The 144,179-nt window shown below is 36.8% G+C and overlaps 4 protein-coding genes and 2 long non-coding RNA genes across 20 annotated transcripts; 3 read left to right on the plus strand and 3 right to left on the minus strand.

Moving 5' to 3' along the window:
* Positions 1-9,465: 9,465 nt before the first annotated feature.
* LOC127164232 (gastrula zinc finger protein XlCGF8.2DB) lies at positions 9,466-15,392 on the minus strand. Of its 3 annotated transcripts, none has more exons than XM_051108047.1 (3): positions 15,252-15,371; positions 14,502-14,724; positions 9,466-10,761 (listed from the first exon to the last, which is right to left on the minus strand). In XM_051108047.1, the coding sequence occupies exons 2-3, from the start codon at positions 14,671-14,673 to the stop codon at positions 9,998-10,000; spliced, it is 936 nt and encodes a 311-aa protein (XP_050964004.1). In that variant the 5' UTR covers positions 14,674-14,724; positions 15,252-15,371; the 3' UTR covers positions 9,466-9,997. The 3 variants fall into 3 exon arrangements, with proteins under 3 accessions (XP_050964004.1, XP_050964002.1, XP_050964003.1); XM_051108045.1 differs by lacking the exon at positions 15,252-15,371 and adding an exon at positions 15,015-15,190; XM_051108046.1 differs by having other exon boundaries at positions 9,467-10,761; positions 15,351-15,392.
* Positions 15,393-15,793: 401 nt separating this feature from the next.
* LOC127164238 (gastrula zinc finger protein XlCGF8.2DB) lies at positions 15,794-36,563 on the plus strand. Of its 9 annotated transcripts, none has more exons than XM_051108059.1 (5): positions 15,794-15,844; positions 16,475-16,583; positions 22,406-23,500; positions 25,106-25,213; positions 28,255-29,197. In XM_051108059.1, the coding sequence occupies exons 4-5, from the start codon at positions 25,126-25,128 to the stop codon at positions 29,046-29,048; spliced, it is 882 nt and encodes a 293-aa protein (XP_050964016.1). In that variant the 5' UTR covers positions 15,794-15,844; positions 16,475-16,583; positions 22,406-23,500; positions 25,106-25,125; the 3' UTR covers positions 29,049-29,197. The 9 variants fall into 9 exon arrangements, with proteins under 9 accessions (XP_050964016.1, XP_050964019.1, XP_050964021.1 ...); XM_051108060.1 differs by lacking the exon at positions 15,794-15,844 and adding an exon at positions 15,846-15,986; XM_051108062.1 differs by lacking the exons at positions 22,406-23,500; positions 25,106-25,213.
* Positions 36,564-45,119: 8,556 nt separating this feature from the next.
* LOC127164237 (gastrula zinc finger protein XlCGF7.1) lies at positions 45,120-59,024 on the minus strand. Of its 4 annotated transcripts, none has more exons than XM_051108056.1 (3): positions 58,981-58,993; positions 48,439-48,588; positions 45,120-46,536 (listed from the first exon to the last, which is right to left on the minus strand). In XM_051108056.1, the coding sequence occupies exons 2-3, from the start codon at positions 48,521-48,523 to the stop codon at positions 45,725-45,727; spliced, it is 897 nt and encodes a 298-aa protein (XP_050964013.1). In that variant the 5' UTR covers positions 48,524-48,588; positions 58,981-58,993; the 3' UTR covers positions 45,120-45,724. The 4 variants fall into 4 exon arrangements, with proteins under 4 accessions (XP_050964013.1, XP_050964012.1, XP_050964014.1 ...); XM_051108055.1 differs by lacking the exon at positions 58,981-58,993 and adding an exon at positions 50,074-50,110; XM_051108057.1 differs by lacking the exons at positions 45,120-46,536; positions 48,439-48,588 and adding exons at positions 56,555-57,648; positions 57,866-58,427 and having other exon boundaries at positions 58,981-59,024.
* A 6,605-nt stretch (positions 59,025-65,629) lies between these two features.
* LOC127164269 (uncharacterized) lies at positions 65,630-103,591 on the plus strand. The gene is made up of 3 exons (XR_007827612.1): positions 65,630-66,016; positions 100,318-100,493; positions 101,078-103,591. It is a non-coding gene; the product is annotated as an uncharacterized LOC127164269 (long non-coding RNA).
* LOC127164165 (NACHT, LRR and PYD domains-containing protein 3) lies at positions 70,315-109,139 on the minus strand. Its single transcript, XM_051107940.1, has 8 exons — positions 109,092-109,139; positions 108,713-108,826; positions 95,471-95,596; positions 89,298-91,082; positions 85,436-85,609; positions 84,116-84,286; positions 71,349-71,395; positions 70,315-71,037 (listed from the first exon to the last, which is right to left on the minus strand). Exons 2-8 carry the CDS (start codon positions 108,778-108,780, stop codon positions 70,517-70,519), a joined length of 2,892 nt encoding a protein of 963 aa, XP_050963897.1. The 5' UTR covers positions 108,781-108,826; positions 109,092-109,139; the 3' UTR covers positions 70,315-70,516.
* Positions 109,140-132,057: 22,918 nt separating this feature from the next.
* On the plus strand, positions 132,058-142,670 carry LOC127164272 (uncharacterized). 2 transcript variants are annotated; one of them, XR_007827616.1, is made up of 4 exons: positions 132,058-132,103; positions 132,418-132,537; positions 132,964-133,035; positions 140,587-142,670. It is a non-coding gene; the product is annotated as an uncharacterized LOC127164272 (long non-coding RNA). The 2 variants fall into 2 exon arrangements; XR_007827615.1 differs by having other exon boundaries at positions 132,062-132,108.
* The last annotated feature ends 1,509 nt before the right edge of the window (positions 142,671-144,179 follow it).

Genomic DNA, 144,179 nt, shown 5'->3' on the forward strand with positions numbered 1-144,179 from the left:
CTGTATTATATTGTTATGGGATCTCCTTCAATGCTTTTAGAATCTTTTAAGTTGTTTCTGTTTTTTTTTTTTTTTTTTTTTTTTTTTTTAATAAATGTTTTATATTAACAGTTTAATGACAGTATATTGAACAAAAAATTATTATTTTATTGATCAAAATAAGCAGAAAATAGTACAAACTCTGCTAAAGTGATTGTTTTGAACAAGTAATAACTTATAAGTTATTAAAAAAAACAAACAAACATTATTTTAGCTAAATTATTTGTATCAATACTGTGTGCTTTTTACCCCATGCTGGTAAGCCTTTTACCCCACACATGGGGTAAAAGGCCCCCCTTGTCACCTAATACATTTATTAGATTTTTAAACAAAATAAAGGACTTGTATGATTTATTTTCACACAAAATCTGTTGCTCCATTAATGTTCAATACAAATGTATGTATTTTTCTGCAATCATACACTTTGGGCACAGTGGAAAGCACTTTTTTTTTTTTACCTTAGGGGGTGCCTTTAGCCCTGTTTTATCCCATTGTTTTTTCTTCATGGCACATATATAATCCACAAACATATACTTTGTTAATGTAATATGTTATATTTCATTCATTCAATACATGACACACGTTTCCATTGAGTTTGTGATGAATTTGTAAGAGGACAAAACATTTCTTACCGGTTTATCGAAATAGTCAAAGATGGATTTGCCCAGTTGAGTTCGATCACTGCATCTCTCTGTGCCCACCAGCGTCAGGTAAATGTTATTAACTGTCCCACCATACTTCTTTTTGCCAGTGATGACAGACACTGTGTATGTGAACATCCTGCTCAAATGAGAGGACAAGTACAACAGACTCTTCTTATTCACAACTGTTTTGGGGGGTGTGGTCTGTCAGTCTAACTTGTGGTTGATAACTATCATATCTTTATCAAGAGATGGCAGTAAAACATTTTTCTGATGTTGACCAAAAACTGTCTGCTGAATGCCTTTTTAAAAAGGTATCTCCTATTTTTAACTCTTTTAACTGTGTCTCTTGGATTTATCAAATACCATCTGTCTAGTTTTGTCACTCTATTCAGGGCTTTAAAATTGGCAGCTAATCTAATCTTTCCATCTGGTTTGAGTACTAATTAAATTGGACTAGCCATTCTAATGTAAACTTTAGAATTCATGGCTAAATACTACACCAACCAACCATCCTACTTTTACAACAACCGTATGGAGAAGTTAATATTGCTGGTTACTACATTCAGTAATATTCTTCAAAATTGGATCATAGATTAGCATTACTCTATCCTTTCTGGATTGGTCTATGTGGGTCTTATTGGTAGCTCTTCAATGTGGTGTCTAGACTTTCAACTTAAAGGAGAAGTCCACTTCCAGAACAACAATTTACATATAATTTACTCACTCCCTTGTCATCCACGATGTTCATGTCTTTCTGTCTTCAGTCGTAAAGAAATTATGGTTTTTGAGGAAAGCATTTCAGGTTTTTTCTTCATATAATGGACTTCAATTGTGCCCTCGATTTTGAGCTTCTAAAATGTTGTTTAAATGCAGCTTCAAAGGGCTCTAAATGATCCCAGCCAAGGAAGAAGGGTCTTATCTAGTGAAACAATCGTTTTTTTTTTTTTTTTTTTTTCGAAAAATAAAAATTTGTATACTTTTTAAGCACAAAAGCTTGCGTAGCACAGGATGTGCGTCCATGGGTCATTCTTGAACAAATCTTTAATGTGACTCACAAAAACCGAGTCTATTAGGTTCTGTACTGGAATTAGTTCACCTGTTTCGAGTCTTCAGGTTTTTCAAGTCATTTGTTCATCTTATAAAGCTGTCACGTGATGCTGATTTTGCTAAAGTTAACAAAATGACTCGAAAAAAGATTCGTTCATTTTGCTGAACGAGACTCAAAGGTTCGAGTCAGTAAAATGTTGTACCTGTGTATCGTTGTACCTTTTTGTTTGTAAACATTTTTATTTTCTGAAAAAAAGAAGACAGATTGTTTCACTAGATAAGACCCTTCTTTCTCGGCTGGGATCATTTAGAGCCTTTGAAGCTGCATTTAAACTGCATTTTGGAAGTTCAAGATTGGGGGCACAATTGAAATCCATTATATGAAGAGAAATCCTGAAAAGCTTTCCTTAAAAACCATAATTTCTTCATGACTGAAGACAGAAAGACATGAACATCTTGGATGACAAGAGGGTGAGTAAATTTTTTGTGAATTGTTGTTCTGAAAGTGGAGTTCTCCTTTAAACTGTAAAAAACAACATGTAAAAGTGAACTTAGCATCTGATGACCCCTTTAAAGCTAAACCCTGCAGGACAGTGGCTCTTTAGAACCGAACTTGCCTACCCGAGGTAGGGTAGAAATAGTCAAATTTAGCCTAAACCATGGCATAAAGTACTCACCCACCTGAACGTTGAAGTCCTTTAGGAATGATGTAGAAAGACTAGTTTTGTGGTTGTTCGTAGATTATAGTTATTAATAAAGTCTTACAGGAGGCAACCGTAACAATAAAATTGCTTATGTTACTGGTTGCAATACAAAGCAGTTAATGCAAAAATAAAACTTAAAATCAGCCAAGCTCTATAATCAAACTCTAAACAGCAATATTGGAGATACTGTTAAGTACCCCTCGATAGGGTATCAGGTGTCCTTCACACTTAATGCAGGCAGCATCTGAAGAGTGATTTACTCCTCAGGCCTTTTATACTTTTTTTTTTGGGGAAACTCCAATTCAATAACATGAGTCTCTGTGACTCATGTCCAATAGTTGGATGTCCTTCCGTCTTCTCCTACACTCCACACCTTTTTGCTCATTTTAAACTGTTCTATAGTATAAACAAAGGAAGTCAAGCACTTTTATTTAAACTCTACATTAACAAAAAAAGTGCAGGAGATAAATATATGTTATTATAAGTGCACTACATCCATGTCCCTTAAGTATTATATGTGCATGAAAAGGAAGTCATCCAAGTTGTCAACAGCCAGATCTAAACTTTAGATTACCTGCAAGCTCTCCCACACATAAGAGGGAGATCTAATTATTTGAATGGAATGTGATGTGATGTTATCTTTTGCTCAGTAAATTCACCTCACCTCAAAGTACAGAAATGATAAAGGAGATCTGTTTTTGCACGTTAAGGGAAAACACATACTTGTCTGCTGGTATTGTATACCAATGCCAGACGTTACACCTTGTCAGACACTTGTTCTTCTAAACATAATAACCAGGCCAACACCTCCAAAGAGAACCACCATTTCCCCTGTCTGAAATGTTAGTAAATTTACATTAATTCGTATAGAAATAAATACAATCTAAATGTCTCATTCTTCTTTTCAAACTACACTGTAAAAAATTAAAAACACAATTTGTTGAGTCAACTTAAAATAATTTGTTACCCTGCTTCCTTAAAATTTTAGATTCAGTCAACTAAAATAAGTTTAGTCAACATGAAATGTTAAGTTGTACTAAGTAACAACTTAGATATTTGTGTTTGCAAAACTTAACAGATGGGAAAGTAAAGTAAGTTGTTACTTAGCATAATTTAATATTTCAAGTTAAATAAACTTTTTTAAGTTGACTCAAATTGTTTTTTACAGTGTAGTGGGTGGAGTCTGCACTTCAGGCAATAACAGAAATCTGACTCGGGTACAAAACCAATTAAAATATTCAGTTCAGTTGAGGGGCGGGGTGTTCACTGTCGATTACCGGTTTTGAACCAATATTGCTAAAATTTTCAATATTTTAATTGGCAGGACCAGGGGTAAATGGGGAAATAACAATTAAATGTGTGTGTGTGTGTGTGTGTGTGTACGTATGCAACAGTGCTGGCAAGCAAATAACAAGCAAGATTTTAATACTACTTTGACCATTTATTGTGCAACAGTGCTCAGTGATAAAGTGCAATGAGAGTATTTACAATATTTACAGTATTTATAAAGGGGGGCGCTAAATACAAACAAAATATGTCAAAAATATCCTGGTATCCTTGCGTGAGAAAGAAACAGCTGAGAATGAAAAGGTGTGTAACAGTATATTGGATCCATGCAATTCTTAAAGTGACAGCAGCCTAATATTCCTGTTATAATAACATTAATCAAACAGAAAACTGAAAATTCACTCATTGTTCTTGACTGAAAAACTTTTGTACCTGAATGTCTGAAAAATCTTAAAAAACAGTCTATTTCAATCATTATTGAATAATTTGTTTTATTGTATTCATTTGTGTGATTTGTTTTAACTACTGAGTATTTACATGTTTTTATTAATGCTTGAAATTCGTAATTAGTTAGGCTAGTTGTTTTTGTTACAGTATTTTTAAACCATAGGCAAAAGTTCCTTGTGTGAGTGTTCTTTGGCTTGTTGACTGCAATTTGTAGTATTCAGCTACAACTAAATGTATTAACAACAAACACTTACCCTTCTTTGCTTTTGTCCTTCTTAAAAACATTCGCATAGTCTTTTTTATGGACTTTCTTAAAAATGTTTAGGATGGCATCACACACAACAATTTATGAGATTAACATCATGTTTTGCTCCAAAATCACTTTATAACATAAGTTATGTTTGAAATAACTTGCTTCTGGGTTTCTATGTTGCTTTTTTATCACAGAATGAGACAGAATTTTTTATTTTTATAAGATTTTACACTGTGATACAGATTAATTCTTTTGAAAAAGCCCTGGAATGGGTTAAAAAACACAGATAAATACAGATATATAATTGCAATTGCATTTATTGCTATCATGTTTGAGTCAAAATGTCTTTCTACATGTTATTCAGCTGTAGTGATAGCTAATGCATTTGTTCATTTAAGGGATTTCCTGAAACATTGTAAGTTTGAAGGAGAATCCACTTCCAAAACAATGATTCACATATAATGTACTCACCCCCAAGTCATCCATAATGTTTGTCTTTCTTCTTTCTTTCTTTCTCATCTCTCTGTATGTCTGCGCCTCTCCCATTAATTGCATACAACGGGACAAGTTATCCGTTACATCTCCACATGAGAAGTACAAGGTGTGGCGTGTGAGCATGTGAACTGGTTGAAACAGTCGTAAAGAAGTTATGTTTTTTGAGGAATGGACTGATATTGTGCCTCGATCATGAACTTCCAAAATGCAGGTTAAATGCAGCTTCAAACGATCCCAAATGCTGTTGTAAATGATCCTGGACAAGAAAGAAGGGTCTTATCAAGCATAACTAATGATTTTTTTCATAAAAATAATACAATTTATATACTTTTTAATGTCAAACGCTCGTCTTGTCTTACTCTGGTTGGACTGTTTTTCTGGTTCATGACAGTTAGGGTATGTTGAAAAAATGTCACTGTTCTCCCTCAACTTCAAAACTGTCCTATTTTTGCAAAGACTGGGTCGGTGCTTCTGCAGTGATGTAGGATGATTTTGAAATGATTTTTGATGTTGAGGGAGAAAATACAATAGGTGTTTTCTGACATACCCTAACTGTCTTGAGCCAGAATACACAGAGTTCAGGGAGAGCAAGGCAAGACCAGCGTTTGAGATTAAAAAGTATTAAATTGTATTATTTTTATGAAAATAACCAATCGTTTCTCTAGATAAGACCCTTTTTCCTCAGCTGGGATCATTCACAACCGCATTTGGGATCATTTAAAGCCGCATTTAAACTGCCTTTTGGAAGTTCAAAATCGGGGCACCATATCAGTCCATTATATGGAGAAAAATGCTGAAATGTTTTCCTCAAAAAACATAATTTCTTTACGACTGAAGAAAGAAAGACATGAACATCTTGGATGACAAGGGGGTGAGTACATTATATGTGAATCGTTGTTTTGGAAGTGGACTCTGTTAATACTTATGAGTCTCACTTGTAAAACAGACATTACATTGCATCATTTTGGGTGTAAAAATAGGAAAGTAATACTAAAGTACTTTGCTGAAAAACTACTGAAGTTACTGCATTACAAACTTATTCAAGTCATATTACATTTTAGTACTTTTACTTGTACTCAAGTTAATTATTTCTTATACGGAATAAGGAATTATTCCCTAATTAAGTAGCAATACTTTTACTTAAATACAGTTTTTAGTACTCTTTCCACCAATGCATACATGCCAATTCCTGATTTGTTATGGCAGTTGGATGACATCACTGGCAGCATTACGTGATTATTTAATTTGTGCGAGTGACACAACAAACATCCCGCGGATAATCTAGAGCGATAACTTGCTTCACGTTTGGTGTGCACACAGCATAAGAAGGCAGGTAAAAGTTTGCATAGTATTTATTTAATTTCTAGAAACATGCAGTTGGAGACTTTTTGACTGCATCAGTAATAATTGATCACAAATTAGGCAGTATTTCCCAACATCAGCTCTCACTATCTTTGATCACAGGCAAGTGATTTTGTTCAGGAAACTTTATATCAAATGCTGAAAAATTTGAAGCAGTTACCTACGGTTGAGGCTAGAAGTGATACAGCTATGGCCATCAGGGCTTACTGGGCATGCTCAGATCAATGTGTGTGTGCACATCCATGTTGCTTAGTACTGAACATGCTTGCAGCGGTATTACATAATTTACCCGGAAACATCAATGACAACTATGACAGCTATAAACACGACAGAGAACATCTCTCTGTATGCCTGCGCCTCACCCATTAATTGTATACAACGGGACAAGTTATCTGTTACATCTCTGCATGAGAAGTACAAGGTGTGGCATGTGAGCATGTGAACTGGTTGAAATGCGTATCACAATAAGAGCCCTGGTGCCAAATCAACATGTTAGACATACAATTACCTCTTTCAAAACCAAATCCACACCCACAATAGCCAATTAATCTATAATAAAAGTAAAACCTGTACCTGAGTACACTAACAACACATTGTAATTATCCAGAAAATACACTATTTCAAATCACTTCAGTCTTAGACTGAAGTCAGTGGTTAAGTTTTTAATCTCAGAGTCATGTTCTCATGTTTTTTATCTTGCTATGTGTAATGTTGAACGTGGTGTTTGTGCATGTGGCTTGGGTATGTTAAATCCTCATTTTAGTAATGGTGTGCATCCTCCAAATATACCTCCCAAACCAGCTCCATACTTGACACTACCCCTGGCATATCACAACCAGTTTTAACATGAATGTGTGCATCCTATCCACCTTTCTTTCCCGTAAGAAAGGGCGCAGCTATTCAAGAATTTTATGGGTCTGGCTGGGTCTGTACAAAACAGCTTGTTTTGCTGCCAATAAACCTCTAGCCCACATACATTACCTACTGTATTCAGTAAAGCTATGTTTATTGGTTAAGTGAACACCCATTTCTTTTAAAACATTTCTTTTCTGTTTCAGCGCTATTTCATTTTGGTTTAATTGGTTTCTGATCATGACCTCATACACACACACACACAGATTCACTGCACCTAAAGTGTATGATTTAAGAAAAAAATAACTGTTGGTATCGAACATTTATGGAGCAACAGAGTTTGTTTGAAAATCATACAAGTGGTTTATTTTGTTTAATAATCTTACAAATGTATGAGGTGGCAAGAGGGGCCTTTTATGCCACACACCCTCATAGGGCATAAGGCACACAGTATTGATACAAATAGTAAAATAATGCTTTTTAAAATAATGTCTAAGTTAATACTTGTTCAAAACAATCACTTTACCAAAGTTTGTACTATTTTCTGCTTATTTTGATAAAATAATTATTTTTGTTTTCTCTCTCTCTCTCTCTCTCTATATATATACACATATACAGGTGCTGGTCATATAATTAGAATATCTTCAAAAAGTTGACTTATTTCACTAATTCCATTCAAGAAGTGAAACTTGTATAATCTATACATTCATTCCACACAGACTGATATATTTTAAGTGTTTATTTATTTTAATTTTGATGATTATAACTAATGAAAACCCCAAATTCAGTATCTCAGAAAATTAAAATATTGTGAAAAGGTTCATTATTGAAGACACCTGGTGCCACACTCTAATCAGCTAATTAACTCAAAACACCTGCAAAGGCCTTTAAATGGTCTCTCAGTCTAGTTCTGTAGGCTACACAATCATGGGGAAGACTGCTGATTTGACAGTTGTCCAAAGCACATTAATAGAGAAGTGAAGGGAAGGAAAAGATTCCCATTCAAAAATGTGGGGGAGATTCACAAAGAGTGGACTGCAGCTGGAGTCAGTGCTTCAAGAACCACTACACACAGACATCTGCAAGACATGGCTTTTTAGCTGTCGCATTCCTTGTGTCAAGCCACTCTTGAACAACAGACAGCGTCAGAAGCGTCTTGCCTGGGCTAAAGTCAAAAAGGACTGGACTGCTGCTGAGTGGTCCAAAGTTATGTTCTCTGATGAAAGTAAATTTTGCATTTCCTTTGGAAATCAGAGTCCCAGAGTCTGGAGGAAGAGCTGAGAGGCACAGAAGCGACGTTGCTTAAGGTCCAGTGTAAAGTTGACCTTAACCCCATAGAAAATCTATGGGGTATTGTGAAGAGAAAGATGCGATTATGCCAGACCCAACAATGCAGAAGAGCTGAAGGCCACTATCAGAGCAACCTGGGCTCTCATAACACCTGAGCAGTGCCACAGACTGATCGACGCCATGCCGCGCTGCATTGCTGCAGTAATTCAGACAAAAGGAGCCCCAGCTAAGTATTGAGTGCTGTACATGCTCATACTTTTCATGTTCATACTTTTCAGTTGGCCAAGATTTCTAAAAATCTTTTCTTTGTATTGGTCTTAAGTAATATTCTAATTATCTGAGATACTGAATTTGGGGTTTTCATTAGTTGTCAGTTATAACCATCAAAATTAAAAGAAATAAACACTTGAAATATATCAGTCTGTGTGGAATGAATGTGTACATTATACGAGTTTCACTTCTTGAATGGAATTCGTGAAATCAACTTTTTGAAGATATTCTAATTATATTGTTTCATCTGCTCACTCTGAGGTTAAAGTAATATGAAAATTATTATATTCAGTGGCTTCTCCAACTTTTCTTAGCCTGTTTATCAGGAAGTGACGAATTTGCTCTCTTTGGCTAGTTGGATGCTAATGGTTGGAAATATTTTTATGCGATATTCCAGTTGTGCGGACAAGTTAAATTCCCATCTTTGGATGTTCTTTTCGGTATACACTATATAACATACATGTGACTTACTTATACAAAAAGATAAATGTACTGTATTAATTCAGAACAAATCTGAAAAAATCTGACTGAATCTCAAATCTGACATTATTAATACTGTGAACACATTCATGGGTGGTTCACGTTCTTACTGTGACAATATGACACATAGACCATGTTCGGCTCATGGCTCTCAGATCCTTCCCACGCTGGTCCTTCTGTTTCTGGATATGAGGCCTCTGTGATGTACACTAAAGGCAAGAAGGAGACAAGGTGGGGGAGTCTCTGCTAGAAGACAGGATATCAGGAGACTCTGATGGAGGCTTGTTAGCCGCAACACACAGTATGGACAAAAATACAAAGCAAGTCAGTGGGGACCAGAAACTGTCTGGTTGCCCACATTGCTCAAAATATCTTCATTTGCATTCAACAGAAGAAAAATGTTGGGAGATTTTGTAAAATGCAATAAAAACTGATTTTTCTTAAAAGTTCTCTTTTACCTTTATTTTACTGATAGAACTACAAAGAAAAAAGTTGGGACAGAAGGAAAATAAGAGTTGGGACATTCAAGACATTCACAAATAAGCAGGTGAACTGTTAATAGGTGAGGGAATTATGAGTGGGTAAATAAACAGGCATCCACCACAGTCTCAGTCTTTGCAAACAAAGATGGGTTGTAGCTTACCACTTTCTGACAAATTTATTGTAATAATTATCAAACTGTTCAAAAATAACATTTCTCAATGTTGAAAGTTTGCAACCTTTGAGCCGTGAGATGGTACTGGATGAGAAAACAATCATCAACTGGTCTTGTCACCAGTGACAAGATGATAGCTAAGGTTTAGATTTATGAAGCTCTTTCCACGCAGTTAGCAGGTGTGTGTCTTCTTTTTGGTGTGAATTCTCATGTGCCGTTTAAAGGTTCCTTGCTGAGTGAAACTGATTCCACACTGAAAGCAAGTGTAAGGCTTCTCGCCAGTGTGGACGCTCATGTGGCTTTTAAGGGTTCCTTTCACTGAAAAACTTTTTCCACACTGTTGACAGGTGAAAGGCTTCTCTCCAGTGTGAATCCTCATGTGGACTTTAAGGTTTCCACGTTCAATGAAACATTTTCCACACTGTTGGCAAACAAAAGGCTTTTCTCCATCGTGAATCCTCATGTGGACTTTAAGGTTTCCAAGTTGAGTAAAACTCTTTTTACACTTTTGACAGGTGAAAGGTTTCTCTCCTGTGTGAATTTTTATATGGGCATAAAGAGTTTGTCTGTGTGTGAATCTCTTTCCGCATTGAGGACAGGTGTAAGACTGCTCTCCAGTGTGAATTCTCATGTGGCTTTTCAGGCCTCCTTTTCGAATGAAACAATGTCCACACAGTTTGCAAGTGTGTGGTTTCTCTCCAGTGTGAATCCTCATGTGGACTTTAAGGTTTCCTTGTTGATCGAAACTCTGTCCACACTCTTGGCATCTGAAATCATTTTGAGTTCCTGTCTTTTGAGCTCTTTTCTGTGAGGAAGCCTTTTCAGTCTGTGGGCAACTAAATGATTTTCGTCCATTTATGAAATCGTGTTTCTTATACTGATCTTCATCTTGCATTTCATTCAGTTCTTCACTTTCCTCTTTCAGCGCCATCGTATCTAGGATAAAAAGAGATAAATACAAGTTAAGCTCTGTTTAAAACAGGGGTGTCAAACTCAGATTATGAAGGGTCACAGTCCTGAAGAGTTTAGCTCCATCCTACTTCAATGCTTACCAACACCTACATTTAGTTTTTAAGTAATGAAGACCTTTATTCAGGTGTGTTCAGTTTGACATTCCTGGTCTAAAAATAATACTGTTCTTTTAAAAATCTTCAGTTTTGCAAAGAAACTGTATTTGTGAACAATATCAGTCAGAATTCAAGCCCAATTTTAACATGAAAACTGTGGTTGTTAAAATATCTCTGCTAGAGCTATTATATCTTCCACAAAAAGGGCGCAATATTCTTTTGAATAACTTGAGGCACTTGTGGACAGGCATTAGTATGGTTTAGATCTTATCTATCCAACTGCTACTCCTTTGTGTAAAACAATACACATCTCATTAAACTCTTGTATGGAGTGCCACAGGGCTCTGTATTGGGTCCTCTGGGTTTCTTTTTATATATAGGTCCTCTGATACCCCTTTTCTACCAAGGCAGTTTGAGTGCTGGTTCAGAGCCTGAGCCTAGTTTAAAAGCACTTTTTAGTCTTTCGATACCCAAAGCACCAGTTCAGAACCAGGAAAAGTGAAACGTAAGTAGGAACAAAACATTGCTGCTCTAGAAGAACAGCTTGCATCAGGTGCTGGGGAGGGTTTACTGTTACCAACAAGACAAATAAAAACTTTTGACTGCCATTTTTGAAATGGCAGCTGACACAAACACATTGGATTAACCATGTTTGGGTGCCGAAGTAGGTTTGCAAAGCCATGAACATCAAGAGCACCCATGGTGCGAGGACCCTATTGGAATTGCTTCAGATTCTTCTTTTTCTCCAAAATGAATCACTTTTCTGAGGGCCAAAACATGCTTGAAAACCTATGAAACTTTGCACACACGCCAGAAGTGGAAAACATTTACATCTGATATGGGTTTCAAAAGTGGGTGTAGCAAAATGGCTCGATAGCGCCACCTATAAAATTTCAATAAAGTGTCCCTCGAGCTATGTTTCACATACATGTACAAATTCGGTAGACACATGTAACACACCAATACCTACAAAAAAGTCCCCTGGTACAAAGTCTTAAACTCAACAGGAAGTCTGTTTTCTTAATTTCCTCTGCAAGTTTTGTGCCGTTTTTTGCCATTTCTGTGTGTTGTATTTAAACAGATCAACACAAAATTTGACCTGTGTAATCTGACCTTTGTGAGATTAAGTTGTGGTTTGAGTTTTGATTGAAGGGTGTCTCTGACCTGACAAACTTTGCTGTATCACCATGGGAATAGAAATTGTTGTAACTCGGCCATAAAATGTCAGATTTGCCCCAAACACACGTTCAATAAGATTCCTGGCCTGAACACATACACATCTGAAAGCCAATATTCAGTTATAATCATTGTGTCACCTGTTGGTGACAGGATATGTCATGCTTTGCACTAACTCAAACTGCACCATACTTCATATGTTTGATAAAAGTGCTGGCTTGAAGACATCTACATCCCAACATTCAGTTATTGTCATAGCGCCACCAGCTGGCAGCAGAAAGTTTAGCACATAAAAATGTCTGACATTTTCCTTCTTTATTTGCCACTTTAAGTGTATATTGCTCACTGTTTGCTTTTTTCCTAAAGCCTGTAAATTATTTGTTCTGGAAGTGGACTTCTCCTGTACATATCAGCTGATTTAATCAATATTGGCCAGTGTGGTCCAACCCAGCTAAAGGTATCAGCAAAATCGGTCAACCTCTAAACATGACAGTAGATTACAGACTTGAGGTCAGTCGATGTATTGGTTTTGCCAATTAATCGGCACCAAGAGTTGATTGGCGGAACTATTGATTATCTGCAAAAATCCTTGCAGATAGTTTTTTCCAGGTTGGCTCTGTTGCTGGAGCGGCTCAGAAATTCTTCATTATACAGCGAAGTCCTTATGATCTGTGTTGAGAAGCAGTTAAATTGTGAAAGTACACAATATCCATATGTATGTAATTTCAATACTGTGGCCTTCGTATAGATATTTTAAGATAGCCATCTTTAGCTTGATTGTTGATGTAATGGTAGCACTTTACAATATAAGTAAAACATTAAGATTGATAAAAGCTGTAAAATATAAGTATTTTTCCTTGAGTGTGTTAATTTTAACATTTACTGATATGTTAAAAAAATTAGTTGCTTTTGTTAATATTAATGAACAATGAACTAATGATAATTAATGATATATATATTTTTTTATAAATTTACAAAGTATGCTTCAGTAGGCTACTTTTTTTTAAATAGTACTATATTTCCCATTCAGTATCCATCTATCGGTCAATTAATCGGTATCAGCCAGTGTGGTCCAACCTAGTTATCGGTATTGGTAAAATCCAATATCAGTTGATCTCTTTTACAGACTTGCAAATATGTTTTTTGTTTAACAAATAAAACATTTGAAGAAAAAAAAAAAAGTCTAGTGAAATGTAAATTACTTTTGGTACAATAAATAACACTAAGTAATTTGTCTTTTTCTTACTCAAGATATATAGTAAGTATTAAAACCATCTAGTTATACAGTTTAATATTATTAAATATTATTTAAATTAAATGCTCTTATTCATCCTAGAACTGGTTAATGTCACATTTTTTGAATATACAGAACATGTGAGGCTAAACAAAAGGGAAAGCGGCTCAAGTATTTGACAGTGCCTTTCAGCAGAAAACCGAAGTCTCACAAAGAAGGTCACAAGTGCTGAGGTGGACTTTACATCTTTCATTGTTAAGCATAATCTTCAATTTCAGGTGTGTAAGCACACAAGTAGACTATTCAGGAAGATATTTGTTTCCTAATTCAGAAATGGCAAAAAAAAACTACACCTGTTAATCAACCAAGAACATGGAGCTGGAACCTGAATGTTCAGAGGTTTTGTATAAGTTCATAAAGTGAGAAAGAAAATGCCATTTTAGCCAAATACTATAATAAAAGGTGAGGTAACAGTTCACAGTGTCACATCCCAGGACATAATGTTTGTTCATGTTTTATGTTTGGGAATTGTAAATAAGGCTGGCCACACACTAGACAATTTTCAAATCTTGTTGTGTACTGCATTTGCCATAGCCCTCCTATATCATTGGTTTTTTTTGTTGTTGTTGATTTTGATAGCTTCCATTGTCCTCATTTTAAGTCACTTTGGATAAAAGAATGTGTTAAATGACAATGCAAATGTATTGTTATTTTGCATTTATTTTCTTTTCCTTCTCATTTACAGGTATTAACGACTGCCACCTGATCCCAATTACCTTGTTGGGTTCTCTACCGGTTAAGATTGGAAGATGATTGTAGGATGTGATATAAACCTACACTGCTCATTGAGAGAAGAAAAAGAGACAGAACTAAGACTATTGTCTGGAGAGAGTTTCTTTCTCCCAGACGTTGTAGTTACGTTGGATTGAATCTGTTGTATGATTGTGTGATAGGTGTGCTTTGTGAAACTTAACATACTGTAACAAATCACTACTTTTTCACTTGGGAGGTGGATTCTGGTTTATTAAGGGAGTGAGAAAGCTCCCCATTCTTTTATTTGTTTATTTTAAACATGCAAGTTAGATTTTCCTTAACCATAGAAAGAGTTGAATTTTTGTTTGTTGTTTTGGCTTGAGCTGGACATTTATAGTTTAATATAAACAAAATGAGTGAGTTCAGCTTAGAAAATAAAAACCAACCTGTTTGTTCTTCAGTATCTTCATGTTTGACTCTGAATACTTCTTCAATCCTCAGGTCTTCGCTCTCCTTTTTATTAAACACCATCTTTGTTTGTTCCTCCGTGTCTTCATGTTTGACTCTGAATGTTTCTTCAATCTTCACGTCTTCACTCTCCTCTTTAATAAACATCATCTTTATAATAAGTGTGGATCTCAGTTGATTTACAAGGAGTTTTTCTGTGTCCTGTCAAAGGATGAGAACAATTAACAGAAGAAAACTGAATCTAAACTAAATTTTTGGGTGTCACAATCAGCTCCCTAGGTCAGAGCCCTGGTAAGGGAGTCAGGCAGTTATAGCCTTAAATGACCAGATTACTACTAACACACAAACTAGCCACAAATAAATAAATAAATAAAATAAAAGCTAATTAAATCATTTATGATTTGCATTCTATATTTATTGACTTGTAGATTGTTTAAAAGATTACACTGTCACAAAAATGTTTGCTATTGTTTGTAAAAAAAATTCATTACACATGTCTATGTTTGTTGTTCTGCATGCATTTAACTAGTTTGAGCAGCAGATGCGGCGATTCGAGCGCTTCGAATCCCTGAATCATTCCAAGAGCTATTGATTCAGTTGATTCGTAGTTTGAACTAATTCGTGATTCCAGATATGGGCAAAAAAATGAGACGCAGCTTTTCTGTTGCTCATGAGTGGATGCGCTTTACAAGCACAAAATATCCATAATTAATGTTTGATAAAGTTACCTTCAATAACAACTAATTCGTTTTACAGTTGTTGTAAGCACAACCAAACAAACTGAATGGTTATTTATTTAACCGCTTTACATGCTTAAAAACGCAAACCTTTCAGACGCAGAAGTGCGGTGCAGCCTTATGGTGTCACAAGATAAAACCAAAACAAAAGCCCCGTTTACACAGCTGCTCTATAACACCACAAACGTGCATGGAACCCCGCAGTTTATTTCTTTATTTAATATATGTGTAAAATAAAATTAGTTCCACTAACAATATGCAGTTGAGCACGGGATTTGAATTCATTACCAACTTAATTGGCTTAGTATCCATTGCATTAGGTCTGGCTTTCATTTCATTTCATTTACTTTATTATAATAATAATAATAATAATTATTATTATTATTATTATTATTATTAATATTTGTACAGAGTCTCAGTGTTCTGTACACAATTAGACGACACGTAGTTAAATATGCATTTAACCTATAATTACTCTAAATGCCTTTCTTTTGAGTTCGAGTGGACTTTTGTTTTGGTTTGCCGACATGACGTCACAAGATTGCGCCGCACTCCGGCATTTGTTGTGATTCGACTAAAGACGGGTTTGTGTTTTTAAGCGTTTACATGAATGCAACCCATTTAAGCATTTTTATAGACTTTGTAAGCGATGCTGTTGAATGCGGCATTGTAATGCTTAAAGGTTTTCTGTGGGTAAAACATATTCGCATGATAGTAACAGAAAAGGTGCGTCTCATTTTGCTCCCTGTCATAGTGTCAGTCACTGTATCGTAAACACGCATTAAGTCACTGTCAAGTAGTAATGCCTGTAACGGGGCTTCATGTATTTACGAGTCAGTTTAATCAAACGATTAACAAGGCAGTTCACTGTTTTAAATCAATGGCTGCTGATGAGACCTGCTGCTCAAAACTAGGAGAAAAACAATCACAAACATGTGTAACGACAACTTTTACAAACCAACTGCAAATGTTTTGGGAAATTGGACTGTAAAATGTGATATACACCTAAATATTAAGTGTCTAACCCTTGTGTTAATTTATAGGGCTGGTTTTTAATGTTTTTGGTTAATCAGGTCATTTTAAGTCCATTAACTCTCACTCTTGACTGACTCCCTTACACTATGCTGAACTAGGGAGCTGTTTGAGAAGCACCCAGAGATTTAGTTTGGTTTTTTAATGTATTTATCTGTTAATTCTTCTCCTCTTAAACACAGAGAACGTGGTGATTTATAAAGATGGCATTTATTAAACAGGAGAGTGAAGACATCAAGATTGAAGAAGTATTCAGTCTGAAATTTGAAGATCCTGAGGACGACGATATAGGTTGGTTTTTCTTCCTCAAAGCTGAACTCTCAATTCGTACTCATTAAAATGCCCAGCTCTACAGAAATGAATGGTTTTTTTGAAGAATGTCAGATGAGTGTTGTATTAAAGCAGTTTTATTTTAAATGTGGACCGATATGTTGAGATCGAGTGACCAGACAAATATTAATACTGCCTTCAAGTGAACCTGTTTGTATAATTTATTATGTTACATCACTCATTCAATTTTTGTCCAAAACATTAAAAAAAATTCTTAAGGAAATCATGAAAATATGACCAATCAGCACACCCATTCATTTACTGTTTGTATAAGTTACATCACTCATAAACTATGATCTTTGATATCAGATTGTTTAGCAGATGCTTTTCCATTTAATACTTAATAATAATAATTAAAAAAAAGTAAACATTTAATCATACTGGAACAATGTTAGAAGAACCAAAAGTCAAGCCATAAAGTTACTAACTTCCCCTTATAAACCATTGCTCTAATGACCGTTTAGTTTTTGATCAGGGAGAAAACAAGCCTTTCACCTTTAATTCAGGATTATCCAAGCAGTAACCTTTTAAAATCTGAATCCTGAGAGTTTAAGGAATCAAATGACTCTTCCAAACCAAGATGAACATGAACCACATTAAGTTTCTCCAAACAGAATTGACGTTTCTGCTGCTGTGTGAACATGTAGCCAATATAAACTGAACATTTCAAAGCAACACTTCAATTTAGACACCTTGCAAGCTCCTCTGAAGTATGCAGAGTTTGTTTTGATTTTTGCATTCAATCCCGAGTAGGGTTGGGTATCGTTAAAATTTTATCACTTCCAATTCCGCTTATTGATTCTGATTCTTTTCGATTTCTAGTTTTAATTCCAATGCGAATAAAAGATGATATCAAGCATATTTATTGTTTCTTTTTCGCTAAAAATTTAGTTGCAGGTGAATACCATGAACAAAAATCAAGAGACTACATAAAAACAAAAACAAGATTCACTTAAGAGCTCTTTGCAAAATAGAGCTGCGTGATTCTGGATAAATTGGATGGTTGTTGTTGTTGTTGTTGTTGTTGTTGTTGTTGTTGTTAAATGGAAGTTGTGGTTCTCTTACGATTTTGAAGAACAAAAGACATTAAACAAAATCACATGTAGGCCTAATTTATAGGTGAATGATTCAGTGATTCACTCAAGATTTGTTTGGTTCATTACTGGATGAATCAGTGTTTTTGAATGAATAATCAAAGACAAATACATTATTAGCAGCCCCCTTTCACCATCTACTGACATAACGACGTAATCGATAAATCTTTAACATTATTTGGAAATTCTCTACCGTAGTTTATATCCAGACTCTACCGAGTTTATATCCAGACTATTAACTTGTATCCCAGTACTTCTGTGATTATTTGTAACAGAAGTATTGAACTGTGTAGTTGAAAAGACTGTGAAACTGTTCATATTGCCTACATGACAGTGGCTCTCTCTAGGTCAGTGGCAGCACAAACGCATATTTGAGTGTTCAAATCGCACTAGTATGATTGTACAGAAGAAAAGGTTGAGGAATCAAACGGATGAATCATTGTAATTTAGGAACAGAATCACGTTGGTATTTTAATCCTGTTTGTGATCTTTAACAGTCTGTTAAATTAAAATGCTTTGTCATATTGGTGGTGACACCTCTATTGCAACATGTTTAGCTTATCACAAATATTATACTTTGCTTTTTCGATTTCTGATCACACGTGTAGCCATTCTTTGAAGCATTGTGCACTTAGATTAGCGAGCAAGGTCCTGGCAGATTGCTAGGTCGGGTCTTCACAGATGAAAACATCTAATAATAATAATAAAGAACCACACATAGGAATCAATAGGCGGAATAGAAATTTTAAAGTGCCCCTATTATGCCATTTTAAAGGTTGCTAATATTGTTTTAATAGACTCCCAAAACAGGTTTACATGTATGCAAAGTCAAAAAACATTTTAGTTTTCTCCAAAAATAGATTTAATTTTACCCCATTTCTAAATGATTCCTAAACGACTCGTGCGAAGCAGTTCGAAGAATCAGTCTCTCTAAATCCCTCCTTTCCATGAGCCCTCACTGCTGTGATTTGGTCAGATGGCACAGTCCTTTATGATTGGTTTACCGCGTACAGCGTGTCGGAGAACGAAACGCCCATTGCCATAACTGACTGACAGTCCTGGATACTTGTCAATACATAGAAAAGATGGCATTGATTTTACTATACCAATTCGAGCCAGAGTCTGACGATGAAACGGCTGAAGTGGCTGATTGACAAGTTAGCACGGGCTACCGTGGAAAGTGCTCACAATTTGCTTTTATAACCGAACCGGGCACACCTCTATGTTGTAAACTTCAACATTGTATAATGCATTAAACGTCTTTTACACCGAACGCGGAAAGTGCTGCGCTGGCCGCTGGGTTCAGTGCAGCCCTTCAGAGCACAGCGGCAAAAGTTCATTTGAACCACTGATTTGAACTTTGTCCGCGGCGCGTCCGCTTTGTTCGAGACCGAAACAAGCCGTCCTCGCAGGGCGGAAGCAATTAAAACGAATGGGTTTCATAGCACAGCGCTTTCCGCATTCGGTGTGAAAGCCGCTTCGTGCGCCATCCTTTATCATTACTTAAACTAATGAGACAGACAGACAGTCAAGCTGCATCAATCACAAATTGTCAGACTACAGTGGGTCCACAGCTGAACAACAGAACTACAGAAGCGTGATTTAGCCAGTTAGCATGACATGTGCAGGGTTGTTACACAACAACATACACAACTACCTATTTTGAATGATCGCTAGAAAATACAATCTTTGTAGATTCATCTTTTGGAAGTGAATATAAAACAGTTTTACTCACAGCGTAGGATACAGCGTCTTCCGTATAATGTACATGTAAATTTCCATGTGAGGTAAAGCAATGGTAATTTATGGGCGGGCAAGTTGTTCGCGACGTAGAACGTGGGCGGACATTATGCAAATCTGTTACTTCGTGACGTGTGGCCGTAACAAAGAAAGATTTGAATTCCTGACGACTGGTTCAGGCAAATGTGAGTCGACTCTTTTTTTTGATAGACAATAACTTTATGTATCGTGCACTGTCGGCTTCACAACTTTGCAGATAGTTTATGTTCACATACAGCTACATGACACACTGCATGAAAGATCATATTTGAAAACGCATAATAGGGGCACTTTAAGTTCACAAGAAGTATCTGATTCCAGAATCTGAATCAATTTTTGATACCCAAACCTAATCCTGAGGGACTTACCTTTTAATGAGCAGTCTTATCAAGATGCAAACTTTTACCGTGGCCATTTCACAAGCTGGGTTTCCATTCAAAATTGTGAATTTATTTTGTGTGCAAAACTGGAATATTGCTTAAATAATTTGCGAATATGTGCACTTTCCATCTAATGATTCAAAGAGAACAAAATTGATACTTCCTGATAATTTGTCACTAAATATATCACTAAGAAAAATAGGAGAAGCATCATTTTCACACATAATAAATTACTTGCGATTCAGAGGGAGCAGACAAAACAATACAAGCAGTCATTGCTGTTGGAGGCAGATGCCAGCTGTTTGGAAACGCAGTCTTGTAATACAGTTCTTTGTGGCAGTTGTACAAAAATACTTTGACGGCAGACTATGCTCAGGCATCTTAGAATGACCATAACAACATTTCAGATGCTGTGCAATGAGATCAGTCTGTTAGTTAGTCAAGTTATCCTGTCCCATAACACAGTCACATTACTTTTTTTTTGGTGCGTGTCAGAGATGCTCACAAGTCTCTGAGCTAGAGTCCAAGTCAAGTCTCAAGTCTCTGAGCTAAAGTCCAAGTCAAGTCTCAAGTCTCTTTATTATATTAAGTCTCTGGTTATAATAAGTGTTGCATCACGTACAGCGACCCATCCAACACTGCATAGCTATATATAAGGAATTCAAAGCATGTAATATGTTGTAATGACTCCTTTATCTATTAGCATACAGTATCAGCTTTGATTTTGGTATATAATCAGTGTAAACAGGCTATTGCAACATGACAAAAACACCAAGAATGCTTTACTTTTAAGTTAATGTTAAATGATTTAAACAACTGCCAGCAGGTGGCGGCAAGAGACTGATTTAATTACTGAATCATATCATTCATTTGATTCGTTCGAACTGCTGCTTCATTTAGGAATAAAGAGTGACTGTCTTTATGAATGGGAAATTGAATCATTTCACTAGATTCGTTTTAAAAACGAGTTCATTCATAAACGAAACACCGCTGTGTTTGAATGGAGATGCGCAGCGGCTCAGTTGTGACTTGTTTCAGACTACTTTTGACGACGAAATAGAGCAAAATCAGGCAATAGTGTTATAGTCAAACAATGTAAGTCACTTAATAATAACATCTTGTTTATTTAACTGCTGTATTAAATCAGTATCTCATTTACAAACTCCCTTAAAATTAGTAAAAGCTTAGTTCGCGATATCACAAAGCTCTATTATAACGACACTGTCTATACTGTTACTAATCAGTCTCTTATTTACACTCTCTCTATGTAACACTCTACACACACTCTACACTTTATGAAAGAATTCGTAAAATGTATGTGATACATTACTGAACGTTGCAAAAACACGTAGAAACCTTTAAATCTCCCCTGAGCGCAAACACAAATATGCTGATCGGGTCAGTCGCACATGATGCTCGTTTTTTGTTCGTTGTCCTCTCATGTGTGGCGGCTGCGCATAAAATAAAAAAAAATAAAAAAATGTGTGGTCGCGCTGCGCGCAGCAGATACACGTTACGTGTTACATGGACAGGTTATAGGTAATGGATGGAGGGGAATAACAGCGAGCTCATCAGTTGTTTCCTAAAAATAAACATTGTTCGCGAGTCCCGCAGCTCGAGTCCGAGTCGAGTCTGAAGTCTTTCGAGGACGAGTCTCAAGTCGAGTCTGAAGTCACTGTGTGTGCGACTTACTCGAGTCGTCTCAAACTCGAGTCCCCATCACTGGTGCGTGTGGAGTTAATTCACAAAATGTGTTTCCATCTCCCGTTATTTGCATTAACCCTTTTTCGCACAATTCAAAAAACACCTCAAGTAAGCGTAAGCGTTTTTTGCGAAGTAAGGGATTTTTTTTTTTTTCTTAAAGCACACAGGGCTGGTTTCATAGACGGGGCTGGGGTTAAGCCAGAATTAGGCAATGGTTCAATTAGGACATTGTAGTGAGTGCTAACCGTGCCGGAGCTATTTTGTGAGATACTGTCATCATTATGACCGCACACATATTCTTGTGCACAAGTTGTGAAATCCAAAACTGTGTGCTACTGGGGTAACAGTGAAATCTAATAATGATAATCTCTCAGGGAAAACGTATACAAGGACAAAAACAGAGGACCTAATACAGAGCCTTGTTGCACTCCATACTTTAGTGTTTCTACAGCTATTCATGAGAATGTTGTGATCTGTGCTGTTGCAGATCTAATAGCTCTAGAAGAAATATAACTTTAGTAAGCACAGTTTCTGTTTTACAATGAGGCTATAATCCTGACTGATACTGTTTGCAAATACTTTTTCTGCAAAACTGAACATTGTTGAAAGGACGATATTTTAAACCAGGGATGCCACAAACCTGTAGAGTTTAACTCCAACTCTAATTGAATCAAAACTACAGGAAGGTGTGTTGGAGCATATTTGATTTAAACTCTCCACATGCTGAGTTTGACACTCTTTAATAAATGGCAGGGCCATTGCTGCTCTCTTTTCTTCTGTTGCTTTAAAACAGGATTTGACTTGTATTTGTCTCTTTTCATCCTAGACCTGATGGAGCTGATGGAGGAGAGTAAAGAACGGTATAAGAATAATGATTCCAGTACTGAAGAAAAATCTTTTAGTTGTTCACAGACTGAAAACTCTCGATTTAGAAAACGTGTCATCTGCCCAGAGTGTGGAAAGTATTACAGTCATCAAGCAAACCTTAAAGTCCACATGAGGGTCCACATGAGGGTTCCCACTGGAGAGAGGCCTATCACCTGCCAACAGTGTGGAATCACTGGTTTCACTGAACAAGGAAGCTTTGAAAGACACATGAGCGTTCATGCCACAGAGAAACCTTACAGCTGTGACCTGTGTGGAAAGAACTTCACAGAACAAATAAGCCTTGACTGCCACATGAACAGTCACACTGGCGACAGGCCGTTTTCATGTGATCAGTGTGGAAAGCGCTTCAAAAATAAGGAAAACATTACTAATCACATGAAGACTCATTCAAAAGAGGAGCATTTTATATGTCGTCAGTGTGGAGTGAATTTCACAGACCCAGATCTCCTTAGGAGTCACGTAAAAACTCACGCTGGAGAGAAGCCGAACATGTGCCAATACTGTGGAAAGACCTTCACAAACAAAAGATCCCTCAAGGGTCACATGATTATTCACACTGGAGAGAAGCTTTTCTCCTGCCTTGAGTGTGGACAGAGTTTCAAATTAAAGAAAAACCTTCAGATTCACATAAATGTGAAGAAACATCAAAGTTAAAGGCCTTTCACCTCCACATTAAGTGGAAAGAGTTGCAAACCTTACGTCACAAGATGCTTCACACTGGAGAGAAATCTTAAATGTGAATCCAGTGTGAAATGTTTCACATATCCAAAACCTGAAAGATCATATACAAACTCATTCTGTGACATTCCCAGGTTCCTCAGTGTGATGAGGTTTCCAAACACCAAATTCTTGGTGATGGAATTGGCTGAAATCATTGCCTGAAGGAGTGACATTTCTTCCTCTTTGCAGGTTTCCTGTTTGTTGGGTTTGTTGTTTTATTTTGAAATTAAAGTATTAAGAGCTGCATCCAGATCCAAGTCTCCTCTTCCTCATCTACCTGATCATGTCTCTTCTTCATTGGCACATTTTGACGGTCAGCATGTACTTCATCTTTTATTATTGATTGATTGATTGATTGACTTTATTTATTTTTATAATCATAATTTTCCTTTTGATCAGGCATAGGCTATTTATTTATGTATATTTTGATGAACCTGTTTTGTAAATCCTATGCGTTCTCCAAGATATGGACAAGTTTCAGCTCCAGATCATTGTTTCTCAACACCTTTACTTAAACTCTTGCCTTTGCAGGGTTGTCAACTCTCATGCACTTGGCCAACTAAATTAGCAACATATCTCAAAATAATCTGTTTATAGGATTCTCCCAACAGCATGAGACTTGTTTAGTTTAACACAGGCTATTCTTGAAAATATCGAAGACTAATAATTTTTAGGGTGCCTTAATTATTAACTGGAGGCAACTTGAATACATTTTTTGCTTCCCTAATCTGCCTGAAATTGCACCACTTACTTCTTCGTCTTTTCATCATCATTTGAATCAATTTCTAGACCCAAGATTTCATTATAATTGCACAATTTTAAAGGATGGCTCAACGTGCATGCATGGAAATGAGCCATACAAACACCTCTTTGGGTGGAAAGAATTGCTATCAATGTCCTAAAAAAGTATCCTGAGAAACCTTTATATAAGTATACTTCAGAGAAAGAGGCAGAACTTCACAATCTTCAAACTCAAGATGCTTCTGGAGGAACAGAACAGGCTACAGAGACACTTCAAAAGCAATATAAAATGGCTATTGAGACATTTTATTTGTATATTTTTGACTTACTATTTAATTAAACTTTTAATTAGTTTTTATTGCCTCTATAATCTGATATAATGGCTACATTACATTGTATTAGATGTCTAATATAAATGGTTACATTTCATTTCATTAAATTGTTTTGCCCTTCAGACAGTCTCACACAATTTCTTTGGTAGTTCTTCGTATGTTCAGCACACAATTGAACGACATGTGTTGAATATGTATTTCACCTATAATTCAATTATAAATTCCTCCTTTTTGTGCGCGGGTGAACAGGACTGTTATTTTGTTTTGGCGACGTGACGTGACAAGGCTGCGCCGCGCTCCGGCATTTGTTGTGATTCGACTAAAGACAGGTTTGTGTTTTTAAGCGTTTAGATTGACGCAGTACAATAATTTTATAGGTTTTGCAAGGGATGTTACTGCTGAATGTGACATTATAGTAAGGTTAATGCTCGTTATATGCAAGTAAAACACATCCGCACTTCAGTAACAGAAATGGTGCGTTTAATTTCTCTCCGTGTCAGTGAATTTCGCATAAACGAATTGAGTCACTGTCAATCAGTGACCGCAAAAACGGGGCTTTTGCATGTAGGAGTCAGTTAAACCAAATAATTAAAATTATTTAATGTTTTGAATTAGTGGATGCTGATGAGACTTGCAGCTCAACACAAGGAGAACAACAAACACGAACATGTTTAATGACAACTTTTACAAACCAACTGAAAATGTTTTCATGAAAGTGAACTATTATATGTAAACTATACACGCCTAAATATTTAGTGTCTAACGTATTGGTTCATTTCTAGTGCTAGTTTGGAATGGATGTGTTTTTTTATGCATTTATCTGTTAATTCTTCTCTTAAACACAGAGAAAGTGGTGATTATAAAGATGGCGTTTATTAAACAGGAGAGCGAAGACATCAAGATTGAAGAAGTATTCAGTCTGAAATGTGAAGATCCTGATGACGACGATATAGGTTGGTTTTCATTCTGAAAGCTGAACTCACTCATTTGATCTTTATTAAAATGCCCAGCTTTACAGAAATGATGTTTTTGAAGAATGTCAGATGAGTGTTGTATTCAAGCAGTTTTATTTTAAATGTGGACTGAACAAATACTAATGCTGCCTTCAAGTGAACCTGAGAAAATTCTGCATACATGCTGGACATTTGTTATTACGACACGTCATGCATTAAATTACAAAAAATAGTAGATCAGTAGCCCACACAATTAAATGATGGAGTGTAACATTAAACCTATAATGTCCTTTTTCATGTCATTTTTAGAGCAAACCAAGAATATATGACTGATCAGCAAGTTACATTGTTCATATAGATTTGTAAAACAAATCTATAATCTTTCCACTGACATCAAATCGTTTAGCAGATAGCAAAAAGTAAACATTTAATCATACTGGAACAATGTTAGAAGAACCACAATAGTTCAAAAGTCAAGCAGAGAAGTTCCTAACTTCCCCTGATAAACCACTGCTTTATTAACTTTTGATCAGGGAGAAAACAAAGAAAACAAGCCTTCACGTTTAATTCAGGATTATCCAAGCAATAAGGACATGATGTGTGGCCAAGTATGGTGACCCATACTCAGAATTTGTGCTCTGCATTTAACCTATCCAAGTGCACACAGTAGTGAGAAGTGATCAAACATGCACACACACACGGAGCAGTGGGCAGCCATATTGCTATCGCTGCGGCGCCCGGGGAGCAGTTGGGGGAAATCGGTGTCTTGCTCAAGGGACTCACCTCAGTCGTGGTATTGAGGGTGGAAAGAGCGCTGGTTATTCTTTCCACCTTCAATCCCTGCCAGACCTAGGACTCAAACCCACAACCTTTCGGTTACAAGCCCGACTCCCTAACCATTAGGCCACGGCTGCCTCCAGATTAATAACATTAATAACATTAATAACATTAATCTGAATCCTGAGTGTTTAAGGAATCAAATGACTTTTTCAAACCAAGATGAAAATGAACCACAGTAAGTTTCTCCAAACAGAATTGAACAGTTCAAATCAACACACAAAACACCATTCACATTTAAAACGCTGACTTGATTTACATTGACAAATTACAAGCATGTTTCTAGCATGAGTACATAGGTGACTTCTATTTACATAAAGCGTTTAAAACAAGGGAAAAAGTCAAACAACAGCAATCACTTTGTCAGGCATGCATTTGCGACTGGTGTTGTCTGCATTGTGTGTTGTTGTTGTTGTTGTTGTTGTTGTTCACTGAGATGACAGATGTACTCTTATCTTGTCAGAGATTAAAGAAGAGTATTTTACCTGTGTGAACTCGCCCTTTCTCGTTTTTCTCTCATGCAGAGAAAGGGACGAGAAGCGAAATGTTTAAGCAGTGAAATTAATTTAACGTTTGTAACAAAACAGCATACCTGACAAGACATGAGTACTGTACACTGTGAACTCACCCTTTCTGATTTCTGTAAGGTGAACACAAAGTGCATTGCAGTTCCAAAAACCAAGCAAACTTGGTGAAATTACAAAAATAATCAAATATACACTTAAAGTTACAGATATGATTTAAACAGAATAACTACCTATAAAAGTGATTTTTAAAGCAGAGATGAAATTGGATTAATCAGAGCTTAATAGAAACCCACCCATCCCATGCAGACACAGGGAAGAGGAGATGCAAAGCAACATAATACTTTCCATACCGGTTACATGTAAACCATGCATGTTTACATGCACAATGTTTGGTTCAGTTGGATGGAATTTAGTCTAATTAATGAATCTGAATGTAGTGTTTACATGAATGCTAAATAAATGTAGCCACTGTTCTGTATGTGAAGTCATTTTGAAAATGTTGTCCATGCTTTTACTATTATAGTTGCCAAGAATTAAAGTACTTTCTACATTTCAGCTGCTTCTAAAACACATTTATCCACTGATCAGAGTAGATTGTGTCATTGAAGATGCATGGACACAAACAAATGGCATAAGTCATACACACACAAATAAACTTCTATTAAAATGATGGTATATACAGCATTTTTTTTAAACAACAGCACTTAAAAAATTTAACTAAAAAACTGCAACCATGAATGAATGAATGAATGAAAAGGCAATTTTTTTCTGTTAAAGAGAACTCTGAATTAGTATGAGCTGCTTTTGGTGTTTTGAAACTTCATTGATCATCTTGTGCTTAAAGGAGCTCTAAGCAGAGTTGTCAGGTTTTCACAACAAAACCCACCCAATTGCTACTCAAAACTAACCCAATCGTGCTAGAGGGTAAAATACATGCGTTTGTTTGTTTGTTTGTTTGTTTTCGTACCAGGGGTTCCCCTGGTACAGTTCACATTTCAGGGGCTAAATCTAACTTTATTGTGGTCGCTTCAACCCGTGGACTTGAAAAACAAGCTGCAGGAACAGAGATAAAGTAGCCTAATTCAGCGGGAAAACCGCAGATTGGCAACGTTGCATCTAAGGTTTAAAGTACTTTTTTCTTTTTTTTTCTTTTTTTTTTCTTTTTTTTTTTACAATAGTAAAGGACAACTTTTCTTTTTTGATCACATCTTCCTTCAGATCTAATCTAATCTACTTCCAATCGAATCTAATAATATCTTTCAGATAAAACATATACAAGAAGAAATACAGAGGACCTAATACCGAGCCTTGTGGCACTCCATACTTTTGTTTGATGACTCTCTTCATTTGCACAAAGTGGTCAACCATATTAGGACACAGAATGGTGTGATCTATGCTGTTGAAGATCTAATAGCTCTAGAAGAAATGTAACTTTTAGTAAGCACAGTTTTTGTTTAACAATGGCGCTTAAATCCTAAGTGATGCTGTTAGCAAATACAGTTTTTCTGCAGAACTGAACATAGTTAAAAGGACAATATTTTTTTCTAATATTTTATATCCTCCCCAAGCTGATTTTGACACTCCTTATTAAATTGCAGGGCCATTTGGGCCATTGTTCTCTTTTCTTCTGTTGTTTTTAAATAGGATTTAACTTGTGTTTGTCTCTTTTCATCCTAGACCTGATGGCGCTGATGGAGGAGAGTAAAGAACGTTATAAGAATAATGATTCCAGTACTGGAGAAAAGTCTTTTAGTTGTTCACAGACTGAAAAGTCTCGAGTTCATGATCGTGCCATGTGCCTCGAGTGTGGAAAGTGTTTCAGTCATCAAGGAAACCTTAAAGTCCACATGAGGAGTCACACTGAAGAGAGGCCTTTCACCTGCCAACAGTGTGGAATCAGTTTCACTGAACAAGAAAGTTTTGAAAGACACATGAGAGTTCACAGCGGAGAGAAGCCTTACACCTGCAAACTGTGTGGAAAAAGCTACACAGCGCAAATAAGCCTTGATTGTCACATGAACACTCACACCGGTGACAGGCCGTTTTCATGTGATCAGTGTGGAAAGCGCTTCAGACATAGAGCAGCCATTAATAATCACATGAAGATTCATTCAAGAGAGGAGCGTTTTATATGTCGTCAGTGTGGAGTGAATTTCACAGACTCAAATGACCTTAGGATTCACGTAAAAGCTCACGCCGGAGAGAAGCCGAACATGTGCCATCACTGTGGAAAGACTTTCACAAACAAAAGAACCCTCAAGGATCACATGATAATTCACACTGGAGAAAAGCTTTTCTCCTGCCCCGAGTGTGGACAGTGTTTCAAATCTAAAAAAACCCTTCAGACTCACATGAGAGTTCACAGTGAAGAAACGACTTTCACCTGCCCAATATGTGGAAAGGGTTGCAAACTTAAAGGAGACCTTAACAGTCACATGAGGCTTCACACTGGAGAGGGACCTCGAATGTGAATCATTTGCAAACTCGTTCTGTAACATTATCAGGTTCCTCTATGTAACGAAGTTTCCAAACACCAAATTTTGTGTTACTGATAGAGTGACATTTCTTCCTCTTTGTGGGTTTACTGTTTTGTTTTGAAATTAAAGTATTAAGAGCTGCATCCATGTCTCCTCTTCTTCATCTGCCTGACCGTGACTCTTCATCATTGGAATATTTCGACTGTCAGCATCTATTTCATGCACAAAACATGGATAGACTACAATAGGTAAACCTGTCATTGTGTTTTTTTTTTTTTTTTTTTTTTGAAATCAAAATCTTTTTGATCTGGGATGGGGTTTTTTGGGGGGTAAAAATTTACCTGTTTTGTAAATCCTATGCATTCTTCAAGATATGGATAAATTTCAGCTCATCATGTTTCTCAACGCCTTTACTTACAGACACTGGCTTTTGCAGGGTTGTCAACCAATGCATCTCAAAATAATTGCTTATGGGATTCTCCAAGCAGCATGGGACTTGTTTGGTTTAACACAGATAGGCCATTTTTGATTAGACTTGCCTTAAAACGTTGACGATAACGGTAATGATAATTGGACAATATTTTGCTGAGTGTGTTATGGTGCTGGAATCTTAAGGGCCACCATGGACAGCTGATTCTTAATTTTTTAAAATATTTTTCATAGTCTGTATGGTGGTCAGTTCACAGTGATAGTAATCAGTCTTAAAAAATAAGTTTAAATTGATTTTGACCTTTTATGGCCATTTTAACTTTAGAAAGTGTGCATTATCTTTTGAGTCAAATTCTTTACCAAGCAAATTAAATCAGTATCAACAAAATTCATCTTTGCAATGAAGAGGAATCATTGAAGCTGCATCTGAAGTTGCATTTAGATGTATTTACACACTATTTAATGCAGGTCTTGAATCCATTTAACCTGCATGAATGCATTTAAATGCATAAATAATGTTCTGATATTTTAAACATATAACAGTCAATACTGATATTTGATACTTTAAATGTGTAACTAAAACCATTGCAATTGAACTGAACCATTTAAACTTGAATCAAAACAGTCATGTTGCTCAGAGATGCAAAACAGTCCTGTGGCTGTGTTTGGAATGATTTTTGTTAGCGAAATAGAGCAAATACAGGCAATATGGCATCTGTAATGTAAGTCTCTTAATTCTTGTCTATTGAACTGTTCAATATCAGTATCACATTTGTAATGATGGTAATGAAAATGGCACTCTAGATGAAGTGGAGTGAATCTATACAGTTACTGTTCCCATGTCTTGAATTCATGATAATTTTAAATGTATTTTAATAGACTGAATCATGCACTGAAAACGTACTGTTAATGCGTACGGGAGCAACAAGAATGCATTTTAGCTTCCCTAATCCACATACCTGAAATTGCAAAGAACCACTTCCTCCTTTCCTCATATTTAAGTCAATTTCTAGACCCAAGTATCCAGATGGGAATGCTTGGTTGGGGCATAGATGGATGGAGGAGTTACTCATACCCCTTTTCCACAAAGGCAGTTTGAGTGCTGGCTCAGAGCTGGAGCCTAGTTTCAAATCACTTTGTCTTTCGACACTTAACGCACCAGCTCTGAACCAGGAAAAGTGGTTCGTAAGTGGCACCAAAACATTGCTGGTCTAGAAGTAAAAACCGCTTACATCAGGGGCTGGGTTACCAGGACCAACAAGAAACTTTTAACTGACATTTTTGAAATCACTGCTAAACACGAATATGTTGGATTCACTTTGTTTGGATGCAAATATAGGTTTGCAAAGCCTTGAACATCAGTAGAAATGCAACATTGCCATTGTTGATTATTAGGCTTGGTCAGCATATGGCGTCGAAGTACAGCAAGAGCAATTCAAAAGCTTAAACGAATGTCTGCTCTCCTAATGCTCTCGTGATGCTTGTGTTTGGCGCTGCTGGGAAAGCTGACACGTATTCAGTTATGTAAGACCTTGCTCTGTGGTGGCTCTCTAGCTTGTGGAAAGGCAAACTGGTTCTTAGAAGGCTTGCCATTCCGAACCGGCAATAGCACTGGCTCTGAAATAGCACCTGGTTCATGCTGGTGGAAAAGGGGTACCAGTGGATGGCAAATGGCCAAGATTGTGTTCAGTTTGAACTCTTTCTTCTATTTTGTATTTTTGGGTAAGCATAAGAGGCACTTCATCTGGCGCGAAGACTCTTCTAACATAAGAAATCATTTCTCGCAAATATTGAATCTGCATGAAGTGTCATTTAGATGTATTTGCACAGACTGTTGAATGTAACTCAAATGTGGATGCATTTAACCTGCAGTTACAAATGAATAAATTAATTAATTAATTCAGAAACAAAGCATTTGACTGTTTTAATGAGTGAGTCACTCAACCAAAGACATACAGAGGTATTTGTACTGCCTTACCTTGAATTTTAGGATAACGTTTAAATAGACTAATAGACTACACTAATATGTGTTGTGGCTTGATAACTATGGGAAAATATGAGTCCCGTGGCCAGACCAGTTGAGAATAACTTTCGACAATTTGTAACTCTAAATCCGAATTCGATTTTTCTACGCTGTACATCTCTTTTTGACAAAAAAGGGATGCAAGGCAGGTTGAGTAGTAACAACAGACTGAAAGTCTTGGTCTCAGTTGACTACTGTAGTTTTCATTTGATAAACCTGGCAGACAACTTTGAGTAAATACTAGGGCACAGAACTAAGAAGCTGAGTCAACAAAAAATGCTAAAGATGACAAATCCATTATGATATTATGAAATGGTTAGCAATGCATTTTTACAATGAGTTTTATTTATGTTCCGTTCAGTAAAAGAAGCCATTAAGACTATTTCTGAGACGAAAAACTATATTTTTACATATAAGCTCTTTTCTGACTCTTTACTCCTGGACACAAACAATGAATGAACGCTTCTATCTGAAGATGCTGAGAAAATTGCAATTTCTTGCACTGGTGTCGTTTATTGTTAACGTGACGTGTCCAAAATCTAAACATTTCTGAAAGGTCTGGACGGTGTTGGAGAAAGTTACTTTTGAAAGTAAAGCATGATAATATTATGACACACCTGAGACTAATAATACAGCTTATAAAAAGGGGCACAAGGGGCCCCCTTTAATGCTTCAGATGTCCTGTAAAAGAAAAATGATACATTTAAAATTAACTAAGGAACACTGCAGAGCTTTGAGAATTTCAGCTGGTGTAAAATGTCTTTGTGTTTAATAAATAATCAAAGAATCACTATAGGCAGCAACTCACAAATTATATTTTGGACCCTTATTTCGGACACATTTTGATTTACTATTTAATTAAAAAAAAAAAAAATTATTGCTTCTCTAAAATCAGATATATAGTAACTACATTATAGTATAAAATGTTAGATTTCATTTCACATTGCATTTTTATTCTTTTGTTGTCTTTTTACACAGAATCTCATACAATTTCTTTGGTAGTTCGTCTTATGTTCAGCACAATTAAACGACGTCTATTTAAATATGCATGTTGTCACCTGTGATTCAGTCCTAAATTTCTCTATTTTGTGCTCGGCTGAAGGGAACTTTTATTTTGATTTGACGACAGGACGTCACAAGGCTCCGCCGCGCTCTGGCATTTGTTATGGTTTGACCGAAAACAGATTTGTGTTTTTAAGCGTTTAAATTAACGCAATAAATGTAAGCAATTTTATAGGTTTTGCAAACATTGTTATTATTGAGTGTGACATTGTAATGGTTTATTTAACCTTAATGCACGTTATTTTCTGTGAGTAATGCGCATCCTCACATGAGTAACAGAAAAGGTGCGTCTCATTTCGCTACCTATATTGTCAGTCAGTTTATCATAAACACGAATTAAGTCACTGTCAAGTAGCAACGGCAGAAACGGGGCTTTATGTGTGTACGAGGCAAAAGATTAACAAAATGATCGACTATTTTAAATCAATAAATGCTGTTGATACGTGCTTCTCAAAATAACAAACATGTGTAACAACAACTTTTACAAACCAGCTGCAGATGTTTTCAGGAAAACAAACTTAAATGTCATCTGTAAATGAATAAGTACGAATGTAAACCATACATGCCTAAATATTAAATATCTAACCTATTTTGTAAATTTGTAATGCTAGTTTTAAATGTTTTTGACTGACTGTTTTATTTTTGGACTGTTTTTGAACTAGAGCCCATAGACTTAGATTGCTTTGCTTTATTAGTTATGTATGTATGTTAATTATTCTCATCTTAAACACACAGGAAAAACTCCTGGTGATGCAACCGAGATCCACGTGACACACTGTTATAAAGATGGCGTTTATTAAAGAGGAGACTGAAGACATAAGGATTGAAAAAGTATTCAGTCTGAAGTTTGAAGATAATGAGGACGATATAGGTTGGTTTTCATTCTCAAAGCTGAATCAGTCATTTGATCTATAATGAAAATGTCCAGCTCTACAGAAGTGAATGATAATTGATGAAAAATGTCATATTATTACAACGAGTGTTGTAATTAAACCAGTTTTGGTGCTTGAGGCTTTATTGGTCATTTTGTGTTACAAGAATGAGATCCAAGATTAAAAGTATGTTTTAGATTACTAAAATCTTGCATGTTTTCTTGCATGGCTGGATTTCTGGCTCACTTTGATCGCATTCACCCAAACAGATCTGCCAAAATTAGTGTACCAATTCAGATTTTTGTGTATGTGTGACAAAGATAAAGTGCTCTGTGGCTGGAAACAGGTAGAAAGAATCAACTGAAAAGGAGTTTCTGTATATAACAAAACAGATGTTTTCCCACTATGTTTATAAATGGGCATTTGTTTTTTCCCCTGTGATTTTATTAAAGGAGAAGTCCACTTCCAAAACAAAGATTCACATTTAATGTACTCACCCCCTTGTCATCAAAGATGTTCATGTCTTTCTTTCTTCAGTTGTAAAGAAATAGTTTTTTGAGGAGAACATTTCAGCATTTTTCTCCATATAATGGACTGATATGGTGCCCTGATTTTGAACTTCCAAAAATGCAGTTTAAATGCAGCTTCAAACGATCACAAATGCGATTGTAAATGATCCCGGACGAGAAAGAAGGGTCTTATCTAGCGAAACGATTGGTTATTTTCATAAAAATAACACAATTTATATAATTTTTAATGTCAAACGCTCATCTGGTCTTACTCTGCCTGGACTGTTTTATTTCGTTTCATGACAGTTCCAATCTCATGTTTTCGTCCTATATCACTGTTTTACCTTTTTTGTTAAGGGTGTTTGATGTTCTTTGCATGTTCACTTTGTAAAGACTATGTCTTCTGCAGCGATGTAGGATGATTTTGAAATGATTTTTGAAGTTGAGGGAGAAAATATGATCAGAGTTTTTCGACATACCCTAACTGTTTTAGTCAGAATACACAGAGTTTAGCGAGAGAAAGGCAAGACGAGCGTTTGAGATTGAAAAATATTTAAATGGTATTTTTTAATGAAAATAACCAGTCATTTCGCTAGATAAGACCCTTCTTCCTCGGCTGGGATCATTTACAACCGCATTTGGGATCGTTTGAAGCCACATTTAAACTGCATTTTGGAAGTTAAAACTCGGGGCACCATATCAGTCCATTATATGGAGGAAAAATCCTGAAATGTTTTCCTCAAAAAACAATTTTTTTTCGCCTGAAAAGAGAAAGACATGAACATCTTGAATGTCAAGGGAGTGAGTTTTGGAAGTGGACTTCTTTAAATGTATGCGTCACATCAAATTCTTGCCTTGTGTCAACTAATTGAGTTGGAATAATAAGCTGTAGAATTGTCACCATTCAAATGAAATCAGTGTTGACAACCTCGATCTTTACACTGCAGGAAACACAAAAGCTGTATCTTAAGTGGCATTGGATGTATTTACACATACTGTTTGATGAAGCTGAGGTGCCATAAAATAACTTCAAATGCATAAATAATTTTGTAAGAATACGCTTTCAAATATTATTTAAACATGCAAAAATGCAATAATACTTTTAAATATGAAACCAAGCCACCAGTAGGTGGCGGTAAATGAATGTTAAAATGAGTGGGTCATTTAGTCCTTCATTCAACTGGCTGAAATGTAAGTCACTTAATTTGAACTTCTTGTTTACTTAACTAATATTGTATAAAATCAGTGTAACGTTGCAGTCATGTTGATATTTGGGGAAACGTCGTCCAATGTTCCTTACCTAAACCATATATTCTAAATATCATAATTTTTTCCTTTTTTTGTTTGGTTCCAACCACATTATACATCTATAACTTTTGTGAGCACAGCCGCTGAATGTTCACAAATGCAGATTTTCAGAAAAAACATTGTTGAAAGGACAATATTTTGTCTAGTAATTTAGACCAGGGATGTCACAAACCTGCAGAGTTTAGCTCCAACTCTAATTGAAGATCTTTAAATTTTTTTGACAGCTACAGGTAGTTTGACACCCCCTAATAAATGGCAGGGCCATTGTTGTTCTCTTTTCTTCTGTTGCTTTTAAACAGGGTTTGACTTGTTTCCTCTTTTCATCCTAGACCTGATGGCGCTGATGGAGGAGAGTAAAGAACGGTTTAAGAATCATGATTCTAGTACTGGAGAAAAATCGTGTTCACAGATTGAGACTTCCTCACAAAAAAAGGTTCGAAAGAATTACAATTACAAAAGAGTTACAAAACGTGTCATCTGCTCACAGTGTGGAAAGTGTTTTAGTCATCAAGGGAACCTTACAGTCCACATGAGGATTCACACTGGAGAGAGGCCTTTCACCTGCCCTCAATGTGGAAACAGTTTCACTCAACAAGGAAGCTTTGAAAGACACATGAGAGCTCACAGTGGAGAGAAGCCTTACACCTGCAAACTGTGTGGAAAAAGCTACACCGCACAACTAAACCTTGACTATCACATGAACAGTCACACCGGTGACAGGCCGTTTTCATGTGATCTGTGTGGAAAGTGCTTCAGACATAAAGCAACTGTTAAAAAGCACAAGAAGATTCATTCAAGAGAGGAGCGTTTTATATGTCGTCAGTGTGGAGTGAGTTTCACAAACCCAAATCACCTTAGGAATCACATAAAAGCTCACGCCGGAGAGAAGCCGAACATGTGCCATCACTGTGGAAAGACTTTCACAAACAAAAAAACTCTCAAGGATCACATTATAATTCACACTGGGGAGAAGCTTTTCATTTGCCGTGAGTGTGGACAGAGTTTCAAATTTAAAGCACACCTTCAGTCTCACATGAGAGTTCACAGTGAAGAAAGGAAATCTGTGGAAAGATTGCAAACTTAAAGGATACCTTAACAGTCACATGAGGCTTCACACTGGAGAGAGACTTTAAATGTGAATCCAGTGTGAAATGTTTCATATATCAAAAAGACTTAGAACGTTTACAAACTCATTCTGTGACATTCCCATTTTCCAAGGTTTCCAAACACCAAAATCTTGGTGACCCACTTAGCAAAAAATTGTGTTAGAAGGCTGAAATCATTGACTAAAATTTGATATATCTTTCTCTTTGTGTTTCCTTTGTGTGTGACTCTTTTTCATTGGCACATTTTGACTGTCAGCATCTATTTCATGCACAAAACATTGAAAAATTGTTTGTTAAGATTATATTGATTTTTAATCTTAATTTTGTAAATCCTATCCATTCTTAAAGATACAGAGAGGTTTCAGCTCCAGATCATGTTTCTCCACACCTTTACTACTTAAGTTATAGGCATGCAATTTTTGGAAAAAGGATACTTATGGCACTCAGACAGGTATGTTCAATGCAGTTGTTCTGACAGAAGAAAACAAGATACATTTCTAGTTTAGATTATTTGTTCTTTAGACATTTCTCTTAAAAAAGAAAGGAAAAAAAAAAGTTGTAGATTTTTTGACACAACAAAAATGAAGATGTCAAAAATGTAAGATATCTTTAATACTTTTTAGCCCGGTTACACAGGCAGGGCTTAGCCTAAGCCAGGATTAGGTCATAGCTCAATTGGGACATTTAAGTAATTTTTATAAATGTGCCTTAGATAAAAACATTACCGGTGTGCATACTGAGACAAAATAAAGGCACTGATATATTTTAAGATCAGTCAGTGCAAGTTTCTTTTAGTTGAAACAGCTCAGACATTTTAGTCTAGGGCTAGGCTTAAGCCTTGTCTGTGAAACCGGGTGTTTGAGTTACAGGCCAGCAAACCTTGGCGAAAAAGTGCTCTTTCCCCATTTTTGAATGGTCACCATTGGCACATAATGCAACAAAGATAGCTAAAGTCAACACAGACCTATCAATCTCTGTGTGAGATTCAGAAGCCATTTAATTAAATGACATTTAATATTTTGGTTTTCATCACTATACATGTCTATGTTTCTTTAGAAAAATTTTAGCCAAATCAAAAATTTGATCTGAGGGCCTCTGGTTAAATTGACGCACAGTGACCCAAAATGTTTAGTTGTTAGTACACTTGATTGTAAACTTCAATGTTCAGTGTGATACATTTCTACAGATTATTGACCTTTTTTTTTTTTTTTTTTTTTTTTTCGTAAGATCGAACACATTGTGCAGATTGGACACTGCATGTTTAATGCATAGCAGGTGGTGCTATGATTATAACAAAATATTGGCCATCCAGATTAGATGTGTTCAGGCCAGGACTCTTATTAAATGTGTGAAGTTTGGGGCAGATTAGACATTGTATGGCTATATGGCTGAGTAAACTCCCTTTACATGGCAAAACATTGAACTTTGTCAGGCTATCACAGACACACTCATTAACAAAAACTCGAGATCTTAGCAATTTAACATTTGCAAAGGCTTTTAGATTAGACTGACCAAATATAATGTTGATGTCATTAAATCTCTAGGAGGATTTTGTTAGATTGTAAAACATGCGCAATTACTATAAATGATATGGTCAGGGGTCATGGTATGGTCATAACCACGAATAGTTCTGTTTCTGTGGGTATTACAGCCCTCTCTGTTGTTTTGCGTGGTGCATACACATCATCAAGAATTATGTTCTTGTTAACAGGGAACATTCCTGTGCCCTGTTAACAGGACAATATTGGCATGAATCCTTTTTAATTTGTGATCATTTTGCACTGATAAGGGACAACACAAACCAATTTAATTACATAAACAGCTTATAAATAGAAAATACTTACATTTTTGATTCATCAAAATAATTACCTTGTTCTTCCGAATATTTAGACACAGGAAAGTTGTCTCGGAAGCAAGAGTAATGAGTTGGTGTGCCCAGGTTCTTTTGTGTTTGTGCCTCTGTGTTGTGGAGGTGGGAAGAGGTGAAGAAAGAACTGTCATACACTGACTGTTTGGGCTGTTTAGGTCTGACAGACCCCTAGTGGAACTAAAGCGGCTTTCGCACTGGAGAAACCTTTTCATAGTTCCTAGAACTACTGGTAGAAGCACCCACTTTTTTGGTGTTGGGACTGCAGGAACGTATTTAGGGGAACTAAATTAGCTTCTATTTCAGCGTAGTGTCCAAAACATAAGTATACACTGATTGGCCAAACGCATATGAAACACTGGCTACCTGGCATTTTTAAAAAGCCATGTAAAAATATTTATTCCACGAACATGAACCTTTTCTTCGATGTTAACAATAGTAATTGGACCAAGCATGTCTAGGTCCATTTTTTTCACCCTTTCTGTTCTGCTGTCTGACATTTTTCACAAACACTTTATTCCCAACCATGAAGTGGTCCTCCTGCCCTCTTTTCCATCTTTCACTTCCACACTTTCTCCTGACTCTCTTCCAAACACTAAATATTATGGGGAAAGCTTTGTTGTTAGTTTTTTTTTTTTTTTTTTTCTTAGTGCAGATGCAGGTGCCATAACGAAGGTTTCCCCCAACCATTTTTGTCAGGCTTTTGGACATTTAAGAATTTTTAAAAAAAAATCATGAAATGCTTAAAAACTACTGAACATGTGTCTGTTCATATGTACCTTTGAATCGTGCCTCTTATTCAGTGAACAAGGCCATTTGTCTGGGGATGATACGGAGAACACAGACTCCTGGTGATGCCCAGTCTCTCACAGGGGGCAAAACTTTTAAGATATTTCTCATGGTCATATCTATTTATTTGGCTTGACTTGTGTTGAGCCAACCTTGTTGACAAACTCTCTTCCCTGATCTGTTAAAAGTCACTTCAGTACTCCAAATTTGTAAAAATAAAAACAAACAAATAAATAAATAAGGGTGCACTCTACAACCTGTTCTGCCTTTTTTTTTTTTTTTTTTTTTTTTTTTTGAGAGGATACACTTCAGACCATTTTGTAAAATAGTCCACCATGACACATATATATTGGTGGCCATTTTCAGTTAGGGTTAACCTGCTTATTAGATCCATCCCAACTAATTCAAGTGGTTCTGTGACCTTAAATTAAAATCAGTGTTTTAAACTTTCAAGACTAAGGTTATTACCTCCTTAAAAGCTTATTATATTTGCATTTTAAACATAAAACTATAGCATTGTATGCCACCTTCTCTTGTATACTATTTTCTCCTACCCTGACACTTTAACTATCTGAAAGAAGAGGGCCATTACTATTTTGGAATGACTTGTGTAGTATGGCATTTTTAGCAAATAACTTATGCAGATGTCAGTGGTTAATTTTTAGGTTTTAGCTAATTAAATATATATACCAAAAGGGGAAACCTTAGTCCAAGCTTCTTTTAATCAAATCAAAGGAATAAACTACCCAGCAAACACATTTACATTGTGTCACATTCTAGTTTTACTATGGCAATGTGTTGTTTACATGATCACAACACTGTAGCTGTCACAGTATGGTTTAGTTTAGACATTTTTCCCTTTGTTGAGTTGGTTAGCATGGTTGTTCATTAGATTTCATCATTGTCATTATTTTCCGTACATACACTGCCCTCCAAAAGTTTGGAAACGCCCTAGAAAAGTGGGGTTTTGGACAATATTGGCATGAATCCTTTTTACTTTGTAATAATTTTACACTGTTAAGGGACGACACAAACTACGAAAACATATTTTATTACATTTATACATAGAGAACACAGTTTAAACATAGAGAGAACTTAAATTTTCGATTCATCAAAATGTCCACCATTAGCAGCTATTACAGCTCTGCATAATCTGGGTCTAAATTCATTGTATTCTAAACTTAATTGGCAATTGATGTTGTTGAAGCTAATAAAATGTGCTGACTCAAAAATCTTTTAAAAACCTGGGCTAAGTTTAAACCAGTAACCAGGCATCACAGCTGGCAAAGGGGCATGTCTGACTTTGACGTGTGTGTGTATATATTGCCATTTTTATGTAATCAAAATTAAAATTATTATTGCTGGTCTTCAATGATAATGTCAATTTACTTTAATGTATTTGCACCAAAAAATGATAAGGATTTATGCTGATATCGTCCAAAACCACACTTTACCAGGGGTGTTTCCAGGATTTTTAGCCAGATTTTCCCCTCCTGAGAATTGGAGCAAAAATCTTGTCGAGCACCTTAATCGGTCCCGATGTTTGGCACAGATTATCTGGTAATATGCGGCGATCACAGATCGAATCTTGCACATCCCGACCTGCTTACACACAAATCAGGTAACCCTGATTAATATCAGACATGTTTGATAATTAAGATTTAAAATTTGGATGATCACGGCTATGATTACATCACTACTTTCACAACAGCCAATGTGGGATCGCAAAACAGCTGCTATACAGGTCCGTTGGATAGTGGAGATGGAGAAAACTGCTTTTTGAGTTTTTGTTGTATCACTGTGTATAATGTGTCAAACGTACCACAACAGGAAGGAGTAAGAGAAGTTGTATTCCCCAAGCAAGTTGTAGCCTTTTAATACAACTGCAACTTTTAAAACAACTGCAAATGGTCTTGTGCAACAAATATACAAACAACACAAAATGAGAAAAAAAAAATATACAGAATGTGCCAGAATAGTGCAAATGATCTTTATAAAGTATACAGCACACTAAAAAAATTAAGTAAAAAATTAAGTTAGATTTAATCAATTAAGCTCTTAAAAATTAGCCATTAAAATTAAGTAGATGCAAATAGCACACACAAAAAAGTTAAAATTTAAACAATTTAATTGAAGCACTGTTAATGAATACTACTTAAAGGAATAGTTTTGATTTAAAATTAGTATTATTTTTAATTAAATGTAATAAAATTTCTGTTTTATTGCCAACAACAGTCACAATAGCAAAAACCAAAACCACAATACCTTGTAAGAGATATAAATTTAAGTCTCCAGAACAAAGTTTCTTTTTAGGTACAAGTTTGTTTTTGTTTTAAAATTTTTGTTTGTTTGTTTGTTTTTAAATACACAATGCAGGTACATTATTTAAAATAAATCCCCATTTAACAACAAAAAATAAAAATTCAGCAACATTGAACCACTGTAAAAACTACTAATAACACTTTAATATCACTTTAAAACTGTAGATTTGAACAACTGGTCTTAGTTAATCCAATAACCATCTCATTTTAAAACAGTGTAGATTTGAACAGCAGTACTTTCAATCTCATTATAAATCAGCGGTGTAGACTTGTGACAGAGCCGTTTGACAGCTTCGAAGCATGAAGGCCCAAGAGAATTGTTTTGGTGGCCTGGATTATGGACATCCAGTGCATACAGTAAAGTCTAAAAGAGGACACAGCAAGCCCTGGGAACACCTTCAAGGTCAGTAAGAAATGTAACCCCCCTAGTCAATTTTAATTCTAGTGTCCAATGAACAGTCACTTGTAGAAGCCTTTTTTTTTGGTCACAATCACAATGACAGAGTAAACATGACTACTCTTTATCAACGTGTTGTTCATGTATTCACATGAGAACAGTTCAAGTCTGCAGAACAACTTTTCTTGCCAATACAGCAGTTTAGACCTGAGTGACTTTGACAGCTTTGAAGCATCCAGCTCCAAGAAAAGTTTCTGAAGTACCTCAAAGGTACAATTCAGATGCCTGGGATAATGGAGATTCAGTGCATATGTCAAACCAAGGGAGACACAGCAAGCCTTGGGTACACCTTCAAGGCCTGTAACAACTTTCGCCCCCTTGACAACAATTCCAATGTCCTTTGGACAGTCACTGGAAGTAGCTGTCTTGGTCACAATTACGGCCATCTCAAGCTGTTCAATTCCTGTCTGGTCTTAATTGTCCTGTAAAATTAAACCACAGTGACACTTAAAACCTATGAAGTATTGGTCACAAGAAGATCTGAAACTCAACAACTTGTTTGAACAGAAAATCAAATCAATATATAAATTCACACTTCTGTTATATTGAAATTGCGATTGCATACTTTGAATTCTTTGATGAGGTGCCCTGCATGTTCCCCGAAGAATTCTATAATGCAGCATATGATCACCTCTCTTGTCATATCAACAGAACAATGCTCATACTGGGAAATAAAGAAAAAAAAAAAAAAAAGAAGAAGAATTGAAAAAAGAAAAAAAAAGAATTAATGATACATCCTCCTCAGAGCCTCTCCCAATGTTTTTGCTGCCTCAATACTTTGTTCCTTACTACTTTCACCATTTGGCTTGATCATAGGGGCGAAAAAACAGCTGAAGTAAATTTTTAGTTCATTTTATTAATTAATCTATCAACAGAGGTTGCAGAATAACAACTAAGCTGCACTGTATTATCCTCTGTACAGCTGATTTACATTTGGAACTGAAGTCGTTTCTATAATTGCAATTACCTATTAAACCTATTAAATATTACCATAACCTATTAAATATTTTTTTGAAAGTCAATGAAATTAAAGGATAACTCCACTTCCAGAACAACAATTCACAAGTAATGTAGTCACCCCTTGTCATCCAAGATGTTCATGTCTTTCTGTCTTCAGTCATAAAGAAATTGTTTTTTGAGAAAATATTTCAGGATTGAACTTCCAAAATGTAGTTTAAATGCGGCTTCAAAGGGCTCTAAATGATCCCAGCCGAGGAAGAAGGGTCTTATCTAGTGAAACGATCAGTCATTTTTTCCAAAAAATAAAAATGTGTATACTTTTTAAGCACAAAAGCTCACGTAGAACAGTCTCTCGGATGTGCGTCCACGGGTCGTTCTTGAACGATTCGTTCATTTTGAACGAATCTTTAATGTTACTCGCGAAGAATGAGTCATCTCGGGGAGTGATTCATTCAGTCACGCATGTGCAACATCCCATTAAGTTCTGTACTGGAATTAGTTCACCTGTTTCGAGTCTTCTGGTTTTTTGAGTCGTTCGTTCATCTTATGGCTTAACATATTGTAATAACAGCCTAAACACAGTACTCATCTTAAAGATGTTTTCTGTATGACAGTCCTCCAGAAAAACATACAACGGTGCTGTTGAATGCTTGAATCTGATTGGCTTATGAAAGTTCTAAAGCGTGTCCTTAAATTATACTGAGAATCAAATTTTTCAACTGTGGCAGAAACGTGCAGACAACAAAGCTGTTAGTTTTAGTAATATAAACCCATTACCTGTTTGAGTCAAAAAGTGATGGCTGAAACATAAAACAACTCTTTAATTTCATGCTGGATTTTAAAATATTAGTAAAACCATAATACTGATGTAAAAGAAAATACTGTAGACAAATATATATATTGAAACATAGTTTATTTGAAAATTAAATCCATTTTCAGCTGTTTAGTCATACATTCAAAAAAAAAAAAAAAAAATCTCTAAAATGAAAAATATGCAATATGTGATAATCACAGTCACAGCTTTTCCCCATGTATTGAAAAGCACATCACTGAACATCAGACTATTGGAATGAAATGAAAGAATAACATTTAGTCAAAGCTTCCATTTAAAGATATGAGATGGTTTGCATCACTTCAGTCAAATAAAGCAATTCTTGCAGGAGTGTTTTCCCCATTTTAAGTTCCTCCAAGTAGTCTCTGCATTCATACTTAATCGACTTTGTGCACTGCTCTCTTTTTCCCTCCATTTATGATTAAAGTATAAGCTGTACAGAGACTTCAGCAAAAGCTGAACAATCTTGTAGTTCTTTTACATGGTTGTGTGTCAATGGCACAAAATGACTCAAAATTAAAGTGGTCATCAGATACAAAGTTCACATTTGCATGTTGTTTGAACATTAATGTGTGTTGTCAGTGTATGTACAAATCTACCCTATAATGATAAAAACCCAGGTAGTGGTTTTTAATTAATCTGTAAAAATAATATCCCCTTTGTCAAATTGAGCCATTGTTGATTGACATGAGCGTCTTACCTTAGACCTGCCCTAAATCAGCTGTAACAGTCCGATCCCCATCGCTTCGATGCCAGAGCAGGGATGTAAAGTAGATAAGAATATCGCGGATTGAGGTGTTGTGTTGCTAGATGTAATAATGAACACAGTGGTCATCATTTACACCAGACATCTGAGCTGCTGAACATGCAGTAGATTAAGTTACGTTTGTTTGTGAAGAGAATGCGCCTCCCGATCTACATAAATGCATCTGTGTTCACGCAAATCATTCGTGATCCAGCTTCACTTACAGCAGAAGTAAGTATAAGGGTTTTTTTATGAATCTCTGCAATATCCTTTCCTAATAACGTGCTAGTTAGTGACTTTCGTGGCTAAACATGCTAGATGCAGCTAAAGTAAACAGGCTCGTCACTCCACAGAGAGAAGAAAGGGGCGGGGCAAGCAGAGCTCATTTGCATTTAAAGGAACAATCCATCAGAATGGGATGAAACAAGGTAAAAAGGGTGTTGTTTTACACTACCATAGAGAATTTTTAACCAAAGTATATTAAACTTTTCATTAAGACCCTAAAGAATCATATCAACCTGTGGAAAATGGGCATCCGATGACCCCTTTAATATTTTCAAGTCTGCTAAATTTACATTTCCCAGTTACTTCTTGTCCAGCTAATCAACTCCACTAGCATGTAAATCAGTGACTATGGCCCTATTTGGATGGTTATTGTTTCTCATGGGGACTTAAGCTATTGTTTTTGACATTTACAGGGGTGATTTTTAGGGCTGTCAAACGGTACCGGGTTCGGTACTTTCGTTTCTGAAATTTTAAAAACGTCCATTTCCCGCTCACATTTGAGCACTGTTGAGCCGATTTTTAAACATCGCTGATTGGTCATAGTAGTCATGCGCTTAATAGACATGGCGTTTGAAAGCCACGTGTGTCAGTGGATCCCTAATACATCTGCATATAGACGGATCTGCTGACAGACACGGCTTTCAAACGCTCCCGTTGTGCTTATTTGTGAGCGCTTGGTGAGGAGCGTGAAGCACTTGTCATTGTAGTCAATCACAGTCATGTCTGTTGAGCGCGTGAACACTATGGCCAATCAGCGATGTTGAAAAATTGGCTCAACAGCGCTCAAATGTGAGCGGGAAACGTTTTTAAAATTTCAGAACCGAAAGTACCGAACCGGTACCATTTGACAGCCCTAGTGATTTTACTGCTGTCTGAATCCTAAATGTCTGTGCTTTTCTTCCACTGCTCGTGTAAAATCCTCAGCTGAATTACCTACTGTTTTTTGACAAATGCCAAGGTCATGTGGTAATTTCATTGCCGTCAGAATCAACATCTCTGAATTCACAAGAAGAAATCAATTCAGAATTCAACATTTAAATCCTTTTTGAACACTGACGAACACCTTACAGTAACTGTTGCACTTCGCTGTAATTTGCATGTGTATTTATTTCTGAAATGCAGCCCTGTTTTCGCCAGATTGAAGGCAAATGTGATTTTTGAAATTGCTCCTTTTTCTAAACTTCTTACCACACTCAGAACACTGCAGTTTCTTGGCAGAATGAGTTTGCAAATGACCTTTCAAATCTTTTTGATGTATGAAACTCTTCTCACATTGGAGACACGTGAAAGGTTTCTCTCCAGAGTGAATTCTCATGTGAGTCTTGAGGTTTGCTTCGTTTGTACAACTTATTCCACAGTGATGGCATGTAAAACTCTTCTCTCTTAAGTGAATCCCCATGTGGTAATTAAGGCTTTCTTTACGCGTGAAACTCTTTCCACACTGATCGCATGAAAACGGCCTCTCTCCAGTGTGAGTTCTCATATGAGTCTTAAGATTTCCTTTTCGATTCAGCGTTTTTCCACACAGTTTGCAGGTGTAAGGTTTCTCTCCGGCGTGAAGAATCATGTGAGTATGAAGGGGTCCTTTATGTGAGAAACTCTTTCCACACTTATCGCATATGAACGGCTTCTCTCCAGTGTGAATTCTCATATGAGTCTTAAGACTTTCTTTTCGTGGGAAGCTCCTTCCACACTGATCACACTTGAAAGGCTTCTCTCCGGTGTGAACTCTCATGTGGACTTTAAGGTTTCCTTTCTGGTTGTAACGCTTTCCACACTGCTGGCAGGTGAAATGACCTCTAGTTCCAGTCTCCGGAGCACTTTTTGGAGAGGTCATAATATCATGATGATTCTCATTTTGATATTTCTCCTCTGTTTCATTCAGTTCTTGATTCTCCTCTTTCAGTACAATCTGGTCTAAAACAAAAAGAGACCAATACATCTTAACCCTGGTTTGTTGGCACAAAACAAGAAGCATCAACACATTTAGACATTTAAAAGCATCAAAACCAACAATACAGCTGTAAGCAGTGATAACAGGCACTAAGACTTTGACAGTGTACAATTTTAAACATGTTAAGAGCATCAAAACACCCAAATAAACAAAGCTTCAAAAACTTGCTGGGTGGAGCTGATAATTGAAAGTTGTGTGAAAGTTGTTTGGGTTAATGTGAATAATATATGTACCAAGTTTTATACAAATACTTACAACTATGGTATGATATATTCAGCAGTGGCTAACAACTATAAGGTGTGAAAAAACGTTTTTTTTTTTTTTTTTTAATATGACATCAATTACTGCTTTATTTAATCAGAAACACAGTATAAATGTTATTTGTTTATTTTACTTTCATTTTTTTTTCTTTATTGCTTTAAGTAGAAAAAACGTAATTTTTTTAGCATGTTACAGGACCCGAAAACTCCCAAAATCATCATAATAATCCTTAGAAAACAGTAGGGCTCTGGGTCCCGTGGGTAAATATGCTTCAGAAATAGTAGTTTACATCCTGTCTAACCACTACGACTTGTGTTTGCTAAGATGTCTCTTTATTTATACAAAGTATGGAGTGCATCAGGGCTCAGTATTAGGTCCTCTGTTTTTCTTTTATTTTTCTCCCGAAGGACCTTATTATTTATTTTCACTGTTAGGCCAATGATACTTAGGTATATATTTTCTCACAATTTGAAAACACTGCACAACTTAAAGGAGAACTCCACTTCCAGAACAAGAATTTACAAATAATGTACTCACCCCCTTGTCATCCACGATGTTCATGTCTTTCTTTCTTCAGTCGTAAAGAAATTGTTTTTTGAAGAAAACATTTTTGCATTTTCCAGCATTTTTGTAAACTTTGTAAACGATACCTCATCTTGTCTCACTCTGCCTGGACTGTTTTTGTTCCGGTTCATGACAGTTAGTGTATGTTGAAAAACTCCCATCAGAAGTTCTCCATCAACTTCAAAATCATCCTATATCGTTTTACCTTTTTTGTTAAGGGTGTTTGATCTTTGCATGTTTATGTTGCAAAGACTGGGTTGGCACCTCTGCAGTGATGTAGGATTATTTTGAAATGATTTTTGAAGTTGAGGGAGAAAATAGGATTGGAGTTTTTCGACATACCCTAACTGTCTTGAGGCAGAATACACAGAGTTCAGGGAGAGAAAGACCAGACGAGTGTTCGAGAATAAAAAGTATTTAAATTGTATTTTTTTTAAATGTACATAACAGATCATTTTGCTAGATAAGACCCTTCTTTCTCAGCTGGGATCGTTTACAACCACATTTGGGATCGCTTGAAGCTGCATTTAAACTGCATTTTGGAAGTTCAAAATTGGGGCACCATTTCAGTCCATTATATGAAGAAAAATGCTGTAATGTTTTCCTTTAAAAAACATAATTTCTTTTTGACTGAAGAAAGAAAGACATGAACATCTTGGAGGACAAGAGGGTGAGTAAATTATTTGTAAATTGATGTTCTGGAAGTGGACTTCTCCTTTAACTAGTCAGTGGAGTCTTGAGTGATATTCTTGAGGGTTGCATCAATTAATCACTAAATCAGACAAGAAAAATAACAATAATGATAATAATAATAATAATAATTTTTAGTCATTGTTCAAAAGGCTAATTCTGTATTATTTTTGCCTAACTTGGAAGTTGCATCTTCTCAGATTTAATTGAAGGCAGCATTTGCATTTGTCTGGTCATGTGATCTCAACATGAGGACAAATAAACACTCTCTAAAAACATTCATTTCTGTAGAGCTGGAAATTTTAATAAGGACCAAATGAGGGAGTTCAGCTTTGAGAATTAAAACCCACCTATTTGTTGTTCAGTATCTTCTTGTTTAAATGTGAATACTTCTTCAATCTTCATGTCTTCACTCTCCACTTTAATAAATGCCATCTTTATAATAGTGTGTCACGTCGACCTCAGGTGATTCACTGGGAAATGTGTGTTTAAACACTTTCCTGTTTAACATCAAGAGAAAGAACATCAGTAGTAGTTCGCTAGTTCAGTAGTCTTTGGCCTTAAGTTCATGGCCATAAATCACCTGATTAAAAAAAAAAAAAAAAGTACTACAAATTAATACACATTATACAGAAACATAGAATTTAGTTATGATTTATATTTGATATTCAGTTACTATACATACACACTTCCAGTCAAAAGTTTTTGAACAGTAAGATTTTTAATATTTTTTGAAAAGAAGTCTCTTCTGCTCACCAAGTCTGCATTTGTTTGATTCAAAATACAGCAAAAGCAGTAATATTTTTTACCATTTAAAATAACTGTTTTCTATTTAAATGTTTTAAAATGTAATTTATTCCTGTTATTTCAAAGCTGAATTTTTGCATCATTACTCCAGTCACATTATACTTCAGAAATCATTCTAATATTCTGATTTGCTGCCCAGAAAACATTTAATATGTTGAAAACAGCTTAGTAGATTGATTGAATAGAAAGTTCAAAGTTCAACAGCATTTATCTGAAATAGAAATTTTTGTAACAATATAAATGTCTTTATCATCACTCTTGATCAATTTAAAGCATCCTTGCTGAATGAAAGTATTAATTTCTATCATTTACTTAAAAAAAAATATTATTCTAAAAATATAAAAATTATATATATATACTGACTCCAAGCATTTGAATGGTATAGTGTATAATGTTATAAAAGCTTTTTATTTCAGATAAATGCTCATCTTTGGATCTTTATATTCAAAGAATCCTGAAAAAAAAAAATGTAAAACTGTTTTAAATATTATTATTATTATTATTATTATTAATAGCAGCAAATCATCATAGAATAATTTGTGAAGGATCACATGACACTAAACACTGCAGTAATTATGCTAAAAAAAAAAATTTAATCACAGGAATAATTTACATTTTAAAATGTATTCAAATAGAAAGCAGTTATTTTAAATAGTAAAATATTTCACAATATTATTGCTTTTGCTGCGTTTTGGATCAAATAAATGCAGGCTTGTTGAGCAGAAGACACTTATAAAGCTTAAAAAACATAAAAAATATTTTGACTGGTAGCGTGTGTATACTTTTATCAAAATAGCTGGTTTGTAAAAGTTACCATTGAACGTTTGTTTTATTTACGCTATTTTGAGCGGCGATTCGAATCACTGAATCATTTTGCGAATCAACTGACTCGGAGTTTTAAAAAGCTCCGTTTCTCCATCACCACTTGCCAGTGACCGAATTCGTGTTTATGATGAACTGATTCACTACACAGAGAGCGTAATGAGACGCAGCGTTTCTGTTGCTCATGTGCAGATGCACTTTGCTGAAGTTATAATTTAACACGATCATTTTAATGTAATAGAATAAGCACTACAATCTTACATTCAATAATTCTTTCTGCATCGCCTGTAAACACTATAGAGTCGATTGCGCGGAGTGTATGGATTAAAACATATAAGACATGCTTAAAAACAAACCTTTCTTCAGCACCGATGCAGGAGCGCGACGCGTGCCTATGACGTCACACCGCCAGACCACAATAAAAGCGTCGTTCACACGCTGCTGAAAGAGAAATTCAGAGTTGAATTACTGGTGACATCTCAAATACTATGGGGTTATTTTTGTGTCTTTATTATTCAAACAAAAATACTGTGTTTGAGAGTAAAACTAAGTATTTTGTAATTAAAAAATAAAAGTTTGCAAAAAAAAGTCTTCTTAAATCTCAAAAATAAAGAAATTGATAACAAAAGTATTTGCAGTGCATGTACTTTTCTTTACAATCTTTATTTTTCTTTGCGCACTTCAAACACTTTTCTGAAATTTTTGTTTGCGAGATAAAAAGTTATGCTTGCGAGTAAACTGTATCTCAGTGGGCGGTCTCTACCTACCAGGATGAAAGGCCTTTTTCTATTGGTCACTCTCGACTGAAGTGACCACGCCCACTACGTTTTGTGGTGGAAACTACGCACGGAAGCCACTGGCGCATGCCACTGCTCAGTGCCAGTGACACTTACGGTTTTCTTTGACATATGCCGATGGACTGTGTCACTGCTGAAAGTGTCACTGCTCCCGCGCCTTCCGCATGTCAGATGCCATGTCACTTAATGTTAATACCGCTACTGTACGACTCTTGCATGTCATAATGGTCTTTACCTTGATTACAATCGTCATCCGAGTCATCTCGTGCCCCTCTATTTAACGGTATCGCCGAACTACAGGCGGGCTTAGCTAACGTTACGTATTTAAATATGTGAGCATGAGAAGAGAGACTACATAAGTTCACTTGTCACTGAGTTTAAGACGTTAACTTGGTTATTTTACCCAGTAAACAAAACGTAGTGGGCGTGGTCACTTCAGTCGAGAGTGACCAATAGAAAAAGGCCTTTCATCCTGGTAGGTAGAGACCGCCCACTGAGATACAGCTTACTCGCAAGCAAAACTTTTTAACTCGCAAACAAAAATTTTAGACTCGCAAAAAAAGAAAGCAGAAAGGAGAGCAAAACTTGTGGTTTCGCGATGAAAAGTGTTTGAAGTGCGCAAAGAAAAATAAAGATTGTAAAGAAAAGTACATGCACTGCAAATACTTTTGTTATCAATTTCTTTATTTTTGAGATTTAAGAAGACTTTTTTTGCAAACTTTTATTTTTTAATTACAAAATACTTAGTTTTACTCTCAAACAGTATTTTTGTTTGAATAATAAAGACACAAAAATAACCCCATAAAATACATGCTGTCCAACGATATGATGAAAATAGTAAAAGATACTAATGAAAGAGTGCACGATTTTGCCTGAAATTAAACACTGTAATGTTTTGTTGCAACAATTTAGATACAAACTTATAGATATAAATGCATAGTTTATGCATATGTCCATATTTTTCCCACTGACATCCAAAGAATAATTTTGAGCATTTACATTTCTTTTATTTGTGCTGTTGTAACTCATGCCAAAACGTTTTTGTTAAGTGAGCTGTATTGTGAAAGTGTATATTTCACAGGTTTGATTGTAAAATAGATGTTTAATACAGTATATGGATAGCTAGATTATAAATTAATGATTATAAATTAATTATGCAAATAATTACAAACTCACAGGTTATAGAAGTTAGTGTATTTTTTTAATATTATGTAAACATTTAAAATTAATATGAGTCAATAAAAAGGTATACAAAAATGTTTTTAAGAATTAGTAGAAGATAATTGACAATAATTTTATGGATGTGATGGCTGAATGTGAGGAGGGAAGAGAAGAAGAACAAGTGAGATGAGCAAGATGAAGTAGAGCTTGGTCTCCTGTCGGTAGAAGAGCAGTTTCGTTGTGTTTTCCTAAAAGTCTTTTTAAAGATGTCCCACATAAGTGGGAAAACATAAGAAAAATTATTATTAAATTGTGTTTTGAGTTTATTTTGACTGATATCCAAGTAACACATTACACATTACTAACTTCAGTGAAACAAATATTTACGCTGATCCTGAAATCACAGCCTCAATGTGGAATATGAAAAGAGCAACATCCGCACAAATCATGTCACTTCTGCAGGGAATGAAGGAAACCAGCATCAACCAGGATGAAACACCTAAAATCATTTATCACAACATGGAAGGACTGGCATTTTGCATTGAGGATATCAAATGTCATTCAGCTCATGTATTTCACCACATCTCTGGTTGAAAGGATAAAAGATGTTTGCAAGGAATAGACACGTCTGCAGAAAAGATGGCAGATGAGTTGCAGTGTTTTGCAACAATGTATGTTGTTTCAGTGTCTGCAGTTAAGTTCATACACTGCCTTGCGAAAGTATCCATTAATTTTTGGTTTCATTTTTAGTTTTATGTTGCAGCCTTGCATCAACCTGCTTTAAACAACTTTTCTCCACTTTGATCTGATCTTATCTGTGACAGTTGAAATTTAGCTCCGTGGCATACACATCTTTGTAGATGTTACTGTTCAGCTGAAGTTAAACTGTGGCAAATTCAATTGAATGGGTATGATTTAGAAAGGCACACACCTCTCAAAAATGGTCTAACAGCTGAAAATGGTCAAAAGAACTGCCTGTACAAATACAATGCGTAATTTTTAATTCAGGTAAAAAACCTGTGAAAAAAATCCATACAGAAAATTCCTTCAAATTAGTAAAAAAACTAATTAATTTTAATAAACAAATGTAATTAATTGAATAATTAGATATTTGCACGTTTTTGAACAATGTTGTATTTAAAAGTAAATATAGAATATTATTTATGTTTTAATTTTATTATATATATATATATATATATATATAGAGAGAGAGAGAGATAGATAGATAGATAGATAGATAGATATAGATATATATAGATATTTTGCTTTACTAACAAATCAATATTAACATATCAAATCATATCCATAATCATTTTTGGCTGAGATTTCAGTGATCAGATTGTCTATTCTATGAATTACATAATGATGTCAAAAATTAGTTGGCAACACTGATAAAATGGACTCCACTAAAAACACACACAAGCATACTGGGGCTCTTTTTTAAAAAAAAATTTTGATAAAAAGCACAATCATGTTTTATTTCTCAGTCAATTTGAGTACTGTAAGAAATTATAGTCTGCCTCGACCCAGATTCCACTCCACAATATATGTTTAATCATGCTCATTTACCAAAATGGCTTAATTATTATAGAGAAGAAGAAAGTCAACAGTTAGTTGTTTCTAGACCATTTAGGATGATTACATCCTGAGCTAATGGTGACCCATTGTAGCATGGAAGCGGGTGTGGGACACTGAGAACCATCTCAGACAAAGGGATGTTAGAACATGATTAACATACAGACCACAGCTGCTACGAAAGGAGAACCTTCATTTATATTAAGAGTAGTAAACTTTAACTGTATAAAAGGTTTGAGCTAAGGAATTTCGGGGTTCATTCTGACTCTGTTGAACCCAAGGTACATGTATTTTGCCACTGCTATGCTGCAATAAACATCTTCATCAAGATCTTCTATGTCCTCTTCACTTTTTCTTACAGTACATAAACATTTCTTTAATTTAAAATAATCTCCATAGACTTTATTCATTGTTACATTTATTCAACAGAACAATTATAACCGAACCCATGCATGAGGAACATTACAAGCTATTTTTCACTGTCAAGTAAAATTCAAATTTTCAAATTAACCCTTTAAGACCTAGGGGTAAATTAGTTCATTTTCACATATTTTGTTTATTTGACTGTAAAATTCTAACAGAATGTGCAATTTTCAAGTGCAAGTTGACCACTAGTGTTGTGTGATGAGTTTGTAAGCATTATTTAAGTGTACAAAAAAAAAAGAAAAAACAGGAATAAATGTTCTGATTTTATTTATTTTTTTAATTATTGAAATAATCCAACACTTCATACCTAACAATTAAACTACATAACATATATATGTGTGTTTTTGTGACACTGGGTTACACATTGTTTTCATGTTTTCATTCAAGAGATTTTTTTTGTTCATACACGCACACATATATGCATGCATGAACACAGATACACATACATTTACATGCCCAGGCACATTATAGAGATGCACACACCACATGTGAAAAAGTCTTACTTAGCCTGCTCCCAAGTCTCAAAAAAAAGATCCCAATCACCTTTTGTGCTGTTTACTCCTCCTTCACCATGTTTTTGTTTGTTTTGTTTATTATTTTACCCAATCCAAAACTCTGCACTCCATCTCCGTTTAAATTTGCCAACAAAACACAGAAATTACTGTAATATGCCATACAATGCTGCAAAGTCCATATTCTCTACTGTCAATTTGAAGTAATTAAAATTATTTTGATGCAAATGGTTGAAGAGCTATGGTAACATGAACACAGCTTGGTTTGATGTGTCGGTCGGTTTAAAAGGGTTAACCCTGCATCCAATCGCTGTCTATAAATACAGGTGTAGCCACGCTTTATGTTTTGCCAACAAGTGCATCCCGAGTGACCATGCAATGTGGTGGAATGAGTGCTGCATCCATACATTTGGTGCAGTGAGCCATAGACAGACCGAATGGGAAAACTTTGTACTCATAAGCATTGCCCTGAAAGTAGAACCTGAGGTACTTCCTATGGTCCTCGTGAATTAGGATGCAGAAATAAGCATCTTGGAGATCCACTGTTGTGAACCAAATCCCATGTCTGATGAAAGTTAGAAGGGTTGAAAGACAAAGCATACGGAAGTGCAGTCGCTTAAAATGATGATTGAACTTCCTGAGATTCAGGATGGGCTGAAGACCCCCATCTTTCTTCTGAATCAGGAAATGGATAGAATAAAACCCTTGCCCTATTAATCCCAAGGGCAGGCATGTTACTGCTCCTCTTCTCTCAAAACAGTAGGAACAATCCCTTAAAATTGGGGTGGCTTGGATCTTGGATCTTGTATCTGAACTTCAAGGTGCTCAGCAAACATATATTTACAGATTGATACATAAGGATGAAATGTCTATAAAAATATAAATATATAAATTTAAATTATAAATACACTCACCTTGCGTTCAGTTAGATACAACAAAAGAACATGTCAAGCAGCACAAGCTACCTCCATTTGCAAAAAACTTTTCATATTGAGCTTGTAAATATTATAAATATATAAATATAGATTAATATTTAAATACAATTAGAAATGTAATTATAAATACAAATATAAATATAAATACACTCACTTTACATTTTAACTGTGAGTGCGAGTCTTCCCACATTCACAACAAATAAGACAGTCTTTCCTGTCAGTGTGTGTTTTCTGACGCAGTCTGTAAATATCCAGTTGAGAAAAACTCACGTGTACAGTAAGGTGTATAAAAGTTTCTTACATAAAATAAGTAAAAAATATGTTTTGCTTAACCTATTTATTTACAATTATTGTATAAGGAATTCTGTCATACAAAAAAAAAAATTCACACAAAAATTCACACATCGATGATGCAGGTACATTTACTGATGATACATTAGAATGGTAAAACCTTACTTTTAAAAGGTTAGTTCATCCAAAGATGAACACATCCTCATGCTTTACTCACCCTCAAGCCATCCTAAATATATATGACTTTATTCTTTCAGACGAATCCAATCTGAGTTACAATGAAAAATGTCCTGGTTCTAAACCTGTATACTGGCAGTGAATGGCTGTTATTATTTAATAGTCCATTAGAAATCCAGTAAACTGTGTCCATCCATCATAAAAAGTGCTCCACATGGATCCCACGGGGTTCATAAAGGCCTCCTAAAGTGAAACAACGCTTTTGTGTATGGAAAATATCCATATTTAAACCTTTATAAATCGTAATCTCTAGTTTCTGCTAACTGGTACGCATGTTCATAATTCGTGTCATAATTCTGCTAATCAGTTGTGTGTACTTACCTAATTCAAGACCACAGTATGTCTGGATCTCCAATAAGCACACTTCGTTTAACCTCTAAACCTGCAAGGATCACACTTTTACTTGACCTGGATAAGTACCATTAGAAAGACTTGATAAATCTGTCATTGATTTTGTTAAGAGTGCAAAATCAATTATTGGCATTTTTTGATATTTTGAATAGAACAACAACACATTCATATTCAGTCACATCTGCTGTTTATTTGTGTTGACTTTGCTTCAAATATTGCTCCAAATATTTGTATATTTTAGGGCTGGCAAACGATTAGTCGCATACAAAATAAAAGTTTCAGTTTGCCTAATATGTATGTGTGTGTACTGTGTGTAATTATTATGAATATATAAATACACACAAATCAATGTATATATTTAAGAGAAATATGCTATTTATGTACAATATAAATTCTACAAAAACTATAATAAATGCATATACTTGTAAATATTTCTTAAATATACATGAATGTGCTTGTATTTATACACACATAATAATAATAACACAGTACAAACACCTATATTAGGCAAACTCAAACTTTTATTTTGTGTACGATTAATCATTTGCCAGCCCTAATATATTTACATGTTTAATTCATATTTCTTTAGACATTCTAATCATTTCTATTAATTCTCCACTGATTTATGTGATCTAATGAGCATTAGTGTCTTCCAATATTGTCACTTCCAATATTGTTTTCACTACCTCGATTGCTCTTATAACTAAGGTATATCATTCGCTGCTCATATCAATCATGTAGAATTTGCAGCTACATACTATTATACTACTTGTACTATTTCTGCCATACAAAGACAGGCTAAAAATAGTAAGAGTAGTATGCAGATATGTGGTTCCAAATTCATCAACATCTTCAACCCACTTGTACTCACAGCAAGAGAATAGCGGAACGTTTCCTCAGCATCTGCTCCAGGCAGTCGATATTACAGCCAATCAGCAGCCAGCTTTGATTGTACATCCAATAGAGTCACACTCACACTATGGTCACTGTTCACAAACTTTTGTGATGAGGCAAATCTGCAATATTTATTTAAATGAACGCACATTTATTGAAGTATATATGCAACCTTACTGAGAATGACAAACGTGTTTTGTAGGTATATAGTATTTTTATTTATTTACTAATAGCACTTGCAAGGTTTTTCAAATAAATGTCATTTCCCTTGTCTGACAAGTGAATGCCATCCTGCCTAAATAGTTCACCTCTCTTCTGTGTTATCTCTTTATTGTCTATAAACACTCCACCAGTGTCAGCCATGTATTTTGCCATGGCACTGTTGATAAATTTCCTGGCTTTGTTCATCTTCGGGCCTTCTCCCCACTGCCACACGCACCTCTCAGTGATGCCAGAGAAAATCACTGTGGCTTTGGTAATTTTCTGAATTGCAGAAATGTCCTCCTTCATGGAGCTCAGAAGATCCACACTCCGCAGTAGGCCTAGGTCGTTTCCCCCAGCATGAATCACCAGGACATCTGGTCTTACTCCTGTTGAGAGGACGACATCCAGAAGCTGGCTCCATCTCATTCCTTCCTTCCCAATCCATTGAACGCTGGTGTTGTGGAGACCCAGGTTTGGCTCCCACGCGACCTCAGCTCTCCTTTCAGCCCACTTGATATAGCTGTGGCCGACAATCAGTACCACTTTCTCTAAAATGTTTCAACAAAAACTGTTAATATACTAATACACTAAATATACAAAATTAATGTAGAATCAACATTAAAGCAGTATTTAAATAATCACATTTGTGTTGTTGTTAGGTACTGTTACATAACTAAGCATTTAAAAAAAAAAAAAAAACATTGATTTCTGTAGAGTTGGACATTTTATTAAGGATTAAGTTCAGCTTTGAGAATGAAAACCAACCTGTCTGTTCCTCAGTATCTTCATGTTTGACTCTGAATGCTCCTTCAATCCTCATTTGTTCACTCTCCTCTTTAATAAATGCCATCTTTTATCAATAAATGCCAATTTTTTTAGTTTGAACTTATTTTCCTCAAAAAAAATAAATAAATAAAACACTAACATTAGCTTCTCTATTCTTGTATTTTTTTTTTTATTATATAATTAACAAAAATGCTCCTAACACTAGCTTGATCTATTCTTTTTCTATTAAATCTGTTTTCTTTTTATTTATTATATAATTAACATTAAAAAAAAAACATCTTGCTACATGTACTGCATTAGGTAGACTTCATAGCACTTGCATATATCATTGCTCTTTTGTTGACTTTGATTGCTGATTGCCATTGTCCTCATCTGTAAGTTGCTTTGGATAAAAAATGTCTGCTAAATGACTAAATGTAACACTTAGACATATATTGTATATTTAATAATACAAGATTAACTCCCTTGTTCAGTAGTCAGTAAGGTAGTAAGGCACCCATAAGGTAGTCAGTCAGAGTGAGAGTTCATGGCCTTAAATCACCTGATGAGATTAAAAAAAAAAAGCAAAGAAAAACACTCAAAACTAGCTGTACAAATGAATGAAACAACATATTATACAGACATTTCGTATTCAATTATGATTCATATTTGGTTTTTATTTAATTTTTTATTCTATATTATGTATAACACTTTTATCAAAACAGCTGGTTTGTAAAAGTTATATATTTTTTGTTCATTATGCGCATTTACACTGATTTGAGCAGCGTCAGTGTGCGAGCGATTCGAATCACTGAATCATTTTGCAAATCAATTGGTTCAACTGACGCGGAGTTCCGAAAAAGCTCCGTTTCTCCATCAGTACTTGCCAGTGACTGAATTCACGTGCACACTAAACTGATTCACTATAATGGGAGAGAAATGAGACGCAGTATTTCTGTTACTCTTGTGCAGATGCGCATTATTCACATGATACTATATTAATAGAATAAGCATTACAATGTTACATTTAATAATTCTTTATGCATCACTTGTAGAAATTAAAGAATTGGTTGAACGGTGCGTATGGATTAAAACATCTGCTTAAAAAAACAAACCTTTCTTCAGCACTGATGCAGGAGCGCGACGCATGTCTATGACGTCACATCTACAGACCAAAACAAAAGTCTCATTCACACAGTACTGAAAGAGAAATTCAGAGTTAAATTATTGGTGACATATCAAAATACATGTTGTCTGATGATGCGATGAAAATATTATGAACTACTAATGTATATTTTTAGGCTAAATGAGTGTAACATTTTGCCTAAAATGAAAAACAATGTTTCGGTGTCACTATAAAAAGTTACATTTGTTTAGAGCCTTAATAACTACAAGCTGCCTTGACCTGACTGCATAGAGCTACTAAATGGATCCGTTACAAGTAATAAAAAAACAGCAAAATGCAAAAATAGAGAGAGAGAGAGAAAAAAAAACAAAAAATAAAATTAAAAAAACTGAATAAAATTAAATTGTCTGCGTGCAAACAGATGCTAAAAGATAAAAATGTTCAAAACCATGCTTCTTTTCTCCTTTTTACATAGTAATGTTTCATAGTAATGTTACATGAATTACTTTCATTGATTTTAATTGCTTCCATTGTCCTCTTTTGTAAGTCACTTTGGATAAAAGCATCTGCTAAATGTAAATGTAATGTGAATAATCAGTTTCAGAAGGCAAATCTAGATGATTTCAGCTTTCAAATGATATATGGATATATAGGTATATGGATTAATAGGATAACTGATATAAAACAAATTATTGCCCACCAGTGGTGCAGAGTAGGTTTAGGCAAGTACTGCTCACTGCAGAGCCAAATGGCCTCCAGCTCCCCCTCTCTGGAGGTCCAGCTCCACCTCTGTGTGAACTAATTTGTGGAGTAGGGTTAGGGTGTGGTTAGGTGTCTATCTCCACCCTCCAGGTCCTCCCATCTGGCTCTGCAGCGAGCACCCTCTCGGTTTAGGGGCAACCTGCCGTTTTCTCACTGCCGTCATTTTTGTTGTTAGGTTTATTTTGTTATTGAGAGAAAAATATGTGGCACATGTTCATCTAAAGGCCACTCCTAGCAGCTCATATTTTTACCCCCAAGAGAATAAAAAAGAACTGAGTATCATCATCCAGTTTAGGGTTAGGCAATCTGACAATTTTATATCATATACATCTCAATCTTGAAGATGTCTATGATCTATTTGGCAAGCAAATCATAGAGATCATGATCATTTATGTCCTTGTAATAATGTTAACACAGCAGTAACTGCTTATTAGATGACTGTGACTGGACAAATTACTATAGTGATGTATTTAAAAAAAAAAAAAAACTACTCAAGATGAGATAGCAGTAGCAGTGCACTGAATCAAATGTTAAAGCAAAACAGACAAAGCACAAAACAGGTTTGTAACAACTTTGCAAATTTATTCAAGAAATAAAAAACTACTATGATTCCATTGCATAAGTATTCATACCCTTATCTGGACAGTTGAAATTTAGCTCAGGAGCATTCATATTCAACTTCAACTGAAGTTAACCTGTGGCAAATTCAACTGATTTGGAAAGGGCACACACGTCTCAAAGAGATCGGCCACACCTAATCCATCTTATGTAAAACTTAACATTTGCTTTGTTTTTGCAAGCCTTCTTGATATCCTGCATGATTCCCACATGTTTCCTGACTGTGAAACTCATTTCAAGCTGATTTAAGACAGTTCCCTCCTGAGTCAAAGTTCATGTGGTTTTGCTTGAAATGTTTTCTGCATTGTTGGCTGATGTGTGCATTCTTTCTCCAGTGTGAATTTTTTTTTAATGCAGACTATAAGGTTTTTCCATGTTGATTAATACTCTTCTCACACTGATTGCATGCGAATGGATTCCCTCCAGTGTAAACTCATGAGTATCATGACAGGCATTACAAACTCCTTTTTGAGCAAAACTCTTTCCACACTGAGAGCATGTGTAAGGCTTTCCTTGTAGGCAGTTGAAATGTTAAGTTGTACTACGTGACAACTTAGATATTTGTGTGTACTAAAATTTACATTTTAAGGCAGCGGAGTAACAAATTATTTTAAGTTGAAACCATTTTTTTTTTACATTGTATGAATCATGTTTTTTTTATAGTTTTATTTTCAGATGTAATGTGAAGCAAAACATATGTTGTATAAACAAACATTACAAATATTTTTCTTCAATAACAAGAGGAGGACAGAAACAAAGAAAGACAAACAAACAGAAACAAACAAACAAACAAAAATGTTTATTTTGCAACAAGAGAAGGTAAATGCTCCAAAAAAGAGCCCCAAGTTTTTCAAAAGATTTTGGTGATTTTCTAACATTGAAAAGGACACCGTTGATCCAGTGTTTTTCTAGATGGAGAATGAGTCGGCTTCCAATTCACTAATATACATTTTTTCCCAGCAGTACCAGCCAAAAGTATAAAATATTTTTTATGATGAGACAAATCTAATGACTCAGTATCCCCTAATACCCAAACTCTAGGATCGTAACTGATTGGGCTACCAATAATCTTTGAAGATGTATTAATTATATATTCCCAAAAATCCTTCAATACAGGACAATTCCAAAGCATATGAAGTAAATTGCCTTCAAATGTTTTACACCTTTGACATTTGGAAGGTATAGTAGTGTTTAACATGTGGAGTTTGTGAGGAGTATATGTTCGATGCAGAATATTAAATTGGATTTGTCTATGTTTGGTGGATATGAAAGTAGTCTGCATTCTTTCCATAGCACACTCCCACTCTACCGGACTGTTTGTGCAGTCAAGATCTCTCTCCCATCTCTGCTACAAGGCCACATTGTCAAATGGCTTAAAATTGTTTGTTAATGTACTATATCCTACAGAAGCCATACCTCTCGGAGAGAACACAACCTTGTTAAACATAACATTTTTAAACGGCGATAATGTTGGAATTTTGGGAAATGTCTTAGAGGTGATCTCTTTGACCCAATGTCTGACTTGCAAATATCTGAAAAAATTATGTTTAGGAATATTATATGTCTGGGATAGCAATTCAAAGCTAATTAAGGACTCATTGGCATACAAGTCTTTCAGTGTCTTTATTCCTTTACTCACCCATGCTTTTAAGATGTTATCAGAAATACCAGGAGGAACAATAGGGTTTTCACAAAAGAGGTAAATGTCTAATTGGGACAGTATTAAAACTGCATAGATTATGTGATTCTTCCCAGGTAGAAAATATATTAAGTATTAATTTATTTTTAGTTAATGTGGATAAATAACTTTTTGACCCCAAAAAAGGAACAACCCTTAATGGGATGGAACTCATCTCCCACTGTTCTATATCTGTCCTTGTATCTAGTATCAACCTCATCAGGGTGGAGCCAGATCCATATAGCCTGAAATTGTGATGCTAAGTAATAATGTCTAAAATTGGGAAAGTTCAGCCCACCTTTCTTATATGGTGCTTGAAGTTTAAGAAGTTTTACTCTCGGGTTTTTGCCTTTCCACAGAAAGCCTGAAAATACTTTGTTTAATTCCTTAAAGTATGACTTGGGAATGTTCAAGGGGAGACACTGAAATTTATACATATATTTAGGTAAGATATTCATGTCATCTTTCACTCTGTCCAGAAGTGTAGAGTAGTTTTTTTTTAATATATCATCGTGTGTTAAATCAATGTGAATACCTAAACATTTAAACCCATTAAAACACAGTGTTAGTGGTTTAACTATATATTTTAACTCATGTGGTATATTGATGAGGTGGGTAGAGTACCCAAAATCTGTACTCAAGTAAAAGTAAAAGTACTTATGGAAATATTTACTCAAGTAAGAGTAAAAGTAACAATCCCAATAGTTACTTGAGTAAGAGTAAAAAAGTATCCGATGGAAAAACTACTCAAGTAGCTAGTTACTAGTTACTTCTGATCTGATTGATATGAAGCGAAAACCTTATATTTCAAACTATTTGGAAAGCTTCCACACACCTCTCCTTGAAAGTGTCTTTGTTTTGTTTATATAAAACATAGGCTAAAGTAAAGTAGCCTGTCTCAGTCCTGTGATGGGCACATTAGTGTACGAATTTGTGTATAACGTCACAGTATGTACTTCAATTTATTTAGATTTGTTGAAAAATGGATATGAAAACATGCAGACGTTTAGAATGAACGTTTTTTTACGAACGTGTGTTGTTTGTAAGGTTAACAAGATATTTGTCATTGCTTGCACAATGACATATGAGGAAAAACATTCAGACAGCGTGTGAAATATGATACTATAGGGTCAAAGTGCGCATAGTTACCAAATTACTATTAATAGGGTTCAAATAGGCATCATCATATTAGCCGCTTTTCCACTATTGTGACAGAATGTGTGTGCTAAGCGAAAGCGCGCTGTATGATCAAACAGCCAAGTAAATAGCTGTTATGCATTACATGCATTACTAGTGTCAATAAATGTGTTAGTTTTTAGAAAGGTTTTACCTTCTGTGTTCGTCTCTGTTGGCATGCATATCCCCTCAGCATTTGTTGGTAACGTTATACCTGTCGTTGCCTTCTGTTTATTTTATTTTATTTTTTTGCGTTGTTTATAGTTGTGTCCTTTTTTCTGTTATTTAACGAAGTCCAAAAAACAGAAATATCTGATCATATCTCTGTTTATATTACATTTGCGTTACCAAGGCAACGACTAAGGCATTTGTATTTACATTCCAAAGAGTTCCGTTATCAGCATCACAGTGGAAAATGAAACCGTATCTGTGCTGACTGGCCCGGATCGGCACGGAACGGAACGGTTAAGCGAAGAGAACGGTTCGGACCAATAGTGGAAAAGCGGCTATTGACACTTACCGCTCCATGTTTTTTCATGTTGGAGCTGGAATTTTTGTACGCAGCGATGTCGCTTTTTTTGGTGCACACAGCCTGCATCGCATTATGAAACTGTTCTTTCTCACATCTTGAAGTGAAAAAATAGAGTTGATTTGAGGCCACGAGTGATCTGCCCCCGATAGCTCACACACGTCATCCTCTGCTTCAGCCATCATCTTTCTAAACACGCGCTGAACTTACGCGGAGATGCGTAGCAGACTCTCACGAAGCAGCCTCTCCAGCGTCTCGCGAGACTTCAGATTAAGTCACGTAAACAAATTATTATTTTATATATCTAATATTTATTACAATTTTGTCAGTAACAGAGGAAAGCCATCAAATGTAGCGAAGTAAAAGTAAAGTTTTTTCACTAAAAATGTACTTGAGTAAAAGTAAAAGTACCTATCTTTAAATATACTCTAAAAGTACTAGTTACCCCAAAAATTTACTCAAGTAAATGTAACAAAGTAAATGTAATTCGTTACTACCCACCTCTGAGATTGATAGGCAATGCTTCACTCTTGTCATAATTCAGTTTATAACCAGATGTATCACTGTATTCCTGAAGTACTTGTAACAAGGGTGTAAGAGAGGATTGTGGACTGGTCAGGTATATTAACAGATCATCTGCATAAAGGAATAGTTTGTGTTCATTAGAGCCAATTTTAATTCATTTTATACCAGTATGGGATTTAACTGCAATAGCAAGGGGTTCGACAGCCAAAGCAAATAATAGGGGAGATATAGGGCAGCCTTGCCTACAACCTCTAGACAATGTAAAAGTGCTTGACATAATACCATTGGTGTATATTTGTGCTTTAGGTTAGTTAAATATAGTTTTAAATATCCTATGAACTTAGACTCAAAACTCATGGCTTCTAAGGTTGCAAAGAGAAAAGTAGGCTCAATCCTGTCAAAAGCCTTTTCGGCGTCCATAGACAGAATGAACATTGATAGTTTCTGCTTTTGAGCGATATTAATTATGTGTAATAGCCTTCTAACATTGTCAGAGCCTTGTCTATTCTTAACAAATCCTGTCTGATCTGGAATGTATTACTTAGGTATAACGGTTTCCAGTCTTAGGGCAAGCAGTTTAGTCAGAATTTTATAGTCAGCATTAAGGAGACTTAGTGGCCTATAAGAACCACATTTTTGTCTGTCTTTCCCCGATTTAGGAAGTAACGTTATTGTCGCCATCATTTGATTGTATCGAGCGAATATATCGATCTGATTCTTCTTTTTTAATTTGCCATGACAATAATTTGCTTGTTTTATCTCCAAATTCGTAGTAATGATATTTTGTTCTGGCCATAATAGATTCAACCTTTTGGGTACACGTTTTTGTGGATTAGTAATGCTACACCCCTACCACTAGATGAGAATGATGAATAATAGACCTGGCCAACCCATTCTCTCTTGAGTTTTCTATCAGTGTATGAATCATGTTTATCTAAACTCCACTAATATGCCAGTCTAAAACACTTTTTTTTTTAAATGGGTTAGATGCAATTTCATGTTCCCTTTCGAGGAACTCGAACTGCGTCCTCTAGGGGGCGCTATGGGGAACGCCACCAGCGTGACCCATGTCTGAAGTCTACATACAAAAACATCAACAGGGTTGGCCGGCGACAGCCTATGATGTCACTTCTGGCACGACTCGTCGCTGCCGGCGCGTCACTACCGGTGCGACCATAGTATAAAAGGACGCTGGTAGAACAGGACGGTCTCTTCTTCGTCTTCACTGACCTTTTGTCTGTAACCAAAAGCTCGAATTGAGCGCCGGTTTCTCACCAAATATTTTATTACGGTTCGCGTGTGTCGATGCGTGGTAAGGAGCAAGCGCTCTTTGCTCCCGTGGAGTTTATTGCACTCTGTGCTTGTCTCTTGCGAAAGACAAGCACGCTCTGACACCCGCACCTTTCTCCTTATAAGGTTGATGATTAAGCGAATATCGGCTCTCGAGGGAGTTGAATGAGATCATCACATTTATTGCTTGTTGCTAGAGGCAGACATGCTCTCATACCCGCTTACACAGGGCTCGCGGGATTTGTGTGCAGTAGCCAGCTGCGCTTTCAGCTCTTGAGGGAGTTGAATGCAATCGTCACATTCAGTGCTTATTTCTTGCGATGGACTGGCGTGCTCTCGTAGCCGCTTGCACAAAGCTCGCGGGCTGTGTGTGTGTGGTCAGAGCAGCGCGTCCAGCTCGTGAGGGAACTGGATGTGCTCATCACGATGCATTTGCAGAGGAGAGAGGTGAGTCTTCTCTATACCCGAATTTGCATGAGTGTGTTCGCCTCTCGGGCATTAACAACGCATCCGCGGGGGTGGCTCTGTTCCGCCTGATTCCCTGGGAGTCTGGCACGTGGGCGGCACATGTTCAGCTCCCAAGGGGGTTGATCATATGCTGCGCGTTACGATTGTGGTGTTAATTTTCTGCCATACTCGGGGGTATGGACAGAAAATAAAGAGGATAATATAGCCATCTGAGGATGGTTATAGTTTTTGCATTATTTATGTGGTTAAATGCAGTTATCTGAGGCTAGCTGTGTGTTAACCTGTCCCTTCATGGAAAGCTTAGCAATGTGCTGGCTGGGGCTGTGCAAATGGTCAGATGTGATTGCTGGTTCCATCGTTGGTCATGGGACTCAGTCGCCTGCTGTCGGGTGTGGCTGCATGTGCTGCACGGTGCCGTGCTTCGCTGGTGGGCTGCGCAATGTTGCGCGGCTTGTCGGTGGACTATGGCCCTGTGTGGTGGGTGCCGCACCATCTGGTTCAGTGTGTGGGGGTGTTTGTGGCTGGTCGCGGGACCGGCGTTTCTGCCGGAATGCGCACTTTTGTCGCGTCTGGTTGTTTGCGCAGCCCCAGTGCTAGTTAGGACCCTTGTTTGGCGTTCTTAATAGCAGTTTTCTGGTGCCAACATGGTGCTGTCCTCCCTTTTGGTTAGGGTTAGGGTTAGGGTTAGGTTGCATTTAGGTTGCTGCTGGAGTTGCATTTCCCTTTTCATAGAGTAGTGATCGCTCCCCTTCCTGGGTTTCTAAGTAGCGGTCTCTTTGAGCTCTTAACCAGGTAAGTGCTGTCTTACCTGGGATGTAGGTAGACAGCCCATTCTTTGTGGTCAGGTCAATCTTGATTGCTCCCCTTTATATGGTTTTTAAGCAGCAGTCTCCCTGAGCCCCTGCCTAGACGGTGTTATCTCCCCTGTTAGGGTTATAAGTAGGTGAGCCACTATGATGGTCTGGGCAGTTTCTCAAGAAGGTCTTTCCGGTAACTGTAGTCAGACATGGGAACCACGGTGGGTGAGTATGATCCCTTATTATGTGTCTAACCATGCTGTATTTCTGGGACCTGTCTTGTGTGTTTCCTTTGGTAGGTCCTCTTCTAGCCAACGCCAACGTCACCCCGGGAGTAGAAGCCTTACCCGATACATTACTTTCTATGTCGGTTGAATGTACCGGCCCTATGGCACTATTATTAGACAGATAGCATGACTACTGTCTGCTTGGCGCAGTATGCTCCCCTCCTATCGAGGGTTTGCTTTGAGCACTGCCCTATCGGGCAACTAAGGTTCGCCCTTACTGCTTTCCCCTAAGGCCAAAGGAACTGATCACCGGGATCAGATCTCGTCCAAGGCTCCTTTACAGGGTGTGACAATGCTCCCCTCTCTACAGAAAGGGTTTACTGAGAGCTCGTCCCCTTTGGGGGGTTCAGTGGTTCCTCCTGTCTCGGTATGTGAAGATTTAAATAACACCGCCTAAATATACACGCAAAGAAGGAAGGCCTAATTTTTATTCTGCCTGTAGTAATGTTGCAGCTGCCGCCATGTTGTGGAGATACTGTTGTGAAAGCGAAACTACTTTGTTTGGTTTTCCAAATAAGTACACAACTAGAAATCAGTGGTTAAGTTATATTTACAACACTGTTCCACAACATTACAATGCAAATATTTGAGTGTGTGCATTTTATGGAGAACTGTTTCCTGAACCTCTAAGAGTAGTTTTTGTCTTTGGTTTGAACAATTTTTGTTCCTCACAAACATTCAAACAGTTTGAATTAAATCATGTATTGAGTTGCAGTTTTTATTTCAGAAGCATATGGTTTGGCGTCACTTTGTGTATGTGTGTGAGAGGCTATTTCTGTATTAGTATTTGTCTGGTCATAGGCAAATAAAACTTTTATTTATGACACTCTTCAAAAATATCATTGATTTCTGTAAAGCTGCACATTTTAATAAGGATCAGATGAGTAAGTTGAGCATTTTTCTTCATATAATGGACTGATATGGTGCCCCAAGTTTGAACTTCCAAAATGCAGTTTAAATGCAGCTTCAGAGGACTCTAAATGATCCCAGCCGAGGAAGTGAAACGATTGGTTATTTTCATTAAAAAAATACAATTTATATACTTTTTAATCTCAAATGCTTGTCACATTATATGTAAATCTTTGTTTTGGAATTAGACTTATCCTTTAACGTGCCAGTGACCAGATTCATGTTTACAATCAAATGATTTAATAAACGGAGCAAAATGAGATGCACTTTTTCTGTTACTCATGTTCAGATAAGTTTTACTTGCACAGAATAACCATAGAGTGATGCAATGTTATATTCAAAATGTTAGATTCACCTTAAACGCTTAAAAACACTAACCTTTCTTCAGCCAGATCACAACAGATGCAGCAGTCGGCGCATATATATTTTCACAAAATATACACACACACTTTCTGTAATATTTGTGTGATTCAGGTAATGATGAAACAAGCATGTAGAATATTGTTTTTATTTGTTCAAGGTCATACATTTAAAAAAGTATAAAAACTACACAATATCGCAAAACAAAATTAATAATAATAATAATAATAATAATAATGAAACATGACACTCTAGAAATAACTGATGTTCATTCCAGATCTCCCTGATGGCTGGCAGTTTTGTCATTTTTACGTTTACGTTCACACAGATGCAGATGATCCTCACTTATCCTCACAATATCATGTACTTTTATTTCCAATGCAGTATAATACAGAAATGGTTATACATAAGTATGTATTTCACATCTACATTAAACCAGTACTTGCGTTTTGCTGTAGTATACAATGTGATGTTACACATCACACACACTGGAGTCAAGGACAGAAATGATTTTTTTTTTTCATTAAGGACTGTTATTTGATTTCCAAATTCTTACATTTGAATTAGTAATTCAATCAGTAGGACACTATAGGGTTGTTACCAATCAAATTATATCAGTGACATTTACACTAATTACTTGCATAAATACTATGAGATTAATGTTTCAAATATAAAAATCAGAATTTATTAATATGAGAGGTTAAAATATGAAACAAACAAAAAAAAGCAACTATGGCAATAATCATATTGCACTGTAAATTAAAAAAAAAATCTATATATATATATATATACAATAATTTATGAAATTATTCTAAAAAATTAAAATATTTTTTTTATAGAAATTATTAAAACATTACATACATTACTAAAACATGTATACTTTAATAGTAAGAGCTGTTTAATTGGTGTATTTAAAATTAAGAATCATTTTATAATAATAATAAAAACTATGTACAATTAAATACGTTTTGTTTTGCAGTTCAATAAGATTATTAAAATCATAACAGTTACGTTATTTTATTGATAGTGAGTTATTAGTTAATTTATCATTTATAATAATTTATCATTTATTGATCATTTATTTTTATTGAAGATTATGATTATGCTGTATAATAAAATGTATTTAATAATAATAAAAATAATAACAGCAAAATCTTAATTTCTTTATTTTTTAATTATAACAGTTAAGCAAATCAATAAAAAAACTACTATTATTAATAACCAAAATATTTTTAATGATATAAAAATTAATCAAATACGTTTACTGTAACTATCGCAATAATTTAAAAGAAAATGTAATAATAATTTGTATTATTTTAGTTTTTATTTTACAGTACAGTGTACTATGAATATTGCCATACTAAGTGTTTTATTATTGATTTGTTATACAAAATATTAAAATATTAAAGTTACTTCATTTTTAAATTATATCAAAGAAACAAATCAATAGTAACAGTTACTATTGCAATAATTATACTGCTGTGACGAAGAGTCAGAGGCGTTCGGATCCATTTGCAGCAAAGTTTATTAGTGCAACAACAAACTACAGGGGCGATCAGAGTCGTAATCCAGAGAACAGGCATAAAGGTCGGGGCAGGCGGCAGTATACAGAGTCCAATAAACAAGCGGTAAGGTCGGGGCAGGCGGCAGAATCAAATACGAAATAATCCAGATCAGGTAACTTTAAGACAAACAGGGAGAAAACGCTCGGAATTGATCACCGTGGCAAATCAAGACTTCGCAAAGACTAACAGGAAACAGGCCTCTTTATAGGAAGTGGGTGATAGGCTAAAGGTGAAAGGTCAGTCCTAGGCATGGGGCACATGGGAAACAGAGTCCGAATGGGATGGCTAGAACTCGGGTGATGGCTCCCTCTGGTGGTGCGGGAGAGACGATGCGGGAGCCTCATTTGTAACAACTGCACTGCACTAATAATAATAGTAAAACACTTCAGTTTTTTGTTCATAAATATACTGCCATTAAATTATGTGATTTTAATAAAATCTCAGAAAACAACAACAGATGTACTGTACTTACAATAAATATATATATTATTAAATGCTGTGAAACCACCCTGGAGCTCATTTCAGTCAGGATACAGTCTCTTGTCAGTCTATTCTGATTCATCAACACAGTTTCACTGATGATCCAGGATAAACATAAAATCCAGGATAGAGCATCTGAGCGAATGTGATCTGGACTGTGTGGATGAGGCTTATTGTGTCAGAGATGCTGTAGAAGGACAGAGTTCCTGCACTCTCATCCACATACACTCCTATTCTACTGCTGATGGGCTTCACAGGAAGATCAGTCTGTATGTCATTGTGTCTGAATGAGTAACTGAAGGGAGAGCAGATCAAACTCCAGGATTGATCATTAGATCCAAACAAACTATCATCACCCCATCCCTTCCTGCTGATGCTCTTATATGACACTGATATAAACAAACCATTATCTCCACTCCACTCAATCTCCCAGTAACAGCGTCCACACACACTCTCTCTACACAACACCTGACACGCTTCAAATCTATCTGGATGATTACGATACAACTGATTCTCTTTCACACGTGTCACCTTTCTGTTCTCCTCAGACAAAATGAGATGTTTGTTTGCGGTGTTTGGATCCAGTGTGAGAAAACAGGCATCTGAACACAAGAACAGACACATTTATAACACAACAACAATCACTACAGCTGTGTGTGAGTGTGTATGTGCATGTGTTTGTGCGTGTGAATTGTAGGGACTTTCCATAGACTTCTATAGTTTTTATACTGACCAAACATTATTTTCTATCCCCTAACCCTAAACCTACCCACTTACAGAAAACCGTTTGCACTGTTACATTTTCAGATAAACATCATTTACTATTTTTAATCATTTTCTTACAATGTCAAAAATTTCAGGTTTTACTATCCTACAATATAGCAAGAACGTGTGTGTGTGTTTGTAGACGTACATTTCTTCAGTCCTGCTGTAATCCTGGATTCTCCTCCATGATCCACACTAGAAAACACAGAATCACAATCAGTCAGTCAACAAGAGTTTTAGTTTAGTGATTTTAAAAGATTAAAAGAAGTTTTGATGGACAGATAAAAAAAAAATTGATAAAAAATGTGAATGGTTTAAAGGAGTTGCTGTGTTGTTGCTAGGGTATTTGGGGTGGTTGCTATGCGGTTAATAATGTATTCTGGGTGGTTTCTATGGTATTGCTATGTAGTTGCTAAGGTACTCTGGATGGTTGCTAGGGTGTTACTATATGGTTCCTAAGGTTCTTGGGGTTATTGTTAGGCTTTTGCTATGTAGTTGCTAAAGTGGCTCGTAATGTTATTCTCCTGATGAAGAAAAAAGTTTTCCTTTTTCGCAAAAACCAAAAAACATAACCTTACATAAATCCCTTAAAATCATCTACTTTTTCTTTTAGCCAAACTCAGGGTGTCATGAATCTGGTCCTGAACACCAGTCCGCTCGCCACCAGAGGTCGCCTTGCCATTCACATTACACCGACTGTTGCACCACACCCCGGGCTACCTTCCCTTTCATCCATTCCCCTGATGACACGTTCACAGCTGCAGCCAATCATGAACTGTATAAATATGAGGCCCTTTCCACTATTCTGGGTCGAGTATTGGACTGCACTCTCTGTGTGTTAGTTGCCGTACAGAGCCACCTTGTTCATCCCTAGTCTAGTTCAGTCGTGTTTCTAGTTAGGTTCTACTAGTTTTGTTTTCTAGCCTGGTTTTATCATCTTGTCTGCCTTCTGCCTGCCCTGGACCTTTCACCCATCATGGATTTAACACTTTGCCTTGTTTTTCAGACTTTGCTTGCCCCTCATATGCACTCTATTTTGTCTCTTTGGATTATCCATTTGCCTCCTCCCTAGGATCACTTCACCGCTGATCGACCCTCGCCTGCCCTACGGTTTACTCTTGTGTCTTGCTCTAACATACCTGTTTGCCGTTGTCTGACCCTGCCTGTTCATGACCATGTCTGTCTCGTCATAATAAAGCTTTGCATTTGGATCTGCCCGCCTCCCATCTCCCTGAACATGGGAACCAATGGCTGTGCATAAGCAAATGCCCACAAACCTTAATAAACTGGAGCAATGTTGAAAAGAAGAGTGGTCCAAATTCCTGGTCCAGAACAATGTGAGAGACTGATAAAGTCACACAGAAAATTAATGCTTCAAGTTATTGCTGCTAAAAGTGGATCTACAAGCAATTGACTCATAGGGTGTCCTAAGTTTGGCTGTATTTTTCTTAAATAAACAATGACACTGTGTGATATGTCTATGTGATGATGTTTATCTGAGGATTTATTTTCCAAATTTTAAGACCTGCCAAGGACCAGATATTTTTTATGTCCTGATACAGAAAACCATGAAATGCAATAGGGTGTCCTAACTTTTTCACATGACTGTATATGAAGTTCCAAACATAGGTTCAGGAGGAGCCTAATCATTCAGTCCTGTCAATCATCATTACGACCCTATATAAGCAGCTCACATTGCACCATCCCAGCCTCAGTTTTTACATGCTTAAAATAGGAACGCATACAGTTGAATGTTTGAGGCACACTCGCCACATCAAACATTCAATTCCCACGAAACCAATCAGAAATTCAGCTCTGTTTACCTTATCCATCGCTCCTTCTGGCACAGTCACTGCTCCAAGCAATTTCACTTTACATCCCGAAAGCGTTTATAATGATCTCATTCTTAAGCGGTATTCCTAAATGTATAATCTTATTGCATACCTTACAAATCGTGAATGTGTAATAGTTCAGTGTTGTGTGCTCCTATTCTACAGTATACGGTAATGAACGACACATCAATCTGAACAAACGATCCAATCCATTGTGCTCCACCTGTTAAACAGCATCCAATTGGTCTCCACATAATCCCCATTTAGTGCATCATAGATTGAGCTCCCTCTAGTCGGACTACTATTGTTTTTCAAATAATGTTGTTAATTTTGAATCTTCACTGTGGCCTAACCAGATCCCAGAAGTCTCTACTTTAGTCAAACAGCATGTCACCCACTCTATAAACATTGGTTAAGATCTTTACATCGCTTTATATTGTGAATAGGCTCTTTTGCTTTGAGATAAACCACTTTAAAATTGTGTTTATTATGCCTTATATTTTGTGTTTTGTGAATTTATAATCTAAATCTATAATTTATAATGTAATGTTTTGTGAAGTTTTTTGTAATCTAAAACATTGCACAAAGCTAATTGAGATTTGAATATTTATCCTGACTATCCATTATCATGCTTTTTCAGATCCCCATCAACTAAAGTGGTAATTCCCCTTTTCATCCCATGAAAATGAAGCCCTTTATTATGTCCTCAGTATGTCTCTGCCACAGCAGTGACCTTTCCCACCATTCTCAAATCAGCTCTGTTATTTCTTAGTGACACTGCAGTGATTTACCCTAACAAATCACTTATTACTTCACTGCCGCAGCAGTTGTAATGTTGGGGGGGGGACTCTTGCAGCAGTCAGTCACTATACTAAGCTCTAATTCTCACTGCCGCAGGAGAGATTTGTTCCACCATTCTCAGAGAAGATATACCAACTCCTTTTTCTCACTGCCGCAGCAGGGATTTTTCCCACGGGCCTCAGCAGTTGTCAAACCAAACTCTATTGCTCACTGCCACAGCAGTGAATTCTTCCACTGGTCTCAGCAAATGTCTAGAGGTCAGTTTTTCTTCCAATGGTCTCAGAGGAGTTTCCATACTAAAAACTATTTCTCACCTCTGCATCAATGACATCCCCCTCCTCTATCGCAGCAGACGTCATATTAACGTCTATTTCTCACTGCCGCAGCAGTGATTTCACCCAGTGGTCTAAGAGCAGATATATCAAAACTCTTTTTCACCTCTGCAGCAATAACCTCTCCCACTTCCCTTGCAGCTAACATCATGCTAAATTCTATTTCTCACTACCGCGAACTAATCTTCATATATAAATTTTCTTCAAATTTTGCAAGTGCAGAGATTTCTGCAGCAGTGCTTTCCCACCCCTTTCCTACAGGAGCGATCTCGTTTGTTAGCCCTTCACCTGCCTTGTATTGCCCCAACGCGGCAACAGGGAACTGTATTCTGCACATTCTTGGGGGAGAGGGATAGAATCAATAAAGATATCTCTTTACTCATATCATAAACTGCTCTCAGTTGATTGCCCAGCTTGCTGTCTCTTGTAAGCACTTTTTGGGGGGTTGAACTCAGCACTCAAGTTAAGCCTTAGGTTTGAGCATCCATTAAGGACAGTAAGCCAAGTTTGTTTACCATTGCCCATCAGGACTAAATGGACAGACAAATTCGTGAAATGAAGTTCCAAACGTAGGTTCGGGAGGAGCCTAATCATTCAGTCCTGTCAATCATCATTACAAGCCTATATAAGCACCGTCCCAGCCTCAGTTCTTCCGGCATCCCTCCACCTCCCCTTCTCCTCTATTTCTGTTATTCTTCCTGTAGGTATTACTGCAATGGGGGGTTGAACTCGGCGCTCAAGCTGATCCTTGGGTTCGAGCCTCCATTAAGGACAGTAAGCCAAGTTTGTTTACCATTGCCCATCAGGACTGGATGGGCAGGCGAACTCGTGAAACAGGTTTTCAAACAGCAAAATACACTCACTTACACGTATTTGTGAATCGGAATATCAGATAGTTAAAGACATGGTAAGCAAGTGTGTGAATATTTTGAATAAAAAAAGGAAAAACGAAATAAAAGCAATTACATCTGTCATACAGTGCTATAGTGGCTGCGGTGTGTCACGTAACAATGATGATGTGTCACCATGGAAACAATAAAGGGAACGTTCTAAAATAACAGTCGCCTAAAAAAAACACATCTCCTTCACGTAGAGTTGATCAGGTTGTTGATTGAGGCCTGTGAAATGTTGGTCCACTCCTCTTCAATGGCTGTGCAATGTTGCTGGATATTGGCAGGAACTGGAACCCACTGTCATATACTTCGATCCAGAGCATCCCAAACATGCTCAATGGGTGACATGTCTGGTGAGTATGCTGGCCATGTAAGAACTGTGATGTTTTCAGCTTCCATGAATTGTGTACAGATCCTCGCAACATGGGCCGTGCATTATTATGCTGCAACATGGGTGATAGTCGTGGATGAATGGCACAACAATGGGCCTCAGGATCTCGTCACGGTATCTCTGTGCATTCAAAATGCCATCGATAAAATGCACCTGTGTTCGTTGTCCATAACATATGCCTACCTATACCATAACCTTACCTCCACCATGGGCCACTCAATCCACAACGTTGACATCAGCAAACCACTCACCCACACAACGCCATACACGCCGTCTGCCATCTGCCCTGTACAGAGAAAACCGGGATTCATCCGTGAAGAGAACACCTCTCAAAAGTGCCAGACGCCATCGAATATGAGCAATTGCTCACTCATGTCGGTTACGACAATGAACTGCACTCAGGTCAAGATGAGGACGACGAGCACCCAGATGAGATGAGTTTGTGCAGAAATTCTTTGGTTATGCAAACCTATTGTTGTTGCAGCAGCTGTCTGGGTGGCTGGTCTCAAATGATCTTGGAGGTGAAGATGCTGGATGTGGAGGTCCTGAGCTGGTGTGGTTACATGTGGTCTGCGGTTGTGAGGTCAGTTGAATGTACTGCCAAATTCTCTGAAACGCCTTCGGAGACAGCTTATGGTATAGAAATGAACATTCAATTCACGGGCAACAGCACTGGTGGACATTCCTGCAATCAGCATGCCAATTGCCCACTCCCTCAAAACTTGTGACATCTGTGCTGTGTGATAAAACTGCACATTTTAGAGTGGCTTTTTATTGTGGCCAACCTATAGCACACCTGTGCAATAATCATGCTGTGTAATCAGCATCTTGATATGCCACACCTATGAGGATGGATTATTTCGGCAAAGGAGAAGTGCTCACTAACACAGATTTGTGAACAATAGAAACAGGCCTTTTGTGTACATGTCTTAGATCTTTGAGTTCAGCTCATGAAAAATGGGGGCAACAACAAAAGTGTTGCATTTATAATTTTGGTCAGTGTATTATTACTATTATTATTAATGGAGGTGGATGTTCCTGCATTAGTGATTGTACATGATGCAATGTTTTGAAGTCACTTAACCAAGAAGTAACTAAGCTTTAACAGGATATACTTGAATACTCATTATATTGTTGATCATATCTGTTGCTCTTTCTGCTGTCTAATATTATATTATGTTATAATGTTATTATTGTAAATCCTAAACTGACCTAAACTGAACAATTTATTGCCTTTTTTATGATCTCTGTTGCATCACTGAATCATTATGTTCTTGTTTATCACTGTAAAGCTGCTTTGAAACAATCTATAGTGCTATAAAAATAAAGGTGGTCTGTAGGAATATGGGTGTAAAATGCCATCTATGCTTGCTACTGTCCACCATGTTACCTTTACTGGGTAACACAGTTGACAGGTAACGGAGTTGACATTTTAGTGTTATGTCTAGTGTTATTAGTAGTTGTAAACTAGTTTTATCACAATAAACACTTATTATTTTTGAAGAGCACAACCAAATGTCTTGATAACCTAATCTAACTGAAGGCAAAACTATGTCATTCATTTATATTTGAGGTTATTTTCATGCTTAAATGCAGAGTAGAATGAGCAACTTCACAAAATTGGACAGTTGAATACCAGGGTTGTATGTGATATGATTATCATTTCTGAACAAAGATATGCCTTTTTCAACATACAGTAGTGTGATTGGGAAAAGTATAATTGTGTACTAGAAAATTAAGCATTGGGGCTTTATATTGATGAAAATATATTAAAAATATACTTCACGGATATGCAATGTACCCACAATTATAGATTGACCCAATACATTTTTGTGACAACGTAACAATGACCAATTAGGCAAGTGACAATTCTGTCAACTGTCCCAAAACGCGGGTGAAAGTCTTGAATCGCAGCGTGCAGCGCCTCTAGATGCATGTTCTCCAGTTCTTCTCTCTTTTCCTATCACATAACAGATTGCAAATCTGTTTTTAATAAAAAAGAAGGAAATATTCAAAAAGTGGAAATAAAGTGCCTCACAGGTATTCAATAAAGTGTTCATCGGGCAGGATGCAGGGAGGGCTTTTCTGTCCCAATAATATTTAATAATTTTAATAAGTATGATCATTTACACTCAATATAATATTATTGCTATTTATACTACTAATAATATTAGTATAAATAGCATCTAACTACTATTATAGGTTACTGCTGAATAGTAGTAAAAATAGCATATCACTGTAAATATTACATCACATCATTCAAATGTCTTTATGTTCTCGGTGTTCTGGTACTACTCTGAACGTGAAACATGTTTTGCAGTGTAGCGAAGTAGAAATTCACTTTTGTCATTAGAAATTATTTGAATTCAATTAAAAGTAGACACCTTTAAATATTCTCTGAAAAGTACAATTTTTCAAATATTCAATTAAATGTAACAGTGTAAATGTAACTTACTACCTACCTCTGGAGGACACCCCAAGTTTTAGGTTAAAGAGAAAATGGTAACATTTTACAATAAAGGTACATGAATAATCATGTACTAATAATTGATGAATTAATATTTACTTCAACATGAACTCATGATTAGTGCAGACATTATCTAATCATGAACTAATAAAGAGTTATCCTTAAATACAACTGGAGACATATAGATTCATGCATGAAAAATGCAGCCTTAACTACATGTTAGTACATGTCTGATAGTTGAACTTTCAGGGGTTAACTAAATCAAACCTTTTTTAAAAGAAATAATAAATACTTGGACTTAATAATTTAAATAATTGAATATTGGCATAGGACTAGTCTGTCATAATTTTACTGATCCTTCGTATTAAAAGTTTTGTCTTATTCTCTTTATTGTCAAACATACTGCGACCAGTACTGACCAGTACGGTACGCAATTTGTCCGTTTTCATTGTCAAAAATTGTGAATAGTACCAAAATAGCAAACTGTACCACTTCTTTGGTACCCTTCCATTGGGGTACCTAGCACAGCAAACTGTACCAAAAGGGTGGAGCTATTTAACAGAAAGAAGCAGAGTTGTGCGTATTGTTGATTGCTATGGTACACCCCGCCTATCACGTAAGGGTGCTGTTGGAAACGCAAGTTGGATCAACATGTTCGGTCCTGAATCGTACTGTACTGACCCATACCGCTCGGTGGAAACAAGCCATTATACACAGTTAAAGGGTAAGTTCACCCAAAAATTAAAATTCTGTCATTAATTACTCACCCTCATGTCATTACAAAGCCATAAGGCCTTCATTCTTATTACCATGTTTTTGTCACAAAATTTAATTTTATTATGTACATACTCTCTTTCTGCCGGTCTCTTTCCCTTAGAAGCGCATACACATACAGGGAATGTACTGTATACGCTGCATAGGGTCCATCTGAGGAGGGAGGGTCGGGTTCTGGCGGGGGTGGAGTCAAGGGAGGGAGGAGCCATGGTGATGACTTAACAGACAACACCCTGGGGAAGAATAATGGCCCAGATGGAGCCAAGCAGATGGAGAGTCAGGGCAACACCCGAGTTAGAGGGCCAAAGTGGAGCTGATGGCTCTTGTGAGTGAGGCGGAGACAGGGACCTGAAAGAGCCAGGGCAGAGCCCGATGGGTCGGAAGACTGAGATGAAGTCAGGGACTCGAAGGCTGGGGGGCGGAGACAGGGGATACCCATCCCTAAGCAGAGCTGATGACTGGAAGGCCTGAGGCGGATCAGAGCACCCAGATAGCCCTGACTGAGGGTGAGCTGTTGGACTGACTTGAACCAGCAAAAACAAGGCTGTCAGTTCCCATGATCTTGACAAAGACTCTCACAATAACACTCCTTTTGTTGGCACACACCTGTTCAGACATATGTTGAGGCTCGGGCTCCAGGGCGATGCTCAGCTTCATCTCAATATCTTACACTGACTCTTTAACCCTCTGGGGTCGAAAAACACGCTGGCGTTGTTTTTCTGATAATGCCAAAAAGAACTTCAATTTCTGTGTCATTTCTGATCGTACAGAGAAGAGCAATACATCAATGGAATCTGTAAGGAATTCACTTTTATTTGTGTACACTCATAGTAACAACAACACTGTGGTTTTGTTAAATAAAGCAAACATACAGGGAATGCAGTCTGCCGCGTTGTTCTCTGTGATCGTCATTAAGAAATGCGTCAATAAAATGAACTAAAACTCAGCGAATACAAAACACAGAGACATGAGAGAGATATCTATAGAAAGCCTGACATGTCTACTTTTAAATGGAGTAAGTCTTATCGAAAACAAATATCATGTGTTAAAGTAATCTGTATGAAACCAACCCCATGTCCAGTCTTTCTCGTCAGACCTAATTATTTTTAATTTGTTCACACCCACGAGCTACTTTCAGTTTGTCATTATAATCAGCCACATGGAGGCGCAAGCGGCGAACCGCCCACATCAACGTAAACAAAGAGGGAGACTTCAATTCATTCTTTATCTCGGCTCCTGCATCTTGTTACTGGAAGAAAACGCGCTGTGAGGAGAAAGATTTATATTTCCCTCAGAGGACGAACGCGATGCAATGCACGACGAGATCCACCTTAAGAGTAAGTCTTTTTATTAGCCTACTTACAGTCATGTGAAAAAGTTAGAACACCCTATTGAATTCCATGGTTTTCTGTATCAGGACATCATTTTAAAAAAAAGGTGCTTGGCTGGTCTTATTTTGAAAATAAAACCTCAGATGAATAACACATGACAAATTGCACCGTGTCATTATTCACTGAACAAAAATAAAGCCAAAATAGAAAAGCCATGTGTGACAAAGTTAGGACACCCTTACTGTTAACACTGGAATTAAGAGGGTAAATCACAGTCAAGCACTGCTGATCAAATACCTTTGACTAACTGATCATCAGCAAGTCTGAGCGCCTCTATAAAAACATAAGCTTTGGCAGTTTTCTGGTCTGGAGCCTTCAGGTGCGCGTTAACACATTGCCAAGGAGGTAAGACATCAGCAATCATCTTAGAGAAGCAATTGTTGGTATCATCAATATGAGAAGAGTAATAGGGCCATTTCCAAACAATTTGAGGTTTATTCACAAGTGGAAGACATTTAAAACAGACACCTCTCCTTCCAGGAGTGGACGTCCCAGAAAATTCAACCCAAGATCAGACCGTGTAAAGTTCAGAGAAATGTCAGACAACCCAAGAACTACACCTCAGACTCTACAGGCCTCAGTTAACATGTTAATATGTTTGGAAGGCTTGGCAGAAGAAAGCTTCATTGCAGCACAGTTTAGGTCTGTAAAGTTGCATCTGAACAAAACACAAGTCTTCTGGAATAATGTTCTTTGGCCATAATGCACAGCACCAAGTTTGGTGAAAACCTAAAGAGCATATCAGCACAAACAACTCATACCAAAAGACAAGCATGCTGGAGGAGGGCTGATAATTTTGGGCTTGTTTTGTAGCCACAGGACCTGTGCACCTCACAGTCATTGAGTTGGCCATGAACTCCTCTGTATATCAAAGTATTGTAGAGTCAAATGCGAAGGCATCTGTCCGACATCTAACGTTGGGCCAAAATTGGGTCTTGCAACAGGATAATGATCGCATACACACCAGCAAATCTACAACAGAATGGCTGAAAAGAAAAGAATCAAGGTGTTGCAGTCGCCCAGTCCAAGTCCAGAGCTCATCCTGACTCAAATGCTGTGGTGAGAGCTGTGCATAAACAAATGCCCACAAATCTCAATAAACTGGAGCAACACTGAAAAGAAGAGTGGTCCAGATTCCTCCAGAACGATGTGAGAGACTGATAAAGTCACACAGAAAATGAATGCTTCAAGTTATTGCTACTAAAAGTGGATCAACAGGCAGCTGACTCATAGGGTGTCCTAACTTTGTCACACATGGCCTTTCCATATTGGCTTTGTTATTGTTAAATAAATAATGACACAATGTGATATGACATGTGATGATGTTTACCTGAGGATTTATTTTCTAAATTTTAAGACCTGCCAAGGACCAGATTATTTTGTATTATGTCCCGATACAGAAAACCATGAAATTCAATAGGGTGTCCTAACTTTTTCACATGACAGTACGTTAGTTGTTGTGTTACTGTGACATAACTTGTAGACATTATAGTAGTTAGATTTTTTCCAAACTATAATTCCTGACTATGTGTAATCAAGTGAAACGTTATGAAGTATGTTTCATTTAATTGCATCGAAATGTTTGAGGACGCCAGGATGTTTTTAATGTTCTATAAAATAAAAATGACGCTATATAAATGTAATAGTGTTTACACTGTAACACTGAATGATAGAGTCTAAGATTGTTGAGACCAAACTACTGTCATATACTCTGTTCACGAATAGATGTTTATGACGTGCTTAACAATAATACATTAGTTTCTCAGACATAAAATAGCTTTGTATTGTATAAGACATACAAAGCATGCTTGTGTTTATGACTATAACATCACATTTATTTATTTATTTATCGTATAACAATAGGATAATATTAGTTTATTATTAATACTATGTTAATGAATAGATGTTTAACATGCTAAACAATAATAATTAGTTTCTCAGATATAAAATGCCATTTTTAAAGACAGTATAAAGCATGTGTGAGTCTATGACTACAAAATTACACTGTATGTATATATTACAGATGCTCCTGATATTAAAATGCTTACAGATGTTTTTTTTTTGTTTTTGTTTTTTTTTCTAGTGATCTGATTCCTGCACCACAGATGAATGCTACATGAATGCCACATGAAGAGTACTGTACCCACATCAGATGTTCAACTACACTGATTTTCTTTTTATTGTAAAACAATTTCCTGGACTACTGATGATAAGTTTTGTTTCTTAAATCCATGGAAAGAAGCAGCAATCACTTAAATATCAGGTATAATTTACTTGTTGAACAGAATTCAGAAAACAGTTTTCAGGAATGACAAAATGTCTGTTTACGTCTCTGTGGTTAGATCAGTGTAGTCAATAATGTGCTTTTGATCTTCATTATGTATGTTTTGATGATACAGTGTTGTAAATAAAATACAAATAGTCTAAAACTCCATTCTTTGAATCTCTCATTGTTTCTACCTGACAGTCTGAGTCTCATTGATGGGCCATTAGAGGAGGGCCTTTTGTCTTTCAGGTTTGAATCACTAAATATTCATGGTCGCTGTCACTCCCTCGCATATTCCCTTTCAGTCACAAAACATGTTTTAGAAAATTTAAATCAATATATTGTTTTCTGTAAACGCGTCAATGAGATGATTTTCACATCATTTGGTAGAAAAAACTCTAGACTACCACATCCAGTTTTCAAAAGTCTCGTGAACTAATGTTCTGAATGTGTTTCACAGCCTTATTTCAGTGACTTAAAGATTTTAGTTTTTCACTAACCATGCATAAACGTTGTTTTCTCAAAAACACAAACATGTACATTAATGTTGCTTACATATGATTGTACCCCAGTTTGTGCTGATTACAATGTAGTCAGACTTTAGCCATTAATATGTTTTTAAGATACTGAAAAAAGCACAAATGTGAGGGCATGTCAAAACTTCTCCAGGGCCCCAAAACACCCTCAGACCCCAGAGGGTTAATCTGTAAACATAATATTCCCTTTTTCAAATAGAGTCATTCTCAGATGCCTGTTATTGTAGCGTCACACCAACAGAGGCTGCTCCCACGATAGTTAATTGACATGACTGTTTTACCTCAGATCAGCTGTAACTGTCCGCCCTCTTTGTTTCAATGCCAGAGCAGGGATGTAAGTTAGACGAGAATATCTCTGATTGAGTGATTGAGGTGTTGTGTTGGTGGATGTAATAATGAACATAGTGGTCGTCATTTGCTCCCGACATCTGAGCCGCTGAAGATGCAGTAGATTACATTTGTTTGTGAAGGGAATGCGCCTCCTGATCTACATATATCCATCTATGTTCACGCAAATCCAGCTTCACTTACAGCAGAAGTGAGTATAAGAGTTTTTTTATGAATCTTTGCGATCACCTTTCCTAATAATGTGCTAGTTACCAAGTTTAGCAGCTAAACGCAGCTAAATGCGGCTAAAATAAACAGGCTCTTCACTCCACAGAGCCTCGACCAGAATTAGATGATTTCTGCAGAGCTGATCTTGGTAAGGTAAAAAGCGTGTTGTTTAACACAAGCATTGAGATTTTTTTAACCAAAGTATATTATAGACATTTCATTAAGACCCTAAAGAATCATATAAACTTGTGGAAAATGGGCATCCAATGACCCATTTAAAAGCCTGATGTTTTTTTGCTAACTGCCTCCCACTGTAATTAAAGAAAAATCCTGCTTTAATTTAGTAATAATTGCTTGTTTCATTAATATTTATGTTAAAATTAATATATTAATATATGAATTGTTACTGCAGCTGAATATAAAATACATAGTATATATTTCCTATATGGAATTATTTCCTATTTGGAACCATGTAGAACTTGATTTTATTGATTATGGGGAAAAAAAAAAAAAAGCCCCCTATTGGGTAATTTTTTTAACAAAGTTTTAGTAAGAGACAGCTTGACTGTGACCTAAGAATAATGAAAATTTAACTTAAATTAAGAAAATATTAATATATTTATCATAATATGAAATAAAATGAAATGAAATGAAATAAAACTTCCTACTTGACATACTTTAGTTTGTCCAATGAGGAGTTTGGATCCTCCAGTTTCTCATAGAGCTTGACTAATGATTGTCCTGGGTGATTGTAGCTCAGATCCAGCTCTCTCAGGTGTGAGGGGTTTGAACTCAGAGCTGAAGACACATAATGACAGCCTTTCTCTGTCACCATACAACCAGACAACCTACAAACACAGCAATAGTCCATGTGACAATCAGATATCTCTTACACACATTTATACCCATTTCAGTCATTAATTATTCTTATGTGGCCATGTCTTTAAAGGTTCACTTTGTGTTAAACAAACTTTTCTCTCATTATAAATATTCAGTCAAATCAAAATGTATTTAGACACCTTCAACATTTCTCACATTACCACAGTTTATTTACTATAGAAAATTGTAATAAAATATGACATCAACTCAGAGTTAAACTGTCAGAACTGTGTCAGGCTGTGGTGTAAAAAGGACACATTAGCTATTAAATAAAAACACTTAAGCAAAACATGGTCAGGTCAAAGTGTCTAAATAATTTCTGGTCCCAATTTTTTAGTAATTTTAACTGGTAATCCACTGTATATAGAACTTTTGGGTTGTATGTCAGTTTACATTATTTTGCTATTATTTTGCTTAAATAAATGAACTATAATGTCCTGCACCCACTAGTAAAAATATTTAAAAAAAATATATCTGGTGTTTGAATAATTTTTGGTTTGACTGTATGTCACTATCAATGTATGAAAAAACTGTGAGAGGAACACAGAGCACTCTCAGCTAAGCAATGGTAAGTCGGGCACATACTGTAAACTAAAGTAGGTAAACTAGAGTTTCCAGTAACTTTTTAACTTCTGGATACTGATTTGATGTCTTTTGCATAACCACAGCCAACACTGAACAGCTGTTAACACTGCTCTGCAACAATCCATTACGCACCTTTCGCCTTTTTGTTTGGATAAGAAAACACAACACCTAAAATATAATTTTTAAAACTGATCTGCCTCAGCTAACTAACATTTATATTGTTATATATATATTTGGATTAATATGGTCAATCAAATAAAAGGGCAGATGTTTAATGCATGTTGCATTTTGATATCCATATTACATATTATAAGTCACCCTCAGCAAACTCTCAGCAATTGAGATGGAGTTTGGGTGAAGCGGAATTTCGTATAAACCAAGCCACTCCAAAACACTGAAAACACTGTATTATGAGTTGCTAGCATAAACACAGTGACACACTGTATATTTTTTTATGAAATGGCATCACAAGCTTTGCAATTTGTTAAACATACAAAATATTTTGTTAATTTATTTGATGTAAAATCATTTACCTCAGAAACTCCAGGTGACAGTTTGGACTCCTCAGTCCATCAGAAAGCAGCTTCACTCCTGAATCCTGTAAGTCATTGTTACTCAGGTCCAGCTCTCTCAGGACAGAGTTTGAGGATTGTATAGCTGATGCCAAACTTTCACAACACTGAGCAGTGAGATTACAGCCACTTAGCCTGTGTAAAGAACAAAACAATCAGCCATATTAATGTGTTTACTTGTTTATTTATCTAGTGTAGTGGACAGCACATTTCAGGGCCCAGTTTATGGCAGGGCCCCTCTCTGACCACAATGCTTTCTAAAGTTTTCTACATTTTGATTTGATCTTGGTGGATTAACAAAAGCAAACCCTCCAACGCCATCAGATAAAGATGCTAGGACAGGACATCTCATTGGTCAAAATGCAGTTTCTGCTCTTCACCCACCTAGAGACTGAACACTAATGTTTGGCCTGTCTGACTGTCATGAAAATTCCTTAGAACCTCCAGACGCAGCAGCAGTGGGTGAAACAAAGAGAGATCACAGAGATCCATGCAAATCCATTCATAACTACAATTTCAAACCTTAAAACTTATGAACACTACAACACACACATCTTGTACAGAGAAATAAGTATTCTTAGTGACAGCTAAGCTGTTAATGGACAAATGAATGTATGTGTGACAATCTTTTCCCATCATGTTTGGACTTAATATGTACGTAACATTGCCAAATGTATTCTGGTTGTGGGTTGGAAAGTGAGAAATGGACCAGTAAAAATTTTATGACACTTTTCTAACTTTGTGTTTGGACTATGCAAATAAATTCCACAGAAGGAAAGAAGGGTGGGCAACTACGTGTGCCCCCACTCTGACGGAAGTAGCCAATCATAGCATGGAAATGTGGAAGCACCAAATTGCAATATCCTTCTCAATCGGAAAGGGATAAAGGTACCCTTCCAAAAGCCACTCTTTGTTCTGAATCACAGTCCTGTAAGGCTGTAGACGCAGGAAGTAATGCTAAAGACGCAGCGGATGACTTCTGTTTGTGAAGGAAATATGCCTCCTGATCTACATAAATGCATCTATGTTCGCACAAATGATTCGTGATCCAGCTTCACTTACTGCAGACGTGAGTATTAGAGGGGTTTTTTTATAAACATTTGCAATTGCCTTTCCTAATAACATGCTAGTTAGCAAGTTTCATGGCTAAATGTGGTTAAATGCGGCTAAAGTAACAGTCACTCCATAGAAAGAATAAAGGTGTAGCGTTTGGGCCAATCAGACACACAATGGTTCATTTGATTCGCTAAATCAATGATTAATTAAATTAACAAATAATCACAGACCCCCTCGCCCAATCCACAACACTGTCTGCCGGGACGTCTCCAATGGCCCACCAGGCCCCTGGTTACCATGGACACCAGAATACCTCAGCCAGATCAGATAAACTTTACAACCTGCAAGTATGTAGAGAGAATCTCCCACACTACATTTCTCTATAGGAAAGACACAACGCCTATAGAAATGGACTCTTTCCTACTCATTCACAGACAAACCTTTCTTTGACCTTCCTATCACACATAGCCCAGGTCATTGTGTACAGTATTACTGCATTGTATTCTAATTTTGTCTGTTGTGTTTGTATTTGTCTTTCTACTGTTTTATGCAAGTATTATGATAGATGACTAGTAGTGTAACCCACCTATGTCATGCTTGGACTCTTTGAGTTCGTATTTTAATGATCTAAAAGATGGTGTAAATTAGATGTTGATACCTTTGCAACATGTTAGTGTTTTAAGAAACCTTAGTAGTTTTTGCATCAACACCCAATCAAATTACATATGCAAAATACCATGCTCACAGACAAAGAGTCGTAAACTTTCCCTTCAAAGGCGAAAGTTACCATTGGTTCGCGGACCTCCTGGAGGCGCAGCCTCCAGAGAGCTTAAAGGCAAACGGTTTGACCGCCTCCCTACTTCTTCCTTCTTCTTCACTCTCTTCACTCGTGTGTAACATCTTCCGATTGCTGCCCGTGTGGAGGAACCCACGGGGAGCCGGAGCCGGCACAGGGCGTGCCCGGCGGGCCTGACAGGCCCAACATACAGAGCTGTGGCTCTCGACCACAAAGAGCCAGACAGTTCCACTCAACCCTGGAATTCATCTTCATGACTCACCTCAGCCAGTCAGTGGTTCTTTTCGAACCTAAGAAGATGAGCTAGAACTTTTCAGGACTTCCCTAAGCGTGCGCCAGGCCTTGCGGCCTTGTCTTTCCATTCCCCAAGGATCACAGGACTTCAGCTGAGTCCCTCTCAGCTCTTGGTTCTTCTTCACTTTCACATGGGAAGAAACTCCCAGTCACCATTGAGTCAGAACATCTTTGGAATTCATCACTCTTCAGACCCGGAAGAACGTGACTGCATGTCCAAATCCACCACTGCTCCAAACCATCTTTCACCAGAGACTGCATTCGGACACTTGTTCAACGGCCAAGGCAATGCAAGTATCGTACACTTAACTAAACAAACAGAGGTTTAGTATAAGCTGAAGATAGCACTGATGGTTTCACAGCAGGTGGTTAACTGACTCTTTCATAGCTTCATTTCCTTGTCTCTCTCTAACTGCTTCTCACTGACCATTCCCCCATGTATGAGTGATTTCATGTTTGTTTGTGTAGATTAGTTATGTGTTAGTCCTTCGTTAATAAACTATTGTGCACAAATTACATGAGTTTTGATTCTGATTCTGCCTTGCAAATTAATGTCCCTTTACGATTCCGATTCGAGCTACATGCTCTAATGCACTTTAAGAAAGTTATTTTCTGTGGCCAAGAGAATATCATTTCTTAGAGTTGATTTTACAATTTTACTGAATGTTCGCTGGGCGAACAGATTAGTTGATGGAAATTTAATTCTGCTACAGTTACTACTGGCAGCTGATATAAATAATTGTAATTAATCATAATTAATTGTAATTATTTATATACATTTCCCTTTGAGCTAAAATCGCTACAAAGGGGTGGAGTGAGCAGAGCTCATTAACATTTAAAGCAACATCGACCAGAACAGTTTCATTTTTGCAGAGCTGATTTTGACAAGGTAAAAAGGGTGCTTTTTATACTACCATTGAGAAATTTGAACCAAAGCATGTTATAGACTTTTCATTAAGATCCTAAAGAATCATATCAACTTGTGGAAAACGGGCATCCAATCACCCCTTTAACTTATAATACAATTTAGAATAATAAACCGGGTAAAATGTGAGCACAACAAAGCTGGTGTTAAATTACTACTGCTCAAAGTACATACCGTCTCAGTCTACAGATCACGGTTCTTAAAAAGGTTGTTTTCCAATGATTTAAATCTGTTCATTTGAAGACAGAGAATGTCTCAAATTACTGTAACCATGTTTCCCTAAAGAGTTACAAGACACTGCGTCTTGGACTGATGGTATGGGTAGAAAGAGGCCCCACACCATGAAATTTGGCTTAACTAGAAGCAAATTAATAAAGACTAAAAAATAATCTAAAAAAATAAAGAAATGTTAAAATTTCACAAATGCAAATGTCATTTATACAGAAAATAAAACATACACATATACATTAATAGAAGACAAGCTGACCAAATCTGTTGGCTGTCAGTTTTGTCCTCCTCACATTCATTCCTTCATCTTTCACACTGAGCTCTACAATCATCCAGCTCTCAAACAGACACAAAAAAACTCATCGGCTGCTGTAGTATGTGTGCCTCACAGACCTCCTGCTCACTGTCAGAAATGTGATTCTGTGAGATTTTTTGCATTTTGCTACTTTAGTAAAAAGCTAATGCTAAAATAATAAATGCGGTCGTGTTTTGAAAGTGGAGTGATTGTTTTCATGGTTACTGACCGAACTGATCTGGATTCTTTAACCACAGGTAACAGATTCTGAAGAATTTCATCTGCTGTATGTCGCGCTCCAATAAACTGTTTTAGGTCGAAAACATCCATCTTCTGCTCTGATGTCAGCAACACATAAACCAGAGCTGACCACTGTGAAGAGGAGAGATTGGTTTCTTTTATTTTTCCAAATTTTAGATAATCTTGGATCTCCTGCATCAGTGAATCATCACCAAGTTCATTTAGACAGTGAAACAGATTGATGGATTTCTCTGGAGAGCGATTCTCCCTGATCTTCTCTTTGATGTACTGAACTGTTTCCTCCTTATTGCAGAAGCAGCTTCCTGTCTGTGTCAGTAGTTTTCGTAAGAGAGTCTGATTGGATTCCACTGAGAAACCCAGAAAAAAACGAAGGAAAAGATCCAGATGTCCATTCTTACTGTTTAAGGCCTTTTTTAAAGCTCTCTGATGCAGCTCAGATAATGAATTATATTTCTTTTGGTTAAAAATCTTAGGCAACAGACTTTGTTTGGTTTGGTCAAACACATTGATGTTGTTGACTGTAAAGGAGAGGTGTGCATATAGAGCTGCTAGATGTTCCTGAAGGCTCAGATGAACAAAGCAGAAGACTTTTCCCTGATACAAACCTAACTCCTCTCTAAAGATTTGAGTGCACAATCCTGAGTACACTGATGCTTCTGACACATCAATGCCACACTCCCTCAGGTCCTCATCATAGAAGATCAGGTTGCCTTTCACAAGCTGCTGAAAAGCCAGTTTCCCCAGTTTGAGGATCATGTCTTCATCTGTCACGTTCTTTTCATAGTCCTTCTCATGTTTGATGTTGGTCTGAAGGATCAGGAAATGTGTGTACATTTCAGTGAGAGTCTTGGGAATCTCTCCACTCTCTGCTTGACTCAGTATCTTCTCCAGAACAGTGGCTGAGATCCAGCAGAACACTGGGATGTGACACATGATGTAGAGGCTCCTTGAAGATTTTAGGTGTGAGATTATCCTGTTGGTCAGACTCTGATCACCGATTCTCTTCCTGAAGTATTCCTCGTTCTGTGGCTCATTGAATCCTCGTACCTCTGTCACTCGATGGACACACTCAGAGGGAATGAGATCAGCTGCTGCTGGTCTGGAGGTGATCCAGATGAGAGCGGAGGGAAGCAGATTCCCCACAATGAGGTTCATGAGCAGCACGTCAACTGAGGCTGATTCAGACATATTGGTCAGTTTGACTTTGCTCTTAAATTCCAGAGACAGACGGCACTCATCCAGACCATAAAAGATGAATAACACTTTATATTCTTCAATGGATATTCCCATTTCTTTAGTTTCAGGGAAAAAGAAGTTAAGAAGACCTGAAAGACTGAGTGTTTTGTCCTTCATCAAATTGAGCTCTTTGAAAGGAAGTGGAAATATGAGCTGAATGTCCTGATTCTCTTTCCCTTCAGCCCAGTCCAGGATGAACTTCTGCACAGAGACTGTTTTTCCAATGCCAGCGACTCCCTTTGTCAGCACAGTTCTGATGAGTTTTTCTTCTCCAGGTAAAGGTCTAAAGATGTCATTGCATTTGATCGGTGTGTCCTCTGTTGCTGCTCTCCTGGATTGTATCTCAATCTGTCTCACCTCATGCTCATTATTGATCTCTCCACTCTCACTCTCTGTGATGTAGAGCTCTGTGTAGATTTCATTCAGCAGTGTTGGGTTTCCCTGCCTCACTGTTCCTTCATATAGACACTCAAACTTCTTCATTCTATTTGATCTAAACGTGTTGAGGATTTCATGGCTGTAAAATAAAAATTTCACATTATTACATGACTACAATAATAAGCACAGTGTCTTATATATTATGTCATATCTTTAAATCATATTTCTTACAAAATGCTGTAGGTGAGACCAAGCCATTCATCTCCACTCTTAAACTGTTTTAGCTGATCCATAGACGGGTATCTTTTCATAGACCAAAAGCTGGATTGTGGTTCTGAACTTTTCTGCTCCACTGTGCTGAAACAGAGAGAAAACTTAAGTTATTTCTTTAAATTAATATACCCAACAAATCATTTATTTAAAAAAAAAAAAAAAAAATCACATTACAGAGCACTTTAAAATAAAATAATTTTCTATATGGCAGGGATTTAATGCCTCATTTTCAATGCCTTAATGTTCCCTTTGCAGGCCGAATTACCTTTTTTTTAAAACCTTAGTTTGCTCACAGTTATGTTAATATTAACCATTCTAACTACAATATCATTTATAAGAAAACTAGAAAAACATTACTTTTTTTTTTTTTTTTTAAAGATGATGTTAGTTAATTTTGTTTAATGTGTGCAAAAAAGATATTTATATTTTTGGGATTTTTTGATGAGTAATTTACAGTGTTGAGTGTGTTTCTGAGCTAGTACCTTTCAGTTTAGGTCTGTCATAACCACCAGTATGCAGTGTCAATCTCTGTCTTTACATTTAGCAGATTTATTCATAACAGCTTTCTTATTTAGAAATGAAGAAAATTTATGATTGAGCCATTTGTTCAAAAACAGTTGAATTTGGCAACAAAACACTGCGGTGTAGCTCAGCGATGTTTTGGCTTTATTATCCCCGGTCTTGTCTGTAATAGTATGGTTAAATAAAAAGGTACATAAAATTAAATTAATTAAATACATAAAAAAAAAAAAAAAAAAAAAAAAAATGGCCGTGAATGATGATAACATAGCTACACATACACACTGTCATGTGTTATCTGTGTTACTGACAGGCCGGGAAAAAAAAAAAAAAAAAAAAAGAACATCTTTGGAATTCATCACTCTTCAGACCCGGAAGAACGTGACTGCATGTCCAAATCCACCACTGCTCCAAACCATCTTTCACCAGAGACTGCATTCGGACACTTGTTCAACGGCCAAGGCAATGCAAGTATCGTACACTTAACTAAACAAACAGAGGTTTAGTATAAGCTGAAGATAGCACTGATGGTTTCACAGCAGGTGGTTAACTGACTCTTTCATAGCTTCATTTCCTTGTCTCTCTCTAACTGCTTCTCACTGACCATTCCCCCATGTATGAGTGATTTCATGTTTGTTTGTGTAGATTAGTTATGTGTTAGTCCTTCGTTAATAAACTATTGTGCACAAATTACATGAGTTTTGATTCTGATTCTGCCTTGCAAATTAATGTCCCTTTACGATTCCGATTCGAGCTACATGCTCTAATGCACTTTAAGAAAGTTATTTTCTGTGGCCAAGAGAATATCATTTCTTAGAGTTGATTTTACAATTTTACTGAATGTTCGCTGGGCGAACAGATTAGTTGATGGAAATTTAATTCTGCTACAGTTACTACTGGCAGCTGATATAAATAATTGTAATTAATCATAATTAATTGTAATTATTTATATACATTTCCCTTTGAGCTAAAATCGCTACAAAGGGGTGGAGTGAGCAGAGCTCATTAACATTTAAAGCAACATCGACCAGAACAGTTTCATTTTTGCAGAGCTGATTTTGACAAGGTAAAAAGGGTGCTTTTTATACTACCATTGAGAAATTTGAACCAAAGCATGTTATAGACTTTTCATTAAGATCCTAAAGAATCATATCAACTTGTGGAAAACGGGCATCCAATCACCCCTTTAACTTATAATACAATTTAGAATAATAAACCGGGTAAAATGTGAGCACAACAAAGCTGGTGTTAAATTACTACTGCTCAAAGTACATACCGTCTCAGTCTACAGATCACGGTTCTTAAAAAGGTTGTTTTCCAATGATTTAAATCTGTTCATTTGAAGACAGAGAATGTCTCAAATTACTGTAACCATGTTTCCCCTAAAGAGTTACAAGACACTGCGTCTTGGACTGATGGTATGGGTAGAAAGAGGCCCTGCACACCATGAAATTTGGCTTAACTAGAAGCAAATTAATAAAGACTAAAAAATAATCTAAAAAAATAAAGAAATGTTAAAATTTCACAAATGCAAATGTCATTTATACAGAAAATAAAACATACACATATACATTAATAGAAGACAAGCTGACCAAATCTGTTGGCTGTCAGTTTTGTCCTCCTCACATTCATTCCTTCATCTTTCACACTGAGCTCTACAATCATCCAGCTCTCAAACAGACACAAAAAAACTCATCGGCTGCTGTAGTATGTGTGCCTCACAGACCTCCTGCTCACTGTCAGAAATGTGATTCTGTGAGATTTTTTGCATTTTGCTACTTTAGTAAAAAAGCTAATGCTAAAATAATAAATGCGGTCGTGTTTTGAAAGTGGAGTGATTGTTTTCATGGTTACTGACCGAACTGATCTGGATTCTTTAACCACAGGTAACAGATTCTGAAGAATTTCATCTGCTGTATGTCGCGCTCCAATAAACTGTTTTAGGTCGAAAACATCCATCTTCTGCTCTGATGTCAGCAACACATAAACCAGAGCTGACCACTGTGAAGAGGAGAGATTGGTTTCTTTTATTTTTCCAGATTTTAGATAATCTTGGATCTCCTGCATCAGTGAATCATCACCAAGTTCATTTAGACAGTGAAACAGATTGATGGATTTCTCTGGAGAGCGATTCTCCCTGATCTTCTCTTTGATGTACTGAACTGTTTCCTCCTTATTGCAGAAGCAGCTTCCTGTCTGTGTCAGTAGTTTTCGTAAGAGAGTCTGATTGGATTCCACTGAGAAACCCAGAAAAAAACGAAGGAAAAGATCCAGATGTCCATTCTTACTGTTTAAGGCCTTTTTTAAAGCTCTCTGATGCAGCTCAGATAATGAATTATATTTCTTTTGGTTAAAAATCTTAGGCAACAGACTTTGTTTGGTTTGGTCAAACACATTGATGTTGTTGACTGTAAAGGAGAGGTGTGCATATAGAGCTGCTAGATGTTCCTGAAGGCTCAGATGAACAAAGCAGAAGACTTTTCCCTGATACAAACCTAACTCCTCTCTAAAGATTTGAGTGCACAATCCTGAGTACACTGATGCTTCTGACACATCAATGCCACACTCCCTCAGGTCCTCATCATAGAAGATCAGGTTGCCTTTCACAAGCTGCTGAAAAGCCAGTTTCCCCAGTTTGAGGATCATGTCTTCATCTGTCACGTTCTTTTCATAGTCCTTCTCATGTTTGATGTTGGTCTGAAGGATCAGGAAATGTGTGTACATTTCAGTGAGAGTCTTGGGAATCTCTCCACTCTCTGCTTGACTCAGTATCTTCTCCAGAACAGTGGCTGAGATCCAGCAGAACACTGGGATGTGACACATGATGTAGAGGCTCCTTGAAGATTTTAGGTGTGAGATTATCCTGTTGGTCAGACTCTGATCACCGATTCTCTTCCTGAAGTATTCCTCGTTCTGTGGCTCATTGAATCCTCGTACCTCTGTCACTCGATGGACACACTCAGAGGGAATGAGATCAGCTGCTGCTGGTCTGGAGGTGATCCAGATGAGAGCGGAGGGAAGCAGATTCCCCACAATGAGGTTCATGAGCAGCACGTCAACTGAGGCTGATTCAGACATATTGGTCAGTTTGACTTTGCTCTTAAATTCCAGAGACAGACGGCACTCATCCAGACCATAAAAGATGAATAACACTTTATATTCTTCAATGGATATTCCCATTTCTTTAGTTTCAGGGAAAAAGAAGTTAAGAAGACCTGAAAGACTGAGTGTTTTGTCCTTCATCAAATTGAGCTCTTTGAAAGGAAGTGGAAATATGAGCTGAATGTCCTGATTCTCTTTCCCTTCAGCCCAGTCCAGGATGAACTTCTGCACAGAGACTGTTTTTCCAATGCCAGCGACTCCCTTTGTCAGCACAGTTCTGATGAGTTTTTCTTCTCCAGGTAAAGGTCTAAAGATGTCATTGCATTTGATCGGTGTGTCCTCTGTTGCTGCTCTCCTGGATTGTATCTCAATCTGTCTCACCTCATGCTCATTATTGATCTCTCCACTCTCACTCTCTGTGATGTAGAGCTCTGTGTAGATTTCATTCAGCAGTGTTGGGTTTCCCTGCCTCACTGTTCCTTCATATAGACACTCAAACTTCTTCATTCTATTTGATCTAAACGTGTTGAGGATTTCATGGCTGTAAAATAAAAATTTCACATTATTACATGACTACAATAATAAGCACAGTGTCTTATATATTATGTCATATCTTTAAATCATATTTCTTACAAAATGCTGTAGGTGAGACCAAGCCATTCATCTCCACTCTTAAACTGTTTTAGCTGATCCATAGACGGGTATCTTTTCATAGACCAAAAGCTGGATTGTGGTTCTGAACTTTTCTGCTCCACTGTGCTGAAACAGAGAGAAAACTTAAGTTATTTCTTTAAATTAATATACCCAACAAATCATTTATTTAAAAAAAAAAAAAATCACATTACAGAGCACTTTAAAATAAAATAATTTTCTATATGGCAGGGATTTAATGCCTCATTTTCAATGCCTTAATGTTCCCTTTTGCAGGCCGAATTACCTTTTTTTTAAAACCTTAGTTTGCTCACAGTTATGTTAATATTAACCATTCTAACTACAATATCATTTATAAGAAAACTAGAAAAACATTACTTTTTTTTTTTTTTTTTAAAGATGATGTTAGTTAATTTTGTTTAATGTGTGCAAAAAAGATATTTATATTTTTGGGATTTTTTGATGAGTAATTTACAGTGTTGAGTGTGTTTCTGAGCTAGTACCTTTCAGTTTAGGTCTGTCATAACCACCAGTATGCAGTGTCAATCTCTGTCTTTACATTTAGCAGATTTATTCATAACAGCTTTCTTATTTAGAAATGAAGAAAATTTATGATTGAGCCATTTGTTCAAAAACAGTTGAATTTGGCAACAAAACACTGCGGTGTAGCTCAGCGATGTTTTGGCTTTATTTAAAGCTATTTTTGTTTTATGAAACAGAAAAAAAAAACTCCGGTTACTAATATAACCTATGAGCTGAAGAAGAAAAAGGGCAATAAATATTGGCAAGTGGAATTTGCATGCCAAGCCACTCCCCTGTACATATGAGTATATAAGATGATACATGCATCCACTCATTCAGATTTCTGCTTCAGAGCCGATTGCTTTAGCTGTCTTTCCTGAGCAAGAAAGAATTGAAGAACAATGTTTGCTGTGGAAGATTCTCGGCTGTGAGAGATGTTAAATCTGCTTTTGCATTTCAGCGAGGTACTGCCCTTGATCACATACTGTGCTGCGGTCCTTCCCTGGGCAACCAGCCTAAAAGAGCAAATTCTCCTTAGCTTGCAGGGTCGCAGAGAATGTCTTACAAGATGACTTTGCGAACGTATGCTTCTGGATAATCACTGTCTCACATGCCTGGAAGGTGTCCCCCAGGTGGAGCATGCAGTTGCGGTGCATCTCTCACCGCAAAATGCCGCCACCTGGAGGAACCATCCACACCTCCTGTCCAAGGCCTGTAAGCTGTCGTCAGCTCTCGCTGCCAAGGCTTACAGCGCTCCGGGCCAGGCCACCTCTGCACTGCAGTTTCCTACTGATAGGCCAGCGGTGCATCTGCATACGCACTCTCCTCACGTGGCGGGTGACTCACTTTCCTTACACAGCAGACCACTGACTCTCCTCACCTAACGACTCACTTTCTTCACATGGCAGACACCTGACTCTCCTTAGCTAGCGACTCACTTTCCTCACTCAGTAGACCACTGACTCTCTCCTCATGTACAGGGACCGAATATTATAATAAAACCTGTAACCTTTTTAAACTGTGATGGCTGGGTAACAAACACTGTTGTTCTATTTTTGTGTTGCAGACTATTGTAAAGCAATATTCCTAAGTGTTCTGTTAGCTGTTAAATTTTTTCCATAACCCTTTTAAATGCTGGCTGTCTCTTTCATACGGTGAGGCATTGCTGTCTCACACACATTTTTTCCATCAAATTTTCTTGTTATAACAAGAAGTTATGTCGTCAAAATGACATCTTATCCCAGAAAAACGAGATGTTACGCTGTCAAAACTACATATTTTCCCATAAAAATGAGATGTTATGTCATTAAAACAACACCTTTTTTCCATCAAAGCAGTTATTTTGAATAAACCACTCTGGGCTTGGTGTATATATTTGAATGACTTAAGTTACTTAAGATATAATGGATGAGCTGCCAGACCCGCGGTCCGGACGTGAAGCGGCACCCAGACAGCTGCGGGCCAGGATGCCAGGCCGATTTACCCGCCTCGGAAGTGCCGTGATGAAATGATGGATGAAGCTGCTGAAGGAAGCTGCTACCCCTCGTGCCGCGGACCCCGGCGGGGAGTGAGTGCGGCCGCCGCACTCCGGACCTTACCTGGACCCTTCCCTTCTGAACACTGCCCCTCCTTCACAGAACCCCTGCATGTCAAGGACACCAGATCCCCTATTTATTTTGGACACTTTTATTTCCCCTTTGGACACTTTTGTTTATATTGTTTAATAAAAGCCGAGGCCTGACGTCACGCTCACTGTGTCTGTCGTTATGCTCCATCCGTGACTCCATCCATATATATATATATATATATATATACACAGCGGGGAAAATAAGTATTTGACACATCAGCATTTTTATCAGTAAGGGGATTTCTAAGTGGGCTATTGACACAAAATTTCCACCAGACGTAGCCATTAAGCCAAATACTGAATTCATACAAAGAAATTAGAACATTTAAGTATACAAGTTGAGACATAATAAATAAAGTGAAATGACACAGGGAATAAGTATTGAACACACTTTATTTAATAATTTTGTAGAACAGCCTTTGTTGGTGATTACAGCTTCTAGACACCTCTTGTATGGAGAGACCAGTCGTCTGCATTGCTCAGGAGTGATTCTGGCCAATTCTTCCACACAAACAGTCTTTAAATCTTGAAGGTTCTTGGGCCTCTTTTATAAACTTTGATCTTTAGTTCTCTCCATTGATTTTCTATAGGATTTAGGTCAGGTGATTGACTGGGCCATTCAAGCAACTTGATTTTCTTTTGAAACCACTTCATTGTTTTCTTGGCCTTGTGTTTGGGATCATTGTCTTGCTGAAATTTCCACCCTCTTTTCATTTTCAGCTTTCTGGTAGATGGCAGCAGATTTTTATCCAGAATGTCCTGGTACATTTCTCCATTCATCCTGCCTTCAATAATATGAAGTCTGCCAGTACCCCTTGCTGAAAAGCAGCCCCAAACTATGATGCTTCCACCCCCAAACTTAACTGTTGGTATGGTGTTCTTGGGGTGGTGGGCAGTGCCATTTCTTCTCCAAACATGATGTGTAGAATGACTGCCAAAAGTTCAATTTTGCTTTCATCTGACCATACTGTAGTATTTTCTCCAAATGCTGTTTCGCAAACTTTAACCGAGCCTCAACATGCTTTTTGTTCAGCAATGGAATCTTGCGTGGTGAGCGTGCATGGATGCCATGGCGGTTCAGTGCATTGCTTATAGTTTTTTTTTGAAATAACAGTACCTGCTGATGCAAGGTCTTACTGGAGTTCTGCCCGAGTGGTTCTTGGCTCTTGGAGAACTCTCCTGATAATTCTTTGGATTTCTTAGACAGGGATCTTACATGGAGCAGATGCTCTTTCCATTTCCGGATAATGACCCCCACAGTGCTTACAGGAACATTCAGCATTCAGCCTATAACCATTCCCATCAGAATGCTTTTCAACGATAAGATTACGAAGATCTTGGGAGAGTTCTTTGCTTTTACCCATCATGAAGTCTTTCCTGTGTGCCTCCTGGGTAATGAGAAGCCTTTATCAGCCTTAAAGCAGCTGATATCAATTAGTACTGAAAGGGGGCAGGGTTTCTCTCTCAATACTGACAGATTTCAGGTGATCTCCTGGCTTTCTATGCCATTTTGCACCTTGTTATCTTTATGTGTTCAATACTTATTCCCTGTGTCATTTCACTTTATTTTTTATGACTCAACTTGTATACTTAAATGTTCTGATTTCTTTGTATGAATTCAATATTTGGCTTGATGGCTACATCTGGTGGAAATTTTGTGTCAATAGACCACTTAGAAATCCCCTTACTGATAAAAATGCTGAAGTGTCAAATACTTATTTTCCCCGCTGTATATATATATATATATATATATGTATGTATATGTGTGTGTGTGTGTGTGAAAATGTAACCATATCTTCTATAGTGGAATTATATAACAAATCGCTTTTATGACATAATATGTCGTTATTACGAGAAAATATGTCGTCATTGTAGTGCATTATAATACAGTATGCAGTTTGAGCATAAAGTGCATTTTAATAGAACAATGGCTGTCACAGTATTAAAAAGGTTAGAGGTTTTATTACAATATTTGGTTTGTCCCTGTACACAGATTTCTGAGAGAATCAAGGAAAAGTGAGTCGCTAGCTGAGGAGACTCAGTCATCCACCATGTGAGGAAAGTGAGTCGCCCGCCATCTAAGGAGAGTGTGTATGCAGATGCACCGCTGGCCTATTGGTGGGAAACTAGCCAAAGGACCCTCTAGCCAAGGGTCAGCCAAGGGTTTTTTTTTGTCCTTATTTCATCGTACCCAAAAAGAGCGGTCGGTTACAACCCATCCTGAACTTTTGAGTGTTGAATCAGTCCCTACACAGGTTATCAGCAATTAGAGCAGTCGAGTGATGATTTCTCTTTTCTTTTGTTCTTTGATTTACATCAATGACAGACTTTAGCAGGTTTCACTTTAAAATCAGTGCTGTTTCTTTAAAACCTGGTGCACATGACGCGGATCTGACATCCAGTTTTCTCCAAAGTCTTTACAATCATTTAAGACTTTGTTACTTAGTTAAGACCACATTTATGAGGTAACAGCGTATGTGTGCAGGCGAATGTGCAGCCTTTCAAACTATACTATACTATACTATACTATACATTTGATAATAATAATTTGTGTCCATTTTTTGTGACTGATAATGCTGTCTTTATGCTCTGTTAAATTAGAGTTGTGGATATTTCATATCTCCCTCATACACAGGAAAACCGTGGACTTAGCAACACTGGTCTCTTTCTTTTTTGTCAGACAGCCCCAGGCCAGTGTTGCCACCTTGTGGACAACAATTCAAGGCATATGTGTGATCTGCACCTGCTTCTCCCTTGGGCTGGATGAAGATGTTTGCCTGGCCGGAAGAAAAAGAAAAGCTTGCAGCGGCATGAGTCATGACTGTCATGTTAGCCTAAAGGGACAAAACGTCATCGGTAAGTGATTTTAAAACGTAAGTCAGAGCCCAGATTTGAAGACTACAATAACATTTCACTTCTACTGTTAATGAAATTTTGGTAGGATACTGTGAGATGGATAGCCTAATTGTTATATACAGTGCATCCGTAAAAGTATTCACAGCACTTCACTTTTTCCACATAGTAATTGTGACGTCACTGAGGGGATTGTAGCCAGGCCTGAGGGTTAACCTCAGAGGACATCCACAACTTCTTCTGTGAAAGATTACCCAAACAGGCAAATTAATCAAATTAAGTGTATTGAAATTCACTCAAAAGTGGGAAAAACCGCTGATATCACAATATTTGGCTCAGCAACACTGCTCAAAGTTCAGACTGCATAAATTTAACTGCAACAGTAACTAAAGGTGCAACATGCTTAGGCTGTCCTGAAACAAAGACAGCCAGATCTGACCAGCCATATGATAATGATACATGTCTCTGTAAGCTAAAACAAGTTTCCCAGATTGCAACCATCTCCAACTACTGTTGGAGGGCAATTTGCAAAAAGGCTCAAAATTAAACTGTCGTCTTCTCTGTCTGTTTGTCTGTTTCCCTTTCAGGGTGACTGCTGCCAACTTTGAGGGACAAATTCCACAAGGATGTCTGGTCCCACCTACACCAACTTACACACACAACAGGGAGATGGGTGCAGAGATACTTCAAGGGGTCATTCACACTTCATAGCACTGCAAGTACTTACATGACCTCCCAGTGTAGCACTGGAACTAAATTACACAACACAAATTATGGTAGGCTAGATACCACCCATCTCCTATACACAAACATACAGACATACAAACATATACAACACTTTTTTGCTACTATTACCACACAACATCCATACCTGGCATTCATAAGAATATCCAGGTCTAAATTACTCACAGCATTCAAATCTATAACACATTATGTACTTCATACAAACAGGTCAAAGGAAATTATTTTCGTAATTTCATTTCAATTATGGCAAACATTGCTGCAACTTTAAAGTCTTGGGAAATGTTATGGTCTTACGAACTTATTGTATGTAAGGACTGTAATGTGCATAGGACTTGCATGGCTACAGTCACATATCAATTGATTTGATCTACAAACTCTAAACTGAAACCTATTTCACAATGTAACTGGTCTCTTAGGACAAAATATGTATGTCCAATCACTGGACATGTATGTCCAATCCCTGGCATTGGCAACTAGGGGACCCAGATATATGAGGTTGATTGCTTTGATAGTTTAAATAAGTAACATGACCTTCCGGCCTTGTTCATAACAACTTTATATGAAATGTGTCCAGGTCCTCCACATACTTAAAGATGAATAAAAAGACATACATTATTTCTTTGGGCATTTTATATTTGTTATTTTACAAAAAGAATTCAATGTAAAATATTGCACAAATATACACTACTAGCCAAAAGGTAACAGCAAAAGGTGGTTACAGCATATGTCTAATGATAATACAAATTTATCTAAATAGATAGTTCTATCAATTATACCATTTCCAAATGAACTGCATTATCAAATGTGACTTTAGCCTGCACATCAGATGCACAACAAAAGCTACACAACAGATCTGAAATCTGTTTCTGTGAATTTCATTCTCGAATTGACTTGATTAAAACCTTAGGTCTGCATTAATTATTTACAATTAAAACAATTAATATAGGCAATTTTATGATGGTAATTATGAAACTGTGTATTTCTGGGTGTAATTATATGATACATTTTAATTATACACACCGCAGTAAACATACCAGTTATATTGATTTTGCTACTTCCCTTTTATTCATCCAGACATAGTGTCTAAATCCAAAATTACATTGCATATTGGTAGTAAACAATCTGGCAACCAAATGAGACCTGTTCACTAATTTTTTGACTCTGAAGAATAGAGACCACTCGCAATATTGACATAATTGTTTTGCTTATCTTATAACCCTCTTCTCATTCCGTTACATCACCAAAGTCATCAGCATTCAGTTATTGTATGGTCACTATTGTATGGGGTTGTTTAGATGTCTTGCACGCATTGGAGCATCGTCAGTGAAATAATTCCTTCACTTATGGAAATCTGACAGATTCTGCAAAATACACCTTCTACCTGAAGCTGATTGAAGACTTCTTAGTCAGTCATCCTCCTGGGGAGGATGGCACTTGACACAGATGTTTCCCAGAATGGAAGGACACTTTCAACTCATGCTTGATCTACTCAACCGACCTGATACAAGTAATTGTACAGACTGACTACCACCACTGTCAGTGCAGGTGGAAACGCACCTGACCAAAAGACTGCAGCACCTTTATTCAAAGAGCGTGTGTTTCACTGATGTGAATTCTGCAGTGCTTTCATCAACCTGTCTTAACGTTATTTCAGGTGACCACCCTACTCCTGCACTCATCAACTAATGTTGCCTGCCCTGCAAAGACTTTGACAGTAGACATAATGCAAAAATCATCTAATTATGACCCCTTAAGGACTGCTCTAGGTTTAAAGATTGAATCAAAGATTGAATCAAATGCAACAATTTATTTGTCAGGTAAAATGTATCACACGAATTACGCAAACAATGAAAATCCAATTCAGAATTAAATTTAGTTCCAATTCAGATAAATACCTAACATCAGTTGCTCCAAGATTAATCTAAGACTAAGAGATGGATACCTGACTAAAGGGAGACACACAGCAGCATGTGAGTTCTAGTGTAGAGCTCCAGAGATTCACATACGATATTTGGGGTTTCTTGCTACAGAAAAAACCCAAAGTAGTGTTTTGTCACCTCGCATACATATCCAGACCAGAACAAATACATCTTCCAATCAGTTGTAAAAACATAAAGACCTTTTGGTTTCTCAGAAGATCTCATGACCCAGGGTCACATCTGGCTGGAGATTCTCACTCGTCCCTAAGGGGAAAACACACCCCTCAGCAGCAAAACACAATTCTACAAAAGTTTTTGATCTTCCTCATAATATAAGTGACTGCTGTGAAATTGAGACCATTTTACCAATCGCACAAAGACGCGGTACTTTGACGGCACACGTGACAGTCATGAGACATCAGCGTCGGTGCCGTCTCAAATCAGACAAAATTTCTAACCGACTGCTTCAAGTCAGAATTTGATCGAGCTGCGCAGCGCTGCTTGAAAGTCGAACACACCTTCTGTGTTATGTTCTGATTGGCTTCTGAGTTGCATGTGTCTGCTTCTCATTGGTTTGTTTTGTCATGTGTTCTCCTTGTCTAGTAAATAGGTGTGTTCGACTTAACGCAGCACTGTGCAGCTTGATCAAATTCTGACTTGAAGAAGTGCATGCCGGTTAGAAATTTTGTCCGACTTGAGGCAGCGCCGACACCTTGTGACTGTCACGTGTGCCATTAAAGTACCGGGATAGCAGCGACTCCAGGAGCTCTGATGACCACATGACTGTTTCATGATTGGTCAGATTCACAGCATGACAACGATCACGTGTGTTTTGGGTTTATTCTGACATCCTCAAGTCCGATAATACTCACAAATCTGTGTTTTTAGAACAATAAAAGTGTTTTTACTGGAGTCACAATGTTATGTTGAGTCAGATTTATCATAACACACTGATAAAAGCATAAATAACCCAACTTTATTAGTATTTCAATAGTATATGTTTATGTTGATCATTATTCTTGTTCAGATGGAGCTGCATTAAGCAGTATATGAAACGTGTTTCTGTTGCTCATGAAAATGTTTTTGAAAAGTCTGTGTATTTGATAAATATTGCATTTAATTCACTTCATCTGTGATAGAGTATGCAAACACCGTGAGAGCTTCACTAACGAGAGCAGAAAGTGTCCGACTTGACGCCTCTGTTTTCGACTCCGCCCGTGACCTCTCTCTGCGATCGCCATCTGTAGCCATGGATGAAGTCGCTCACTCACTCACTAAGTTCACAGATTGTTAGCTTATAGTGTGTTTCTAGTTTCCATGTTTCCTTGTTTCTTTGCCTACGTGTTCCTGACCGTGTTCCTGGCCTGTGTTTTTTTGGATTACTCTTTTGGACTGTTCTTGTACATTATTGTTTGTTGGTGATAGGCCCTGCCTGTCTGACCACGCTCTTAATAAAAGCTGCATTTGAATCTGTCATCATGCTCCAAATGTTACAATGACAATGTGAAAGAAGTTTGTTCGAAATCTTTGCAAATTTATATATATCTCTATATATAATAAACACATTTGTGCATAATGTACATGTATTTACAGCCATTGCTCATTAAACCAATTGTAGCCTCAAGTCTCTTTGAGTATGATGCTACAAGCTTAGCACACCTTATCACATTTCTGGGAAGTTTCTCCCATTCTTCTTTGCAGGGCCTCTCAAGCTCCATCAGTTTGGATGGGGAACGTTGGTGCACAGCTATTTTCAGATCTCTCCAGAGATGCTCAGTCGGGTTCAAGTCTGGGCTCTGGCTAGGGTTTCTTTAGGACATTCGCAGAGCTGTCCCATAGCAACTCCTTTCTTATCTTGGCTGCGTGCTTAGGGTTGTTGTCCTATTGACATGATGAACTGTCTCCCCAGTCTGAGGTCCCGAGCACTCTGGAGCTGGATTTCTGTACATTGCTGCATTCATCTTTCCCTCAATCCTGACTAGTCTCCTAGTTCCTGCTGCTGAAAAACACCATGCTTCACTGTAGGGATGGTATTGGACAGGTGATGAGCAATGCCTGGTTTCCTCCAGACATGATGCTTAGAATTAAGGTTCATCCAAGAAGTTCATCCAGACCACACAATCTTGTTTCTTTCAGTCTGAGAGTTCTTTAAGTGGTTTGTTGCAAATTCCAAGTGTGTTTTCATGTTTCTTGACTGAGGAGATGATTGAGTTTGGCCACACCGCCATAAAGACTGGATTGTTGGAGTGATGGAGTGATGTTTGTATCTATATATAATAAATTGTATCTATCTATCTATCTATCTATATATATATATATATATATATATATATTTGACCTTCATTGCATGTTCACTTTGCAAACACTGGGTAGGCACTTCTGCAGCGATGTAGGACGATTTTGAAGTTCAGATAGGAAAATGAAGAAAATGAGGAAAGAATATGAGATGGGAGGCTCCAGGAGCTCTGATGACCACATGACTGTTTCATGATTGGTCAGATTCACAGCATGACAACGATCACGTGTGTTTTGGGTTTATTCTGACATCCTCAAGTCCGATAATACTCACAAATCTGTGTTTTTAGAACAATAAAAGTGTTTTTACTGGAGTCACAATGTTATGTTGAGTCAGATTTATCATAACACACTGATAAAAGCATAAATAACCCAACTTTATTAGTATTTCAATAGTATATGTTTATGTTGATCATTATTCTTGTTCAGATGGAGCTGCATTAAGCAGTATATGAAACGTGTTTCTGTTGCTCATGAAAATATTTTTGAAAAGTCTGTGTATTTGATAAATATTGCATTTAATTCACTTCATCTGTGATAGAGTATGCAAACACCGTAAGGTTTTTTTTTTTTGACATACCATAACTGTCTTGAACCAGAGTGCACAGAGTGTTCATACACATCACAGGGCTAGACAAGACAAGCATTTGAAGCTAAAATTTATATAAATTGTTGTTTTGTTGTTGTTGTTTTTTTTCCCCAAAAAATAACCAATTGTTTCACTAGATAAACATTTCTTCCTATCCTGGGATTGATTAGAGCCATTTAAAGCTGCAGTTACACTGCATTTTGGAAGTTCAAATCATGCGCACCACAGAAGTCCACTACATGGAGAAAATGTCTAAAATATTTTCCTCAAAAAAATAAAAATAAAAAATTCTTTACGACTGAAGAAAGAAAGACATGAACAGCTTGGATGACAAGTAAGTTATCTCAAAATGTTTGTTCTAGGAGTGAACTAATCTTTTAAAACAAAAATCATGATATTATAGCAGATAATACTTTTTCTGTTCTAAGCTGTCTGGTCTATCTCTTAGGTCTAGAGCATCTCAGAGCAGTTTGTTCCACTTTAGATACATAAAATATAATATTGTTGCAAATACACTTTATTTTTAATTTTCATAATGTTTTATTCATTATTTTATATTATTGTTCAAATCATCCTTGATTGGAAACCTTTGTGGGCTGTATTTGGCCAGTGGACTTTACACTATGTATGCAAAAACTGTGTTCCCAAAAAAAAAAAAAAAAACTGCAAAAACACTGTGTGTGTTAAATGATCAGATAAAAAAGAAAAAACATTTCTACAAAGTATATATATCAGGGCTCTCAAGTCTCTCAAGCATTTCAACCAGTTCTCATGCTGAGAAGTAAGGCATAACTTGTCCCGCTATATAATGTTAAGGGACGAGGTGCAGGTATCAACATTGTTGGGAAGGTTATTTTGAAAATGTAATAGGTTACAGATTACAAGTTACCCTATTTAAAATGTAATATAGTCTAACTACTTCAAGTCCTTTAAAAGTAATGCAACTGCTTACATTTGATTTACTTTCTGATTACTTTTCTAAAATTCTATGGAATGTTTTCAGCTGTTAATCCTTTAATCCTTAATTAATCCTAAAAGCAGGCAAGTTTAACCTTACAGTAGTACTGAACACTAATTAACGTGAGACTTAAGAAATCCTTCATCACTTGAATTATGATCATTATACTTTAATTTTAAAGCACAGCCACCACAAAATCATCTCTTTTTATCTCTCATTCTGAGGTAAATACAGATTTTTAAAATTATAAGATATAGTTTAATAGCTATGATACCATTTTTGAAATAAAATCCTTGCATGGCTATGACTGGAAACACTGTCATCTAACAATGCCTTGGACAAAAAAACAAAAACAAAAAACAAACAAACAAACAAAACAGTTAATCTTAAAAAATAAAGCATATGCAATAAACCCAAATTGGAAATAAACAGTTATCAAATAGGCATGTGCTCTGTGTCCTAAACTCCTGAAACATTGGTGTCTCATATTTTAGAGCAGTCAGTTCAATTTGGGAAATCAAATTAAATCAAAGTGTGTGAAAATATTCAGATGTAATTCCCTTTGAAATCGGCTACATTTTTATAAGTAACTGTAATTTAACTGTACAATGTTTTTCAGTAACTCTAACAAAGTAGTTACATTTCTTATTAAATTACATAATTCCATTATTAGCTACTCTAGTTAAGTTCAAGCCACTACCTCTATCAAGATATCAAAATGTGCAAAAAACACTTGCAATAAAAAAAGCCATTCATAAGCTGGAATGCTGAAATGTACAGCTTTACATAGGCTACATGCAGAGGGCAAGTTCTGCAATCCTACTGTATGGGTACAGTATTGAGCGCTGCTGTTATGATGGCTCGTTTGGGGCCAAATTTCTTTTTATCTTTGATCTGTATTTCTGAAATATATAAAACATTTTATTGTATTACCATTAATTTGACTTTTATCAGATTTACCAGCTGATTGATAAAATTCCTATTTTGTGCTGGTCAATTTTGAACAATAGATAAAACTTCGAGAAAAAACTTAAGGGAATTGTGTGGGGCCGAAGGACCACTGCTGCAAATATTTAAATGGCTTCTCCCCTAACAGTAATCTCACTCCAAACTTTTTCCAAAACTTGAGAGCCCTGTGTGTGTGTGTGTGTGTACCTGGTATTCATCACGTTATGGGGACCAAATGTCCCCACAAGGATAGTAATACCAGTAAATTTTGACCTTGTGGGGACATTTGTGAGGTCCCCATGAGGAAACAGGCTTATAAATCATGCAGAATGAGTTTTTTTGAGAAAGTAAAAGTGTGCACAGTCAGCTGTGAGGGCTAGGTTTAGGTGTAGGGTAGGTGTAGGTTGATAGAAAATACGGTTTGTACAGTATAAAAACCATTACGCCTATGGAATGTCCCCATAAAACATGTAAACCCAACGTGTGTGTGTGTGTGTGTGTGTGTGTGTGTGTGTATATATATATATATATATATATATATATATATATATATATATATATTTGTTTATCATTTTCAAATTCACTTTAAAGAACACTTTATAATCATATAATAATAATAATGTTTATGAAGAAAACTGTGTGTGTGTGTATTAAATTATTAGATACAGATTTAAAAATTGCCCACAAAGCATAAAAATAATTTCTTAAATGAGCAGATAAATACCATACTATAACATTTTTACATAAATTATATGTAACTCAATTTTACCTGGGTCCAGGCCATGCACCTCCACCACTGAAATGTAGTGGCTGAATCATAGACACATTACTCATCATAGACACACAGCTGGGATCTGGTTCTGCTCTATTCCACAGAGTTGAGCTGAAACAAAGAAGGATTAAAGTTAATTTTTAAATTACTGTATTCAGCAAATCAACTATTAATTTGTCATTATCAAATTCACTTTAAAGAACACTTATAATCATTTATTTGACAATGTTTATAAAAAAAAACTGTGTGTATTATATTATCAGATACAGATTTTAAAAATTCCCACAAAAAAAAATCACAAAAATAATTTCTTACATTAGCAGATAAATACCATACTATAACATTTTTATACAAATTATATGTAACTCAATTTTACCTGGGTCCAGGCCATATACCTCCAGTACTGAAATGTAGTGGCTGAATCATAGACACATTACTCTTCATAGACACACAGCTGGGATCTGGTTCTGCTCTATTGAGAGTTGAGCTGAAACAAAGAAGGATTAAAGTTAATTTTTAAATTACTGTATTTAGTAATTTATAATATTAATTTATCATTATCAAATTCACTTTAAAGAACACTTTATAATCTTTTATTTTACACCGTTTGTAAAAAAAAAAAAGTGTGTGTGTGTGTTATACGTTATCAAATACTGATTTTAAAAATGCCACAAACAAAGCACAAGAAGAATTTCTTACATGATCAGACAAATACCATACTATAAAGAGGTCATTTGCCACAAGCTGATATGATTCCTTAGGGTCTTAATGAGAAGTCTATACCATACTTTGGTTAAAATTTCTCAGTGGTAGTGTAAAAAACACCCTATAAAAGAGCCCTATAAAAGAGTCTTTTATAGGGCGTGGTAATTGGATGCAGGTGTGTGCAATCAGAACTCCAGTGATGCGGAAAGAGTGGGCGGTGCTGTGGGTGACGTGGTAGATGGAGGTGGCTGTGGTGAATGCCTGACAGCCATTCTATTACATGTTCCTTTAAATGCTAATGAGTTCTGCTCACCCCGCCCTTCTCATCTGTGGGGTGTGGAGCCTGTCTGTTTACTCAGTCAGGGCGGGTCTAAGGTAAGACGATCATGTCAGTCAACTATCGTGGGAGCAATCTTTGTCTGTGTGACATCACACCGACAAGAAGCTGAGAATTGCTTGATTTGAAAAAGGGGATGGGTGGATTTTTATCATACAGGTGCTGGTCATATAATTAGAATATCTTCAAATATTTGATTTATTTCACTAATTCCATTCAGGAAGTGAGAAGGATTATACCATTCAAGAAGTGAAAGGTATAATGTATACATTCATTCCACACAGAGTGATATATTTTAAGTGTTTATTTATTTTAATTTTGATGATTATAACTGACAACGAATGAAAACCCCAAATTCAGTATCTCAGAAAATTAGAATATTGTGAAAAGGTTCAGTATTGAAGACACCTGGTGCCACACTCTAATCAGCTAATGAACTCAAAACACCTGCAAAGGCCTTTAAATGGTCTCTCAGTCTAGTTCTGTAGGCTACACAATCATGGGGAAGACTGCTGATTTGACAGTTGTCCAAAAGACGACCATTGACACCTTGCACAAGGAGTGCAAGACACAAAAGGTCATTGCAAAAGGCTGTTCACAGAGCTCTGTGTCCAAGCACATTAATAGAGAGGGGAGGAAAATATGTGATAGAAAAAAGTGTACAAGCAATAGGGATAACTGCACCCTGGAGAGAATTGTGAAACAAAACCCATTCAAAAATGTGGGGGAGATTAACAAAGAGTGGACTGCAGCTGGAGTATATATATATATATATATATATATAGCTTCAAGAACCACTACACACAGACGTATGCAAGACATGGGTTTCAGCTGCCGCATTCCTTGTGTCAAGCCACTCTTGAACAACAGACAGAGTCAGAAGCGTCTCGCCTGGGCTAAAGACAAAAAGGACTGGACTGCTGCTGAGTGGTCCAAAGTTATGTTCTCTGATGAAAGTAAATTTTGCATTTCCTTTGGAAATTAGGGTCCCAGAGTCTGGAGTAAGAGAGGACAGGCACAGAATCCACGTTGCTTGAGGTCCAGTGTAAAGTTTCCACAGTCAGTGATGGTTTGGGGTGCCATGTCATCTGCTGGTGTTGGTCCACTGTGTTTTCTGAGGTCCAAGGCCAATGCAGCTGTATACCAGGACGTTTTATAGCACTTCATGATTCCTGCTGCTGACCAACTTTATGGAGATGCAGATTTTATTTTCCAACAGGATTTGGCACTTGCACACAGTGCCAAAGCTACCAGTACCTGGTTTAAGGACCATGGCATCCCTGTTCTTAATTGGCCAGCAAACTCACCTAGAAAATCTATGGGGTATTGTGAAGAGGAAGATGTGATATGCCAGACCCAACAATGCAGAAGAGGCCACTATCAGAGCAACCTGGGCTCTCATAACACCTGAGCAGTGCCACAGACTGATCGACTCCATGCCACACCGCATTGCTGCAGTAATTCAGGGAAAAGGAGCCCCAGCTAAGTATTGAGTGCTGTACATGCTCATACTTTTTATGTTCATACTTTTCAGTCGGCCAAGATTTCTAAAAATCTTTTCTTTGTATTGGTCTTGCGTAATATTCAAATTTTCTGATATACTGAATTTGGGGTTTTCATTAGTTGTCAGTTAAAATCATTAAAATTAAAAGAAATAAACACTTGAAATATATCAGTCTGTGTGGAATGAATGTATACATTATACAAGTTTCATTTCTTGAATGTAATTAGTGAAATAAATCAACTTTTTGAAGATATTCTAATTATATGACCAGCACCTGTAATAGGGTGGTTGTGTACACACACTGCCAACACATTTATGTTCAAACAGCATGTAAAGTGAGTTTTCCATCTGATGACCCATTTAATAATATTTTATAGAAATTATTATATGTATAAAACACATTTTTACCTGTGTCCAAGTCTTGTGTCTCCACTCTTAAACTTAATTAGCTGATACACAGATGAGCTTCTCTTCATAGACACATCGGTGTGCTCTGGTTCTGACCTCTTCTGATAAACTGAACTATAACAGAACAGATTAAATTATTTATAATGAGAATCATCCTAACATAAAATCTTCAAAAAGTGTTTTTAAAAGAAGCTCTTGAGGAGGCTTTATGGCCTTGTTTTTAATTAATTAAATTTTAATGAACTGGATTGAGTTTAATGGACTCAATTGAAGATTGAGTGTTCACACTTGCGGTTTGGTTTTCTTGGTTTGTTTGGTCCAGGCCAAAAAGGAAATTATACATTTAGTCCTGTTCACATCTTGTTACATCCAGTTTTTGGTTCAATTAGATGTCTTAGATGTGTTCATATTTTAGTCAAGCTGCTAAAATAGCTAATAGCTAAAACTGGTGAGTATCAAGGTTCAGATGGCAGTGTTCACACTTGTTCAAATAAACCACACTTAACACAGCAATCACATAAGAGTTTGTTTTTCAAAGACGGTCACCAAAAAAAATAAATAAATGGGATATGTAAAAAAAAGTTTTTGGGGAAAACTACCAGAACATGTACAAAGTGTTTGAAACCACTGAAAAGACTTGCAGGATGAAATGTGACCAAAGACCAGTTAAGCACAACATTTGAGGCTGACTGTGCTGATTGATGAGGATTGACCTGTGTTAGCTAGCAAAGTGCTAGCTAAGGCATAGAGCAAAGCTAAGCAAAGATAATGCTAATGATGACACTTGCCCTGTCCAAATACCCACACTCCGAGTCTTCACACTTGACCACTTGACTATTAATATGACATATTTCCTGTACTTAGTCAAAGTGTTCAAGTGAGCATGAAGACCACAAGTGTGTGTAGAACTTTTTATTACCTGATGGAACACACTTACTTATAAGCCCAGTTTCACAGACAGGGCTTAGGTAAAGCCAATATTACCCTTGCCTAGAAATTTTCAACAACATCATCTTTAAACTTGTCTGACATAAATAACACCTCTTGACCTTCAAGTATATTTAAGTTTTATATATATATGAAGAGTTCAGATGCAAAACATACATCTGACCCTGATAAAAATGCATTTTTTAAAGAAAGACGTCAAATGGATTTAGCTGGTTTTGCATCTGAACTCTTCATTATATATATATATATATATATATATATATACACACACACACACACATATATATATATGCATACAGTGGGTATGGAAAGTATTCAGACCCCCTTACATTTTTCACTCTTTGTTATATTGCAGCCATTTGCTTAAATCATTTGTTCATTTTTTTCCTCATTAATGTACACACAGCACCCCGTATTGACAGAAAAACACAGAATTGTTGACATTTTTGCACATTTATTATAAAAGAAAAACTGAAATATCACATGGTCCTAAGTATTCAGACCCTTTGCTCAGTATTTAGTAGAAGCACCATTTTGATCTAATACAGCCATGAGTGTTTTTGGGAAAGATGCAACAAGTTGTTTACACCTGGATTTGGGGATCCTCTGCCATTCCTCCTTGCAGATCCACTCCAGTTCTGTCAGGTTGGATGGTAAACGTTGGTGGACAGCCATTTTTAGGTCTCTCTAGAGATGCTCAATTGGGTTTAAGTCAGGGCTCTGGCTGGGCCATTCAAGAACAGTCACAGAGTTGTTGTGAAGCCATTCCTTCATTATTTTAGCTGTGTGCTTAGGGTCATTGTCTTGTTGGACGGTAAACCTTCGGCCCAGTCTGAGGTCCTGAGCACTCTGGAGAAGGTTTTCATCCAGGATATCCCTGTACTTGGCCGCATTCATCTTTCCCTCAAATGCAACCAGTCATCCTGTCCCTGCAGCTGAAAAACACCCCCACAGCATGATGCTGCCACCACCATGCTTCACTGTTGGGACTGTATTGGACAGGTGATGAGCAGTGCCTGGTTTTCTCCACACATACCGCTTAGAATTAAGGCCGAAAAGTTCTATCTTGGTCTCATCAGAACAGAGAATCTTATTTCTCACCATCTTGGAGTCCTTCAGATGTTTTTTTTTTTTTAGCAAACTCCATGAATCTTATACAATTAAACGGCAATTTATTAAAAATTTACATTGGATATTTTGGTATTGTTTAAAACTGCTTTAATACAGAATCAATTCTGTATACAATACAAAATAATTCCAATGAATTTGCTTTTTTACAAATTGCTTTAAAATAACAGTACTTAAAACATGGATGAAAAATCTAAATGTGGAACTGCTTGACAGCCAGAGCGATGTGGTTTTATTCCCATGTCAAAGAGACATATCCATTAAAGTGCATGTGTAGCTAGCCTCAGTGAGTGCTTTATGTTTCAATTAAAGTGTCATGAAAGCCCCCTACTTCAGCAGTGTTTTTTCGCACCCTCGATTTGAAAAGGGTTGCAAAAAGGGGCGTGTTTTACTGTGAAAAAATGGGTGGGTAATGTGTGGGAAAGAAGGAAGGGTCTGTTTCAAAAGGAAGTGTCATCAAGTGCATAAAGACAGCTAATTAACACACTGGTAATGCAGTTGCAAATGCAACACCAGTGTAAACACCAGACCACGACTGTCAAGAGCTGCTTGTCAGGGTTTAGAGTCCATTCAGCATTAGCAGCAGCAGCAGCAGCAGCAGGGAGCGCGCCTTTAGCACAGCTGGGAGAAATCTGCTTTGAAGAGTACGCAATAGGCTAAAGCTTCCCACAAAGCACCGACAAAAGTAATTACCATGAATGTGTCAGGGGAAATAGTAAGGAATTTTTTTAATTAATTATTAAAACTAGTGTTTTCTGAGTCAGTGTAGCAAGGATAGCTTATTGAAATAATCAGGTTTCTCCGTTGACATTAACATCAGTAACCTGACAACGCAAGTAAGCTGTGTTTACATGACTTTGTTAAAAAATCCAGTTATTTCCCTTTAGTGATGTCAAAATACAATTATTTGCTTATCTGACTCAGAGTATTCCATATGCTTGTCAGTTGTGATGTGAAATAAAGCTTGCAACATGTCAGCAGTAAATGTACAGCTCATATTATCCTCACATGCAGTTATAAATGCAGCATTTTGACTGAGAACACTTTTAGCATTATCTGAGTCACAAAAGAGTCTGCTTTTGTGATATATTTCTTTCTTTATTGCAAAGCATTTGCTCTGTCTAGATGCAATTTAATCTGTACTAACGATGCATTCCTGTCACATATCACACATGCACACTTCAATAAGCTAACAGAAACTGATTATTGTGTTTATGTGACGTGCGAAATCAGGGTAAGAGGCAAAAAAACTACCTGTGTCAACCGGTTTATGGTTGCGCCATTTGACCTTACTCCGATAAAAGAAAAAGGGTTACTGCATTTACATGACATTTACATTCACATTTTCGGCTTATTAAGCATAATCAGCTTTTCTGTATCACTTGCAGCAGCAATCTGGAGAAGGTTATAACTGCAGCCTGGACATCTCCAAATGTTTGTTTTTCCCCACTGCTGTGCTGGGACGGCTCGTGGTTGATTCCTGTATATATCATTAAGCAGAGATTTATACTCCAGTCCAAACACCACTGGCCACAAGCTTTGGGGCTCTGCTCTCACAGAGCACATTTATTTATATAGCATATTTTATTTATTTTATTTTAGATCAACTAGAAACAATGTTTAATTTATAAAGTTCTATTTTGACATGTAAGTCAGTAACAATTAGCTGTAGCATCTGGACCAATCAGACATACAGTTATTTGTTATATTTAACAAATAATCTTTAAAACCAACAACCCTGCTATATGGTGGAGCTCTGGAGACGCAACTAACACCCCAAAAGGGCTCAGTTGCCAGGACAACGATCTGATATCACAGGTTTTATTGCCTCAAGGAATGCAAACGGAGCACACTACATTTCGCAATAGGAAAGACACAATGCCTATAGAAATGGACTCTTTCCTATTCATTCACAGACAAACCTTTCTTTGACCTTCCTATCACACATAGCCCAGGTCATTGTGTACAGTACTACTGCATTGTATTTTAATTTTGTCTGTTGTATTTGTATTTGTCTTTCTACTGTTTTATGCATGCGTTATGATAGATGACTAGTCATACAGCCCACCTATGTCATGTTTAGACTCTTTTAATTCGTATTTTGATGATCTAAAAGATGGTGTAAATTAGATGTTGATACCCATGCAACATATTAGTGTTTTAAGAAACCTTAGTAGTTTTTGCATCAACACCCAATCGAATTACATATGCAAAATACCATGCTCACAGACAAAGAGTAGTAAACTTTCCCTCCAAAGGTGAAAGTTACCATTGGTTTGCGGACCTCCTGGAGGCGGAGCGATTGCTGCCCTTGTGGAGGAACCCACGGGGAGCCTGAGCCGGCACAAGGCGGGCCCGGCAGGCCCAACATACAGAGCTGTGGCTCTAGACCACAAAGAGCCGGACAGTTCCACTCAACCCTGGAATTCATCTTCATGACTCGCCTCAGCCAGTCAGTGGCAGTCAGGTTCTTGGAGAACCTAAGAAGATGAGCTAAAACTCTTCAGGACTTCCCTAAGTGTGTGCCAGGCCTTGCGACCTTGTCTTTCCATTCCCCAAAGATTACAGGACTTCAGATGAGTCCCTCTCAGCTCTTGGTTCTTCTTCACTTTTCACATGGGAAGAAACTCCCAGTCACCATTGAGCAGAACATCTTTGGAATTCATCACTCTTCAGACCCGGAAGAATGTGATTGCATGTCCAAACCCACCACTGCTCCAAACCATCTTTCACCAGAGACTGTATTCGGACACTTTTTCAACGACCAAGGCAATGCAAGTATCGTACATTTAACTAAACAAACAGAGGTTTAGTATAAGCTGTAGACAGCACTGATGGTTTCACAGCAGGTGGTTAACTGACTCTTTTCATAGCTTCATTTCCTTGTCTCTCTCTAACTGCTTCTCACTGACCATTCCCCCATGTATGAGTGATTGTATGTTTGTTTGTTTAGATTAGTTATGTGTTAGTCCTTCGTTAATAAACTATTGTGCACAAATTACATGAGCTTTGATTCTGATTCTGCCTTGCAAATTAATGTCCATTTATGATTCCGATTCGAGCTACATGCTCTAATGCAATGGTACTTCAAGAAAGTTATTTCCTGTGGCCAAGAAAATATCATTTCTTAGAGTTGATATAAAGATTATACCGAATGTTCGCTGGGTGAACAGATTAGTTGATGGAAAATTGATTCTGCTACAGTTACTACTGGCAGCTGATATAAATATTTGTAATTAATCATAATTAATTGTAATTATTTATATACATTTCCTTTTGAGCTAAATCGCGACATAGCTAAAGCCAGAGCCAATGGTGAAAGTCTTTGCTTGACGAGACCCCGCCCCATTTTGGAGATCTCCGGTCTGCAGTTATATCTACTGGGCAATCGGAACTTGCAGTTGTCCTGATTCATAAAAATTGTTAGGGTACTGGTTTGCTCTAAATTTTGCATTTAGAGACTCATTTCTCAGCTGCTTTGAACATGTTAATCTCAGACGGTCTCTTCGACATTGTCGTTTCTCTTTGAATCAATGTTTATATTTAATGTAGTGCAACAACGTGCCGTATGCACCTACCAGCATTATGCAAACATGGAAATAATTCTGCACATTTCTGACATTTTATTTGACAGTTAATGAAACCAGGACAAAGAACAGGTTTTTTTTTTTTTTTAATGGGATGACAAGCAGTTCTCTGAGACTGTTTAGCCACATTTAGCCTTGAAACTTGTTAAAAAGCACATTATTAGGAAAGATGATATGCAAAGATTAATTAAAAAACTCTTATACTCTGTACTTCTGTAGGTGAAGCTGGATCACAAATCATTTGCGCAAACAGACACATTTAGGTAAGAGGCGCTTCCCCTTCAAAAACAAACGTAATCCACTGCATCTTCAGCAGCTTAGTTGTCAGGAGTAAATTACGACTGCTGTGTTCATTATTACATCCAACAACAGAACACCTCAATTGCTTAGGAGACATTCTTGCCTTCCCCTGTCCCATAGTTGACACAATTGTGGACTGTTACAGCTCAATTAAGGTAAGACACCTGTGTCAATGAACTATCATGGGAGGGGTCTGTGCAGAACTACGTAATTCTGCCAGGAATCTAAGAATGGTCTGATTGATTAAGGTTTTCTATTTTTTATAGGGATTTAATAAATAACAGAAAACAAAAAGACTACTGGGTCTTGGTATTGGAAGCCTTGCTCTCCATAATAAAGAGTAAGAATTGTAAGATTGTGATAGGCGTTCCAACCTGACATTAGTTGGTCTGTCCTAAACAAGAGAGGGTATGATATGTGCACTTTCAATGAAGACTGTCTCCCCAAGATTCCAAGCGACACATTCAGTTATAGAATGTTATATCTGTTATCAAATATATAAAGTATATATGTTAACTAGTATTATTTAAATAAATTTTACTATGGGTATTTAATATGTGGTATGAACTCCCTTTCACCCTCCCATCTTTCCTCTGTATTGTCCTCCTCTCTTTCCTCTACAACCCTTTTCTCATCTCTAGAGGTTAATGCAGCTACTGACACCTTATGCTCTACTTTAACTTGTTGCCTAGACGATATATGTCCTCTCTCTTTCAGGCCAGCACGGGCCACCACTCCTAACCCCTGGTTATCCGATGTTCTCTGTGAGAACTCAGGGCAGCAGAGAGAAAATGGCGCAAATCTAAAGATCCATCTGACTTGAGTATCTATCAGTCTTTGTTTTCATTCTTCTCTGCTCAAGTCCATACTGCCAAATTCTCATACTTCCACAACAAGATCAACAATGCTCCAGACACACGTAACCTCTTCAAAACATTCAATTCGCTCCTCTGCCCTCCCACACCACCTCTCACCACTTCTATAACATGTAAATGTAAACTTCATATATCCTGATGATGTATACATGCAATAGTAAAATATTGACAACATATGTTGATGCTTAATCATCACAAACCAAACAAGTGGGGACAACTTAACAGCAATTGTCATGAAGGGGTCTTTCTGTGAGTCATTAAATGGAAGTTAAAGGGCTTTTATAAAAATGGGGGCAGTTGTGGCCTAATGGTTAGAAAATTGGACTTACAACCCAAAGGTCATAAGTTCAAGTATCAGGTCCAGCAGGGATTGTAGGTGGGGCGACCATGACAGAGACATACCTTTGAGCAAGGCACAGAACCCCCAACTGCTCCTTGGGTGCTGCGGCATTGGCTCACTGCCCCGGGTGTGTGTTCATGGTGTGTGTTCACTACTCACTACTCACTGCTCTGTGTGTGCACTTGGATGGGTGAAATTCCAAGTATGAGTCAAAATACTTGGCCTCAAGTCACCTTTCTCCTCAAAATTTGGACTCCCTTTTCACTCTTTTGCAATCATGTACTAGAAAAGTGTAGCATATTATGTACAGTGGGGCAAATTCGCATCTGATACACTGCAGATTTTTTAAGTTTTCCCACTTACAAATAATGGAGAGATCTGTAATTTTCATCATCAATTCAGACCAAAATATAACTTTTTGGTATAAACTCCACTCGCCGTGTTTGGAAGAAGAAGAAGGATGAGTACAATCCCAAGAACACTATTCCAACCATAAAGCATGGGGGTGGAAACATCATGCTTTGGGGGTGCTTTTCTGCAAAGGGGACAGGACGACTGCACTGCATTGAGGGGAGGATGGATGGGGCCATGTATCGCAAGATTTTGGGCAACAACCTCCTTCCCTCAGAAAGAGCACAGAAGATGAACAAAGGCTTCTTTACCAAATATTTAGTTCTACTTTTCTATTTTATCAATACCACTGATCTATATGTACTGACTGGATAGCGCATTGCATTCTAAACTGCCGTTAGTCAGTGAAGCAACTGGAAGTGTTTAATCCGCCATCTTACTATTCCTTACTGGCAGAGATCACCATTGACTCACAGCTAAACCGCTGACCTAAAATCACCTGATTTTAAACATATCAGTCACACAGGACTAGTTTTTAGGATATGTGTATGTAAATAAATTTTTACTTAAAATGTTATCTGCAATGTTTATCGTCTTTTCGGGCAGAATAAGTCATGTTTTGAAATCGTTCAGGTGGCTGTGTCAGCTGCGCATTTGCTGACACAGTTAACTGATCCAACCCAAAATATATTTCTTTATGTAAGGAATTATGCAGGAAATATTCAACATAAACACATATCTGGTATTAGTATCTGAAACTGAAATTAATATAATACAAGCCTCTGTTTCTGTATTGCTCTATGCTGTATTGAAATTCCAATCTTGGAAATAGATGTATTTAAATTCGTACCATATGTAATTAGTCAGCGTTATTTCTCCAAGTTATGATTTGTATATTTTAATGTTCCTAATTGAGCAACATCTATTTCAAACTCTTAAAGATCGCACAAATTCTATAATACTAAGTGTCTTACACTACCTGATTTTGCCCAGTTTCGGCAATGAAAATAGTCTGACACAAAGTCACATCTATTCAAACACAGCTGTATTCCGTTTATGAACAAATCTCATTGATTCAATTACACATTTATAAAAGACTCACTTGCTTCATTCCAGAATGAATGAATCAGTGCTAAAATCAGTGACTTACCACCATCTGCTGACAGTTTTAGTTTCATTTAAGATTCATTTTCATTTTATCCTTTGTTATTTAAATCATTTGATATTTCTATATTTAAAATGTTATATTTAACATTTTTGCTTTGTTAACGTTAACATTTACCTCAATATGAATGTTATGTAGGCTGAATTCACAAACGTTTAAATCATTCCCTGCTTCAAAATGATATTAACGAAATCATTGTTGAAACATGCATTTAGCCTGTATGAATAAAAAACACTATAACAAAACAGCATAAACTGTGATTAACTATATGTAGTGTGAGGTATGGGATAGTGGCCACCCATTAGCTATGAGTGTTAGGCCGACCAATAAGGAAGCGGAAGAGGGTATTTAAGTGAATCAGATGTGTGGTGGGACCATAGACGTAGTGTCCGTGACGTCACCCATAGGTTTCTGAAGAGCATTTTTGAAGCTCTTAGTGGGCGGGAGTCGGCCGTCGCCATCTTGGAATCGCGTCACTGCACGTCACTCCCGGATAATCGAAAATGGGCAAATAGGCAGGACATGGGTGGAGCTGGTTGCTGAAACCACGCCCACCTATCGCGACGGTGGTGACAGCAGCGGGAATCCACCTGTCACTCAAGTGGCCACGCCCTAACTTATGCAGAACTTTAAAGCTTAATATAAATTAAACGGATGAGTTATAAAAAAATTCACCCCCCTCAGAGTTGACATGACAGGCAAAATTAGCTATATAGACCAAAACCACTTTTTGAACCAGGCTGTAAACATATTCTTTCCTGCTGTGAAGTTGGGCATTTTAACATGGGGAGTCTATGGGATTGACTCCCTTTTGCAGCCAGCCTCTAGTGACCAGTCAATGAATTGCAGTTTTAATCACTTCCGTGTTGGCTTCAAGAGGTAAACCGGGAGGTTGCCACTTGGGTGGGACGGGCGTGATTGTAATACCCGCCCCCTCCAGACTTTTGTAAATGGGCTCGATAGTTGCAGGAAGAGTACAGATCAGGTAGCATGCTAACCATTCGAGTTGATAAGGCTGGCTAAGTTTGGGTTGGCTGGTTGCTCAGACTGAGTTTGTGATATCTGGCGTTCGGGAATGTCGGCGCACCAGAGTGTTCACTACGTAAGGAAATTTGTTTCATGTGGAGAATGCCGTGTGTTGTGAAGTTAATGTGACCGGGCGTCTGCAGTGGTCTGGGCAGTGCTGTTATTTCGCCCTGTTGTTTTTCATCTGTCTTGTGCTTTGTTGCTCCTGATAAGTCTGAGTGTCGTCCGTTACTCCTATAATTGTGTTGGCTCCGCTTGTGAGTCTAAATTGTTTTGTTTTGTTGTGTTATTAATAATTTGTTTGGTTGGATCAATTTTCTTGTCTTTTTTTTTTGTTTGTTTGTTTTTTTTTTTATTGTTGAATCTTGGTTTATTTTCATTTTGTACTGCTTGTTTATTTACTTAATCTGGCATAATTTTTTTTTTTCTTTTGTTAATTTTATATAAGTGTATTGGAGTCACTTGTGCCAGATTGTTTTTTTGTTGTTGTTGTTGTTTTTTTCTACTAGAAATATTTTTTGTTAATTGGATGTGAATTATTTGTATTGGTGTTTTTTTTTTTTTTTTTCTTTTTGTTTAATTGACTTTTGTTTCTATGCAGGAGCTGTGGGCCACTTGTGTGGGTTTCCTGGTGCCATAGTAGTGGGAGTGTTCCGTCACCTGAGTGCAGTGTCTCACTGGTGTGGTTGGGTGTGAGTATTGGGTGTGGGATTCAGTCTTCTTGAGGTTTGATGTGTCTTGGCAGGGTTGCCTGAAGCAGCTGTCCCTCAGCTCTGCATGGTGTGATATAGTTTAAGTATTGTATTAAACTTTTGTTGTTGTTGTTGTTTTTTTGGTTTATTGTTGTCATTTGTATTTGGCTCAGTTGTATTCCAACTTATGTTGTTTTCTTTTTTTCTTTGTTTTTGTTTCTTCTATTATTACAAGCTTTGTGTACCACTTGTAGTAGTGTAAGTGTGGGGAGTGGATGTCTCAGTGCGGGACAGGTTTTTTTTTATTATAGTATTTCTTGGTTTTATTTGACTGAATAAAAGTGCTTATATGGGGAACTTGCGTCTCTGACCAGTTTTTTTCAAATAACGAACTGGCGTGAGCTTTGGAGAAAATCTAACTGCAGTTCCTGGGGTAACAGGCCCTAGGTGGTGTAGTCGACATCAATATTTCAAGTTATTTGTTTGACTTTGTCAAGTAGTCCCATTGGGCCACATATACAAGGCAAATTATATGTATACAATGCATAAATCTTTATTCAGATTTCAGAATGAGCATTTTGTCATTTGTAAACATGGTGAACATCCAATGTTTATCATGTTCCTCTGATGTTCGCTCCTGTAATGTATATGAACGTAACTTTTTAATAAGCAGAGGGAATTCAGGAAATTAAACAAATAAACGTTTACATGCTTAGGACATTTGTGTTGTGAGAATGTACAGTAAGACGTCAGATATGAAAATGCTGACTTGTCAGGTGATGTTTTCTCATTAAAATTGCATAATTTCCTATTCATTCAATAGAATGTTTGTGAAAACTAGGGAATAGCAATATGGCAGCGCAGTGGCTTCACTTCTATGACACCATGAGCAATCCAGTTCTCTATTATAGATCAGTGATCAATACTTATTTCATGCAATAAAATGGAAATTAATAATTTAAAAATCATACAATGTGATTTTCTGATTTTTTTTTTTTTTTAGAGTTGTACCTACAATGAAAATTACAGATCTCTCCATTCTTTATAAGTGGGAAAGCTTGAAAAATCGGCAGTGTATCAAATACTTATTTACCCCACTGTACATAACTTGTTTTTCATAATACAAATGACTGGTAAAGCAGCGAAAGGTAAAACAATAGACTGAAAAGCTGTTAACTGTCATTGCTTTCTGTCATTCATTTCATTAAAATAAAATGATTATACAATTATGGTCCCTAATCAGTTTTAACCATGAAAAACATGAATGCGATTCCCAAATGACAAACAGGGGATGTCCGCAAATGTCGGTTTAGGTCCGCAGTATGTCCGCTTTGTAACATTCGCTGGCGGATGTTCGGAAGATGTCCGTATTTGGTCCGCTTTATAACATTCGCTGATGGACGTTATGAGGACGTTCACTCTTTTTGATGTTCGCTGGTGGACATTTGGAGGACATTCTTCCGAACCAGTTTGCGAACGTCCCCGTTTCGTCGCTCATCTGCCATTTCCACAACAACACTTGAAAAATCCAGTCGCCCATGCTTGGACTTTATCATCAGACCTGACACTTTGCAACTCAGACAGAGTTCAATAAATTAAAGACAAATAAATGAAAAATAAACCCCTATTGACTTTTAAAGGGTATTCCATAAAATAAAATCCTTTTTTTTTTTAATTGTGATAAAGTAAAATTCAAAGATTCACATTATTATTATTATTATTATTATTATTATTATTATTATTATAAATAATAATAATGTTAATAACTTTTATTACTACAAAAGAAAAAGTAACTAAAAGTCACGAGTCCGTTTATAACATTTAAACATCAAAAACAAGATACACTTCAATAATGTAATGGAACATAGGCTACAATTAGGCCCTATGTATTCCACATACATAAAATAAGGTTGAATCCCTGAAGAGTGATGAATGCAGCCAAGGAAAACATGAAGAATAGAAAAGAAAGTGGAAAACACAGGTAAGACAAATAAATTAATTATTACTTTTTAATATTTACATATCAAACTGTTGGTAAGCTGACAAGAAAAGTTATTTTTCGTGCATTTGCATTCTGCATTCTGCATTTAAGACTGGTATACGTACAGCACATAAATAAAAGTGTAATATATCAAATTTGTGATCGAGTGACATCACTTTAAGGTACGCACATGTATCTATGGCAATGCTGAGCTGCTGAGTAACAGTTAACTGTCTTACCGGTGATTTCCTCAAACACAGCCTTGAGTTTTTGGTCGAAAAGGTATTTATACATTTATATATGTGGATGTTAGCTACTGTAACCACTGAATACTTACATTTTATGAAAAGTTTATCTTCTAAAACGCTTGCTGAAGCTATCTGTCGTGTACGGCTGCTGGCCGTTAGCCTAAAAAACTTTCGAAGCTAACGTTAACATGTAAAGTTGAAACGATTAAAGGTATATATTACTGACAGATATTTCAATTAAATATTGAATTTTCATATGGTAAAAACACACACAGAGAAGCACATGCTGCAAAAAAAGCCCATTTGCTATGGATGGCTTCATGTCCGCTAAAATTCAGACTGCATGGTTTAAATCCAAATTGTTAGCAGTATTTAGAAATCTTTTTCAATAGATAAATGATGGTAGACATAAAATCATACTACTACTGAATGAGTTCATTTTGTTGTTTTAGGTTAGAGGACAATGGGAGGAATTGTCATCCTAGCAAACGTTATGTCCTATTAGGTCAGCATTTGGTCCGCTTTTTAACATTCACAGTTGGTACAAACAAACATTAAAACACTCTCAGCTGAAATTGTATAAAAAATAAAATAAAATAAAACATTCGCATAGATAATGAGTAGTCAGTTGATTCAGTTTTATAGAATATTATGTCATTATGTGAAAATGAAGTCAAGGTTTAATTTATATTTTTTTAGGTTTTGAACAAATGGGTGAAATCAGACCTGGATAACTTCCAACATCTGGAACACACGACAGACAACAGACAGACACGCACACAGAAACCGAAAAAATATAATTATTTAAAAAGATTAAAAAAGTATTGTTAACATACTATTGCTTGTGTGTTTATTCCTTGGGTAATTAAATTTTGTCTGATCTGACTATTGATATGTTTACATATGTTAAAATGAACTGTAGCGAACATTGGCTATAGGTCCCCACAATGTTTTCATGAACGTCCTGTGAATGTCTGTGGTATGTCCCCATTTCGTCCTCCGGATGTTCTGTGAACGTCCCCAGTATGTCCCGCGAACAAACTAGCGACGTCCTCATGACGTCTTAAGAACAATGACGTCCAGGGGATGTTCACAGATGCCATTCAGGGTACGTTGTGGCGACCTTTTTTTGTTAGCTGGGAAAGTACCTGTATCCTGGATGCAGATCTTCATCTCCAGATGATTGTGTTTCTTCCATGATGGATCTGAACAGTTTGATCTCCTCTACTGACTCTAAATGGAAGTGACAATCACAAAAAACTAATTAAGCAACCTTACATGGTTATAAATCATTTTATTTTAACATTCAAAGAGATTCTGTCTGTTTAAAATGGTGAAATATCAAATCATTTACATTCACTTTAATTTGTGATGACAGCAGTACGACACTCAACTCAAGCAGTGAGAAACATTATAGCTAATGCAGCAGTTTTGTTTTTAACGTGTTATTTTTAAGACCGCCTTATTGAATCAGGCATGTGTTTTTTAAATGTACAAATAAATGCAGCCTTGCTGAGCAGAAGAGACTTCTTTTAAAACATTACAAAATATTACAGATCCCAATTTGAACACTATGTGTGAATGTTACAATAAGTCTATAAACAGAGCTGTTGTAATTATTATAATCATAAATTTTGTCTTACTTTTTGATTTTATTTTTATTTTTATGACTTGTATTTTGGCAGAAACCTGCAAGAAGACCTCAGTACTACTTTTTGTTGACAGCAGCAGACTTATGAATTATTCTCATTACACTCTTGCAGCGCAGATTTTCTTTGTGCTTTGAAAGTTTGAGGCCACTTAGCAATTTCAGCCATCATACAGTAACCAGCAACAACCACCCCTTCCTCTTCTCATTAAAGACATGCCCCAGATAGCACACATACATCTGCAAGATGTCTGTAATGTCTGACAATAAATGTGAAAGAGATTCTGAATCAAGATTAAACAATGAACATAAAGATGAGATATTCCCCCTAAATTAACAAAGACACTGCATGAGTAATATTTTAGACTGAATTATATTACATTAAAATTATGTCTTTCTTATTACTACCTCAGTCAAGGTCCAGAAAGGTCCCAGTAAGGAACATTGACAAATGACATCCTTACTACCTTTCTGTGCCTTGACCGTGGTAGGTGTTACGAGGTTGCTGCGTGCTGGATGGAACGAGACGAGAGACGAGATAATAAGCAACAATATATTTAATATAAACTTCTGGTAGCATAAGCTGGAACAGGCAGGAACACAGAGCGATAATCCACACACGTAGAACAAACAAACGTTATTCAACAATAAAGACCGACAAGACACAAAGAACAGAGACTGACTTATAAAGGGTGTGCTGATTACAAAGACAGGTGAATGGGATGACGTTAACAAGGACTAAACCAAAATAGACAGATCAATGGGGGGAGACAATAGGAGAAACCAAGTACACAAACAGACAGAACTGTAACATTACGCCCCCCTCCGAATAGGCGCGTCCTCGCGCCGTAGAAAACAAAACAAAACAGACTAGGAGGCGAAAAAAAACAGAAAAACCAGAGTCCATGGGGGAGGAGGCTTCGGCGGAGGACGGAACCCCGGAAGGGGGACAAAAACCAGAGTCAACAGAGTCCAAGGGGGCGACGAAGGTGGGAGGAGCCAGGGAGGAAACAGGAGGGACCCGGAGCAGGAGAAGCAGAGGGAGACCCAGACCGCAGCCATGATGACCCACGGTGGAGCCGATGGAGGGAGGAGCCATGGTGGCGGAAGGGCTGACGACTCCAGGGGGCCGACCGACAGAGGCGGAGCAGCTGGCGGAGGAGCCCGAGGCGGAGACGGAGAGCCGAAGATCCTGGGCGACACCGAGGTTCCGGAGGGCCAAGGCGGAACCAGAGGCTCTGGCAACCGAGGCGTAGGCGGAGATCCAGAGGTCCGCGGCGGAGCCGGAGCGACAGAGGATGAAGGCTGTGCCAGAGGGAGGGAGGAGGTCCACAGAGCCGGTGGGACGGAGTGACGAGGCGCAGCCGTAGGAACAGAGTCCTGAGGTGATGAAGGGCCGACGACCGACCAGGGCGGAGCCGGAAAGACGAGGGAGCCCGGTGGAGCTGGTGGACCGATGTGCGACGATGGAGACGAGGGCGCTGAGAGCCGTGGTGGAGCCGCAGGGTCGGAGGGCCGAGGCGGAGTTCTGGACTCTGAGGCTGGAGGCGGAGATGAGGGATCCTCCAGCCCTGACGCCGATGGAAGCTGGCAGACCCGCGGCGAGCCCACTGCACAGGTAGTGGGCTGAGGGTGAGCAGAGGGGCTGTCAGGGGACAGCGGTGACCAGACAGACAGAAGAGGGGGGGTGGGTGGGAATTCCATACCGACAGGTAGATCATGACAGGTAGGTATATCCGTAGAAAAGTCTATTAAATCTCCAGAGTTAGTTTCCAGAACTTCAGTAAAGAAGTCAATCAAGTCCCCAGAGTTCAGTTCAAGCTCACCCCCAGCGGTGGTGCAGTGGGCAGGGCTCTCCATAGCCCTCTCTTGCTCCACGCAGCACTCCACCGTTACGGTAGTTGTAGCCGGCTCTCGCACCTGGTCGGACGTGTTGGGCTCTGGCTCTGTGGCGATCCTTTGCTCTGTCGCTCGTGGCTCTGGCTCGTCATCCGCGGTGGGCTCGGGCTCAAACTCCGTGTGTCGGGGTGATGGTTGGCTGGGTTCTGGGTCTTGAGTGAGGCTGACGTCCTTCTCGACGATGTCGACAGTCCATAACGATCCACAGGACGCCAGCACCCACTCGATGTAATCGGCGATGCTCTCTCGAGGACCCTCCCCGGACAGCTGCGCCTTGATGGTGGGGTTCAATCCCACCCGATAGAACGTGCACAAGCAGCTGTCCGGGTAGTGTGTGTGTGGCACGAGGTGCACAAAGTCTCTGGTGTGGTCCTCGAGAGAGCGATTCCCCTGCTCCAGGATGATGATTTGAACGGCGGGATCCATGAAGAAAAATCAAAACAAACACTGAGAAAAAACGGAAAATAAAGCAGGGAAAAAACGCCGAAAAACTGTTTTGGTCGGTCTTTCTGTTACGAGGTTGCTGCGCGCTGGATGGAACGAGACGAGAGACGAGATAACAAGCAACAATATATTTAATATAAACTTCTGGTAGCATAAGCTGGAACAGGCAGGAACACAGAGCGATAATCCACACACGTAGAACAAACAAACGTTATTCAACAATAAAGACCGACAAGACACAAAGAACAGAGACTGACTTATAAAGGGTGTGCTGATTACAAAGACAGGTGAATGGGATGACGTTAACAAGGACTAAACCAAAATAGACAGATCAATGGGGGGAGACAATAGGAGAAACCAAGTACACAAACAGACAGAACTGTAACAGTAGGACCCTTGCTGTGTATGGTGGGTTGAAGAGCTCTCAGATTTCATCAGAAATATCTTAATTTGTGTTCTGAAAATGAATAAAGGTTTTATGGGTTTGGAATGACATGAGGGTAAGTAAGTAATGACAAAATTTAAATTTTTGCGTGAACTGTCCCTTTAAGAGAATAAAACACTATGGGGTAGGTTGTAACAACAGAACTTTAATTTACACTGATTTTATAGAAATTTTATAAAAGTTTGAAGCAAATATATACAGAATATTAAAGTGAAACTTTTATTTGTAATCCATATAAACTTTTATTCATAATCCATAGTTGTCCACATCATGTTTCGATGTATGCTTCATGTTTAAGTTAGTATTTTATGGTTACTTGAATTAATGATTAAGTTACTTTGACTGCATCTGACGACTTGCCTTTGATCAAAAGCTTAGGCTACTACACTGTGCAAACAATGATAAAAAGTTAAAAACGCTAAAAAATAAATAAGGGGGCCAAATTATGCAGTAACATACCACTTTCCATTTTAATATAGCATTAAAAAACAATGCATTCTGCACAATATTTGTTGTTTGCTACAGAATCAAGCAGTCTGCAGCAATATAGAATATACAGCATTCAGAGTCCAAACTCAAAGTCTCAAATCACACCTTATATTCACTATTGCCTACATAAAAGACTAATAAAATCCACTTGACAGAGTGAATAAAAAACAAGTGAATTCAGACACTGACTGAAGAGTGATATTAGCAATAAACTGGCAGCTAAAAAGCAGAATCACTGAAAGAACAAGAACAGAAAAAAGAGATGAGCAGAAAAACAACTACAAGTTCCAGCCACACAGAGTGAATGAAATTAACTGAAATTAAATGCAAAACACCTGAACACACAGTCAGAGCAGAGCCTGCAAAGTGCTACGAGAGACAGTGTTGGTGGAGGGTCGAACAGGCTTTTAGATTACCTCTGTTTCATTTAATTCATTGCTGAGACAACCTTACGGTATAAAGCAGATTACAGTAATTATGAACGTAAACAATTTATTTACAGTTAGAAACCATAGTGGTTTCATACGCTTCTATACACAATTTATAAATAACCATAAAAACTATGAAAGGAACTATAAAACATGTTTGAGGTTTCCCTCATGCAGTCTGCATAGAATCATGAAACACTTCCCTAGAAATCTCTTAAGATCTTACCAGAGCATTATTAAAAACTCCACAAACAACCACCAGCTTCACTTATTGCAGACCAGTTTGACTACTTTCATACATTATGTCAACGAAACTTCACCTCTGCTGTACATTATGATAATCTATTTCTCCTCAGTCTTTTTCTTTAATCTTCCATTGATCATCTTCTCAGACTTCTGATATGTGCTAATTTATGTCAGAGATTACAGAATTATCCCATAAGTAACAGTTTTATTTTCTACATCATGAGTAAAACATTAATTTTAAAATAAATACATTTTGACCCTGCTGATTTCTGTCATTACAACTGTAATCTGAAGATAATATATTTCTTGGTAACATTCAACACAATTGATACTGATGTTGCTTTTGAGACAGTCATGTGTTATGTAAAACTGGAAAGTGAAAATGAGTGGTCGCTACAGCTTACTTAATTACTGAATACACTCATGATTAAACCAAATAGTTTTTAGTGTGCTGTAGCTTACATTTATATTTCATGTAACAAATTTACATGAAAAAGGTATTTTTAAGATTACCTGTAGAGTTTCCTGCATATCAAGTTGTTCCTCTTAATGAAAGCAGTGAGTGTTGGGTGGAGCCAGTGATTTTATAGAGATCAAAGATGACTTTTCTTCTGTATTCTTTCTGTAAATTCAGGTCATAGTACAAACTAACACAAAATATTGTAAAACAGAGACTGGAAAATTGTATTAACTATATAACACAAGTCAATGCGAATAAAAAAAAAGAGTGAACTGTGGATTATATGGCTTGATGTATAACTGCTGTGTATACTAAGGTCTTAGAATTTATTTTATTAAACAAATTCTATTTTTCCTAAAACTTTTTTATCAATTATTTTCATTTTCACTTATTCTGCTGCATTTTTGCCTTTAGGATCTTCAGTTTTCTGCTTCAGTGTTCAAATTTCATCAGTATACAAGCAGTATACAAACTCACTGAATCTTTAATATCACTAGGCTGTGGCTGTAAAAAGTTCATATGTAATATCCAGTCTGCTTATTTGCCTGCTATATTCTGTCTGCTCCTTTGACTACAGTAATATTCAGCTGGCAAGTTTCTGTCTGCTTGATTACATATATAATTCAGTTGACTCAGTAGTCTTATATAATTAGTCTGCACGGTTCCCTGATAGCACACGTACATCTCAGAGACGTCTATTTAACGTCTGCATTTACATCTGTAGGACATCTGCAAGACGTAGTTTGCTCATCTGCAATACGTCTATTGGACGTTTCCTATTAGATGTCAAATAGACATCTATTAGATGTCTTTAAGATGTTTATGATTTAGAATGTATGTAAAACTGACATCTTACAGATGTCTGCCAGACGTTTGTACACAGCGGATGCTTTCCAGATCAAGAGATCTTTAACAGACATCTTGCAGACGTACGTGTGCTATCTGGGTTGTCTACAAGACTTTGTTTTTCATGGTTGTGGAGAATATTTTGGTCCGGCTCTTACCAAATGCCCAATTAATGTCATCAGTGTAAATAAAAAAAAAAACCAATTAAGATTAATTTGAAGGGGAACAGACCAAAAGTGATTGGCAAGACAACCAAGAGGCAAACTGCATGACTATTAATAGAATATAGGAAGTGTAATAAGGAAACATTGTATCGTCTGTCAATTTTGAGAATATGATTTGACAGTAAATAGACAGTAGACAGTAAATTAAAACAGTATCTTAATTAATGCTGAATATAAATATCATTTTTATTTGCTGCTCTAGGCCTTGCAGTTGTTCTTCATAAGAAGATGCTTTGTTCAGGGCTGGTCCAGCTTTGAAGTGTAACCATAAAATACTAAATACTAAATACTAGTGTCACGGGTGAAGAATCACACGACAAGGTGAGCTGAGTGAACAACCCCGGAGGGTGGATTTTATTGACAATACTTTTGAATAAAGTGCAGAAATAAGGTGATACAACCGATCAGCTGTGATGACGGCGTGCAGCTGTAGCTTGTTGGTTGCCAGGGCGATGCTGATGAGCCCGGAGACACTCGTCACAATAGGTTTGTTGTCCGGTGTTCTAACATTTGATCCTACCCGTCAGATTTTCCTACCAGGGTTTACTGCGCATGCCACATCAATATCGCGTAATTTTTGTCACGCTGAAAAACACGCCCATAATTTTTTACTACTTGCGCGTGGACTTCTTCATGTAAGATAAGTTTTTCACAATTTCTTCATGTAAGGTCAGTTTTTGACTGTTTCTGTTTTTATTATTTTTTATTATAACAAGACAGCTAATGAGAAAATGACTAGCATCATTTTCATGTAGCATCAGTGATCATGTTTGTTAGCATTTTTCATGGAAAAGTTAAGGTTAGGCATATGGGGCATGCATCACTGATTAGTGAACCATTTCAAATTTATTTGATTGTTTGGTGTAAAATATACATTTGAAATAATAATAATAATAATAATAATAATAATAATAATAATAATATTTTCTTTATAGCTCTGTTTATTGGTGAATGTGTTTTTTTTTTTTTTTTTAACAGGTATGGAAGGTAAATGGGAATTAGTTTATAATCTCCTGTCAGTGGGATCATACCCATCAGAGTATGATAAATCCAAAAGGCAGAACCTTCGTAGATATGCACTCAAATTCAACTTAAAGGGTAATTATATTATATTATATTATATTATATTAATTTGTTCCTATCTGGGTCTTCCAACAATGGCAAATGTACTTTTAGTCTGCTTCTGTCATAGTTCATGCCATCTGTGCCAGATTTTACTGGCATGGCATGTCAGTTGACATTGAAAACTGGGTATGTGTTATTTATATATGAAAAGTTCATTTGCAAAAACATTTAACTAAATTTTCAAAAAACATGTTTTTTTCATTGTGCATTTGAGTTAATCTCAATCATACTACAGTTGGGTTATTTTAATTAAGTAAAAATAACTATACTAACACAATAAAACACAATAGAAACATAATAATAATAGCATAATATAAGACACAATTAAAAGTGTTAATTAAGAGTTATCGGTTTTTGCAAATAATATATATTATTGTTCTTTTTTTATCTTTCTGATAGGTACTGGAATGTGATCCATGTCAAAAAGTTGGAAAGCCTTTGACTGCTGTGCAGACCTTACAGTGCATTGAGGTAAATAAGTGCAGTATAGGGTCAAAAACAAAAAAAGGGTTGGTTTTCAAGCATCAAAACGATAAGTGTAATACAACTTTGAGTTATTGTTTTTTAATAAAATAGAATGTGAATAGATTAAATAAAATTAATTATTTTTATATTTAAATATTTTACATACATAAATATTTTGTTTATATATCTTGCCAGGCATGTTTAGAAGAATCATTTCATGACATATTAAAAGACTAATTACTTTTACCCCAAATAGTAATTGTAATTTTAAATTTTTAAACTTTATCCTAGCCATTATCCTAGGTTTTGCCCATTTATCAGCAAGAAGTTTTCAATCATTAAAATACAATAAAATGTAGAATAATCACTTATTCTTTTATATATTTAAATAAGCACAGGTCAGAATACAATGACAATGGAATGTTATTTCACCAACATTTTATTTTCCTAAAACGTATTTGAAACATTAAAGTAGACACTTTACTTGCATTTAATGTGCTTTCCATGTATATAAGATCACTTTTGTAAATTTCTTTTGATGCAGCCACCTAAATAATTTTGTCCCAGTAAAATTTTTATACTGTATACCAGGGGTAGTAAACATCCATCCTGGAGAGCCGCAGCCCTGCAGAGTTTTGCTTTAACCCTAATCAAACACACCTGAACAAGCTAATCAAGGTCTGAAGGTTTAGTAGGAAGCTACAGGCAGGTGAGATTTTATTAGGGTTGGAGCTGAACTCTGCAGGGCTGTGGCTCTCCAGGACTGGAGTTCGTCACCCTTGCTATGTACTGCTATATTTTATATATATATATATATATATATATATATATATATATATAATATTTGTGTGTGTGATTTAATGTAATATAATGCCTAAAAAGGTAAAGGAAAATAAAAAAAGCAAAAAGCATATATATGAAGAGTTCACATGCAAAAGGCTCTAAATTCATCTGATGCATTTCTTTAAAATGATCATTTCTTTCTGGCTACTTTGTATAGGTTTCTATGCAAGTACTGGTACTTCTGATTGGGCTGAGGCTGGAATTTAGTGAGTTTGAAGTAAAAGTATTTGATGGACGTATAATATGTGTCAGAAGCATTCACTCAGTATTGTTATCTCTTCTTTGACCGAGATGGCTTTTAGCTGGTTTTGCATCTGAACTTGTCATATATATAAATACTCAACCTACTTTACATTTTATAGGTTTCTACAATCAATCAACTTTTTATTCAAGACAAATCGAGGTCCATAAAAAACAATAACAATAACAATACAAAACATTTAAAAAGATGTAAGAGTCATCATTTTTAAAACACATACAAACTTCGAGTCCAATGTTTCCAGAAACAAGATGAGTACCTTGTATCACTCTTCGAGACATCAGTTAGAGACACAACAATCATGTTCTTAGACTCAGTCAATCTGCACATAAATCTATACATAAAATTTCTCAAAACAGCCTTAAAAGTAGGCACATTGTTAGTCACAAACATTTCACTAGCACTACTCCACCTGAGAATTTTAAGCACAATTCTTAAAGCATCATTATAAGCCACTTGAAGTTTTTCATTTTTGCAGTACTAAAATTACACCACAGTTGAGCAGTATACAGTGAAGTGCAATACATTTTGAAAAGTGATATTTTATTGTCTTTAGTACACATGTGAAATTTGCGAGCCAGCATGTTTGCCAGCCCATACAATTTACCACACTGACGCTGCACATCATCATTATCAAGGAGGTCATCTCTTATCACATGTCCCAAGTATTTAATTTTCTTCACAACTAATAGTGTTTCACCTGCCAGTAAGAAAGAAGGATAGACAAGATTCATATCCTCCTTGGTTCTCGCAATTAGTACCACACTCTTCACTGGGTTAAATCTAGTATCATACATTACTCCATACTGAGAGCAAATTCTAAGAAGCTGCTGCAGTCCAGCACTGGAAGGAGACAGAACCACCAAATCATCAGCATAAAGCATGTGGTTAATGAGGTTATCACCCACCAAGCATCCAGTTCTACATTGCTTTAGTTCTTTAGATAGATCATCCATGTATAGATTAAATAAAAGTGGAGAAAGAATTCCACCCTGTCGCACTCCATTGGAGACGTAGAAGGGTGTGGACATACTCGTCCCCCACCTAACTTGCATAGTTTGATGAGAGTACCAGAATTGCAGTATCCTAATTAGAAAAAAGGGGACACCACGCTCCTGTAGTTTATGAAATAGTTTCCCATGATTGATGCGGTCAAAAGCCTTTGACGTATCCAGGAAACACATAAACACTGTGCTATTGCGTGATCAGTTTGGGAGCTTGTAGGAATTGATCTAACTGGACCACTACCTAAAACTGAAGAAGGCTTTCAATACATCCTCACAGCTACAGACTACTTCTCAAAGTGGGTTGAGGCCTTTCCTTTAAAAACAAAAACAGCTGCTGAAGTTGGAAGACATCTCTGTTCCATCATTTATAGACATGGCTGTCCCCAGAGAATTCTTTCAGATCAGGGGAGAGAATTTGTAAATGAAGTAAGTGTATGGAAAAATTAAGTGGGTTAGGTTTAGCCTCGGTGTCTTCATTTTTAGAGAGTTGTTATTCTTTCCACTGCTTTCTTTCCTACTGTTTCGTTGAAATGTGTTTGATGATTGCGCCTGATGCGTGCGCGCGCCCGCTCCGTCCACTCCAGCACCAGATTTGCCGAGTAATAAAATTAACAATTATTATTGATTACTAATTTGAATCAGTACATTATAACGAAAACAATACCTTAAAAATGAAAAGAATTAGATTTTTATGATCTGAAATTTCTTAAACTGGGTGAACCCCTGTAATCTTTTGTCTAAGGATCCAGTAGACGTTCAAACACCCAATTGATTTCATCAGAGATTGCGGAGAGTCACGTCCAGATGTCAGTTCACGTTATTCTTTTTAACGTGGTTTTATCTTAAAAGCACGAACGATTAAGCTTATATAAGTGTGCAGCGATGCGCAGATCAGCCGAATCAATCTGCTGTTAAAAATGAACCATCCATTCATCATCATGCAAAACCAAGAATAACCGTAAATGACAAAATAAATGCTGGATAAAAGCATCTGCTAAATGTAACTGTAATGTATTAACTGAATGATCAGTTTCAGAGGGCAAATTTTGAAGATTTCAGCTTTCAAATGATAAAGGTATATGGATTAATAGGATAACTGATATAAAACAAATTATTGCCCACCAGTGGTGCAGATTAGGTTTAGGGGCATCCTGTTGTTTTCTCACTGCAGTCATTTTTGTTGTAGGTTTATTTTGTTATTGAAAGAAAAATCTGTGGCACATTAATTTAAACGCCACTCCTAGTAGCACTTATTTTTACCCCCAATAGAATGCAAAAGAACTGAGTATCATCATCCAGCTTAGGGTTAGGTGATATGACAATTTTAAATCATATACATATAAATCTAGAATATGTCTATGATCTGTTTTTCAAGCAAATCGTAGAGATTGGGATCAGTTATGTCCTTGTAATAATGTTAAAACAGCAATAACTGCTTATTAGATGACTGTGACTGGACAAATTATGTGTAGTGATATACTTGTAAAAAAAACAAAAAAAAAAAAACAACTTAAGATGAAATAGCAATAGAAGTGTATTAAATCAAATTTGAACGCACATTAAAATGCAAAAGAGACCCCACCTATTAACACAAAGCAGCAAAATATACCTGGGGTTTCAGGCATGCTCATAAATACACAAAAACATGTCCAAATGTCTGTCTTGGCAAGTATTTACATAAAGACACAAAAATTTGGGAAAGAGATCAGATGCGTACAGTGCCTTGCAAAAGTATTCATACCCTTATTTTTTCATGTTTTATGTTAACCTGCTTTACTTTTTCCCCCATCAATCTACACTTAATACACCATAATGACAAAGCACAGAATAGGTTTGTAACAACTTAGCAAATCTATTAGAAATAAAAAACTGAAATGATTCCACTGCATGAGTATTCATACTCTTATCTGAGACAGTTCAGCACAATCAGTTGAATGGATATGACTGGGAAAGGGCGCATCATGACGATTCTCAGATTGTTCTTTCTATTTAATTTCATTCAGTACTTTTTTGTCCTCTTTCAGTGCATTCAGGTCTCCAGTGAAAAAAACAAGTTATAATGCATAAAACAACAGACATCAAACTTAATCTCCTTTAGGACACATCCCAGATACCATTTATTAAAAAAAAAAAAAAAAAAAAACAGTTTGACCAGGGAGATGTAGTTATAGATTGGTCTAGATATACCAGTTATCATGTCTACTTAGAGATACAATGCAATAGACTTATAGAGAAGGAAAGGGGACAAGACCATTTAAATGGTCAGAACATTGTCAGAGCAACTTTGAAAACGTCAAAACTTTGTTAACCAATGCTCCCGTGTTGGTTGTATCTAATTTTGAGAAAACATCCCTGTTGAAAAATCCAGCTTATGCCGGTTAGGTATGTTTTGAAGGATGGCTGCTGGTTTGAGCTGGTTTAAGTTGGTCATGTGTTGGTCCTAAGCTGGTCCAGAGCAGGAGCTAGTTGCATAGGACCAGTGTAGGACTAGCACATGACCAGCTAAGGACCAGCTTAAACCAGCAGCCATGCTTCAAAACATACCTAACCAGCATATGCTGGATATTTCAACAGGGTTTCTTCTTGCAGTTGATATACCAGAGGATAATATGATTGCTGATGCTCACCACGTTTTAAAATGTCCAGATAGTGTCTGGATTTTTCCCTTCCCTCTCTCTCATCTCTCACAAAGCTTTACAGTCCTATAACACTTCCTGGGTTGACATTTAATTTGGTAATGTTTGGCAGTTTTGATTAATATGCTGCTTGATGGTTGTGATGATGTGATGTGTATCAGCTTAAATATGCAATCACTTGTTTCTGCTACTTCGCTGTGTTTTGATACAGAGATTCTATACTTACTCAGTAAATGTCCAATAGTGCCTCCTATCCTATAACAATGAAAACACAGATAGAAAATTTCATCAATGACGGGGAAGCGTGGTCTCAAAAATGACGGAAAATTACTTCAATTGTAGGGAAAGAGTTAAGCAGAAGAAATCTCTCAAAGCACTACACATATAATAATAATAATTTGTTTGTATAGCACTTTTCATACATAGAATGCAACTTTAAAGAGATATGTTTTAACACGTTTTTTAAAGATATGAATACTAGTGGACTCTCTCACTTCATTTGGAAGACAATTCCAAATTTTTGGAGCATAGTGACTAAAAGAGGTACCACCAGATCGCTTAAGATTTACTGTGTAATATGCTAAAAGTCCAGCACTAGAAGATTGTAACATTCGTTTAGGATTATATCTTAACAGACATTCAGAGATACAAGAAGGTGCCAGGTTATGCAATGCTTTATAAACTAAAATAAGAATCTTAAAGTCAATCCTTTGTTGCACTGGTAACCAATGTAATTCCATTAAAACCAGTGTAATATGTTCTTGTTTCTTCAATTTTATTAATACTCTAGCTGCCGCATTTTGTATCAATTGCAGCTTAACTATAGAACCCTTAGGTAAACCAGAATACACAGCATTGCAATAATCTAGTCGAGAGAATATAAATGCATGAATTCGTTTCTTAGCATCATCGAGAGATAAAAACGGACGAATCTTGGCAATGTTTCTTAGATGATAGAATCACGTTTTTGTAACTTGGTTAATATGAGACTTAAAACTTCGATCACAGTCCAAAATGACACCCAGGTTCTTTACCACTTTCTTAAATTGTATAGCTAAGAAACCCAGTTCAGCTCCAATCTCTCCCACTCAGGTTTTTTACCCACAATAAGAATTTCAGTTTTATCTTTGTTCAGTTTTTAAAAAAAATCATTCATCCATTTTACAATGCTGGACAGACAGCAAATTTTTTATTACAACAGTGTCTTTTGGCTCAACTGATATATATATATATATATATATATATAAATAATTGTATGTCATCAGCATAAAGATGACAATTCATATCATATTTCTGAATTATGCTCCCCAGAGGAACCATATATAGCAGGGGTGGCGAACTGCGGAGTTCAGCTCTAACCCTAATTAAAACTCTCCTGCCTGGTGCTTTCTAGTAAACCTTGATTAGCTTGTTCAGGTGCACTTGATTAGGGTTGAATCAAAACTATGCAGGGCTGCGGCTCTCCAGGACCGACGTTCGCCACCCCTGATATATAAGTAAAAACAAAACTGGCCCAAGGATGGAACCTTGTGGAACACCATATAATATAGTGTGATTCTTTGATGTACAATCACCTTTATTCACAAAAAATGTATGTTTTTGTAATGTATGTTTTGAACCAATTTAAAGCGTTTCCAGAGAGACCTATAGGTCTTTCCAATCTATTTATCAAAATACAGTGATCGACCGTGTCAAATGCTGCACTTAGATCCAAAAGGATTAAAATTGATGCATTACCTTTGTGTCTTTTTAATCTCAGATCATTTACTACTTTTAATATTGCTGTTTCCATATTATGGTCTCCTCTAAAACCTGACTGATATTTCAACCAAAATACTATGTTCACCTAAAAATTTAGCGGTTGCAATACAATTTTTTTCTAAGCTTTTTTTCAAGCTCTTTGCAAATGCTTCTCTACGATTGTAATGATTAATCCACTTAACGGTGAGTATTTGAACCCAAGTGCAGCTTTATTATAATTTATTATATTATACAGTCCAACAAATGTGATAATCCAAGACAAAGGTGATGCTGGAATGGTAAATCCTTAAAAAACTCCTCAATCCAACCTGAGCGTTTGGTCAATAATCCTGATCGTTTGACACGCTGCCTCCTTTATAGGTTCAGTTCCTGTTACCTGTCATGTGATGAGTCACCTGACAGGCAGACCCAGAGTGTCTTAAAGACATGCACACATTAAAATGTTTAAAAGGAATAAAATGGTTAAGACAACATGAAAATCTATTAAAACTCAAATATACATAAAATTATTACAATATATTGAGCAGGTTAAAACATGTTCTGTGTAATAGTGTCACAATATAACTCCAATTAGGTTCCTATTAGGTTCCACATCAGCTACAAAATATTACTTCTTATTTGTAAGGCCCTTAACGGTTTAGCTCCTGCGTACCCAATTAGTCCTCTACCACGCTACAACCCATCACGCTCCCTAAGGTCACAAAACTTTCTGAACTTTTGGTAGTTGCTAGGATAGCAAAGTTCACTAAAGGAGGTAGAGCTTTTTCGCATTTGTGTCCCAAACTCTGGAACAGCCTTCCAGATAACATTCGGGGTTCAGACACACTCTCTCTTTTTAAATCTAGATTAAAGACTCATCTTTCTAGCCAAGTCTTCAAATAATGCATCTCATAAACTTTTACTGCAGTTATATCTGATCAAATGCACATTTTTAATCTTTTAGCTCTGGTTAAACAAATCTTTCTTTGATTGGTTAATTGATACATTAATTAGGTTCCTATTTGATTTGTTCTCTGTTTCTGCCATGGGATTGATATCCTGTGGAAACTAGGAATTCACAAGCTCCAGTGTGGATCCAGAACACTTAAGAAGAGATGATGGCAAACCCCTCAGAAGACTTTAGATGTTACCAACCCTGAAACAACATACAGCACTACCGAGTTCTGCTACTAATTTATAGTTTTTTTTGTCTGTTTGATTACGTCATTAATTGATCTTTACCAGACATCTCTGCCATATGTACATCAACTTGACAGTCACCACTAGTGATGGGTCATTCTTGAATGATTCGTTCATTTTGAACGAATCTTTAATGTGACTCGGGACGAACGAGTCGTCTCGGGGAGTGATTCGTTCAGTCGCACATGCGCAACATCCTATTAGGTTCTGTACTGGAATTAGTTCAACTGTTTTAGAGTCGTTCGTTCACCTTATGGGGATGTCACGTGATGAACGAACGACTCAAACCCGAAGACTCAAAAGATGAACTAATTAATTCTCTTTCCGGCTCAGCCTGCATAGGTTAACATTACGGGGATGTCACGTGATGAACGAACGACTCAAACCTGAGGACTCGAGAGACGAACTAATCAATTCTCTTTCCGGCTCAGACTGCGTTGGTTAGCTAATTGGGCTGTCAGGTGATGAACGAAGGACTCAAACCCGAAAACATGTCAGATAAGAGGTGAGGTGAGCGAATCATAGACTAAAGACACAGGTAAACAATGAATTAATATTTTCTGTTTCTTATAGCATTATAGTTTTGTTTTGTTTGTAGTGTGATCAACGTTTGTGTAAGCAGTAGATGTGTTAGGGAAGTAAAACGTAACATTTTAATTATATTTTGCTAAAATGAAAAAATGAACGAAATGACTCGAAAAAAGATTCGTTCATTTTGCTGAACGAGACTCAAAGGACCGAGTCGGTAAAATGATCCGAACTTCCCATCACTAGTCACCACTAGTAAGCTACTACTAAATATATTGTAAAAAAAATAATTTGCTGTTAAGTTGCTTTGCAACAATATCTATCGTGACAAGCACTATACAAATAAATTTGAATTGAACTGAATGTACACGCAAAGAAGAAGGCATAATTATTGTATCTGTTGGCGTTCTTCTTTGTCTTCTGCTTCTTCTTCTTCTGCTCAAGTCTATGGCAGCCCATAGAACCATTTGCAGGAAAGTAGTGAAATTTGGCACACAGAGAGGACAGTCCCAACATTAACCACAGCAAGTCTGGAGCCTCCAACTCAAACTCTGTAGTGCCACCACTTGTCCAAAGTTTCAATAATTTTATGCTAATAACTTTTGAACTGTAAGGCACAGAATGAAAATCCTTGACTCACACCGAGTCGAATGAAGTAAACTCAAAAATTGTAAAGGTTTTTCTCCACTCCCGTGCGAGATGTTACTTATTCATTTATATTTTTAAATACCCAGTCATAGAAGTATTATGAAAAATACAAATTATTTCTGAAAAATTAAATACTTGCCACATGCACTTCATGTGTACGCTATTCTTCTATTGCATCACTCGTACTTGCATTAAATGCCACATTTTAATGGGTAAATTATTTTATCAGAGACAAAAATTCAAACAAACACACACTTTTAGACTTGTATGCGTGCACGTAAATGAGTCGATCTGTGAAATGTGTGGTGAATGCTTCGTCTGACGGTGTTTCTTTTACATTGTGGCTGTCATCCAATTTTCATCAAATTTAACTCGGATCATCTTCAGACTTTGCTGGCAAAAAGTTATGAAGTTAAGATGCTGAGCATTTCATTGTGAAAGCGAAACTACTTTGTTTGGTCTTCTAAATCAGTACACAACTAGATATCAGTGGTTAAGTTATATGTACAACACACAATACAAATATTTGAGTGTGTGCATTTTATGGAGGACTGTTTCCTGAACCTGTGAGAGTAGTTTTTGTTCCTCACAAACATTCAAACAGTTTGAATTAAATCATGTATTCAGTTGCAGTTCATTATAAAGTTAGTAGCCACCTTATCATTGATTTCTGTAGAGCTGTACATTTTAATAAGGATTAAATGAGTGAGTTCAACTTTGAGAATGAAAACTAACCTGTTTTTTTCTCTGTATCTTCATGTTTGACCCTGAATGTTTCTTAAATCCTCATGTCTTCACTTTTCTCTTTAATAAATGTCATCTTTATAATAGTGAGTCACATGGATCTCAGTTGCTTCACCAGGAGTTATTCTGTGTGTTTGGACACTTTGTCCTGTTTAAAATCAGAATAATTACCAGAAAGAAAAATAAATCCAAACAAAATCTCTGGGTGCATCTCAATCAGTGCCCTAGTTCAGTAGTCTGCGCACTGGTAAGTAAATAACACAAACTAGAAAGTTCATATTTACATATTATGATGCATTTGTTGTATTTAACGATTTGTAGATTACATATAGATTACACTTTTATGAACACATTAGCTATTGATTTGTAAAAGTTGTAATTGCTTTTGATTGTGTGTGTTTGTTCTCGCTGCATTTAACGTTTTGTTAGCGTCATCAGTGTGCGGAGATTTGAGTGCTTCAAATAATTTTGTAAATCAATTGGTTTACATGTCAGTGACCGAATTCACGTTTTAGTCAAATGATTCACTATATAGGGAGCAATGAGACACACCTTTTCTGTTGCTCATGTGCAGATAAGCTTTACGTGCACAAAATAACCATTAAGTGTTGCAGTGATTCACCTTAAACGCTTAAAAACACAAACCTTTCTTCAGCCAAATCACAACAGATATAGGAGTCGGCGCATATTTTAGTGATCGACCGATATTTTTTTATAACCAATACCAATACAGATTATTTTTGTTTATGTGCCCAATAGCCGATATGCAGAAGCGACCTTTATTTACTGTTAAAAAGTAAATAAACGACTGAGTGAAGTAAGTCCATACTTCACTTACATTTTTTCTCCTTAATCTTCATATTACAACAATAAAAAGTTTTTATTTATAAAATGCATCAGCTGCAACACTAAGCAAAACAAATGTAGAATGTCTAATGTTTTCATATGGAGAAAATAAATAAAGGACAGGAGTCATATCAACTTCATACAGATATCCCTAACAGCACACATACATTGGGCTTATGTCAGTCCGATTTACAAAATTCCATCGGCATGATGTCGCTCAGGGAGCGTTTGCTAATCGAGAAGATATCACCACAATGTCGGCACCAGTAAATCTCGGCTGCTCTGCATGTAAGCTCACTGCGTTTTGCTCATCGTTATTCTAGCGGACCACCCAGCAACCAATAATAACCAATAATAGTTGCAAATTTATTAATATTTTCAATAAGCATATTAAATATACAAATACATTTACATTTATCAGATGCTTTTATCAAAAGTGACATACAAATTAAAAGCATTCCAGTTGAACCACTGATGCCACATGGACTATTTTAACAATGTCTTTACTACCTTTCTGTGTCTTGATCATGGTGGTACCCTTGCTCTCAAATTTCATTAAAAATATCTTCATTTGTGTTCAGAAGATGAACAGATGTCAGCATGAGGGTGAGTAAGTAATGACAGAATTTTCATTTTTAGGTGACCTATCCCTTTAAGTGGGAGGAACATTCATTTGGAGAAACTGTAATTTGCACTACC

The sequence above is a fragment of the Labeo rohita genome, chromosome 4, assembly GCF_022985175.1.
Source record: "Labeo rohita strain BAU-BD-2019 chromosome 4, IGBB_LRoh.1.0, whole genome shotgun sequence".
Lineage (NCBI taxonomy): Eukaryota > Metazoa > Chordata > Actinopteri > Cypriniformes > Cyprinidae > Labeo > Labeo rohita.

Excerpts from the sequence above, each read along its gene's own strand:
- LOC127164237 (XM_051108056.1), bottom strand. The coding sequence starts at position 48,523 with ATGGCATTTATTAAAGTGGAGAGTGAAGACATGAAGATTGAAGAAGTA. Across the intron at positions 46,537-48,438 it reads AGATACTGAACAACAAATAG|ACCAGATTGTACTGAAAGAG; the intron begins GTGGGTTTTAAT and ends TTTTTGTTTTAG.
- LOC127164165 (XM_051107940.1), bottom strand. The coding sequence starts at position 108,780 with ATGATGAGTAATGTGTCTATGATTCAGCCACTACATTTCAGTGGTGGA. Across the intron at positions 91,083-95,470 it reads GGTCTCACCTACAGCATTTT|CCATGAAATCCTCAACACGT; the intron begins GTAAGAAATATG and ends TTTATTTTACAG. Across the intron at positions 84,287-85,435 it reads TGTCACCTGGAGTTTCTGAG|GTTGTCTGGTTGTATGGTGA; the intron begins GTAAATGATTTT and ends CTGTGTTTGTAG.
- LOC127164232 (XM_051108047.1), bottom strand. The coding sequence starts at position 14,673 with ATGATGTTTATTAAAGAGGAGAGTGAAGACGTGAAGATTGAAGAAACA. Across the intron at positions 10,762-14,501 it reads AGATACTGAAGAACAAACAG|ATACGATGGCGCTGAAAGAG; the intron begins GTTGGTTTTTAT and ends TTTTTATCCTAG.
- LOC127164238 (XM_051108059.1), top strand. The coding sequence starts at position 25,126 with ATGGCGTTTATTAAACAGGAGAGCGAAGACATCAAGATTGAAGAAGTA. Across the intron at positions 25,214-28,254 it reads TCCTGATGACGACGATATAG|ACCTGATGGCGCTGATGGAG; the intron begins GTTGGTTTTCAT and ends TTTTCATCCTAG.